Raw genomic sequence first — 144,179 nt, 5'->3', positions numbered from 1 at the left:
TGATTCGCTCCAGGAAAGGTTCAGCTTGTTGCTTGAAATGAGTTGATATTGATGCATGTTTACAAATAGCTCAGCAAGCCTGGAGGTCACAACAGTTGTACTCTTTTCTGGCTTCCTTAAAAAGAAAATAAGGAGAACAAATGGAATTTTGTTTTTATTCTACACAGGGTAGACTGGTGGAAAATTAGTCAAAGAGTGGCACTTAACACCAAAACTTTCTTGATTAATAAACCAGAGAAAACCTCATATAATATTTCAAGATCTTCATGTTGATTTTATTTTAATATCTCTTAAGATTTTCAAGTTCCCCAGATTGACTTTTACAAAGGACATTTTAATTTGTGGGCAGATATAATTCTTCTTTTGCTCACATTTATAGAATGATTGTAATCTCCAGGGAGTCATTTAGATCAATCTTTGTCAGCTAAGAGATTTGATGGGTGTGTGAGAGGCCTGGCCTTTCATAAAACATTTCAAAACAAAACCAAAACAAACAAAAGCATATTTCAAGCAACAGATTTTTGCCTGCTGTCAGGAATACATTTTAAGAATCACTTTCAAGTTTCTCTTTAATAGTATGCCCACTTAGGGAAACCATGGAGTGCTACTAGGTATATTAGTGAAAAAGACTGCAGGTGCTCCAAAATAAGTCCTGGAACACACTACCTAAATACCGCAGTAAACTTCTATATGAACTATGCTAAATTATGACATAACCCAGTAGGAGGGCAGAGTAGTAGAGTGACGAATATATGAGGCTTTGGATTCAAACTGCCCAGAATTTGGCCACTTACCAATCATGTGACCTCATACAATTTGCTTAACATCTTCAAGTGGTTTGTCATGAAGATGAAATATATGAACACACCTGCTCATTAGGGTTGCAGTCCTTGCTTATTATATATTTAGAGAAACAAACCCAAAATGATGTTTTTTTCAGTAATTAAGGACTTTTTCCTCCTTAAGTGGTAAACATTCTTTGCACAGAATAATAGAGTATTTTTAGTTTCAAATTTAAATTTTAATATGCATTATCCAGCATTTAACAGTGCTCTTGGTAGATAATGATCACAAAATTATTATCTAATAGCTACCTTTTATTCAGTACTATTACATGCCAGACATCTCAGTTATTCCCAGTGTCAAATAAACTTGCAAGGTAGCTAATGTTATCTCTATATATTATTGAAGAGACCCCGGATCTTTGTAAGTGTACCAAATTTTCAATCAGTGGTAGAGACATTTTTTCCCAAGAGTGTTCCATTTACTAATGCTGGAAAACTAATCACCTCAAAAGTTAGTGGTGTCAAATAATTATTTTATTATGTGTGTGACTTTTGTGGGTCAGGAATTCCGATAGGGATAATGAGGGTGGCTTGTCTCTGTTCCAGGATATCTGGAGCCATAGCTGAGTGTGATATGAATGGCTGGGAACTGGAACACCTGAAACTGCAGGATCCCCTTCCAAATGGTTTCACGGGATTTAGCACATTGGTGGGAATGGCTGGGAAGCTGGACTCAGCTTGGACTAGCCTTTCTAGCATGGTGGTCTCAGGGTAGTTGCACATCTTACAGGATGAGTGGTTTTCCCTAGAGCGAGGGTCCAAAGAGAACTAGGCTCTGTTGGAACCAGCCTGGGAAAACACAGAGGAGCTATATATGGCCAGCCCAGATTCCAGGAGAGGAGAATTGGGTTCTACTTCTTGATGGAGCTGTGGTAAGGTAACTTGTCAAAGAGCATGTAGAATAGGAGATGCTGTTGGGCCACATTTGCAGTAAATAGTCTGCTCTGACACTGGAGTCTAGCTGCAAATCTGCATTCTTTATTGCCTCCAAAGAACAAAGACAACTACATATCTTCTTTCTTTAAGAACTTTGAATCAGTTATTTAAATAATGTTTGGCTAGGGAAAAAACTGCCCTCAACCAACACATAACTTTAATGATTGGTCGCTTGTATGGGGTTACTCTAGATTTGGAATCAAGTGAACTCAAGAACCTAACCTGTCTACAAATAGAAAACATTTTTCTTTCTCCCTCTTTATATATAACCTTAGGTCATTTTTGGTTTATAGTCTCACATGATCAAGGATCAAACTGATTGAGAATCTGGACTCTAATTTGCTACTTCATTTTGCATGCTAAAATTTTAGCCTTTTTAAGAAAGTTTCATATGAGTCCGACAAGGTGATTTGTATATGAACATGAAAATGTTAAAATTCCAGACAGGAGCCAAGTTTTGTAGTGCTAGAAAGGTTTTAGGGTTAGAGGTTTTTTTGTTTGTTTGTTTTTTCCTTATTTTAATAACATGATTTTTCTCCTGATAATTGCCCACATATTGAATCACAGAATTGTAGTACATTTAGAGTAGAAAAGATTTTTAAAGTAATCCTGCCCAATTAAATTCATTGCATGGATAAGAAAAATAAGGCAAGACACAATATTAAAGACTCAATACACTGTATTCAGCTGTAGTATTTTTGCAGGGTGGTTTTTCAAAATTTCCTATAATATTGCAGATAACTATCTCTTGGTGCTTCGGAGACTGTTGAAATACTCTCTGGTATGGAACATTAATTGAAGAAGTTAAGGACTACATGTGAAATAGATGTCTACTTTTTATGAGATTACTTATCATCCAAGATTTCATTTTTCTTAGAATTTAAAGAATCTTGAAATAGACTTATATATGTTGTTAAGTCTGTTAAGTTTTAGATGTTTATCATCAAATTTTACATTGTTACCATAGCTAGTCGTTAATAATCAAGAAAAACTTCTTTTTCTTTAAGTGGCTCCATGATAGGGTACTTTAAAACAACTGCTTAATTTTAAGTTGAAAAACAATTCCAAAAGTCTGTGAAAGCCAGCATGTAAGTTTCTTAATTTGATGCTAAATATGCATATAAATTTCATTAGGTCAACTTATTACTGCATTCTGGCTTTATTTTTCAAAAAATTAAATTTACTTATCAAGAGACTGATTTTTCCTATTAACTTATTACTGCATTCTGGCTTTATTTAAAAAAAATACACTTATTTATCAAGAGACTGATTTTTCCTTAAGCAGAATTTCATCCTCACATGTCAAAGGCATGGACAGTTAAATCATATCAGTCTTCAAAGTACTGAAAAATAGACAAGGACACCTTTCCTTACCCTTTTTTGCTCCTATATTTGTTTGGGATTTTGAGACATTAGTAGACCATCAATTTCCTGTTCTATTGTAGTCTTGCCTTTGGCACTGAAAACTACTATTAAAAAATAAAACACAACAATAAACCCTACAAAAATGAAGCACCTTTGTTTCCCAGAGAACCAGGAAAAAAAAATCTAGACCATTTTTGTCTCTACCAGCTTATTAACAGTTGTGAGATTAAAAGTGATAGTTTAATGAGCCATGTTTCAAGATAATGTCACTAATACTGATTCTGTCCTTTCAAAGTATATATGTATTAGGCAAAAAGATGTTAAACAATAGAAGTTGGGACCCCAAGTCACATATTCTCTATGCATTAAAAGGCACACCCACAAAAGATCTTAAATTTCCATCAAAGGGAGTTTTATTTCTGTTATGTTTTAGGGTCCCTAAACCAAATGTTCATCATAACGATTAGTGCTTTGTGAATGCAACCTGGAGTCTATTCCTTGCACCAATAGGTGGCTTAAAGAGAGATAGAAATGACCTCTCCCCTCTCTCCTATCTTTTCTTATCCAAGAAGTTAACTTCATTTAAACATATTCATTGATTTCCTAGCAGGGAATAGGCACTGTCCTGGTACAAAGTCAGCCAGTCAGTCTGGTGGTGAGAGCAAGGTGATGAATGAAACAAACGGTTTCTCTTAAACAAATTAATGAAATAATATGTATGTATGAAGTGCTATACAGGAGGAAATACATATTCAACTTCCGCAGGAGGATAGAAGAAGGGCTGTCATCTAATGAAGCTTCCTAACAGGGAACTGGTAGGGGCACTAGCTTGCCAAATTTATCCTTCCATATTTACTAGGGGTGTCTTAATAATGATCGTAGGTGACTGGTTGGCTGTCTTCCATCTACTCTTTGATTATTTTTAGCTACCCTAAACCCATCACAAAAACTTTTTAGTTGCTTAGAGGCAGATCACCCACTCCTAGTCCTGGCATGGGTTTTATTCTTACTGTTTTTTCCAAATAATCAAGTTTTCCAAATTGTAATCTTACCTTTTTTTACCAAAGAGTGGAAAGGGAACAAAGTTCAATGTAACAAACTCATCACAAGTTTACAGAAATACGATTAGAAGTTAGTATTGAGAAATAACAGTACCCATTAGATAATATTAGTTACCATCAAATGCTAGCAAAAGCTTTTTATTATAGTACTTGATAAGAAACAGCAGTCATTAGGGATGATGATGTCTTTCTTTTTTTGTCTAAATACTAAAACATGCTTTAATAGCAGGGCTTTTGCTAAGCCTTGTGTACAGTGGTTTTATTTGGGGGAAAAAAACACCGTATGTTATGGTATTTAGATGATAAATTAAATTTCCACCAAATTTTCTATGATAGAATTCTGTGACACGGCTAAAGTGACCCTTTATTTGTAAAGAAAAAAGAATATATAGTCTTCTTCTAAACCGACATTAAACAAGTCCAAGGGTGCAAACGAAATTGTCGTGGATTGAAAATTTGTAACCTGCTTGGCACTTTGGGACCACCAGAATTTTCCAAAAGTTTGGTAAAATTGATCTGCACTTTGGTCATTAGAGTTGTTGCATTATGTATTTGGATGGTTACCTAGGGTCATTTATGTGCTTAAAATCAGGTTGGCACACTTTTTTTTTTAATCTATGAATGGGCCTAACAAGTAGGACCCTAAGTTGTATTGTTGCCTACTTGATTAACCTGGATTTTAAAGTAGGTGCTTCTCTGATATTCCACTTGACTTTGTGTAGCACAAGCACACAGTGTCTATACTGCTTGTCACTTTAGAAAAGACACATAGTTGTTTGCCATAAATATTTGTTTACAAGTGAAGAATGTTAGTTTGGATATTAGTTGTTTGAAAAAAGAGGTGGTCATTTTAATTACTGAAATTAGAATCTGGATTCTTCTTTTGGCTGCCTTTATTTCTGTTTACATCTCACAGAATAGTATAAAATTCCTGCAATGCTGATGGATTTAGGTCACGATGCAACTTAGCCAAGAAAACAAAGTTTAAACTCCCTTAGTAATGGTTCCTGTTTTCCACTTCATTTGCCACATGCAGACTAACTTTAAAAAGTTAAGTATATCATTTGATACCTCTGGAAATATTTCGGCTGTTAGTCTATAGTTTCCTTCCTTTTATACAGAATAACAGCATCGTTTTGGTTCATTCTTCATAGGTGAGGCTATAGCCCTACTCTCCAAACTCAGAAGTATGTAGCATTAATTTCAAAAGAAATTCTTAAATTACATCTGATGAAAATAATGAAATGCCATAATTTCTGGCAAAGTGAACTAGTGGTGAAAAAGACAGGGTCTTTGGTGAAGAGATGGATATCTTAGGAAATATGGGTTTGAAAAGTTATTCTGTAATGGCTTTTTTTCCTTGAATAATAAACCATTCCACTATTTCCACTTTCTGATGATAAAGTGGAATTGGCAATGCAGAGTTCTCTGAGTTCTTACCAATATAACTAAAATAAACTTAAAGGTTTTGCTATAAATGTGTCCTACAAATGAATAAAGGCATTTAGAAGAATGGAATGTTTGTTGGGAATGAGGGAAATCCTCCAGTTCGTGGGGGTGAATAGGGAGAACTTGGGGACGGCTTGCAGGTTAGTGTCAATATGATGGGAAAGATCACTCTTCTAGGTTGAAGAGTGAATGATTTGATTACAGTTATGGGAATCAATTTGGTTAATACAATATTCTTTTGGAAAATTCACTATTCTTTTGGACAATTCACAGGTGAAAATGTAAGTGCCTGTCTGGCAAATTTGAATATTTGAGTAAGTTATTAAAATCAGTATTTTAATTTGTGATGAAAATTATAGGAAAACTGAGAACCATGCATTAAAACATTAGAATACACTTAGGGAAGTACTACCCACCTTAGTTGTGGGAGTTGAATTTATAAGGTTAAAAATCTGTTTCTTCATTGATTTTTAATTATATCAGTTTCCTAGAAAAAAATGACAATTGAGTGCTCGGGGATTAGATACAGTAGACCCAATCTCAGCATATAAACAATACCTACAGAGGTAAATAAATTAGCCAATGTTTGACGAATTAAAGGGTTTGAAATGAGATGGGTGGAGGAAAGCTTTAGGCACTGGTATGTGCATTGACCTTGGCTCAAAAGTGTGGAAAATGTATCATCATTTAGATTTTGCCTTTCCTGAAAATCAGAAGTAAATTTTGACCATGAATTCCCCAAGGGAATGTGAATTCTCTAATTTGGCAGTTATAATGTGGCCCATAGAATTTTCATAATGCAGTGGCAATTGCAGGCCAGTCTCATGTATTAGACTGTAAAGTAAGTCAGCACAATTCTGCAGAATACTAAAGCATTTATAGACATTGGAAACTCTGGCACTAGCTAATAAAAATACCTTGAAAGAGGACTTGAATTTAGTTCCTGAGTTGCATATTAATGTTGGACTTGGTGTTAGGACATAAGGACTGCCCAATTTTTATTCTGTAACTTCAGAGAAAATATAATATTGCATTTATGTGTATATATGTGTGTGTGTGTGTGTGTGTATTTTTTTTCCTTCTTTGCCAAAATACTCTTTAAGTGGAACCTGACGTACACTGTGGCAGCCTCATTTCAGGTTTGATTTCCATATCTAAAACATCCCTTTCAGCCCATTTGAGCCCTAGCTAGTTTATGGACCAAGGATGTACATTATTTCCTCAAAACCAATCATCGCTTGTTCTCTCAGGTCTTAGAAACCAGTCAGATTTCAGATCAGCTGGCGTGACATTGAACAATGACCAGTATTAATTGTGCAGAGCACTGCAATTTGTAAAAAAGCACATGGCCTGTGATGTTCTGCAGGGCTGGTTTACATTCACTGCTCCACTACAGTATCAGTATATCATTTATAGAAATGTATAAAACTAATGCAGAGTAATAAATCTCTAAGGACTCTTAACACTTCATCTGACTAAATACTGTGAGGGCTATAAAATTGGGGAACTAAGATTGATATAGAAATTAATCAATTATGAGAACTTAAAATCGGTTTTTTTTGAAGAAATGGACCTAAAAATTGAGAATTTCATGACATTTTAATTTGTTTTACAGACACTGATATGGGATAACACATATTTGTGGCATGCAAACCTTCTAATGGGAAAAAACATTTGTGTAGAGTTTTCTGGTCATTTATTGTAATATTAATGTAAAATTGCCCAAGTCCTATAGTATATAACAAAACATTTTATATGTATATATTCTTGTTAAATCTACATTTGGTAGATAAGTAAATATTTATTTGTATGAACATGAATCTTAGCCTATTTTAACGATCATTAGTAGGTATCTATAAAAGTATTTTTTATCTTTTTCTATTCCCCATCTCTTAGTCTTGTTCAGTAAAGAGGAAAATGGTATCAGGCCGATTTACATGGTCCCTGACTTTAACTCACCTGTAATGCAGGCCCTAACATTTGGACAATAGATTCTTGCACTGTTCTCAGCTCCAAAATGCCTAGTGTTGAACCTTGAAAACTGCCCCAGGCCTCCTTGACTATGGTAGCCATATCTTTCAGCTTACTGACTGATATTCAGCTGGTCACAGAGTTAAAGCTTTGGTCCTGGGCAACCTGCCTGAGTGAATCATTCCAAATGAATATAATGACAACAATCCCCAAACTTGGCACCGTCCACCAGAGATACAGCCTCAATACTTCAGTCTAAGCCCCAGGTTTTGGCCAGGACAGTGGCAGACATATGTGGCCCAATTCTAGACTCTCTTGGAAAATAAAATGGCTGTTCTCTTTGAGCAAGCTTAGCTGTGGTTGTGGACCAAAGGGAAGGGTGGCAATATCACAACAGTGGAGATGGTGGTGATGCTCCTTTTTGGCTTTATGTCTAAAGTGACTTTCTCACTAACCACAGCCTCAGCACTAAAAATTAATACAGGACATATAGAAGAAAATCAGAACTGGTTGTTTTCATCTACTTTTTAAAAACTATTTCCTCTGCTGCAAGAAGTTCCCTTCCAAATTAGGTTCTAGTCCCTTTTAATACCTGTTACTCTCCTGGTGACTTCTATTGCATTTTATTGGTTTCCCATACGAAATAAAGTATTACTTTTTAAAGGAAATTCAACATTATGTGAGATAAGGATTTTTTGCAGTTTTATATTGCTTGCTGGATAAGCATCACTTTGCACTCCTGTATTACTCACTTATCAAATTGACTTCATTATGAAATTATTATTATTGTCTGAGAGGTTTTTACCTAGAAGTAAGTTCAGCATTTTAGAATGGTAGATGAGATATAGACGTGTCAGCAAACTATAGCCTGAGGGTCAAAACCAGCCCACCACCTGTTTTTGTAGACAAAATTTTATTGGAACACAGCCATGCTCATCCATTCAGATACTGTCTAGGGCTGTTTTCATATAACAAGGCAGAGTTGAGCAGTTATAACAGAGATGACCCACAAAGCTGAAAATACTTAATATCTGGCCTTTTATAGGGAAAGTTTGCCAATTTTTTGTATTAGTCATGTTTGTTACAAAATACAAATAAATACATATATTTTAGCTATTCTTTGAGGATATTTAAAGTAAAGAAAAGTGAACAGAATTGTTTGATTTAGGATTGAAAGTAGAAATAGTCAAGTGTATGGTATTTTATGCCTGTTGGGCTGTGTGCAAGAGCTTATTGGAAAAAAGTAATTATTGTACTTTTATTTCTAAGGTATTTTAAAAATGAATGAATATTTAGTTGTATCTTGATTTAAATAAAATTGATACTTTCAAAATTCTTATTACTTTAAAATAAATTGGAGGAAGTTGCTAAAAGTAATACTCACTTTATGAAAGTAATAGTCCAACTAGAAAATGTTCAGCATAGGCTCTCTTAAAGTTTCCAGGAATTTGATTGATGGCTGAATGGATTGATTTCATTATTTTCTTTGTATCTCAAACTCTTTGATATAATGAAAATTTGATTTATTATTCAGAAATTTCAACTTACAACTTTTCAGAAGGGTTTCTGTTATGTTAAAGTACAATAAAATTGTTCTATGCATAAACTTTTTCAAAGAAATTTAGAGACTTCCAAATGTAAGGCTTATTTTTTTGTTTTTTTAATTCAAAGTTACATGCTTTTATGGAATAAAAAAGGCCATAGTATGGCTATCCTTTTAAACTCTAGTTGAAAGTCAGATATACTTTTGTTTGAACTTACATGGCTTTGTTACAAATAAATGGCATAAAAATACTCTCCACTTTCTTGTGATTCATCTTTATATTTTAAAAAGTTTGGATTTGTTCTGTTTCCCCCTTGTTTGTTGTTTCCTGAAAATGCAGTGCAAGTTCTAGTTCAGTGCCAGCTAAATATCCAGAATTTATTAGGAGGAGAGGATATGGAAGGGATGCTTGAGGCAAGATTATACAAGTATAAATAAAAGAAGAAACTCTTGAGACATTTAGGTTCCTCTACTTGTCCCTTGTCCTGCAGAGGCAAAGAGTGCACTTTAGAAGCTTTCTGGAGGGATAATTTCAGAGTACAGCATCAAAATATCATGAGTTCTTGACTTTGGATAGACTGCACTGCAATTTAACCATGGATTAAAGTCTATTTTTATTTCCTGCACATACATTAAAGTGAGGGCCAGAAGAGGCAGCCTAGGACTTCCAAACAAACCCTACGGAAGAGTCAGTAGAGTGTTCTCCACAGTATCATTTTCTGTGATGCTTCCTAAGCTGGATAGTGCTTTCATATACTTACTCTGCTTCTTCTTAGAGAATATTCTACTAGTATGAAATGGAAAATGGGCCAATTTTCTTTCATACTCTTTCTAAATCTTTATTTTGTAGGAAATGATAAATGCATTTCAGCGAGGTTTATGTTTCATTCAAGGCAAGGGAGACTTTTAAAGTATCTATGTACAGAGGCCTACACGTAGTAAGTGGTCAGTGTATGCTTACTGTCTCTATGTGTGAATGAAGAAAGGGGCCGAAGAGTCATTTAGAGTCCATTCTGACACCCTGGGAATACCTAATTTCAGAAACCATCTCTATGGTGGTAAATACAACAGTAAGGTTACAATGAAATGAAAACAAGGAGAAAAAAACAAACAACAAAAAATCTTCCTGATGCTAATTTTCTGGGGGAGTTGTTTAAGTGAGCGGGAGAGGGAGAAAGGCAAATAAAAAGTTGGGGGTTTTTCTGTGCAGAGAAGGAAGTCTTTCTAAGAAAGGACAGCAGTAAAAAAAAAAAAAAAAAAAAAAAGAATATACTACAGCCACGTGCAATAGGATGGATGAATAATCAAAGACCTAAAAGCCAGACACAAAAGAGTTTATACCTTTTATATACAGTTTAAGAACAGGCAAATCAAATACACGGAATAATGTGGGTCAGTAGCCTGGCTGGGAGGGTGATTATTAACTAGGGAGGGGCATAAGGGAAGCTTCTGGGTGATAGAAATGTTCTATATCTTAATCTGGATGGTGGTTACATGGGTGTGTAAATAAAAATAAAAATCCATCAGTTTCCCTATTTTCTATACTTAAGATTTGTGAACTTGATAGCTCAATAGAAAATTAAAAATAATGAAAATAGTTTATGGAGGGAACACCAAATTTAGCATGAATGCTTAATAGAGTCCTTAGAAGAAAAGCATGGCAAACCTGTGGTCTAAAAACTGTGCTTATTAGCTTAACATAGAAGACTTTTCTGAATAAGGACATTTATAGTAATTTTTGTTGCAAAACATTTCCAATCCCAAAGGATGCTTAGTATGCAGTAAAATCACATCTGTTTAGCTGCAGCAAGGTGACGGCTGCTGAGCATATTTTACTGCTTAAAAAACGCAATGCCTTTCTTTTTTCTTTCCAGATTGGCAGATTGCTACTCTGGCTTTGCTCTTGGGCGGTGCTGCCATCATTCTCATTGCATTCCTGGTGGGTTTGATTTCTATCTGCGTGGGATCTCGAAGGCGCTTCTACAGACCTGTTGCTGTCATGCTTTTTGCAGCAGGTAAATATATTCATTACTTTCAAAACAGTGTTAAAATTTCATGAAACTTTCTGCCATCCTCCCTTCTCATGCAGAAGCAGTATGTGTCTGTATTACATACAAATCAAGAGGCATTTGTTATAAGTTAAGGTAAATTGGCTAAAGGTTTATCAGAGTATCAGTTTTCAGTGTGTTAAGCATTTTACAGAGCACAGTGGCAGTTTCTAAACTTCTAACTAAAACATGAATAAATAATAGTTCTTGACAGGGCTGCCTTAGGAATTGCAGCAGATGTATTTACCAACAGTCTTTCCTCACATCCAGTATTTGTTTTCCTTCTTTTACTGCCCCCTTCATTATCTTAAGGCAAAATTATTTTTTCTGACATAAAACTGAAAAAAATTCCACTCTATGTACCTTTAAAAGTATAAATCTGTTTTGAAATAAACATGATTATACCGAAAAATGATAACATATAACATGAACCATCAGACAATTCAATTGTATGAAGTCAATGGCATACTCGTTAATTTAGCACCATCTTTCTATGAAGCACCACTTGGATTAAAATATCAACCAAGGTAAAATGGAAATTTTACTAAAAGTCAGGGAGCTATTTAGAAAAGGGGCTTATAAGACTAAAAAGCCCAGTACATTATTTGATGTGAGTTTTATTTTCATTTATAAGAATGTTTAAGGATAAACTCAAACTGAAATATTCTTGTGGTGCCTTCAATTTACCCTGTCAGTCATACCTGATTTGAATACTGTAAAATAAGCCCCTGTGACTGTCAATAATGAATACACTGACAGAACCATCTAGCCTGTTAGATGGGTTTTTTAAAGTTGTTTAAAGATGGGAATAGATGAAATTTCTCAGGATTTGAAGGGTCAGTTGATCTAAAAATATAAAATCAGAAGTGTACTGCTGCCCCCTGCTGCTTGTATTCATCTTCTTATACCCATGAAGACTGATCACAATGCAAGTATCATAAAAACAAAGGTCCACAGGACTGAAAGAATCTAGAATTAAATCTAATTCCAATCTCTTAAGTGACTTGCTCAAGATTATGTGGTAGTTACTGGTGGACCTGGGGCTGGGAGGCTACTGAATCTTAAACTAGTGGTTCATTCACAGCTGAATCCCTCATTCATTCACCTGTTTATTGAGTCCCTATTACAGACTGGACATTGTATTGAGACACCTATAAAACTGGCTAAATAGCACCACAAATACTTCCTAACAGAATAGAAAACACTATTACAAAAAATATTTTTAAGTCTTAGCCAGTGACCACATATCATTATTTTGTTGATCTCAAGTGTAATAAAGGCCTCTATTGTGAATGATTTAGTACAAGAAGAAGATTCTTCTTAAGATTCCATCACTATTCTCCAGTATATTTCTCAGTTCATGGATTTGCCATGGTTATTTTTCTATTTTCAGAATGAAATAACTTAGATATTTTAGTTGTAGTGTAAGTTTGTCTTTGCAGCTAGGATTTATTAACGTAGTGCTTAGATGGTCAATTATAATCAAATTTCTTAATAAATTATTCTGAAATAATATACCATTCTTTAAAACTGGAATTGGGTTTTGAATAATTTTAGAATATTCAGATATTTCTTATTTATGAAGATAGAGATATTCTAGACATTCTCTTGTAAGTATCTAATATTATTGTGCTACCTAGTTACTATCCCATTTAGCCTTTAACTTGCCCCATAATGGCATATACAGAATCTATAAAGAAATCTGCTGTTTATAGCACCTATTATAAACATACTTAGAAAAATAACTGGAAGTTCCAGGTTTTTTTTTTTTAAGTTCTGTGCTTTTTTCCAAGTATAGCAAAATTTATGAAAATGTGAAAATAAATACTGGTTGAAACAGAAACATATTGCAAGTGAACATAAGTTAAAGATAAAGGATTTGGTCAAAATAAATATTCTGATTTAGCTCTAGCTGCTACAAATATTAGTAAATTGTGAAATAATGAGAGGAATCCCTACAGCAATATTCATATAGTGTTATTCTACCCTCTGAGACCTAAAATGAGCATTACACTGCTACACTGAAAAAATGTACATATGCTGAGATTTAATTTTACTCATTCTCTTTTTGACATTGTGCTTATGGAAGTTTTTTTTTCTTTTTTGAATAACGTTAGTTTAGTGTTCACTTTGTATATAAGCAAGGTAAAACTTACTGGCCATTTGAAACAGTTTATGTAAAGGTTTCTGTCTCCCATCTGCAAAAACCATTAAAGAGTTGTCTGTAGCTGATTTCTGGAAAAGATATTCATTACACATAATAATCTATTTATGAATGATGTAAGGTTAACAAAGTTCGAAAATCTGCCTACTTGAAATAATGCTTGCTAAAATCATGGTTGTTTATTTTGCTTGCTTATTAGGAAACATACTTACTCTAATTGGTTAGCTTGTCTCACCAGTTTAGTGATTTTTTATAAATGTGTATTTGGCGCCGGTTCCCTTTTTTACGAATCTTGGTCTGCATGAAAACGGTCTGTTTCTCCACTATTCTCAGAATGTTTTCTTCTCCAAATAATACTAAGCCTGATCTTTGTGTTCACACACAAAGGGGAATGATATTTATCTCAACAGAAAAATATTCTTTTTTTGCTTCTGCTGAGACATGCAGTACCTAAAATCAAAACAGATGTAGCACTACTACTTGGAAACAACTCTACATAGAGCTGCATCATTAATTCAGTACCATATGCTGTGCCTGGTACTTTGGGGCACTCAGTAAATAGTTGAATGAATGACGGAATGATGACTGAGGCATGTGGTTTATCATCTGATAGGGAAAAACAGGCATGGAAACAACTAGCTAACTGTAAATCAATTTTTCTTAAATCATTTCTCTCTTGGCAATTTATGAAGTAGCAAGTTTCATGTGACCACAAAACAACTCAAAAAAGCAATAGTTGTAAAAATTATTTTTTCATGTATTTGTATTTTCAGTCATTTAACAAGTATACATTGGATGCCTGTAGTTTGCAACTACACTATCTTGGTGTTAGACATATACTTTTAAGGATTTTTACTAAAAACTGATGATTAAGTCTTATAAACATAGCCAAACACATTTTAAAGGTTTTTAATCTTCTCTTTTTCTCTGAGGTCCTTGATTTTAGGGTGGGCTTGTTACCTGCTTGAATAGCTCGTAGAAGAGCTAAGAGATAGCCATCACTGTAGCCCCTCTAAAACATTGTCCCATGTTCCACAACTCTTCCACTTACTAGTCCTAGAAATCTAGACTTCAGAATGAGATGTTATCTATAATAATAATGTTGATAATAATAATTACCTGAGCACCTACCACATGTCACACTACTAGACCTATAGCACATGCTGTCTCTGCTATAACAAACTTAAGATTAGATATTTGTTTTCCTCATATTATCAGTGAAGAAGAAGGCTCAGAATGGTTAAGTAATTCCCCGGGGTTGTCCAGCTACTAAGTCGCAGAGCCAGGGTTTCAATTCAGGGCATCTGTCTGACTTGAGAGTTCAAGTGAGGATTCACCAGTCATCTTTACTTGGGTATGTATAACACATAGAAAAACGAGAGCTGAATCAGCCTTGAATTTTGAATTCAGCTGCCAACTGTGTACTGCAGTTGGAGTCCATCCTGTAATTCCAGTTATTTCATCTCTTGAGAGCAACAGCAGAAGGAAGGCAGCAACTCAACGTGTCATAAAGACCACAAATTGATCGGTGCGGCATGACTGAAGCTTAGCACATCATGAAAACTGTGCACATGTCCAGTATGGTTGACTATAGCATATTTTTTGTTGTGTAGCTGACAGTGACAGATAATATATGATGAGATTCTCATACTTGGCATCTAGTTCTCAGTAGTAAGACTTGATGAAATTAGAGGGGTTGCCTCTTTCTGGGTCCTTTTCTTTTATTGTCTGGTTTTGTACATCTTTTCATGCCCCACTGAGACTTAGAATGATGGTTTCCTTTTTTTCCCCAAGGCTTTTAAGACAAATTGCAGAAAATTTTGAGTCTTTCATAATTCAGATTTTAAATAGCAGAATGCTCACTAGTTGTATTATTAAGGATAGTTCCTTTCTGTTATATCTGCAGAAGGCCCCCTGTAAATGATTGTTTATGTGCACTGGGGATTTTTTTTTGTGGAGGGAGAGAGGGTTCTGATTAGAGGCTTGTGTTTTGTAGCCCTCCTCACCATCCTGTCAGGCCCAGTGAGATGGCTGGAGGTATTTCAAGTCTAGATTTTGACAGAAAAATCAGTGTTCAACTTACATGTTAAACTAAAAATGTGTTCATCTATTCACAGATCTTTATCCATATCAAACCACTGTTTGGTTAGAACAATTTACAGTATCACCACCAATAATTCATTTCATATGTACTGTTTACTTTTAGTAATTATAAATTTTAAAAGAATAAAAATTGATAGCTTCATGTTAACCTTTAATGGACAAATGTTTTTTATTCTCCAAATGATCGTTTCCTGTAAATTTGATATTTAGGGGACTTAGCTGGTAAGTTCTGTCAACTCTGCCTTTAAATTATCTTCTAAGTCTGTGACTTCTTATATACTACCGTTACTGCCTTAATTGAGGACATAACTCTTCCTCAAGTGGAACAGCCCAGTTCCCAGTTCCCATTCCCATATGTTAATGTCTGAGTTAAACTGTCTATGTGACTCTTTCCTTTCCCTTTCCTAGAATCTAGCTACTCTGTTTTTCTTTTACAGTCCCACTCCTGTCACCTTAATCATCACTGCACAAAGGTATCCATGCACTGACTAACCTCCTAGGGGCCCGTCCTTCTCTAGTCTGTCTTACAAACACATGAACTATAGTTCTGAAATACACATTTGGTCTTGTCACTTGTCCCTTTGGTTTCCCCAGAGGGAGAACCTGAGACAAGGAATCAAGTGCAAGTACTTAATCTGGGAGGTAAAAGAAGGGATGCAGAAAGTGAGACAGGGAAAGGAAGGCGGCCAAAAAGTGTACATTATCAGACCAGTTGTTGCTGTAAGCAGTTGGAGCTTAATCTTCCTGGAAAAATTCTGGAAATCAGTGTAGCACACGCCCCTCAGAGTTATCTCACTGGAAGGACGAGGGAACTGGAGTATTTATAAACCAAATGCTAAGAATCTTTGATGAGGGCTCTTGGTGATGATGGAGAAACAGCAGTGTTAATTTCCCAGAACACCAGGCCTGCCCTACAGTTTGGCAAAGTAGCTTTAGTGACCAGAGAAACAGTCAGGCTAAGAAGTGCAGGTGCTGACAATTGGAAGTCAGGCTGACATGCACTGGAGTGATGAGGATAAGAGTGTATGGATAGGGCACCAACAGCATCTACAGTTAAAATGACCTCTAGGATGTCTACTTATAGAAACCAGTCTATTATTTTTATGATAATCTAAGCCTTTATAGTCTAAACTGGACATCTCCGTGTGATTGTGCCCTTCATTCTCCCCCTATGGATTTTCTACAGGCACAATGTCTTATGACTAAGCTTTATACAAACTGCTTCTTCTTTCTAGAGGTCTTTTCACTTTTCTCTTCTGACCAAGTCCTATCCATCCTTCAAGAACCAGTTCAAATGGTGCTTCCTCTCTGAAGCCCTCCCTTCTTTCTCCAGGCAAAAGTGGTGCTTGGAATATCATTAGAGCTCAGTTAACATGGATTATAAGTGAACATGCCTCTATTGCTTCTGTTGAACACATTCCTTTATATCTGTGTGTCTGTCTCCATGATAGAGTATGCAATATCAAAGGGCAAGCACCATGTCCTATGTGTCTTATCTCTTTCCCCTAGAACACAATGGACATCCAATAATTGTTTGTTGAAGTAATGAAATATCTTCATGTTAGAGAATATTAACTTTCCCTATCGAATGTTTTGAATATTTCCCTTAAAGAAAACTAGAAATAACACAAAAATTAGTACCTCTAAGTTCCTGTTATGCTTCTGTCCACACAATTTCATGGTTGGTAGTATTGTTGCCTCTTTTCCAAAAAGTAAGGAGGGGGAATAAAATGAACCTCAAATTCCCTTCAAATTCTAAAGTGCTACACAACTTTACCTATGTTGCCTCTCAGGTAGAGCACATAGAATGCCACAGACAGTGCCTATTATGTTTCACTGATTGGTGGTAAAGTAGAAACATAGTATGGTAGTGTTTTCTTGAGTTCTGGACTCTAGATTTGGCTTTTCCCTTTGCAGCATCTATGAAAGGCAGGGAGGCATTTTTAGCCTGCATCCATGTATTGTAGTAAATGGAGAAAATGGCAAATGCAGGATTATGTATTTTTCTCAATTTTGCTATTATGTACATTTTTCTCAGTGATTCAAAAGAGTAAAATAATTCAGAGGCATAAAGCATTTTATGGTAATTTTTATCTGGCTATGACACAATAAAGTTTCATCTCTAACAAAGCTGCTCAGGAGTGTAGAGGAGGCCAGTGTAGCTTCATGGAGCTGTATTTCTACTTTTCCGCTAGAGGGAAACTATGTCATTATATTATACTATGGAGGCCAACTATTTGCTAAATAAAACATATTGAAATGAATATTAAAAGCAAGCTAGGTAAACACCTTACTCCAGGGATGGGCTGATTCACAAAAGAGGCTGTATAATCCTTTTAAGAATATAATTCAGATCAATTATTGCTTCTCTGCCCAAACTCCACTAGCCCATCATACTTGGAATAAAATCCAGACCCCTGACCATGATTCACAAGGCCATTCCTGAATGAACGTGCCACTGGCTATCTTTTCTGCCACATCTCATGCCGTTCTCTTTGCTCTCTGGTACTGCTGTACTGCATCTATCGTACCCTTACTGACGTTCTGTGTACCCAGTGTGCTCCTGCATCAGGAGTTTTGCATTGCCTGGGCCCTCTGCTCAGATTGCTGACTTCCCACTATATTGACCTGCACCCCTCACTTCATTCAGGTCTGTGCTCTAAAGACTTCTCCCCAGAGACACCTTCTTCAGCTCTCATTTAAAAGAGCAGCCTGCATCCCTCTGTCTGGGTCTCTTGCTTTCTTGTATTTTTACATCTCTTGGCAATACCTACCACATTCTGTGTTTATTTACTAATAATAGAAGACTGCCTAGCCATGAGGATAGCTACTTTTGTTATCAGTACCTCAAACTGTATCACTTTAGAAACATTCAAATATTTGTTGAATGAGTAAATTAATTTTACTATTCCTAATTCATGTTCATATTTCAATCATATCCTGGCAGGATCAGTCATGATTTGACTAGTGACCACAGTATAGAAACCAAAGGAGAAAAATGCCTTTTTTTTCTTTTTAACTTACTTAGTAACTTTGGAAATTTTTTTTCTGTAGTTCATGGTTGATAATAATTGATTTCTTGTTAGTTTTGAGACATTTAAAACAGGAAAGCACCCTTTCCCTCACAAAGGAACAGAGCCAGTTGAATTTTTTAAAATTAATAACACATTTAGCATTAACTGGCTAGAAATAGAAGTGTGGATTATATAACATGCTGTTAGTTGTTCTGACAACGACTTAAAACTTTTTCTGAGATTTTTAAACTGTAAACAAGGTGTGATTTCTAGTTTGAATGTCAAGAGATTCTCCTTTTATATTTATCCATCCACTCTCAATAGTAATGTGGAAGTATGTTAGACCAGTGCTGGCCCAGAGCAGTATTGAGCTACATGGCAAAAATGTTTGGAATTCTTATATCTGGATCAGAAATGTCACTTCATCCCTAGTCAGAGCCTTATCGAAAGTAATGATTTTGTGGAATCATGCTCTCATGAATTTTTTGTAGTTCATCAGTTTTATGCCAGAGATAGATTACTGTTATGTATACTTTCTAGAAACATTAATCATAATGGTAATAATGATATTTTACCATTTAGAGAATAGATGAATAGATGAGAGTAGATTTTAAAGCACAGAATTCCAGTTTTATCAAACACACTATCCATCATATTGTTTTTTTTAATGTAATAAACTATCATTTTTACTGTATCAAAGTTTATTCTTGTCTCCTACACCTTAATTATTCACATTTTTGTGGTTGCATTTTTGAATTCGGAGTATTTTAAAGATTAGTTAAATAATAATAATTTTAACTCAAAATGCATGTTATGTATCAGGGGTTGGCAAACTTTTTCTTTAAAGGGCTACATAGTAAACACTTCTGGCTTTGTGGGCCACATGGCTTCTGTCTGTTGCAGCTACTTAACTCTGCCACTGTAGTGCCACTGTATATAAATGGATGAGCCTGGCTGTGTTCCAATGAAACTTTTTTTCAAAAACAAACAGCAGACCAGATTTGGTAGTTTGCCAACCTGTGTCACATATTACTGTATCCTAGATTTTTCAGGGAGAAGATTTTCTGTTTCTTGAGGGTGGAAGCCATCATATAGTAGAGAATGAGGCAGAAGCATCCCATAAATTCTAGTTAAGTTGATTTAAGTAAAATAGAAATTATATAATAGTTGATCCAACAGAATGTTATGATTTTGAATAGAAGACATCATCTCTTGTGTAATCCAGTATCTCCCATGTAAACATATTCACAGGATAAATGCTAACTTCATTTTAAATATTTAAAAAAAAAACACCTTCCCTTTCTGATTAATTGGTTTGTTTAATTAAGTATGACTCATCACATTTCCCCTTTAGCCCTGACTGAGAACTAAGATTTAACTAAGGAGTAAGAGCTCAGTTTTGTGCTCTGTTGTGGTAGCCATTATTAGCTTAGGTTTTCTAGTAACTTAATTCTTTTTTGAAAGTAGGTAAGGAATAAATATATAAATGTCATCTGTTATATCTAATCAGATGTAATTCAGTGTGACTTCTTGACAAAGATGACTTTTGGGCCCCTTTTTAAAGATGAGAGATATGGACTGGATGAGAAGAGAAGAATAAGAATAGTTTTTGATCAGCATAACATAAGCAAAACCATCAAGGCAGGACTTGCTGGAATATTGGGCTGAGTTAGGTGATATTGAGAAGTGACAATGACGAAAGCACATCTTGAATTACAGGTTCACCAGTTTCATCAATACAAGTAAATTTGAATTCTCCAATTCCTCAAGAGTATAAACAAAAAACAAGGGTTTTAGCTGGTCACTATTTTGGGGAAGCTATTTACAGGTTTTGTATAGTGAAACAGTTTAGCTTAACTAGTAGTACTTGCCATAATACTGATAATTATATATGTGTCTATAAAGTGAGAATCACTACTTTGTATGCTCATATAAATTATTATATAGCACTAATTATTTCATCAAATACTATTATGGTGAATTTGCTAATTATTAATAGAGTAATTCTTCCTGTATTGTGAAATTGTGTTAAACAGAAAAAATTGTCAGTATTTAAAAGTTTATCATCTAGAATAAGCAGTGCTTCAAATTTTTTGGCTCTTATGTTTAATTGATTAGGAAGTAATTCTCATATATATGTATATTGATTTAACATTTTATTTCCTGTAAATAACATTTTCCTAATTTTGATTTGCTTTTCTTTCAGTTGTTTTACAGGTTTGCAGCTTGGTCCTTTACCCAATCAAGTTCATTGAAACTGTGAGCTTGAAAATTTACCATGAGTTCAATTGGGGTTATGGCCTGGCCTGGGGTGCAACTATATTTTCATTTGGGGGTGCCATCCTTTACTGCCTGAACCCTAAGAACTACGAAGACTACTACTAGAACCAATAGTCTCAAATTAAAAAAAAAAATCAACCATCCAATGAAAGGATTACATCTGCATCTTTTCTAACTCACTATTTTCTAAAACACTTGTGGAGCATCAAGCAGTTTGCTCAGTTGATTTAATATCTTTTGCCTTTTGGCTGTCAACATCATAACCAGCTTTTACATCCATTTTAGGGACCTGCACAAATTAAGAGAGCTGATTAGACATAGGCAAATGCTGCAAACTTTCAATATGTTCATGTCACTTTTCTTGACAAGTGAAGGGTCTGTATGACAGCAACCATTGTGAGAAACTAGTTGGAATGAGAAATGCCTGAATCTCCTATTGCCTGCAGGGGAGCAGCTGGCATAAGCGATATTTAGAAGTTCCTTTGCGCTGACAAGGATTCCACTGTTAAGAGTCCTTATCGCCTGCTTATCCCACCCAATGATTACACTGCCGTTGGGTATTCGCTTGAGTGAACTCTTGGAAAGTGAACTGCCCTTCAGCATCTAATGGGGGTTCTGAATGTAACTGGTTAATAGTACAAATTCCACCTTCAAGAATACTCTTTTTAATGGGAGTTTATGTTTTGGCAATCAGCATCTCCCTGGGAAGGGAGTTAAGACTTGGAGACATGTGCTTTTCATTATGTGGTTAGAAATTGCCTCAGTCATATTGAGAATGAGGAAAAATTGAGAGCCTCTACTTTCCTTGGGGCAACTAGAAAGGAATATGCATGAGTTGCTTTTGTCCTAAGTACCCTTTAAATCACTTACCAAACATTACAGCAAACAATTGTGCATATGTAACAAGCTTAAATATTTTTATAGAAGGTGAACCATTAGTACAAATGGTAATAAGTTGTTCCTTAGCCCTACACATGCATTTGCCTATTGCACATAAAATTAATATTTGCTCTAGTGAAGTGATTTGAACACTAACCTTGTATACGTTGTTAAGAGGCTTAGATCGGTATTCACACTTATTTACCGTACAAAAGTGCATATACCTTAAAGCTTTTGCTCTATGTTCTCTACTGTTTCACTGGAAAGTTTTAATAGAATTGTATAAGAAGAAAAATTGAAATGATATTAATCTGAAAATTAATGATTCTTCTGTAAGCACTGTAGTCCAAAAGAGAGTAGCAATTAGGATGATCATTTTGTTTAAAATTCATTAAAATAGAAGGCTGCTTTTTTTCAGGTATTTTAAATGTCTTCATTAAAATATAAAATAGCGATAGATTTATATAAATGTCTAAATGTCAGTAGAGGAGTAGAATTCATCTGGTTATCACCTGGTCCTCTGAAGTTAACTAATGGGCTGACTGATTTGTGCACACAATTATGATGGATTCATGGTAAGGGATTCATTTGTTGACTGTTCAAATGAAAGGAAATATCAATAATAGGGAGTAAGTTTGCAATGAATCTTACACTGCAAACTTACATTAATCCTGTTTAATATACAAATTTGGATAGTTTAATTATAAACGTATTTTTATATCAAATATACAGTTCTAATATAAAAGTTATAAATAATTATTTTTGTTAACAAAGACACTATTTGGCCCTCTTGCAGAAAGAAGCATTGGAGAAATCATTTAAAAGGGACCTATGTTCTATTGTATTGCAAAATCCCTTAAGAGCAAGACCACATCAATAGCATTTAATAATTTGCTTTCCCTCCCAAAGCAGAGTTCTGCTTTCAGCTTGTCTTATGAACTGTTGCCAAAAACAACAGAGAGAAAAAAAAAAACTATTTTACTATTCAGATGCTTTAAAAAAAAAACCTCTTATCTTGTGATTTTTCTATGGAATCACAAAATAAATTTGAAGAACCAGGCTTATTATTTTAGCAGTGACTGACAAAAGTGGTTAAATGTATCCTAGAGAGAAACCTTTATAAAAGTATATGATTCTACATAGAATCATAAGAAGCTATGAGTAGAAATTTTCCAGAAAGACAGTACTATTATGGAATCTTTTGAAGCAATTTTCTTGAGAAATAGTAAAATCTGGGCCAGACAGTCTTGCAGTTAATTGCATATTATCAGAGCAGCATGAGAAATACGATATTTGTTGGATAGGGTTTTCGGCAACTAAAAACTCTCTATTGTGAGAGATCTCTTTATTCCTGAATAATGGAAGAATAGCACTTTGGTGCTGACATCAATGAGGCACTTTTCTTAGTCCTAGTAGAGGATGCAGTGTGCTGTTAAACCAATACCACATCTCGAATCTTACCAAGTTTTCATTCTCTGTCAATATGACAAGCTGGAAAGTGACAGAATATGTTATAGGCTAAGGCACATGTATTTACAGTTTACTGAAAAGTAGATTTCTTATATAACTTTATCCCCCTTCCCAGTGAAAAGCTCTATGCTAATTTCTACCATCACTAATATTTTAAGTGTTTCATTACTAACAAGTTCAGTACAACATAAAAGTTGTCGTTGCTCATCCGAAATAGTGTTGTCTACCAGAATAAACACAAGTGAAGTTTTCACCCATATTAACATTATGTCTTTGCAGCTTTAGGTTTGTTTGATGTTTTCCTACAAGCAGAACTACAAACCACAAACCGATTGATAATCTTAGGGAGAGAGAGAGAGATACACATACACACATATAGCATAAAGTACTCAGCAGGGCTAGATATTTGGATTTCTTGCACAATGATTTAGCTTTTTGTAAGTTCAACATGTAAATTTTAAAGACATAAATATAGAGAGACCTATGTGTTTGAAATAAAAATGATATATATGGATTAGCATGTACCTGTATATTATTAAACATGCAATGAACTGACTGGTAAGTGACGTCTAATTGTATGGCTAGCAATGTAATTTATTCAGACTGTATTTTTGTACAGAGCAGCACACACTAACCTATGCCTCTGTGTCCTCTTTAATGCCTAAAACTGTGCCTAGAAATTTCATCTGTCTTAAAAAATAAAATATACTTCATGCTGTTTATGCTATTAGTTTCTCTACTCCTGGTCTGTATTTATTATTTTTAAATATATGACATGTTTACTACTTAAATATGAATTCATGGTATTCCGATTATTTTTTTAACAGTCCTCTGGGGGAACCTGTTTATCACTCCAGTGGTTTTGAGTTTGCAGTTTCACAATGAGTTCTTCATTTCATGATTTTTGTAGCTGACATGAAGTTATCTATGTGGAAAAAATGAAAATAAAAGTGGTTTCACTGATGTGGTTTGACTTTGTGTGTTCTCTACTGTGTGGACTCTTTTAACAGGTTTCTAAATTACATGTCTTCAGTTCATTTTCTCTTATAAAATATATGTTATTTAGAAAACATAGCTTAATATGACATGCTAATTTTGTGTAAAATTTTTTAAACTAGTTTTTGTTTCAAATGATCTCTCCAAATCCTTTCTATCCTCTGAAGCTGAGTTATATGAACAAAAAAAGAAAGAAAGAATATTAAATGTCTCTTTTAGCTTTCTCTTTTAAAATTCACAGAGAGGAGCTAGAGGGTAGACTATCATTTCTCCTACTCTGTAATCACACAATTGGAGTAGTGAAAGGGTTTGATACTCTATTTTGGTTTTTGTTTAGTTTTCAGTATTTGCAAGGTATGTTAAAGCGTGCTTTCCTGCATTATTTCTATTTTTTAGTTAGAGAAGCACTCTAAATTTTCAGTGCGTATGTGTGTATGTGGAGAAATTCATAAAATGTAAGTCTAAATTTCCTGTCATCCTTTGTGTATTACATAAATGGTGAGTATACCTGGAAAGAAATTTAAATTAGACCAAAAAATTCACTTGTATGATTGTCAAAAATTTTTCTGGAAGATAGAAATAGAGCCATACATAATTGAGCAAACTTTGTTGTGTTGATAAAGTCAGTTTGAATATAAAATATATATTTTTCTCATGAAGACATCCTTTCATGTTTCATATGAACCCTCAAATCATGAGTGGTTTACAGCACATTTTTCTGCTAAAAAGAAAATAGTGTAAATCATCTGCAAGCCTATGAGATATTTAATATCAGACTTTAAAAAGTATGCCCATTTAAGTTATAAATTCTAACATTTTCACAAATTTTTTATCATTGTAGGAATTTCCCTTTTCAATGGCCTTATTCTAATTTGATGGAGAGGCATCATTCATTTGATGTATTATATTTTCAGTATAAGATGCTTTCATTTTCAGACAGAATTCTCATGAGCAAAACACCTTTACAAACATGTCCTGCCTGGTAATTATCCGTGACCCAGTTTCTCTGAATTTGGAAGACATGGAGACATAGCTTCACTAGGAATTGACAAGGGAAAATCCACTGCCTTCAGAGATTTCATTGTGAGCATGAAACAGGGGAACAATTTTAATTCGCTTTGCCATAATGGCCATATAGTCAGTTCGCGGTTTGTTTTATTAAGTCAGGCCCATGCTTTGTCAACACAGTGGTCCATTTTGATGGTCTAAGTCATTTTGGGTAAAAAATGAACTGATAGTGAAACTATTTCATATTCTGTGGCATAATCCACTGAATAACTGGATTTTTAATTTATTGATCAAATTTTCATATTATGACCTGTTAATAGCTTTTCAGAAGTGCAACCTTAAATGAGATAAGATTAAAAGAGCAAATAAAAGTGAGAATTAACTGCTTAGTATTTTCACAGGAAGCACTAATTTATTTGAATAATTTAAGTTCTATGTCAAGTTTTGGGAACACGATGTCATAGATAGTTAATGTCAAAGTTAAAATCAGACTAAGTAACAAAACTCCCTGTAATAAAATGCCAACAATTTTTCTGATATAAAGCAGGTTTGGGAAGTTCTCACATTTTTAACAACTACTAAACTTTGCCAAGAGCAGAGGGTCCACATATCCATTCTTGGAAAATCTGTTTTCAAAGAGTCAGCAGCTAGGTCACTCACATTTATATTCCAGCTGTAAGTCTGATGATTCCAAAGTATAACTAAGAGAACAGGAGCTGAACTGTTCAAGTGGGAAGGATAATATGTGGTGTTTCTAAGCCAAGATTAACAGAACACAAAGAATGGTGTTCTTTATAAAACTAAAGCTGTGTTGAGTGGTTCACCAGAGAAACTCAGTTTTGGCAAGTAATTATTTCCAAGTTGAATGACTTCATAGAAATAATGATTATAAAAGAAGCTTGGAACAAGTACTGGAAAATCATGTCATCAAACCAGCAAAAACATTGACTACTTCAATTCCTGCATGTGACAAGGATTAGTGAAGAAAACGGTATCTAAACTATATATGTAATTTATATACTAATTTTGGCATGGGTGAAGATGTTCTGTAGGTGACCCGAAGACATTTCTTTTTTTAAAAAATGTCTTTATTTCACCTTCATTCTTTTGGGGGGGGGAGCAAGAGGGGGATGGGTGACTTAAGTAGGTTTATTTATTTTTAGAGGAGGTACTGTGTATTGAACTCAGGATTTCATGCCTGGTAAGCATGCACTCTACCACCTGAGCTATACCCTCCCATCCCCAAAACCATTTCTTATTCTATAGAAGAGAGACAGTCAAGCATAGAGTTAAACTTAAAACACTCCATATATGTAATGATGGTACTGAAGACTGCCCCGTAGTTGCCTTGAATTTATCATCATAAAGGTAAAATAAGAAGTGAATATCATATACTCTATTTAATTTTTGATAAAAATATATAGTTCACAAGGAAGATTTAAAAGATTGCTTGTTTTAAACTTGAACAGAAGACATTTCTCATAAGATTACTGTGAATGGGGAGTTAAATTGTTAAGGGTTAAATGGGAGAGAAACACTACTTTGCTGGTCTTTGAGACTGTGTGTTAACTGGAAAGACAGATAATGCAATCATGCTTGGCACCCTCTCCCAGGGAAACTTGTGGATCAGAGAGTTTTCCCTTTGTGGTCATATCACTGTTCAGTGGTAATGTAGCAACTCCTGACATCTAGAACATGTTTTCCAATTTTTAAGTTTTAGATGATTCTTCTTAAACATTATCTAGCTATTATGGTTGTGTTAATTATTTGAGTCATAATGTGTCTGAAAGAAGCAAAATAAGATACTGTAATAAAACATTTAACACTTAATGAACATGAAAATTATGTTTCTCATTTAACTCCAAGCTATGGGTACTATTCACTGCTGGAACAAATTTGGCATAAATTTGATATACTACAGAAATCCTTATGGAGGCATAATGTTTCATGTAAAATTTCTGTTTATATTTTCTGAAGATCTTGATATTTTAAAATGCTTCTTAATGAAGCAGAATTTTGGAAAATCCATTCTCAGAAAATTTATTTACAAACTTCAATCTTTAGAACATTATCTTTCCAGCCAACTTTCAAGACATGGAATACTTTGAGTTACTTTCTCACATTTTTTTCAGGCATGGATGAATTTTTTTTTCCCTATATGTATCAGAAAATCAATAAGTATTAGTACATATTTGGGCAGGCATTTAAAGCTTTATGAAATTCAAATATGATTCTAAACATAGCAACCTCCTCCTGCTGCTGCTGATTGCATCATATCTTTGAATCAGAAATGCTCTAAAAATTGAGGCAACAATGAAGACTTCTTATGCCATTGAAGTCTAAAGCACTGTTTGGCTTTAGTTAGGCTTGTTTGACTATTGTGCTGTTTGGATGGGGAAAACACGTGTAACATCCTGTTTTCCTAAAGTTAGGTTTGTTTTGATTTACCAGTATAAATATGTACAAATTTCATGCATGTTTATATTTAGAATGGTTTGCATATATATTTTTTTATTTTGGAATCAGAGCAGTTTTATAATTACTTACAATTTATGGAAATATAAAATTAAAGTGAGGGTAAGGATTGGAGAAAAATATACATGGGAAAAACAGATCAAAGAGTTGGGTCTTCCAGGTACTACTACCATTTAGTCATAACTGTGTGGTATAAAATAGTGCAGTAATAAGAATAGAAACCTGACAGGTTGATGTAATTGTTTAGCTTTGGAGTCTATGCTCCACCCATAATGATTTTTCGAGAACAACAGCGGGCTTGGCAGGCAGCCATATTTGCACCACATGACCCTGCACCCCTGGTCAGAGTTGATTACAAAGAGCAGAGATGGTTCCTGCCTTAAGCTAGCCCCCTCTGTTTCTCTTGCCCATTAATTTGGAATTGGTCTCCGCGTGTAGCGAGTAATGAAATGCATAAACTATGGAGTTTTGGGGTGTGTGCAGGGATGCAAAGAAAAACTGCAGACAATAAAGGAATTAAATAGATATACAGAGAGAAGCAGTCAAGAGGGACTTTGTAAGATGCAGAAAGAATAAAAGAGTGGGTGGTCCCAGTACTTTAAGGTTAAGCTACGTTGTGTTCCATGAAATGTCCTTCCAATAATTTCCTGTTTTGATTAAACCAGTTTTAGTTGGAACCAATAGAACCTTTCGTTAGACAAAGCACCCTTTGTTAGAGGGTTCAATATTCAGGTTGTGCTAAATCTCCAAAAAAGAATTGGGCAGTACTTGAAAATTTCTTTACACACTTATCCCACCCCAGGGTGCCCAACACCCTTATTTCCCCATCAAAATTGCTCCCAGTTTTCTCACTCACAGTAAAATGTAACTAAGTGAAAATATTTTAGTGTAAACACTCCCTCCTGTGTGCATATTTTCCCCAGGATCAAAGTCATATGCTAAGGGAGAAAGAGCAGTAATTATCAGACAGAATGAAAACTGTCCTGAAATCTCTGAAGCCACTCATGGTAATTTCTCCTCCCTCTTACATCTCAACTGCACTGGCGATCTACGTTATCCCATAAGAGCTATCATGCTTCCCAACTCCAGAGAGCACCATTCACATGTGTTCTCCAAGAACGCTAGTCCTGCTGACTTTGCCTGTTTCTTTGTACTTCTGGCTCCTCTTGAGGATTTCAGAGTAATACCTCACACACACAATACTATTAACCAAGGCTTCCATTGTCTCCACTCTGCTGCTGCTTTGGGCTCAGGTAAATCAAGCCCAAGTAGAATCAAGCATGCTGGAGTGAATACGTTAATTGTATTTGATAGAAGAGTCTACTCATCCAACTCTTCTGTATGGCTACTTTAGCAAGTCAACCTAACAGTTACAATTATTCTTGCATCATCCTTTGGCTAAAATAGTGGCTCCACACATGAAAAAGCAGTTATTCACAAGCAGACAACTGAACCCAAGGTCAAGGACATAATCTCCTCCACATTTGTGTTCCTAACTCAATGTAACATTAAACAAGAGTTGGGAAGTAACCCCCGCCTCCTACTTCTTGCTGTTGTGTCCCCCTAAAGGCAAATGTGTGTGTGTATGCATTTTAAAAAAAGATCATTACTTGTTCATGAAAATCCACAGATATAATATGTATTTCAATATCAGATGCACTATGACATAGATATACACCTTCAAAAAGAGGACTGTTTTTTCTTGCAATGAGACCAAAACTATTTAGGTGTTTAAATGATATGCTAGCATGACTTTTTAGTTCTTAGAGCAAAGTATTACAGGTAGTCAAATTATCTGTCGTCTCCACAGCTTTCATACAGGGGCCAAGTCATCCGCTTTCAGGGTTTTTTTTTTCCTATTTAATTTCAAAACAAAGTTCTATTGATTGATGTGAATTTTAGCTTTCACAGACATTTTTCTGTGATTCTTTATAACAGTAGATGGCCTTGAGCGCTTAAGACAAACTGATTCACCACCAGAAGCATCCACTGGTATCACACAGGATCTCTGCTTTTTGTGAACAGTATCTTCAAATTGTCCAGAGAAGTCACGTGCACACAGAACATAAAACAAAAGAGTGGTTCTGACATCTGGTACTACTGAAAGAAATGTCCCTTAAAACTTAATTGATAGAACACTCCAGGGATACTGTGGGGCTTCTGGGCCATTTCAGTTTTTTAAGTATTTGATATCACTAAATGGTCTACCTCATCATTTTCTCACTTGTTTAAATTTCTCAGGCCTTTAAAGACCCTTGAACACATTTGACAAAAAGTCCAATCCTTTAGTACATTCTCTTTTCCTGTGGCCTGAGCAGAAAAAGCCATTTGTTTTTGAAATACCAGGCAACTGTCACATTTCCTGGGTCAAGGGAAAATGCACGCCTTGTTATTTTCCATTCTTATTTGGATCTAACAATGCAAGGCAAAATAATTTTGCATTCCTGACTCCATCAGGAAAATGACATAGGAATCTGCAGAACAAACATAGTATGAGGCATTTAGGAGTGCTTTATTTTACACACTATATTTAAATGCTGCAGGAATAAGAATAGAGCCTTAAAAATACATCCGGTCAGGACTTGCTTCCTCCTTCCTCCATTCTTTAAATGCAAATGAATGCATACTGACAGCTCTCAGAAAAATAGCCCTAATGAGAATTTCTCCCTTTCCCAAGGGGTGCCCTCTGCCACCATCTATTTACAGAATAATAGCAGGCTCCCTACTTCATTCTCACATTGTACTTTTAAAAGAGCAATTTCCATTTTTGAAGTATTGCTAAAAGGAAAGAAGTCATCTTTTATCACAGTGAGGAAAGGTCAGCAAGTCAGTAATCCCCATTCACTTACTGACAGAAATATCCTCTTTCCTTCCACAGCAGACCAGAAGAGTGATTTATTTGAGATTGGCATTAATACATAAAATGGCCAATGCACCTAGCTATGCCTGGGCAATCCCTTACATAGTCCAGAGGCTTCTTTTATTACCTGCTAAGGCTGTGAATTGAATCTGTTGGACAAGCATTGTAGATAGGATTCCCAATCCCCTCCCAAGCACTCTTCCATACTATCTAATCCTGGCAAGGCTGAAATATTTTCATAATGAAGACCAACCAAGAAGCTATCTCTGCTTCTGTGCCCAGATGTTGACTTTTCCTTTGCATTCAAGTGCATACGCACACACACACACACACACACACACACACAGAGACACGGACACATACACACACCCTATTTGCATAAGCTTTGTTTCTTGCAAACCTCATGTTGGTTTTCAGCCCTCCAAACGAAGTTTTATTGCATCTTTAATATGGGCCCAATACTGTGCAAGGCAATAGGACATTACTTAAAGTATAATCCAAGACTTCATGGGTCTTACAATTCAAGTAGGGAACACAAAATGTGCACGTAGAAACAATTATTCTGCTTCATATTGTGAAATGGCTTATAGTTCTCAAAGTTTACTAATTTTAATTGCAACCTGATACTTTCACTAACAGTATAGAGTATGTAGCAAGATTTTGACCGTAATTAATACGTGGTTAAACAAAATGATACATGTAAGAATCAGTCTGGGTTTTCTGTGCAATTGTAGGCCAAATATTTTCTTTTGGAAAAAAAGCAACTCTGTACCTGTGACATATTTTGTATAATCTAAGGCATTGTGGATATTAAGATTTTACGTACTAATAAGAAAGGAAAAACACAACTGAGATTGGGTGTAGGCGTGGTCTAACAGGAGTCTTTTGAATAAAACAGGGTCACCAAAGTCTATAATAGCTTCAGTGTAAAACTAAGCAACTCAACAGAAGGGCTACAGAGAAAGGAACAGCAAGGGAACCTTAATATCTCAACCTTGGCACTGGGTGGAGAATTTGAACAACTAGTTGGTGCTCATGCAAGTTTGAGGTCTGAATTCACACTTCCAGTGTGGTCCAAAAACTTCAAGCAGAGAATTTAATTTAACATGGTCTCAGATGGGTAGTGCCTGAAGTTGGCTAGCAAAAGTAAATGAAAATTCTCTTTGGAAGACCTTAACTTCAATCCAGGCTGATAAAGATTAAGGATTCAGTTGATTATAAGATACACTCTGATTTCACAGGTGTGAAAAAATATGTTTTAGTATTAATGAAATATGCTTATTACTTATTTGTAAGTAGTTAGGTGACTTTCACTTAGAATTAGCTCTTAGCTATGACTGAAATATCTGAGATTTAAGAAGAGTTAATTGTCATATATCTTAGTCATTATGTTTCAGTTTCTTTAATTTTTGGAGGCTTATCTATATATCTTTTTTTGTAATTAAATCTTTTAAATTTCTTTTTTTTAAATGAAACTACTAGGGATTGAACCCAGGATCTCGTGCATGCTAAGCACATGCTGTAACACTGAGCTATATCCACCCGCCAAGAGACTTATCTATTTATCTTATGAAATATGTTTCCAGTCTAGCAACTCCAGGCTAATATGTTACTTATTCACAAAATAATAATGGTGACAAATACTAGAGAAGACTCTAAGTAATTTATTTGAAAGATTTGCTCTATATAAAAGCAATTGTTTAAAAAAAAAGTATGACGTTTAATGTCATTTTAGGCTAAAGGAATGGAGATGAACCAGAAGATAATCTTATAACTAAGATCAAATAAACAGAAATTGCCAGCATTTCAGAGATCTTTCAGGCTCTTCTCATCACTATCCTCTGAATTCCTCTACCCTAGAAATAATCATTTCTTTGTTTCCTTTTTTTTAAAAAAAAGTAGTTTGACCACCTAACTATTCATCCCTATACATTTTAGATTTATTTAGTTTGGTTTTTGAACTCAGGAAAGTAGACTTAAGCAGTATTTGTTTTGCTTCTTTCTTATTTTTCTCAGCATTATGTTCTTGAGATTTATCCATATTGTTGCATATAAACTATAATTTATTCATCTCATTGCTGTATAGTATTCCATTATATGAGGATGCCACAATTTATTTATCTATTCCACTATAGCAGAACATACAGTTTGCTCTCAGTTCAGACTACTACAAATATTTTTGGTATGATTATTCTTGTACAGATCCTTTGATAAAACTGTGAACACAATTCTGTTGTGTATTTACAACTATGAACATAATTGATGGGTTATAGGGAATTCACATGTTCAACTTAATAAGTATTTACAAGCAGTTTTCCAAAGCAGTAGTATCAACTTACATGCCCAGCAGCCACATAATACACTGCCAATTTTTTTCAGATTTTTTTTTTTTTAGTCATCTGGCCTGTGGAAAATTTTTTCAATGACTTTTAAGAATACATAAACATTTACAAGTAGTATTGTAGGATTATGCTCTCAGGATTCAAAACTGTTGACAGGCTAGGACAATGAAGCAATGACAATAAGGTAAAATTCAGCAGGAACTCTACAGAGCTACATCTTCTGAGCAGGCACAGTATGAGGAGACTGAGTATCACAGAATTTCACATGAAAAAAAATGGTAGGATGTTATGAAAGTGTAGTTGTCAGGAAAAGAAAAATTGCTATCCAAACCCACAACAAGAGCCATCAGTTTTCTCTCAGCAGAACTTGTAGATACCCATGCCCTAACAAGCAGTTATCATTTTTCTCCATAGACGTTTGCCAGTTAATGAATAAGTGAGTGGATAAATAACTGAAGAGTTTGTGTTCAAAGCTGAATTCTAGAGAAAGTAAAGACACTCAAGAGGAAAACTCTACTGAGTCTTCTTTTTTCCCTCTAAATTTCCTATTTATTCAAAGAAGGATCGAGAAAATTAGGTGACAATTATCAAAGGAGAAGCAAATGATTAAAATAAGAGGCAGTTAAATCAAACCTAGGATTTGGGGGAGATATTTATGAAACAACAGGTTTTGTATAAATCATTTAAGTCTTAGTTATGCTTTCCAAAGCAGAACACTTTTCCTATTCTGTTTAATTTATTTTTGGGGTGTTTTTTTTACTTTATTGCTTTTTTTTCTTCTGTTATATTCATTTTTTTCTTTCTCCTTTTTCAAAGTGTCATCTCTGTGTCTTATAAAAAGAGGAATCCTGCAGACAAAAGCCAACCAAATCAAAAAGTCCCTCTTCTGGTTATGCCTTGCTCAGCTTAGGTGCACACTTTTATACACAGTCCTGTTTCCCTTCAGTTCTCCTCATTATTCATTTCACCCAGTGCAGCATTCTAGTTTTATTTTATTTTTGAAGAAAATAAGAACTTTGGGGGGTTTGATATATGTAAAAATGAAAAATCGAATGGAATTTTAAAAATTCATGCCCATAGAAAATATCCACGTAAATAGTCACACCTCATGAACTTAATGCCTATTAGCATCTCCAGATTTTTCTTTTTTATGTTTATTCCAATTTCCAGGCATAATCAGCTTCTTGTTTTGCACCATTTGTACTTGCATGCCTTCCACGAAGCTGAGGAATAAATGCCCTGTTTCATTGCTATTTCCCTAGGTTATTTTGGTTCAGTGATCTGATGTGTGTAATGCTTCATAAAATTAAGAAATATCTTATTAGTGCCTTCATTTCTCCTTCAGGTTTTTTGTCTGTATGATCTATGCTACAGATTACATTTACTGTAAACTTAATCTATTTTTAATGACACTTGCCAAGAAAACCGTGGCTTTATTTTTCTGTTTACTTGCTGGTTGCCTAGCAAATAGCAGCAGTCTATCACTGATTCAGAAGGAAGGTGGCATGTTAAATTTCACCATTTATCAGTTTTCCCTATGTAACTGGCATATCAAAGAACAGTGCATTTTAAATCATTTAGTGCTTGCCTGGGGTTTTAAATTTTTTTTTTTTTATTTTGTTATGAGACAAAGGAAAAAGCTGGAATTTTACAGCATCTTTGAAAAGGAGTTGCAGCTTCATAATAATGACTTATATTTTTAGTATGCTTTAACATTGACAAAGCACTTTCAAAAAAATAATCTCATTTCATCTTTACAAGAACAAAGCCTGAGTGTACTGGTTAGAACATGGCCTCTGGCGCCAGGCTCCCTAATTTCAAACCCACCGTCTCTCATTTACTGTCTGTTATTATGACCCAGGACACTTTACTGAACTTTTCTCTGGGTCACAGTGTCTTCTTTTGTCCAGTGAAATGATAATAGTGTCTATAGATTTGTTATGTGAATGAAATAAGATCACTTATGTCTGTTAGTTATTACCACAAAAATATGTGTACTGATGTAAATCCTCAGTCATATACAAGAATAAGTTTATAGCTGGAGGTTGGTTATACTAATCACACCTGGCCTCCTAAACAAGTCTGGGAGGTGGCTGGATGTCAGTTGATATAGGATAGCCTAGGCTGGGATGACTGGGTGTCCTTAAGTCTGTTCTAAATGTGTCTCATTCTCCAGGAATCTGTCCTGGACATATTCTCATGGCACAAGAGGGCAAGCCCCATTGCTAAGTTAATTGCAAGCCTCTGTTTGCTCACCCATGCTGACACCCTATCCACAAAATAAGTAAAGTTGTTGAGCCCAGACTCAAGAGACAGGGAAGGTCAGCCCACTTGTGATGGGAGGACAATAACAATGTATACTGCAGAGGGCACAAACACAGGGAGAGGTAAAAAATCGAAGCCATCCCTATAACCTACTGTAACACGTAAAACATAGCTAAGTGTCTATAACACAGAGGACTCAATAAATGTGAAGCTATTACTATTAGGTTGCTCTAAATGCAATTATCATTTTTGTAGATAAAAATGATCAAATATCAGCAATTTTATATGATTCAACCTCAAATTACTATTACAACATCCTATAAAAAGGAATTATCATCTATAATTTTCAGTGGAAGAAACTGAAGCCTAATTAATTGTCACAGTTAATCAGCTAGTAAATTTTAGATTTTTATTTCAATACAGTCTTTTGACTCTAAATCCAGTTGTCTTCTTTTATATTACAGCTCCATTTCAGATGCTTGGAGATAGATAAATAATTATAACTGTGACATGACTTTATATATAACACAGAAACATAGTTTCCCAACTCTTCATCGTCATAAAACTCATGCACTGCCAGTGAGTACTGACATCTGAAATACCTGGTCTTCTGCCAACAATAACCCTGTAGCATTCCATCTCCTGGTTACTAGCTCCTAGAAATAGAAATGAAGCTGGTAGTAGCTAAATGCTATATTAGTAGTCTCAGAAAAGCCATCTCAAAAGCACTTGAGAATTTGTGAGTTATAGCTAAGTACATTATTTCATGCTCATCTTGCTTATATTTTCCTAAATGCAGTGGCTATGGTATTTTTTTCCACATATATTTCTTACTTGTATACCTCATTATGTTTGAGCCAGTTAAACAGATCTATTATGTATAAATATACATTTGGATTATTTTTACACATGTTCCTATTACATATTTAATACAAAACTATGCATCACAATGTATCTAGAGACGTTCCATGTATTGTCATTTAGATAGCCTCTACTCAATCCATTGACTAGATTAGTAAATAGCCATTTAGTTACAATACAACCAATTTCCTTACGTGTGGATTTGGATGAGTCAATTAAATGAACATTTAAATCAAATTGTTTTTCCAATTACAAATAATGTTTCATATTGCTTAGAAGGAGAGAATATTTATAAAGAGCAATAAGCTATTGAAGCTGTTAATTATCATATATTGCTGCTAAATTAAGTTTCCTTATCTGTCAGTTAGTATCTTATTTACAGTAGACCCAATTTCATTCCCCTCTTCCTATTTCCACTAAGGTCAGGTAAATCAAAGAATTCTTCATTCTCTGAAAAACTGGTAATTTTGAGACTGCAGAAATCTGTTACTTAATGCTTTTTAAATTGAATGATTGCATTGATTTCTTTTGTTGGTGCTGTCAAATCAAGAAAAACATATATTTATTAGTAGTGTAAAAAGCCATAGCATCTTTTTCTTTTAAACTGAAGTACAGTTTACAATGTTGTGTCAATTTCTGGTATACAGCATAATAGTTTAGTCATACATATACATACATTTATTTTTTTTCCTGTTTTCCTTCATTATAGGTTACTACAAGATACTGAATATAGTTCCCTGTGCTATTCAGTATAAACTTGTTGTTTATCTATTATATACATATGTATATTAGTTAGTATCTGCAAATCTTGAACTCCCAATTTATCCCTTCCCACCTCCTTCCCCTCCTGGTAACCATAAATTTGTTTTCTATGTCTGTGAGTCTGTTTCTGTTTTGTAAATAAGTTCGCTTGTCTTTTTTTTTTTTTTTTTTTTTTTAGATTCCACATGTAAGTGATATCATGTGATATTTTTCTTTCTCTTTCTGGCTTACTTCACTTAGAATGACAATCTCCAGGTCCATCTATGTTGCTACAAATGAAAAGCTATAGCAACTTATCAACATCACTGACACCCTAAGGACTCATACTTCTTAAGCATCCTGTTTCTGTTCTGAACCTGAAAGCTATGTGTACATGGAACACCTGCCATATGCCATCTAGAGGAAGTGTGAGGAGAAGGGGACATGACATCACAAGGTCCAGAGTTGATTCCTATTTCTGTCATGTACTAGTTGGATGACTTTGGGAAAGATATTTAACTTCAATATCCTTGTCTCTAATATTTGTATAAGGCCCAACTTACACTGTTACTTGGTATCACTGTTACTTGGTATCAAATGAGATCTTGTGTACACTGAAATACCGCACAGTTGTTGGTCAAGCTCTGATACGCAGAATCCAGAGAACCATCTGTGAGATATCTGCTTATATATCTAGTGAAGGAGAGAATGAAAAATAGCCCACACGGCCTCTAAAGCTGAGGAAATTACCAATCACATCTTCCAATTATAGTACTTTATTTTAGGGTTTTCTTTTTTGCATATTATAATTGCCACAGATTATTTTGATTGAAGAGTATAGACTGCAGTATTTTTCAAACTCTTTTTCACTGTGCTACAGTAAGAAATTCATTTTTATTTTAGCTCATCATACACACATCTGAAAGAAGTTTCATGAACTGTTGCTACCTCTGCTGTCTAATATTTTCTACTTTGCCTTGCTCTATTATAATTTATTTTGTTTTTTTAATGTTTGATCAGTATCCCAGCAACGTGTTACAGCATATGTTTTAAAATACTTTGAAGTAAAACAGATCTGAATTTAAATCCCAAATCATCCACTTACTAGCATAGTGACTGTTAACAAATTAAAATCTCAGTTTCCTCATAAGTAAAATGGGAATTATAATAGAAATAAACCTTATTCCATAGACACATAGTGAGGATTGTATCAGATAATTAATATAGAGCACAAAGTATAGTAGATAGTTCATAATTTGGGGGTTTCCAATCACTATCTTTAATTGCATTAGAGATGAAGTTTGAAAAACCTATTTGACTGTATTCTATCAAATTTAGAAAAGTTAGCTAATAATCTGGACTATTCAGATTATTAAATTTATTTCTCCCTTGACCATTTCATGCAGAGAGAAATAAAATATTATTTTAGAATATTTCATATCCACAAAAAAACAAATGATGTCCAAACACCACTGACCTAGTCTGGTGGGAAAGGCCATGAATGCTTTAGAAGCATCATTCTGGAACTTGATAAGTGCCTGACTGCACAAAGCCATTTAGGGCACTGGCCTGGTATAATTTAACTCTGTTACCCAAAGCTCTAAATCCAGGCCAACATTTGTAAAACACCGATGGACAATTGATGCAGTGTCACCTTGTTTGTTCTCCCTTTTTCCTCTTTACCCTATTTCATTTCCTCAACATGACTCAAAGTTTAAATTTATCTGAACCTCCCGAGTATGTCTAAGAAGATTGTATCATTGTTAGTCTCTTACTTCCCTTTGGGATTAGGATACTTGGCCAAAATCCAATCTCATATTTCAAACTAGAACTCCCTCTGTTTACTAATAATGTGAGAAGCAGAAATTTAACTTAATTTAATTTGTATCTTCTCCCTAATTTAGCAATGCAAATTATTATCTTCTGCACTATAGATGCTACATTGCACAATGCAACTGGGACTCTGTTGGCTAGTAAACTAGATAAGGGAATCAGTGGAAATGTTTACAGGGAAGAAAATAATTTTCTTACTTAAAATTTATTCCTTTTTAATAGTAAAAGGAATTTCTTTTCAAATTGCGATCTACAGGTGTTTGCTAAAAGAACTTTTCAGTCATTACTGCTTTTCTTTTCTACCTGTTTTTTGCCATGTGTAGTAAATATTGTTGACAATGGATTTCAAAACATTCTGCTGGTATGTTACGTTTCTATGTCCTGTGGTTGCTTATCATATTCTATTGATATCATCTGAAACATAATGTATTTTTATGAGGAAACGAGATGATTACTTAATTGCAGTGTTTCTGTTTTCAGTGAATTTGCTACTGAATAGAAATGAGAGGAATATGGTCTCCTAAATAAAATTCCCTAGCTAAGGTAGAAATCTGATTTTCATATCTCACTCAGGTGAATCTAAGCCCCCAACATCCTCTTTCTGGATGGAAATATCACATGCCTAGTCTCTTATGGAAGGTGAAGTTTATTTTGATCTAACCTATTTCAGTCACTTTTCCATTAAGGAATTTTTAAAAATATTTTTGTGACCTATAAAATGTTCAGGCAGTCTTAAAAATGGAATAACCTTAAACTAGCAGGAAATCTCATTAATAAAATCACTTACATGATCTGTTTAATTGTGAGCTCTTTGGAAAAAAAAATATCACTGTGGAATGAGATATATTCAGACATTTTAATGATATACATTTTAGGATTTGATATCTTTACAAATTTAAACTCAGAAATAGCCAGGAAACGTTAATGATTCATAAAGTAGTATCTTCATTATGTATAGGCATTGTGTTTTTAAAACTATTTTATTACATCTTTATACCTTTATAGAAGGTATCTACTTTCAGGGTCTCTGAATAAATGGTAATGGCCTGCCTCTGCTTAGGTCCACTGCACACTTTATTAGATAAACTTTGGGGTCTGTTATTTCAATGAGATTGCAAATGTGTTATTGGTATGTATGTGTAATCTTGGGATACTCCCAGTTTGTCCAAATACAAGGACAATAGTCTCACTGGGACTAAGGACTAAAATTTAAACCAAAGGTCTTAACAACAACAAAAAAGCCCTAAATGGATGAAAGGGATATGCCCAAAGTCATGGAATCCAGTATCTGTGCATCTGCAGAGATAATATTAATGAATGAAACTGATTGGATGCAAGACATATTGGAAGAGTGGTGAGGTTTATGCCCAACTGAGATGGTAAGGATTTATTTGGTCCTAAACTCAACTGCTAGGCTTATGTGAGAATGTGGGTTCAATGTTTCTAGATTTTCCCATTTTCTATAAAAAGTCAGAAATACAGATTTGTAAATTGAAAATGTTGGCTGTTGTTTAAAAAAATCACTTAAACATTAATTTATAATAACTTTGGTTAATTTTTACCTTAGAGTCATCATTCTTCCAAATTTAAAGGTATAATTTACATAAAACAAATTATGCAGATATTAAATATGTAATTTAATACATTTTGATAAATGTATATACTCATGTAACCTTCACCCCAAACAAGTTATAGAATGTTTCTACTATCTCCCAAAAGTTCTCTTATTCTGCAGTTAGTTCCCCTCCCCCAGTGGTAACATGGCTTTGATTTCTGTTACCATAACTTAGATTGGCCTTTGCAAACACTTAACATACGGAATGACACCACCATTTTGTTTTGGCTCTTTTTGCTCAATATAATGTTTTTGAGATTCATCCATGTTGTTATATTTATCAGTAGTTTGTTACTTTGAATTGCTTAGAAGTATTAGATTCAATTCATTTTAAAGCACAATGTGGACCAAGTCTTAAGATACACTTGGCCTGCAGGAAAATGTTTGGTTATTTCTGGATTAAAGAGAAGATAACGTGTGAAGGCAAAGAATCTTAAATGCAGAAAGGATGGGAGAATGATCACTGTGCTACTAGAGTGTTAAAATAAAACAATGTGAAACAGTGCAAATAAAATAACTGGAAAGCAGAAGAAAGCAAAGGAATTCTTTGGTACACCTTTCAAGGTTTTTAAGAATTTGGGTGTAAGAGGGACACAGATGTGACTAAAGAAGTGAAGAAAATAGCTGATGAATGAATCCATGATTTAAAGTTTGAATTTAAACAAGTAACATCGTTTTTGATACCTAAAGTCATTTAAATGCAAATGTTTAGAATGTTTTAAAATAAAAGGACACAGCGCTAGTGTTATATGTTTTGGGAAGGATAGCCATAGAGGTAAAGTGCCATTCTCATCGCATCATATCCAGGGTACATACTGTCAACATGACATCACTGTTGAGGTTAACCTTGTACACCTGGTTGAGCTAGTGTTTATCAAGTTTCTCCATTGGAAAGTCAAAGGAGAGACTGGGAGATAGGCTTTTTTGCCTCCCCTACTATGTGATAGGCTCAGGTGTATAGCTGTCAGAGGCGGGTGTTTATTTTGTATGCTACAGTTCTGTGGGAGTTGTGAAGAGAAGCCCCATTGGCTATCAGGGCCAAGCGATACAGGGGCCTGTCCCTTGAGCAGCAGCCACAAAAGCTGGTGTGCCAGATGTGTGTATAAGCTCCCCCCAGGGAGATAATGGCAATTTGTGGTTGGCTCAAGTGAGAAAGCAAAGATGGTGTCTGCTGGCCTCCCTGTTCAACATTGAGAATCACAGTTAGCCCACAGATGTGTGCTAAATTAGAATCCTGAGTCTCAGGGAGCAGTTTTTAAAGTATGCATATAGGTCACTTTCAGGGAAAAACTGGGAAATGGGCATTTCTTTGCCTGCTCCCTCTGTGCTAAGTCCTGGGAAATAGCAATAGCAAGTTCACAGAAGCCTATCGAGAAATGTTTCTTTTGACACCGGCTTCTGGCTGACCATGGTGGACATTTTGAGGGCAGCTCACCCGCAGTCTGTGCACACCACATCGCCTCTGGTGGAAGCCTGAGCCAGCTGTGTAGCTTTCTCCCTTTGTCTCATAACCATGTCCACCAAGAATGCTCATTCACCAGCTGCCTGCCTTAACAGATTCAAGAACAAGGGGAAATACAGTACAGAAATGAGGCAGCGCCGAATAGAAGTTAATGTGAAGCTGAGGAAAGCTAAGAAGGACGATGAACAGATGCTGAAAAGGAGAAATGTCAGCTCTTTTCCTGATGACGCTACTTCTCCACTGCAGGAAAACCGCAATAACCAGGGCACTGTGAATTGGTCTGTTGATGACATTGTCAAAGGCATAAATAGCAACAATTTGGGAAGCCAGCTCCAAGCTACTCAAGCTGCTAGGAAAGTGCTTTCCAGGGAAAAACAGCCCCCCATAGACAACATAATCCGGGCTGGTTTGATTCCAAAATTTGCGTCCTTCTTGGACAGAACTGATTATAGTCCCATTCAGTTTGAATCTGCTTGGGCCCTCACTAATATTGCTTCCGGGACATTAGAACAAACCAAGGTGTTGGTAGATGGTAGTAATGTCCCAGCATTCATTTCTGTGTTGGCTTCTCCCCATGCTCACATCAGTGAACAAGCTGTATGGGCTCTAGGAGACATTGCAGGTGACGGTTCAGTGCTTGGAGACTTGGTTATCAAGTATGGTGCAGTTGACATGCTGTTGGCTTCTTCCGTTTCCTGATATGTCATCTTTAGCATGTGGTTAGTTATTTAATCTTAACCTGGACACTTTCAAACTTTTGTTGCAACAAGAATCCTGTACCCCTCTTAGATGCTGTTGAGCTGATTCTTCCCACTCTAGATCGTCTCCTGTATCATGATGATCCAGAAGTATTAACGGGTACCTACTGAGCCATTTCCTATCTTAATGGTGGTCCAAATGAACAGACTGAAATGGTTGTGAAGACCAGGGTTGTACCCCAACTTGTGAAGCTTTCAGGAGCTAATGAATTGCCAATTGTGACTCCCACACTAAGAGCCATAGGAAATATTGTCACTGGGACAGATGAACAGACTCAGGCTATAATAGATGCAGGATCACTTGCCATCTTTTCCAGCCTGCTAACGAACTCTAAAACTAATACTCAGAAGGAAGCTACGTGGACAATGTTAAACATCACGGCTGGCCACCAGGACCAGATACATTAAGTTGTAAATCATGGATTAGTCCCATTCCTTGTTGGTGTTCTCCCCTAAGGCAGACTTTAAGATGCAGAAGGAAGCTGTATGGGCTGTGACCAACTATACAGTGGTTGAACAGTTGAACAGATCGTATACCTGGTTCACTGTGGCATAATAAAACTGTCATGAACCTCTTAATTGTGAAAGATACCAAGATTATTCTGGTTATTCTAGATGCCATTTCAAATGCCATTTCTTTCAGGCTGCTGAGAAAGTAGATGAAATTGAGAAACTTAGTATAACGATTAAAGAATATGGAGGTTTGGACAAAATTGAAACTCTACAAAACCATGAAAATGAATCTGTGTACAAAGCTTCATTAAATTCGATTGAGAAGTATTTCTCTGTAGAGGAAGAAGAAGATCAAAATGTTGTGCCAGAAACTACCTTTGAAGGCTATATATATTCCAAGTTCCAGATGGCACTGCTGCAACCTTTAACTTTTAGATTGTACAGTTTAAGGGTAAAGTTGTTTGTTTTGTACTATGTTTTGTATAAGTTTGTCTTACTGTTTCTCTACTAAGAACTCTTTTTAAATGTGGTTTGTAATTGTAGCACTTTTTACAACAAAACTATACTTGAACAGTTCCAAACTGTATACACTATATGAAGCTTCTCCTCTTAATGCGTTTCTAATTTCTATGTGGTATTTCATATCTTTCAGTGCCCTGTAAAGAAGATTAAATTCCACCCTTTTATTTTAAAAAGATGTTTCTTTTTTTGGCTATAGTCTTGTGGGTCTTGTGGATGCAAGCCCTACTGGCTTTCAGGCCTAGGTATTTTGGGGGCTTGTTCCACAGGTGTGAGTCTTAAAAGCTGGGGCACTAGATGTGAGATCCAAACCTTTCGCTCCTCAAGGAGAAGCTGGGAGTTAGAAGTTCCCTCCAGATTGTATGGCTCTGTGCTGGGGCTGAAGTTTATAGTGAGAGAGTGTCTAAGCCTTTGCTATACTTTTCAATGTGGGTGATGTGGGTAATTTCTCGTTCACCCAGTGTGTAAGAGTTGCTCATCTAGTTTCTGGATTTCTTTCAGAGAGATTTGCTCTGTGTGTAGCTGTAGATTGGGTATGTCCAATGTCCATGGGAGGAGGTGAGTTCAGGTGCCTCCTGTGTCTAGCTCTTGTATTGGAACCCTTCTTGTGGCTTTATAATAATCTTGATATCTTCCTACATGGATCACAAAGATTGTGCTTTTTTTTCTTCAGGATTTTGTTTTTTTCCCACCTTCTTTTCTTCTGTTCATCTCATAGTAGTCTAAATCCTTTCCTATTTAACAATGATTGACTTTCATTTTCCTAACTTGTGAAGGTTAAATTATCTCTGTATCAATGATACTTTAAGCACAGGTTACATTTTTCCTACTTTTCAAACATAAGAGAAATAATCTCCATTCTGTTTTTTATCAATATCTCACACTCTGCAATGAAATTGAATCACAATCTCCTAACAATACAGAAACCTCAATAGGACCATTACTATCTATGACCATTCAAAAATCACACACACACACAAAAAAAAGCAGATATAATAGAAATTACTTCTCCTTGAATCTCAACATTGTAAAATTGCTATACTTCAGTCTGGTCCTCTTGGGTTCAATCCATAATTATTTGCTTCTGTGTTTCTTGTGAGAAACTTTAATATATGAGGCTTTTTAATTTTAAAGTCCTGAGGTTTTCCATAATTTAGAAGAATTTTTAGTCTCTGAGCTACAAAAAATGCTATCCTCTGATATTTCTGGAGATGGTTTGGTAAACCACTTCAGAATTAGATTACAGCATATGAACCAAAACATATTCACTTATTTTTGTTGCTTGTGAGGTAGACAAGAACCATGAACTATGTATATCTTATTTTAGTCTGAAACTTTGTTGTTGAAGGCCTTTTAGTATAAATCAAGGCCTATGTATAGATAACGAGATGCTTCCACGTTGTTTGGAAAAACAATTTTTTGATAAGAAAAACTGAATTAAACTTTCCTTAGCAATAAGGAAATGTATTTCCTTGCATACCAGGAAGACTAGAGGGAGTGCAGAGTTAAGTATAGAAACATCAGTGATGTAATGATTCAACAAAATATCCATCTTTCTGCTTTTCTGTCGTTAACAACAACTTATTTTCACAAGAATGCCAGTGGTTTTTCTCCACACCCTCTCCAGCATTTATTATTTGTAGACTTTCTGATGATGGCCATTCTGACTTCTGTGAGGTGATATTTCATTGTAGTTTTGATTTGCATTTCTCTAAGAATTAGTGATGTTGAGCATCTTTTCATGTGTCTGTTGGCCATCTGTATCTCTTCTTTGAAGAAATGTCTATTTAGGTCTTCTGCCCATTTTTTGATTGGATTGTTTGGTTTTTTTTGATATTGAGTTATATGAGCTGTGTGTACATTTTGGAAGTTAATCCCTTGTCCGTTGCATTGTTTGCAAATATTTTCTTCCATTCTGTAGGTTTTCTTTTTGTTTTGTTTATGGTTTCCATTGCTGTGCAAAAGCTTTTAAGTTTAATTAGGTCCCATTTGTTTATTTTTGCTTTTGTTTCCATTACTCTAGGAGATAGACCCCAAAAAATATTAAATTGGTGCAGCCACTATGGAGAACAGCATGGAGGTTCCTTAAAAAAAGAGTTTGTTTTTTTTTTTTCAGGGATACATTTCGTCAAGGTTTTTTTTTTTTTAATTTAAATCCATCCAATTTTTTTTCTCTTTTTTGACCTTTTTTTTTTTTTTTTGATAGACTTTATATTTTTTAGAGCAGTTTCAGGTTTACAGCAGAATTGAACAGAAAATACAGAGTTCCCACATAGCCCACCCCTAAAAATAGAGTTATGATATGATCCAGCAATTTCATTCCTGGGCATATATCCAGAAAAGATGAAAATTATAATTCAAAAAGATACATGCACCCCAGTGTTCACAGCAGCACTATTAACAATAGCCAAGACATGGAAGCAACCTAAATGTCCATCAACAGATGACTGGATAAAGATGTGGGGTGTGTGTGTGTGTGTGTGTGTGTGTGTGTGTGTGTGTGTGTGTGTGTATATATGAATATTAGCCATAAAAAAGATGAAATAATGCCATTTGCAGCAACATGAGTGGACCTAGAGATTATCATACTAAGTTAAGTAAATCAGATCAAGAAAGACAAATATCATACAGTATTACTTATATATGGAATCTTAAAAAAAAAAATGAGACAAATGAATTTATTTACAAAACAGAAACAGACTCACAGACATAGAAAAGTATGGTTACCAAATGGGAAAAGGAGAGTGGAGAGATAAATTTGGAATTTGGGATTAACAGATCGATACATACTACTGTATATAAAATAGATAAACAACAAGGGCCTACTGTATAGCACAAGGAACTATATTCAATATCTTTAATAACCTATAGTGGAATAGAACCTGAAAAAATATTATATATATGTATAACTGAATCACTTTGCTGTATGCCTGAAACATTGCAAATCAACTATACTTCAATAAAAAGACAGAGAGAGAATAAAATGCCAATGGCAACCAGGAGTATTTACTTCCTTGTTCACTAAAACAAAATAGAGTAACTTCTCCTCAAAACAAGGAGTAAAATTTATTTTGATTAATCCAATTTAGGTCACATGACCTATGTGGAGCAAGAACAATAACCAAGAGAAAGTCTGTGTTCTTATTTCATGGGCAAATAAGAAAAAATTTCTTCTGGAGGTGGAAATTGGGTAGATACTTAAACAAAATTGAGGTTCTGTTAGGAAAGAGAAAGTGTGGCTTCAGCTGTTTTCCATTTTGTTCTATTTTCTATTCTAATGTCACAGAGATTTTATTTACAACAGCTGGGCATTTAATAGTAGTTCATGCCATTTAACATGTGAAAAGATGAGTACTGAAAATGCACTGGAGTTTAAGTGGTTTATAAAATGCAGACACAATTTTTATACTGAAGAAATTATTCATAACTTTCAGAAATAAAAATCTTTCCAGATTTTTTATTTTAATTTGATTTGTTTCTTGGCTGCAGAAGTAAAAAAACACTCCTTTTAAATTTGTGCAATATGCCTTCAAACACCAGAGATGTGCTGAGTCACTGATAAATAATTCACTTAGCCTGGAAACAGATGAACAAATTTCTGAAAGCTACAAACCTCTAAGTTTCCCCATACCTTTCCTTGTTGAGATTAGCTGGAACAGATGAATGATGGCATTCTAATCAGGACGAAAAAGGGTGTCCCCTTTAAATTTTCAGCAACCTGCCATGCTAAATTACTGATGTCATGCCTAGTCATATTAATTGTGTCAAAATCTTCTGCATCTAAATGCTGCAAAGAGTTTTGAATAGTTGGTATTTTCTCCAGAAACAGCCACACCTGCAAATTGTCACATTTCCTTCAAGAGATGTTAAATGCAGGGTAGTGGGTTAATTCTCCAAGTAATTTAAAAGTAAGTTTGAATTCATTTTAACCAAATCACTAATGTAGTTGAAGGATATTCCTCTTATTTTCAGCCAACTCTGCAGATTACTAGGTATTATAGGGAACATTTATTTGATAATCTGCATGGTCTATTCTCCAATATACCTGATTAAAATAAAGACTCTTCCACCCCTCCCCAAACCCCCCAATAACTTAAATTCTCAGGAATAATAGTAGTTACACAGTTTCTGTACAATTATTTAAAAGCTAATTTTGACTATGAAATCAATAAATGTGCTTTGGTGACCCTGAATAACTTTAAAGAATAGAGTGACAAAAGGTTGTTTTTACTGAGGTTTCAGAAGTACATATCATAAAATATTTGTAGGTCAAACTAGATCAGAAAAGCAAAATAATTTTACATATTGAGCAAATTTTCCCTTGTATTATTCAGCTTAAATATCTTTTCTCAAAGAATTAACTTGTAAATTTTTTAATCACTGAAGTTAGCTTTACATACAGTGAAATAAACACTATTCTAACTGTACAATTCAATGATACTTGATTGTATGCACATACACTCAAATGTAATATAAGCACCTGTAATCTAGACACTCGAAATCAAAAGATTCTAGTGCATCCTTTTTCCAATCATATCCCACTCCCAGATTTCTGTCCCCATGGGTTAAATTTGTATGCTCTAGAACTTCATCTAAATGGAATCATAAAATATGTAGTGTTTTGTGTCTGTCATTTTTTAGTCAATGTTGTATCTATGAGATATATACATGGTGTGTGTATCAACAGTTCTTTTTTATTGGTAAATATTATTTCATTACGTGAAATTACCACAACTTGCTATCTTGTTGTTCACATATTCTGCAGCCTTATGAATTTTTTGTATACTTGTTTTATCAATTACTGAGAGAGAGGGAATAAAATAACCAACTGTGACTGTGGGTTTTTTTGTTGTTGTTTCTTATTTAATTCTGTCAGTTTTTACTTAATCTATTTTGCAACTCTTGTTATTTGGTGCATTCACTTTTAGGATTGTGATGTCTTCCTAATGAAATGACCATTTTTGGAATGGTTTAACTCAAGTCTACCTTCTAAGCTGTTTGTTATCCATTTCTCCCATACATTGTTTCTTTTGTTTTCATTTTTCTTATGCCTACTTTTATTATTTTTCTTAGGATTATAATATGTATCTCTAATTCATCATAGTCTACTTAGAATTAGTATCATACCACTTAGTGTAAAATTCAAAATATTTAAAAGAGTATAATTCTATTTTCCCTTCTATGCCTTGGGCTATTTTGTCATACATTGAGCTTCTACATATATACACAAATTCCACAATAAAATGTGATTATTTATGTTTTAAAAATCAATATTTTCTTAAAGAAATACAGACACTAAAAGAAAAAATGACAGCCTTTGTATTTACCCACATTTTTATAATTTCTATTACTTTTCATTTCTTTGCTGTAGATTTGAGTTTTTCTCTAATATCATTTCTCTTTAGCCTAAAGAACTTTCTTTATCTTCTTTCAGAAGTCAGGTCGGCTGGTTAACAAATTCCTTCAGCTTTTGTTTATCTCAAAATGGCTATTACACCTTATTTCTCATTTTAAAATAATTTTAAATTACACAAGCAAAATTTATCATTTTAAATGTAAAGTTTTGCTAGCTTTGACAAACTTATACAGTCAAATATCTCCTTAATCAAGATACAGAACATTGCCATTCCCCAAAACATATTTCAATGTGATCCTTTAGAGTCAACTCATCCTGCTACTACCAGTTACCAGCAACCACTAATCTAGTTTCTGTTCCTATAGTTTTGCCTTTTCCAGAAGATCACAAAATGAAATCATGTTCTATGTGGGCTTTTGAGTCTAGCTTTCTTCGCAGAGCATAATACATTTAAAATACATCCAAATCTTTGCATATGTTAATAATTCATTCTTTTTTATGCTAAGTAGTATTTATTTATGCTGTGGATATACCACAATTTATTTATCCATTCCATATTTGAGAAACATTTGTGTTGTTTCAAATTTTGGTTATTATGCATAAAGTCACTATAAAATGTAAACATGCAGCCATTATGGAAAACAGTATGGAGATTCCTCAAAAAACTGAAAATAGACTTACCATACAATCCAGCAATCCCATTCCTGGGCATATATCAGGAGAGAACTCTAATTTGAAAAGATACATGCATCCAAATGTTCATAGCAGCACTATATACAATAGCCAAGACATGGAAGCAACTTAAATGTCCATCAACAGATGACTGGATAAAGAAATTGTGGTATATTCACACAATGGAATACTATTCATTGATAAAAAAAAGAATAAAATATGGCCATTTGGATGGACCTGTAGATTGTCATTCTAAGTGAAGTAAGCCAGACAGAGAAAGAAAAATACCGTATGATATCACTCATATGTGGAATCCAAAAAAAAAAAAACAAAAAAACAGAAAGGAAAGGAAAAAAAGAGGACACCAATGAACTCATCTACAAAACAGAAAGACTTGCAGGCATAGTAAGCAATTTTATGGTTACCGGGGGAAGAGGGTTGGGAAGAGATAAATTTGGGAGTTTGAGATCTACAAATGTTAACAATTATAAATAAAATTAGATAAAAAACAAATTTATTCTGTATAGCATGGAGAACTATGTTCAATATCTTGTAATAACCTTTAGTGAAAAAGAATATTAAAATAAGTATATGTATATATATGCATGACTGAGACGACATGCTGTACACCAGAAATTGAAACACTGTAACTGACTATACTTCAATTTAAAAAATGTAAATGGATTTTGATGTGAACGTACATTTCCATTTCACTTGTATAAATACTTGGCTTGTATATTTTTTATAAGAAATCATTAAACAATTTTCCAAATTGGTTATACCATTTAGCATTCACACTAGCAAAATGTATTTCCAGTTGCTCCACGTCATTTCTAGTATTTATCAGCATTTTTTTGAGAAGTGGTATCTCATCATGATTTTAGTTTGGATTAATCCCTAATGATTAACAATTAATATATTCTGGATATAAGTTCTTTCTCAGATATGTGACTTGCATATATTTTTTCCAGTCTTTGGTTTGTCATTTTATTGTCTTAACAAAGTCTTCAAACAGCAAACATTCCTAATTTTAATAAAGTTCAAGTTATCAGTTTTCTTTTTTGTATCATGCTTTTGGTGTGGCTTCTGAGAAATCTTTGTCTAATCCAACAAATATTTTTCATATGTTTTCTTTTGTCATCCTCTTTTTTGAAGGATATTTTCAGTGGATATATAATTCTGAATTGGCAGGGTTATTTCCTTCTCTTTTTCTTCCATCATTTTAAAGATATTGTTCTATAATGTTATGGCATCCATTGTTCCTGCTAAGAGGTCAGTATCAGTCACTCCATCATGGAGTATGAAGAAGTCAAGCATTTAATATCTCTTCTCTTATTTCTCCAACCTACATATAAAGCAACCAATAGTATAGTTTTGGATACCTACTATGAGAAAATGTTTGCCATTAAAGATTCAAATACATAGTCCTAACCTTAACTAGCTTATAATTTTGTAGGCTTATATTGAAGGAGAAAACAGAAGGACAGAAAGTATTCAATAATTTTTATAAATTGTTTTTGCAACTCAAATATGTCAAGATTTCCATAGTCATGGGCTGACGAACTCCATAATTAATGTCTCGTTGTTGCTCAGTATTACCTTTTATTATCCCCAATTGAAACTCTTGTCCATTTCCCACAGTAATAATTTCAAAGTTTATCTCTCTAATTATGGAACAATTAAATGCATGAGTTCTTAATATAGATCCACTAGTCAGTATGATTGAACACCTTCATAGTCATCTTCTTTGAAGCAAATTCAACCCAAATGTGTATAATCAGACTTGTGTGAAACTGACCAGTTGGGACCATTCCCTAGTTCACAAACATCAACAGAGGGGATGTGCTTATTTGCTATTAGGTGGAAGTCTTGATAAAAGCAGCTCCAGGGTTTGTTGATACTTGTGTGCCCCCGCTTTAGTCTTTGGAAAACTCTTTGAGTTTGGAAATAATCCTTGAAAATCTGTTTGAACTTGGTGACAAAAATTTCAAAGAAATTAACACCTGAGTTCATGGCTTTACTCATTCAAAGAGAGTAATTAGGAAACTACTTTATTCCTGGTTATGAGCTAGACCCAAGGGGGCAGGGCAATAATATGCATAAGACTCATTTTTCATCCATAAGGATTTCACAGTTAAGCCTGGGAGAAGATCACATCAACAAATTATGTGAATGTAATGAAATTACAGTGCAATTTTGTGTGTTTGTGTGTGTGATTGCACAGGGTGTTTGGGGGTCTGGTTAGGTAGGAATGTTTTCTCTATATTGGTGGTAAATGCACACTAACTGACTCTTTGGTTTAAAAAATATGTGGGCTGAGCACAAAACCTTGACAAAACCTCTTCGGGCCAACATTTGAGCCTAAAATATTGATTGGAACAATTGCTCTGAAGTTCTGGATCTAGAGGTTATGAATCTCTCTGCTAGTTGGATTCAGTCTGCAGTTTGACATGTGAGCTCCTCCATCTCATGGCAGTGAGTGATTGACATAAATTTCCTAATTTAAGTCCAGGCATGGCCAAATGCAAACAGTTTAGTGACATGATGCGGATGGTGCCACATACCAAGGAATATGCACTTTGGAGTGAGATTCGTGAAGTAGCATGAGCTGAAGTTGGCATGTGCTTTGTCAAACAAACCCAGGCTTAAGACCAGAAAAATCCAAGGCAAACATAGTAGCCAGGCACAAGGTTTGAGGCAGAAACACTGGCAGGTTTTAAATGAAGGTTGCCTTATTGAACATGACACTAAGGGAGGCTGGAGGTCTGATGTTTCAAAAGCAAAGGAATGGACAGACATGTCATTGAACAGGAGTGACACAATATTGTCAGTGTAAATCCAAGTATTTTGTAGCTTATAAGATGATTGTGTCCACAGGGAAAAACTCCAATCCCCACAGCTTTGTTGCAGTTTTAATGGAAGCAGGCATTCGACTCAGCCTGCTGTTTCTAGAGAAAAGGCAAATTCTATAAAAAATTCAACTCGCTTCTTAGAAGAATGACCCATGATAAGATAGGAAGGCAATACCAGGCCACCACTTTTCAATGCAGATTGTATCATAACTTTGGGTGCTTAAAGGAAAGCACTTAGCTTCTCAAATTACTGCACAAAGTAATCTGTGAAATGAAAATCCTTGCAAACACCAAGTGCACTCAGAGAGCACTTGAAGTACTTGGCAATCATTCTAAAGCTCTTTATTAAACTCCGAAAGCTCACTAAACCCAGCACTCTCAGATAAAAAAGAAAAGACATTTTGAATTATTTGTGGAAGGCACAGGGATTGCTTCATTTGATACTTTTAAAGTTTTTCACTCTTCTCCACTGCATTAATGACTATACTTGACAAAGATTTTATTGCCCATAGATTTGTGTGAATGATTTAATTTTACCAAAATATTTCTGCTAAAGTTGTTTCATAGAATGCATAAACTTCTCAAACATGTGAGCAAAGCTTTTTGCTCTCTGTCCAAGCTTCAAGGTCTTTCATGTGCAAAATGAGGATATTAAGTGAAAAATCAGAACTCTCTTCTAGTGATATATGTCTTACACATGGGCAAATGATTAAACACTAAAAATGTTCACTGTCACTTAATGTAAAATATTACTATTTAGAAATAATCTAAATGTCTCAAAATTAATAAATTAGTTATGGTATAGTTAGTTGTTCAAGGGACTATAATGCAACCATATACAATGACATTTACAAAGAACTTTAATGATGTGAAAGTGCCTGGACACAGTATGATTTTTCAAAATTGGAAAATAGTATTATGTGAACAGCATCATCTTAACTTTTGTATAAATTTCATGCAGAGACTGGGGGAAATAGGTACTCTCATAGACTGCTGGTGACAAAGCAAAATTATACAATAGCAAATGGAGGAAAATTTGATGATGTCTAACAAAACTACATAGGCATTTACACTTCAACTTAGCAGTTCCACTTTTCAGAATTTACTCTAAAGATATTACTCCAATAATGTGAAAATACATATGATCCAAGTTCTTTATTGGAGCAGTATGTATCATTATAAAATATTGGAAGTTACCCTAGATGATGAAGCTGAGAGGTTAAATAAACTATGTAACATATGCACAAGTGAGTATTATGTAAATGTAAAACAGAAGGAGGAAGATTTCTGTGAACTGATATGGAGTGACTTCTAGGGGGATGACATTAACTAAAAAAGGCAAAGTAGAAAATAGTATAAATGTATAATATATGTGTATATGAAACAGGGAAATAAGAAAGCACACATATGTCTGCCTATCTTTAGAAAAGAAACACAGAAAACAATGAATTGGTTATACATAATGGAGGAATAGGGTGGAAAGGGTACAGAAAGGAATGACACTTCTTTGAGGGTAACTTTCTGAATATTTTTGACTTTTTAATATATGTTGTTTTATATATTCAAAAAATAAAATTAAATAACTAAGAATGAGGAGGAGAAAAATCTAAAAGTATAAGCAAATGGACATAAGTGAACTTAATTTTATTTAAAATGAGTATCATATTCATGCTGAAGAAGAGGGAAGGAAGGAAGAAAGGAGGAGGGAAGGAAGGGCTAATCAAATTAGCTTAGGAATGACACATTTGACTATATGTTCTCAGTCTTGGGCAGGGTTGTGAGGAGGGAAGGAGATTTGCAAACAAATGTTGATTTCTTTTTAAATGATTTATTTATTATAGTGGTATGGAGGAAGCAATTAAACTATTTTATGTATATTATAGAATTGTGCATGTGAGTGAAACTGAAACTGTTGTTGGGAGCCAATGTACTCATAGTGGAAGAAGGAACATAAAAATATGGAAAGTAGAGAAGGCAACAGAGAATCCTGTGGAAATGGATTAAAATTGGAGGTGTCACTGCAAATCCATGATTTCTAAAATATGCATATGTACTTGTTTATATGCACGTGTATATGCAGGTGTGTATGTATGTTTGGATGAATATTTAGATATGTGTATATACAGGCATATTTTCTGAGTTCTATCCAGTAAGAAGGTCAAAGAGCAAAGCCACTCCAGGTACAATGAGCACACATAGCACCCACATCTAGGTCTCCAATACCATTTCTCATGAAAGAGTCAAGACTTCTTGGAGAAATGACTGATTCCAGAAACAAGGTAAGGTAGATATAAGATGAACCTGGAGCACCTTGTTATGCTGAAATAAGAAAGAGTAAAGAAAAGAAGAAAACTGATGAGACAGTTCATGTGAGCACAGAAACTAACTTGACTGGGCTCCTACTGGCCAAATCTAGGACAATGTAAGCATCAAAAATAATTAAGAACCATAATGAGCCATTAATAAAAAAGAAATTCATGAGTTCACAATCATAATAAATAAATAAATAAGTGGATATAGGATGGGGTAGGAGAGCCCTTGCTTACAGTAGAATTCTGAGGACTCACTGGTAAATGTGAAGGGAACACTGGAGCTGGAAAATCATTATTTTGCAACCATAATGATAAAAATTGGGTCATTCAAGAATCATTAATAGATGTAAAATGTAGGGGGAAGTTTTGATGAGGAGCAGGATTTCTTCATGGCTTTAAAGTGTCTACTCACAGATTGCTTATGAGTTTCAAGGGAAGAAAAAGTAGCAATTATATATTAGAGAAATTGGAAAACATTTGACAAAGTGATCAAAATTAACATTAATGGGGGAGGGTATAACTGTGGTAGAGCGCGTGCTTAGCATGTACAAGGTCTGGGTTCAATCTTCAGTACCTCCATTAAAAAAAAATTAACATTACCAATGTAGGACAGATGGATAAGATGAGAGTGATATCCTAAGAAGGCTGCAAATTGGAATCTAACCATGAGAAGGTATCAGACAATCCCCAGGTGAGGAACAGTTCATACAAAAAGATGCATGCATATGAATTTCTATAATCTTATTCATAATGGCTGTTAACTGGATATAACTAAAATGTTCATCAATCGAAATGTTCATCAACAGTGAATGCACAGAGTGTGGTATACTCATACAATGGAATATTACTCAGTGGTAAAAAGGAACAATCTTCTGATATTTTCAAACAATATGGGTGAATCTCAAAAGCATTTTGCTGAATGAAAGAAGCCAGGCATAAAAGAGTACACACTGGATGATTTAATTTATATGAAATTTGAGAATAGGCAAAACTAGTTTATGGAGCTAGGAAGCAAATGAGTATTGCCTGGGGCAGAAATAGTGGGACTTGACTGCAAAATGCATAAAAGAACAGTTCTGGTCTGCTGGAAATACTCTATCTCGAAAGAGCTGTGGTTATGTGCATGTATATATTGTACAAATGTATGATACTGTTTATAAAAAGTAAGTGTATTGTATTGTGCCTAAATTTTACCTCACTAAAGTTTATTTTAAAAGGTGAAGGGATGAGAAAAAAATGTGACAATGAATTATATATATGTTCATGTATAACTGAAAAATTGTGCTCTACACTGAAATTTGACACAACATTGTAAAGTGATTATAAATCAATAAAAAATGTTAAAAAAAAAAAAGGTGAAGGGAAAGTTTACTCAAGGAAAAAATTTTGAAAGGAAATACAAAAAAAGAATCATGTTGGTGACTGGCTGGTTCTTATGTTCACTTTTATACTTTCCTAAATTTAATACCTTTCACCTAATGAGAAAAATCTTAGTATTTAAGATAAGTTTATGCTTATGTTTAAAGACACAGTATTTTATTTTGTAGATGATAATAATGTGTGACATTTCAGATTCTTTTCTGTAAGGTGCACTGTGGCAAATATATCACTCAACTGAGAGATCTGAGTTCTAGTTCTGATTACTCTGCTGACTGCTGTATGATTTATGAAAGTCACATGACCTCTGAGTTGAGTTTCTTTATCTGTGAAATGGGGAGAGTTGATCTGCCTGAGCTCAAAAGTTTCATGATAACTTTGGTACCAATTTAAGAACATAAAATGTGAATCTTCTTAATTGGATATCTTAACAATGTCAGTAATGCCTTTGGATATTCAAAATCCTTTGTACTTTTCGAGAATTACATGTTTTTCCTACAACCAATAATAACATCAGTAGCTGAAGGCCAATTTAGAGGTCCTTCTAAATCCTTGGCAGAAAGTGTAGCTCATAATCATCTTCAGTTTATTGCTTTATTTAAAGTGCTACTGACTTTATAAAAGAAAAATTAGTCTTTTCCGTTAGTTTCTCTGAACACTGAACATACTGCAAGCTTGTGTTAAAAACAACAGTAATCTTCACATGTATAATCGCATTAACAATCTCTTCTTCCCCAGTGAAAGAATCATAGGCTATAAAAGTTACATATCCACTTTTTCCTTATTGAGTGAAACTGACTTTTGACTCCTCTGATTACATGATAATTGAATCAGACGTCTGGTTCTAAGCGAAATGTTTTCTTTGCTTTTCCCTTTTTTTTTTTACTGTCCTTTGCATTGCTGCAAATGCATTAAAACTGAATGCTGATGAAAAGAGCTGAATTCTGTCATATGGGAAGAATAACCTTGCTGGCTGCAAATGCCACTTTAACGTTGAGTCTTTCAAGTGTAGATTTTTCTATTTGTCTGTAGTTCTTTCTCCAAGATGTGTTTTTCTCTTTAAATCAGATAATGCCTTTCAGAAGGTAGAAAATGATGAGGGAAGGCTTTTTAATTTTTTTTCATCACCACTTATATCACATGGCTGCATTAATGCCACAAAATAATAAGGAAAAGTTCTAAATTGGATCTAGTAATACTCTATGTTACATGAAGTAGGGTTTTAGCTGGACTTTTTACAATTTAATTGAGAACTAAATAAATTTAGCCAATATTCTAGATATTGGTGCTATAAAAGTCTACATTTTATTTACATTTCACAATTCTGGATAAAGTTTTGTTCAGCCAATTACTGAAGGAGTTAGGAAGAATATGGTTCAGTGTTTTATGTTATGTTTCCACAATACTTGTATATAAGACCCAGGAATCTCATTGATGTAACAGGAAGTGATTTAATAAGCCTAACTCCTAATGACAATACATTCTGGAAAATGTACAGTCAACTGTGATCTTTGCCTTCAACAATTTACAAATGACTTTAATATGCCCGAGAGTGCTGTTCTCTATCGGCATTATGTGAAGACATTGTTCAGTGTAAGAAAACGGAAGCAGCTGGTACTATTGTGTATGCTGCAGATCACAAGAAAATGAGAGTATATCCTGTTTCCGCCTTATCCAGAAAATCTCTATTGAATCTCACAAAATTAGGAATCAAATTATTTTGAAAGCTTTTAGTTTCTTCTTATTGTAATAAGATATAACACTTAAGACACTGAAATTTATTTCACTTCTGGAGATTCCTGCAATTTAGGAAAGCTAGTGAGAAAGTATTATTAAGACAAAAACAAAACAACACGGCAACGATGTGAGCTATAAACAGTCATGGTTCTCCTACCTTCTCTTTTAGTGAAATGCAGATGTTACATTTACAACAGACCTTCTGTGGTAATGTGTTTGAGAATAAACACCAGCAGTTTCTCAGAAACTAATTTACCTGCTTTTGATTAGTAATGCTTAGCATTTTAAAAGTTTGGGAGAAACAGAGGAGGAAACAATAATTCAATCACTGTTACTACATAGACATAGCAAGGAAAATTATATAAATTAAGGTCTATGCCCAAGTCCATTTCTCACACCTACCAAATGATTTCTTATTGAGGTCCTTCGACCCAGCTAAGGAAGTAAGATACTGGTTTTTTTTTTTAAGCGCTGATTCTTAAAAGCTAGAAAATCCACAATAGATGCTTAGTGAATTATTCAAAGAAGATGGAGAAAGAAAAAAATAGGGTATATATTTTACTGTTAGTTCTTGACAGAGACCAACATGTAGCTGCATTTTGACTTTCTATACACTGAATCAAAACAGGATAACAGCAGCTGGCAGAGAAGGTTAAAGAAAAAGTAGGTAGTGGGAACAAAGTTAAACTCTCTGAGTAACATCACATGAAATGGAATTACTCAATCCTAACGTCACATTTAGAATCACCCGGAGAGTTGTTAACAGTCTGAACCTTGATACATATAAACCCATATATCCAGGGATGGTCATGGGCATGTACAGCCATGTTTAAGAATCACTGATTTAAATAATTATAACATTTGTTAGCATGTACTTGTGATAGGGAAATTTTAAATTGAGAATATTTAATTAATTACTTTAAAATATTTACTCAAAGAGGATTTGAACAATTTGAGTGTATTCATTTAATAGAACCATACTATGCTAAAACATATTTTAAGTATGATCATCTTGTCTGGCACATGATGTAAACTCAATAAATGTTAGTTTCTTTTTTGTTTTTCTTAGAAGTTTATGTGTTTATAGACACACATACACTCAAACACATATACATAGTATTTACATGACACTAAATAAGTGACTTTTTTTCCCATGGAAATATGGAATCAATCTCAATTTTTATAATTATTTGGATGACAATCAGTTGTTTCCCACAAAGGAAAAATTCTAATTTGAGTTTTAACAGTATTTTCTAGACTTTCTTATTTGTAGTAACAAATCTGATACATCTGTATCAGAATATTGTTGCAAATAACAAAAAAAAAAGCTATAACAAAGATAACACTTATTCATGCAATTTTCTAAAAATTCTGAAGGTGTCTATGTTGTGGGTTGGTATGGATGGCTTCAAGTTAGAATTGATTCAGTAGAGAAAAAATGTCACCAAAAGCAAATTTCTTTTTGTATCTATACTCTGCCTTTCATGAGGTTGTCCTATTCCTAGGCCTACCTTCCCTAGCTCTTTCAAAATGGCTGTCAACACAACCTGGCCACAGGCTTCTTAGTTCTTATTCAGTGCGCAAGTGAGAACTTCTCTTCTTCTAACTATAAAACAATGTCCTGGGCAACACTTTTAGACCAACTAGGTCACATCACACGCTCATCCTTAACCAATAATTGAAACAAAAAGGATGAGGGTAAGTTGATTGGCTTGGGTAGGCCCAGAACTGGAGCTAGGGGGATGGGTGGGGTGGGGATGGCCAGTTCCACCCAAATGACATGGTTGCCTTTTGTGTGTTTATGTGTGTATATTGGGGGTGGGGGTGATGGTAAGGGGAATAGATTCCAGGAAAAGCAATCATCAATGTCTACTACACTGATAAAAATGAAATATTTTAAATAGCTGATCAATTAATTATTAATAAACCAGAACTCATTAACGTGTATAAATGTTTTTGTTGTCCAGCATGTATGGTTATATTATTAGATGGGATTAATATGCAACAAAAGCTTCCTTTTATAGATTCATAGAGGACATAAGCTATCCAGCCACTATTCTATATAGATTTATAAATCCACATCTATCATTTTGAGTAAAGTGAAAACAATTTTGCCACTGTAATATCCCCTGTCTTATTCAAATATTACACTGGAGATAATACACATAGTTCAGAGGTTCCTAAACTTTCTCACACCAGGATGCTCTTAGTGCTTCAGCAATATTTTTGTGTGAGATCCTAGGCCAAAATAAATATGTAAGAGTTCTATTTATTGAGTTGTTAGGTCCAGACAACTTAATAGATATTTTGGGGCTAATGATTTAGTAGTCATTTGGAAAAAATAATACATATAAATTGAAAGAAAAAATAAAAGAACTTTTATTTCATTCTTAAATAACCACAGGATGTATTTGCCTGCTGGGCAGAGCACACCTGAGACCTTGGAATTAGTTTGGATACTATCACCTTCATTTCTTATCCCACACTGATTTTTGAACAGTACTTGCTTTTTATCACAGCAACTGCTAAAATCCAGGTTTACAAAGATATAATATAATGAAAGGGAATTTCATGTGATCTAATGATGAAACTGCGAACTACTTTGTCCTAGTAGTTTGAACCATGTCTGACAGATATTGCTGGACTTCTTTTGAAAATTTAACACATCTCTTAGCGTCTTAGGGTATCTCAGTGCACAGTTTGGGAATTGAGGTTCTAGTTGTAACAGAAGACAAACTAAAAGTCAGAACTAGAAAGCCAGATTTCCAATGAAAAGTACCAGGAGATAACAGCTATTATTTTAAAAAGGGAATCATCATATATATCTTTCAAATATTTTCTTAGTAAGTTAAATATTTGATTTCTATAACAAAGTTCTTATTTATACTTTATCCTCAAAGGCACATTCAGAGAAAAAAGTGCATTATATAATCTGAAATTTTTAAAACTGTGTACTATTTCAATAAATGAGCGTTCTATACCCAAGATTACCATGGAATTACAAATCTCATTACATTCTAATGAAAGATGGGAAGAGGCTAGTCCAGGGAGAGATACAGCTTCACATTATTGTAGATTTGAAATTTTAGTACATTTCTAGCTAAAACAGTACCAGTACCAATACCAATAATTGCTGGGATCAGTCAATGTTCTGAACTAACCTATTGGCCTTATCAACTTATCTCACATTTATGACTAGGGAGATATTAGAACATAAAAAATTCATCCCTTCTGGGTTTCCTTTTACAATGGCTCATTGTTACAGAATTAGAACAGACAGAGTGTTTACTTTTTTTTGCCTCCTAAAACAAGAGCAGTAAAACTTCATAGGCTAATGTATCACAGTAGGATTTTAGGAGAAAAATCAATTGTCAGTAAGATACTTTGTAATAAATCTTACAATATGACCTTGTTTGGCTGCTATATACTGCAAAAAGAAGAGAAGTCACTCAAAATGACATGAATGATTAATACATTTCATACAAAGCCCACCATATCCTCAGAATATATTTGCTAAGGTGCTGCAATGATAAAAATGCAAACAAATGGTAGAGCTCAAATAAGGAATTTCAGAAGGAGTTCTTAACAGAGACACATGCAGTTAATTTCTTAGTATCTATTGACTATACAAACTGAAGTACTAATATCAGAATACTCGCTGTAAGGGAAAAAACAACATTCAGATTCTAGGTTGAAGGTGTGAAACTGGGGCTATGTAGTAGATTTTATTATTGAATAATTCTATAAAAGGATTATGTATTCTATTACGCTAACATAAAGCTTAGTCATATGATTTGCTTTGGCCAAATTGTGTTTGTCACTTTTTTGTACAAATTTTACAATTGAATATGTGGTTTATCAAATATTCTTCTTCCCTCTGCCATGATGACCAACACTATTCCAGGCTGAGACTGCTCCCTTTAGTGTAGAGAAGAGCCTTATCTAACACTTGATGGGCATGTGGAATTACTGAGACACTTGAGATATTCAGGGTGTTTTTCACTGCAGTAAACCTAACCCATATTGACCAATGGAAGTTATTAGCTGTTAGTATTAGCATAAACTAAATGTGGGGAAATGGAGAAAGAAGAATAAAAAAAGTAATTGCTTTCATAATGGGTATATTAAAGCAGGTGAAAAACATAGGCCTTTGAAGTGGTGAAAGGAGGAAAGAAAACCTTGGTAATAACCCTGTTAGAATCCATTGCCTAGCATTGCCTAGGACTGCAGTAAGCCATCACAGCTCTCATGTTATCCTCAAACAGCCACTGTTACTTATTTTCTCTAAGCTCAGAGTTTCAGTTGCTTTCTCGTGGTCACACAGCTAGTAGGGACAGGCTCAAAATGTGTTACCTTCAATTATATTACACTGTCACCTGAACACAGAACATGAATACCTGGCTAGGTGTGGCAGCTCCTCATATAGCTCTTAAAGAGACAATCATCTGTGGAGAGTGCAGTTAGCTTCCAGCTGCCACCTGCAGTGACTTCAGGATTTCAACTTTGCTACAGGCATTTGAGCCAACGATACTTTCTCCCCAGGAAGCCTCCCCTCCACCTGCTAAAGACTGGGCATGGTAGGGTTTTGGGTCTGGCCATTTCTGCCCAGCGCAATGGCTCTTCTATGGATAATCTTTATTCTGGAGCTTCCTGTTAGAATGCTGAGAATTTCCCAGAGCTGCACTGAGGCTCAGCTGGTCTGAGGCTCTTCCAATCCCCTCCTACTTACTTTCTCTGCCTTCATGGGTGTCACACCTGTATCATGGTCTAAAGGCTTTCTCTGCCTACTCCTGTACCCTCACCCTTTATCTTACACAGGTTTCACCTTTGAAACAAAATTTATCCTGACACTTGTTAAAATGGTAAGAAAGACTTTTTTTAGGACCTCTGTGATAGATGTCAACACTACCACAATAAGGAAGAGAGATCAGGCTCTACTTTGAACACAGCAAAGACAGCTGGGGATTTAGAGCCAATGAGCAGAATGAGAAGAGTCAGTGAATGAAAAATGACTAAGAGGAAACATTAAGAGTAGGGGGTTTCTTGATAAACTGATTTAACAGGATTCTTGCTGAAGGCAGTCCAGGGTGATCAGATGTTAAGGGTGGGGGAATCTCACTAAAGAGACTTAAAAGGACTTTTACGAAAACTGAGGTAGGAAGGCTAAAGACAAGGCCCAAGGACAAGGCTTAGTTGGAAAAAGGGCTCAGAGGAGCCTAAATCTAAAGTTTGGTCAAGGAGAGTCTTTGTCACATCCCAATAAATCTCTTATACTTCTTATTCTATCTTGGAACCGACTTCCTGGAGGCCCTGAATTGACACACTAGGTGAACTGGGAAATCTGATCAGTACCCTGTTTTGTAGTAAAACATGTAGACCTTTATGGCTAGATTACTATGGCTTGAAGGATAAAGTTTCCGCAGTTAAAGAAGAAAAAAAAAATTAGAGGTCTGAGTGCTGGTAATGTGCTGCCATCTATGGGCTGTTTCCTGTTTGTTAAGCACTGCAGGTAGGAGTTTACATGGATTGTCTCATTTCATGCTTATATAATGTTGCCAGTTAGATATTATGATTATTTGCATTTAATATATGAAGAAATCAAAGCTGAGGTAAAATGACTTGTGTAAGATGATCCTTCCAATACATAGCAGCGGCAAGAATCAGGCACAGATCTGTCATATTCTAAGCTAGCAATTTACTCAGTCAAAATCTTAGCCGATAAATTACTATTATACAGGTTTGCTGACTATGGGGAAGGAGGTATGATATTTGCTTTATGGTAGGAAGGAATTGAGAGGTATAAGAGGCTTTGTAAGTATTACACTGTGAGTATAACATTTTATGCATGTTGTTCCCATTATTATGCCAAGCCCCTGTTGGGCTAAAATGGATAGTCACAAATTTGGGTATATATCTCCTTGGAGAGGGAATTCTAAGGTTAACATAAATCTGAGAACTGTACAATAAAATAGAAAAAAAAAAGAGAGAAAATAAATGGCTCTAAATTTAACTTATATTCAGAGTAATTTTTACTTTTTTGGGGGTAAAAAGAATCTGAGAATGCCTGGCCAAAGACCCAGATTGGCTCTCAGCTCTCTAGATCAGGAACTGCTGTGGCAGATACTATTCCTACTTTGCAGCACCTATTCTAGCTGGCAGTGGACACTGGAGAGAGTTGATGATTATGAATGGAAATTGAATAATGAAGAGGCAGGTTCAGAGATCAATGTCAAGAGTCTAATTGCCATTGCCTAGTTTCTCATCCATACCTAGCTAACTGATTCTTCATGCAACCTATTCCGGGTGGACAGCCTTGGCCTGAGTCAAGAATGGATCATTCATTCTTTAATTCATGAAATAAGTATGGTGCACTCTAGCTGATAATATCATTCCTGTGCCCATGTCCCTCAGATTCCATTTTACTGTGTACATGTGTACATCTGTACCCATCGGTGTGCTTTTGCTTCCAACTGCCAGCAACTCTGGGTCTTTTCCAGAGGATTGCCCTTGGGCTACTGGTGCATCTTAGCTTTAGTTCACACACAGAGCTTGCAGTGCCTGAGGATTTACAGTCTGTTTGACTGCCAGGGCATGAAAACCCAGTTTCCTTTTCTTGGGTCAAGATAACCTTGAGGCTTAATTTTTACTCCGGAGTTACTCTAGGGGATCAGGGTGAAGGCTCACCTTTCACAGGAATTTCCCTGAAATCACATCCTTGCTTGACTTCCTCCCTTTGCCTGGACTACTTGCCCCACTCCTTTACCAATTTCCTCCAGGTTGAAAAGGATACCTTAATAAATCACTTACATAAGAGGTCTCATCTCAAAGTCTGTTTCTAAACCTAAGAAAAGCATCAACTAAATTTAGCAATGTTAAAACAATAACTGTGACTCTTGCCAAAGAGTCGCAGTATTTTATGCTATAGCTTTGCCGATGTATATTATGAAATGATACTACTATGAAGGGAGTGGTTATCATTAGCCATTCTCCTCAGATAAATTAACATTTAAGCAAATTCTTGAAATATAAATGAATGAGTAGGTATCAACTAGGATGAAAAGAAATGAAGGGCATTTTAAGCAAAGGAAACAGATTCCACTTTGAAAATAGTTTCCTGGGAAAGGGATTTTGGACATTTCATTTTATTCTGGAAGAAGAACTCCACTGTAAACTCTGAGAAGGGAAGGATCCTTTCTGAATTACATAGGTTATATCATCTAGTATAGGACTTAAGACAGTGTTTAAATATTTTTTGACAAGTGAATACATTTCCAGGATGTATTCTGGCCTTTCTCCATTTTCTGCCATCTTCCCCAAGTTTAACAATAATTGCAAGAGAATCCTTAAACCATAAAAATAATCATGGTGAAACTGAGCAGGACCCTGTGGGACCCTCCCGGGTACAAATACTTTCCATGCCTCTGGTTTCTTGTTTGTAGGAAATGGGCTTCATGCAACCTTCTAACACCTTCCCTAAATTCCAAGGGGAAGATTCAAACAGTTGCTAATCAGGGATGTGAGGGCAGGCAGAAACAAAGGAGGAGCAGTCAAGAAACAGTAGTGCAGCTATTAAGCAGGGTCCTGGTTCTTCCTCAAGGAATATACATTAACAATATCTTTGAGTTCTTCTGTAGGAACTAAGGCCACCACCCAGGTGGAGAATGGTAACTTCAGGCTGAGCACAAGATTCCTGGAACACAGCCCCCCACCAATCAGAAGAAAGTCACACACTCTGCTGCTCTTACCCCAAATTTCACCTATAAAAACTTTTCCCTGAAAATCATCAGAGTTCAGGATTCCTGAGCACAAGCCATCTATTCTCCTTGCTTGGCCCTGTAATAAATCTCTCTCTGCTCCAAACTCCAACATTCAGTTTGCTTGGCCTCACTGTGAGTCTGGCACACGAACTTCCGTTTGGTAACAATGGGAGTGATTTAAATTACCTAGTCATCGTATATACGGTTGACCCTTGAACAATGTGGATTTGAATTGTGCAGATCCACTTATAAGTGGGATTTTTTTCAATAGTAAATACTACAAGATCTAAGGTTGGTTAAATCTGTGGACGCAGAACCCCAGATGTGGAGGCTGACTATAAATCAAATGGGGATTTCAGACTACATAGATGGTCAGCACCCCTTATTCCCGCATTGTTCAAAGGTCAACTGTAATAGGAAGATATGTAATAGACTAAGATGTTCTTTCTTTTTTAATGTACTAATTCATAAAAGTAGCACTTAATAAATTTCACTTAATATTCTAAAGTCGCTATTGGGTTTCAGGCATCCTGCAATGTTCTGATTATAAATCATAGTCATTAGGAATTTAGGATTTAGAATTTGGGTTTGAATACACACTCAGCTGCTAGTTATGTGAATTTGAGCAAATTATTTACGGCCATGAGAATAAACACAGTGCCTACTTTACAGAGTGCTGTAAAGAGTGTATGAGTTAACGCATGGAAAATTCAAATCACAGTTTCTGGCATACAATAAGTACTTAATAAGTGTTAACTGCCTCTAGTGTCAGCGTTATGGCTGTGGTTGTCTCCATTATTCTGTCATACACCAAATTTGCATAGATTCTGACTTTTTTTTTTTTGCTATAGAGTCCAACTTGTTTTGTTCCATTCTTCTGAAAGATTAAGAAGGATGGATGATTACAGCATACATTTACAGAATCCTTGACATAGCAATCAGCTACAGAATGCTTAGTTTCCTCATTCACCTTAAAAGCAAATGATTAGCTGTACTTGGCAAGACAAATTCATATGTAATGGTTAGCTTCCATTTAGGGAATGACTATGTAGATTTTCAGTGCAACCAAAGGCACTATTGTGTGCTGAAACTTCTCCCCTAGCAAGCAAGGAAACACAAATGCCTTTTACATAGTAGGAAAACAACTTTACAAATATTCAGTTAATCACTTGATAAATACTTAGATGTTGTTACATCAGCCATTGTATGCCAATTAGGGAAGATTAGATGTTTTTAATTTTAAAATCGGAACATGTGCACTTTGCTTATCTAATTCTGTTTTGTAATGCTAAAAATCATCACTCAGCTTATTTTATTTGAAATGAGAAATCAGTTATGGCTATTCCATTAGTAATTTTCTGAAGAAATGTAATTCCTCACTTAATACATTTCAATTAATTACTGGTTAAAATGTCTAAATTTTTAAATGGAAATTAGGGCCTCATAACACTTATTTACTTAAGAATTTACTGTTAAATATGTGGACTGGGCATTTATTTTATGTTATTTGGGATAACTGATATATCAATCACTTGCCAACCACTTCAGTATAATTTTCTGCATATAATAACTGGTGGAAAACACTGGGAATTTTAAAAAGATAATGTGAATACCAGGTCCAGTGAGGCCTATCATTTCTCATTGCTTGGTTAAGTAAAACCTGCATAAATACTTAACTATGAAATATCATATGCTCCTTGACACCTATACTTCAGATATAATAAAGGCATCAAAAGAAAAAAAAAAGGTTATTAAACCTGGGAATTTAACTTTTTCTCAACTCATTTCTTTGTATTTACAGTTGAAATAATATAATTAAAGTCAGGTTTTATATTTTATACTACTTTTATGCACTTAGCTATTCCAAAATAAAAGTGATATACAATATATACCACTGTTAGTCAGCTCTTCACTGTAGTCTAGGAAATGGTGTTTATTTTTTAGTATAAGCTTGAAAAATAGCTCTGACAAGTTTCCAATACTTTTCACATACTACTTTGAAAGTTTTCTTTAAGGGTCTTCAAATCAATATTTTTTCATTTGGTTCCAGCAAAGATAGCCTTCCTTGCTATTGTGAAAATTACCTCCCTTTGCAAGTAGAATTGCAAAATCTGAATCATGAATGTCAGAAGTTCATGAATTTCTAATTTACATTGAAAGGCTCTAAAATAGTCTTTGAACATTGAAAAAGCTTTGTAATTCAAGTAATATTTTTAACAAAGTTAAAATATCACCAAAATTACTCTTGGAATTCTTGGAAAAGTGTTATATGAAATTATATTGCAATGCTTAGGTACTTTATTGAATTTTGTCCTCAAGAGCCATCAATTTTTACAACTCTACTGAATAATTTCTTATACTATCAAACACTCTTCGCAACAGATATTTATTGGACTCAAAATTTCTCTAAGTACTGTATACAGTGTAAAATAAATAAGATACAGTTTTTACTTTTAGGAAACAGTGAAACTGAGTTCCCCTGTAGAGTTTATGATTAACCTTTCTGTTCAAAACTTCACTTCCTTTCTTGTCTCACTCCCGTTCCCCTCAGGATTGAGGAGTATCAAAGAAAATGTGGGATCAAAACCAAGCAGCACCCTGTGGGGCCCTCCTGGGTACAAAAGCCCCTCCGCGTCCCCTGTTTCCTATTTGTAGAAAAAGGCTTTAGTCTCCTAGGCCTTCCCAGAATTCTAAAGAGCAGACTCAAGCAATTACTAATTAGGGAAGTGAAAGAATGCAGAAACAAAGGAAAAGCAAATAGCTCAGCAATAAAATAGAATCCTAGCTCCTCCTCAAGGGATATACATAACAATGTGACACATCTCTTTAAGTTGTTCTGCAGAAACTAAGCACACCCCCCCACCCCGCAGAGGTGGAGGATGGTGTCTACATGTTGACTATAATCATGCAGACTCCAGATTGGTTGGAACAAGAAGGCTGATGACTAAGATTTCCAAAGCATCACCTTGTTACCTCACCACCAACTAATCAGAATAAAGTCCACAAACTGCAACTCTACCTCAAATGTTGACTTTAAAAACTCTTCTCTGAAAGCCATCAGGGAGCTCAGGTCTTTTAAATATGAGCTGCCTATTCTCCTTGCTTTGTGCCCTGTGAATAAATGCTTCACTTTGCTTCACCACAACCCAGTGTCAGTAGATTGGCTTTACTGTGTAGTGGGTGAGCAGACTCACGTTCAGTTCAGTACATTTGAGGAGATACATTGAACAGAAATAATTCTACTAGAAAAGTATTAAGTATAAATATGTATGGCACTACTCTAAGCTTAATAGTTTATAAAAGAAGAAGATCATTAAAAGCTGACATTTATGGAAAAGTCTCCAGGGGGAGTTGAGGATCACACTGAATTTGCAGAATGACTAGGATTTAGCCATTAAAGAGACTATCACTATACTCTAGGTTTTCATCTAAAATAAAATGTCTTTTTCTTCATTAGAAAAAAAAATATTAGATTGTTAATGAAGGGGAGCAGAATTTGCCACCCCAAAATATGCCTTTTTTGCATATCAAGATTACCTTAAGCTGATTATTTTTAAGAAACAGCAGTCAAAGGAGAAACTCTGAAAACTGAGAAATTATCCTTGTGTAAGAGACACTTACATTTATAAGGGGAATCTCCATTTGTAAGAGTGTCTCTCTCACTGTACCAGGAAGAGGGGGATGACTAAATCTCTAGGAACTCTTATCAATGGAGAAGGCAAGACATAAACTTGCAAAACCTTACCATTGTTTAGTGTGCTTTTCCTGATAACCTCCCACACTCTACTAATGTCTTTTTTGTCTTTAACTTGAGATGGTATTTAGCTGTTGGCTTGGGCCATTTCAGAGAGTTACTCAATTTTCCTGGATATCTCCCATATATACAGGAGGTACACATGATATTAAATTTCTGTCTGTTTTTCTTCTGTTAATTTATTTTTCATTATGAGGAGGTGGATCTCAGCAAAAACCTAGAAAAGTAGATGGAAAACTATTTTTCCTCTCCTACACCAATGAGCAGTATAAATACCAATGAAATTATATATCTTGGAAAACTGGATGTATGTATAGACTTTCAATAAACATTATAAAAATACAGATGGACCATTTGTAAATTGTGTCTTTTTTAAAAAATATTATCAGACTATATTTTAGTGGTCAAATAATTGGCTGTGGAGTTAGATCTTCCTTTAAATCCTGGCTCTGGAGTTTAACAAATATGTGATCTTGGAAAGGTGTGGATCTCCATCTATAAAATGGGGATAATATCTAGAACTTATTCTAAGAGTTTCTGAGTAAATTCTTTGTAAAATATAGACATGTACTCTGTAGAAACATAGTAAATATTCAACATATGTTAACTATTACCATTAATTATCCTGTTCTATTTTTATGTATTCTGCTTTATTTCACAAAGGATTTGGAATGGCAACAATTAATATACAGGATAAAACAATAATATATAAATTGAATATTTCCTTTAAAATTAAATCAGATGATTTCAGTTCATCTGTTCGAACTCTTCAATGGGCTTCCATCTTAATCAGAGTAAAAGCCAAATCTTTAGTGGGGCCTATAATGTCCTCTAACTTCTGGCTTGCTGTTAGTTTTGATCTCATCTCCTACTTACTCTCCCCAGAACTCACTCCAATTTAGTACCACTGGCCTAATCAATGCTTTCTAAGTGTGCCAGGAAAATTCTTAACTCAAAGTCTTTGTCCTTCATGTCCCATCTGCCTGACATAATCTTCCCCTACCTGTCCACAGGGCTCCTCCATCATCTTCCTTCTGTGACTCCTTCCCAGGCCAATTTATTTAAAATTGAAAAACTCACTCCTGCCTGAGCACATTTTATCCTTTTATGCTGTTTTAATTTTCTCTATAGCACTTACCACTCTCTCTCCTTCTCCTTCTCCTCCTTCTTATTCTACTTCTTATTTTACTTATTTCTTGCATGATTTTTCACTAGAAGAAAAGTTCCCCAATGGCAGGAATTTTGCCCATTTGATGTGTTGCTATATCCATAATGCAAAGAACAGTCTTAGTACCATTTTGTTTTAAATAACGCTATCTTCTCTTTGGATATTGCCTGTTGTTGAATAAATATCTTTCACATCTCATTTGATCCTCACAGTCACCTGGTAAGTTAGGTAGAGTAGGAATTAAATAGGAAACAAACTGAAAGGGGAAATGACTGGTTTAAAGTCATACCATTAGTAGGATGCAGAATCAGGATAAGAAGTTTTTTCCTTGGCTAAGATTCCTTCATAGGCTGTTTCCAGAGTTTGACAGATGAATTAAATAAAACTTATGATATACACCCATGTTATTGAATTTGATCTAATATTTTAGATTCACTGGACATTAAGTATTTCATGGCTTTCTTCAAGGATCCTTCAGTCAGTTGCAGAAATCTATTTCTGGGCAGCTCATGAATTTTTTCACTCATTGCCTGAGAATATTTTTTAAATTCATCCTTTAAAGAAATGCACATCTGCATAGCAATCAATGCTTACTGCTTACCTAATAAGCATAAGAAAATATGCTTGTTGCTGTATAGACTATTGCTGTTTCCTCCTTCTAGAATGCTCTTCCCCAATCTTAGTGCTTTATCTTTCCTTCTCATCACTTGGGTCCTTGCTCAAATGTCATCTTTTCAGAAAGGCCTTGGTTGAATTCCTTATCAAAAAGATCCAACACACTCTCCCTTCCTGCCCCCAATCTATCTAGGTTAATTTCCTGAACACCATCTATCACTTCCTAAAAGAATGTTATTTATTTATTTATTTGGTAATTAATTACTTTAAGACTTCCTTACTAGAATATCAGTTCCATGAGGTAAAGATTTTTTTTCTGGTTGTGTACCCAGCATCTAGAACAGTGCCTGGTACATAGTAAGAATTCAACAGTGAAGGGGAGCAGAATTTGCCACCCCAAAATATGCCTCTTTGACATAAGGACTATCTTGATCTGGTTATTTTTAAGACACAACAGATATAGGAAATGCTCTGAAACTTAGTAGAAACTAAGGAATATTTACATTTACAAGGGAAATCTCCTTTTTTAAGGTGTCTCCCTCTCTGTACCAGAAAGAGAAGGATGACTAACTTTCTAGAAACTTATCAATGGAGAAGGCAGAGACGTAAATCTACTTAACAACCTTATCCTTGTTTACTAAACTTTCCCTGGTAATCTCCCATAACTGGCCTCCTCCACCATCTTATTTTGTCTTTAGGTAAAGATGTATGTTACCTAAGCTTTTGGCTTGGGCCATTTTGGTGAGTTAGTCATTTTTCCTGGGTATCTCCTAAGTATTTGAGAGGTATACATATTATTAAACTTCTGTTTTTTTCCTCCTGTTAATATGTCTTTTTTTATTATTGGTGGTGGGAGGAGGTGTTTTAGCCAAGAACTTAAGAAGGGTAGAGGGAAAATTATTTTTTATCTCTTACAATAAAAACATGTTGATTGAAAGAATACTCATATTGCAATTTATGCCCCAGAGCATTCATTACAAATGCAATTAAATAATAAATGTGGAGTTAATTCTGTATACTTTTATCCACTCTCCCACTGAAATATAAAATCCATGGGACATGAATTGTATCTTTCTTGTTCATTGCACATGGGCTAAATGGTTTGGAAACCACAACATCTCTATTGCTAACTCTCAAGGAATCTAGAGATTTATTTTTATATGGAATAAAAATATGAGGAAAAGAAAGGACAATATGAGAATTTAAATAACAGATCAAAGCAACATAAAAGTAAGGAATCTGATACATGATAGGCACTCAAATTTGTTAATGTTAAGTTATTACAAATAGTATGAGATTAGATGACAAATATTTAGCATATATTCTTTTGAGACAGGAGGGAAGGGAGCAGGGCACAACCATTCAAGGAATGACACAGCAATTAACACCAAAATGGTGGAAGATTCAACTCCCAGTAGGCATTGAGGCTCAAGATGGTGGGAGATTTGACTTCTAATAAAACTTGAGTTTCATTATATGCTCATTGTAATATTAACATGGTAAATGACACTCCCACAGGCACCATGTCAGCTTCAAAGCTGATCATAAAAGGTCAAAGAATGGTTGACAGCCCAATGCCTGGAAATGCCAGCCCCTTCCCCAAGGTAGTTGGAATGGCCTTCCCACTTGTAGGTATGTGAAGCTACTGAGCCCATAAAAACTGGCAACACTGCATCTCATGGCTCTCTTGTTCCCTCATCTTCAGAGACAACCTGTACTCTGTCTATGGAATGTGTATGTACTTTTACTGTAACCTGAGCACCCAACCCCCACACCTCATGGCCTTTCTTGCCTTCTGAAACAGCCTACACTATGTAGTATGTATCTCTCTAAACAAATCTATCTTTACTTAACTGTGGCTCGCTCTTGAATTCTTTCCTGTATGAAGCCAAGGACCCACACTTGGTGGGGCACATTCCAGAGACTCAACTGAGACCTGGGACATGGCCCTCCTCTCACCCTACATTCATTTTTCCTGTATCACTTTGAAGTGTAACAAAAACAATATAGGGTAGAGAGGCCAGAAAGAGCTTCATATAACAAGCAGAGTTCAAGTATTTTAAAGGTAATTAATCTTACAAGGGAATAGGAAAAGTATTAGGAGAACATCTGCATAAATGTAGCTGAGGGCTGCCACTGCTGGCAAGTAATGACAGGAAAGGCTAAAAATCAGGTTGTCAGGGTCTTGAAATATAGTTTTAGAAGTCTGGACTGATGAAGTCAACCTGCATATCAGTGAAACGGAGCAGAAATCTATGGGGTCCTCTCTGGTACAAATACTTTCTGTGTCCTCTATTTCTTGTTTGTAGGAAATAGGCTTCATTCAGCCTCCTTGACCTTCTCCAAGTTCCAAAAGGCAGATTCAAACAGTTGCTAATCATGGAAGTGAGGGAATGCAGAAACAAAGGAGAAGCAATCAAGAAACAATAATGCAGCTATTAAAGCAGGGTCCTGGTTCTTCCTCAAAGAATATACATAAAAAATATCTTTTTAAAAAATTAATAAACTTTATTTTTTAGAGCAGTTTCAGGTTCATAGCAGAAGTGAGCAGAAAATACAGAGTTGGCACATAGCCCTCCCCACCCACACACATATACTCCCCTATCCTCAACATCCTTCATCAGTGTGGTGTATTTGGTACAATTGATGAACCCACATGGACACATTATTATCAATCAAAGTCCATGGTTTACATTAGGGTTCACTCTTGATGTTGTACATTCTATGAGTTTTGACAAATGCAAAAAGACATGTAGCCACCACTATAGTATCATACAGAGTAATTTCATTGCCCTAAAAATCCCTTGTGCTCCATCTATTCATTCCTCCCTCCCTCCCTCTCCCCAAACCCCTGGAAACCACTATATTTTTATTGTTTCTGTAGTTGTGCCTTTTCCAGAATGTCATTTGTTTGGAATCATAGTTTGTAGTCTTTTCAGACTAGCTTCTTTCATTTAGTAATATGTCTTTTAAATTTCTTCCATGTCTTTCATGGCTTGATAGATCATTCCTTTCTTTCTTTCCTTTTTTTTTTTTACTGCATATATGTTTTTAAATTTACATATATGTACTGTTCATTGTTTCTAAGAACATTTAGAGCTTTAGCTTTTTAAACTTACATAGTTATCAAAGGAATAAAGCCAACCACAAAATAAGAATTAATTCAAAAAGATACATACACCCTGCAATTAACAGCAGCATTTTTTAAATTGCCAAGATATGGAGGCATCCTAAGTACACATCGAAGGTTGAATAGATAAAGAAGATGCAGCATATATGTATGTAATGGAATACAACTCACCCATAAGAAAGAAAAATATTTTGCCATTTGTGGCCCTTCATTCACTTTTTTTTCCACTTCAAAAACCACAATTTTATAACTAGCAGAGACATTTCCATTACACAAGAACACAAAATACCTAGAAATAAACTTAACCAAGGAGGTTACCTATACTCTGAAAACCAAAATGACACAAAGAAATGGAGAGATTTCTTGTGCTCTTGGATTGGAAGAATCAACACTATCAGAATGGCCACACTGCCCAAAGCAATCCACAGATCCAGTGCAACCCCCATCAAAACACTCATGATGTTCCTCACAGAACTAGAACAAGCAATTCCAAAATTTATAAGGAACCACAAAAGACCCTGAACAGCCTAAGCAATCTTTTGTAGGTTTTTTTTTTTTTTTTTTTCACTTTCTTCTTTTTGTTCTCTTCTCTTATGGTTTGATGACTAGAGAAGGTCTTTTAACATTTGTTGTAAAGCTGGTTTGGTGGTGCTGAAATTTTTTAGCTTTTGTTTATCTGTGAAGCTTTTGATTTCCCCATCAAGTCTGAACGAGAGCCTTGCTGGGTAGACTATTTTGTAAGTTTCCCCCTTGCATCACTTTAAATATATCATGCTACTCCCTTCTGGCCTGTAGAGTTTCTGCCGAAAAATCAGCTGATAACCTTATGGGAGTTCTCTTGTAAATTATTTGTTGCTTTTCCCTTGCTAATTTTAATATTTTCTCCTTATCCTTAATTGTTGTCAATTTGATGACTATGTGCCTTGGTGTGTTCCTCTTTGAGTTAATTCTGTGTGGTACTCTCTGCGCTCCCAGGACTTGGGTGACTGTTTCCTTTCCCAAGTTGGGGAAGTTTTCGGTTATTATCTCTCCAAAAAGTTTCTCAGGTCCTTTCTCTCTCTCTTCTCTTCCTGGGACCCCTATAATGTGAGTATTAGTGTGCTTCATGTTGTCCCAGAGTCCTCTTAAACTATCCTCTTTTCATTCCTTTTTTCTGTTCTGCAGTAGTGATTTCAACTAATCTGTCTTCTAGCTCACTGATCCATTCTTCTACCTCATTTAGTCTATTCTTGGTTCCTTCTAGTGTGTTGTTCATTTCAGTGATTTTATTCTTCAACTCTGTTGGGTATTCTTTATATTTTCCAACTCTGCCATGAACTTCACTCTGTGCATCTATACTCCTCTTGAGCTCTCTGAACATCTTGGCCATCATTACTTTAAACTCTTTCAGATAAATTGCCTATCTCCTCATCACTTACTTCTTCTTCTGGGATTTTATCTTGTGCCTTGGCCTGGGAGATATTCCTCTGCCACCTCATACTGTCTAACTTTCAGTTTTTATTTTTAGGTGGGTTAGTTATGTTTCTCGACCTTGGAGAGGTGCCTCTGTAAGAGATCTCCTACATGTCCCAGCAGTACACTCCTGAGTTGTTCTGCAGGAACTAAGGCCCCCACCCAAGTGGAGGATGGCAACTTCAGGCTGAGCACAAGATTCCTGGAACATTACCCTGTTACCTCACCACTAACCAATCAGAAGAAAGTCATACACTCTGCTGCCCTCTCCCCACATTTTGCATATAAAAACTTCTCAAAAACCATTGGGGAGTTCAGAGTTTTTGAGTTCAAGCCACCCATTCTCCTTGCTTTGCTTGCAATAAACCTTTCTCTGATCCAAACTCTTATGTTTCAGTTTGCTTGACCTCACTCTGTATCAGGCACAAAAACTTATGTTTGGTAACATCAGGACCCACAAAATGGAGGCTGCCCCAATGGCCTAGCCCACTTCACAAATTTAAACTGAAATCAGCCTGCATTTCTGGGAAGCATCTGTTAAGGAAACCTAACATTCACTGATTGTAATTTTCCAATTCAGCTCTAGCTAGCTCACCTTACCCTATAAAACAGGACCTGCTCACCTTCTAAGGAAATCCCTTACCTTCTAGACAATCATGCCCTATTTCCATGTTTCCCATACTATATAAACCTCATTCTTGCCCCAAATTCCTCAGAAAGAGTTCTCTACTACTTTTAAGGCACTATACTCCCTCAATCCATGGATTATTTTCCCTTGAATAAATGACATCAAACTCATTCTTAAATTATTTTAGTTTTATCATTTCACAGCACATAATCATCTGGTAAAAAATGTAAAAGTAATATTTTAGAGATAATCAAGGAGGCATACACAAATAAAATAGTAGAAACTGAAGGAAGGAAAATCAGATAGTAAACTAGTAATGATGGAAGTAGCAAATGCTTCCAACGGAAACTTAAAGGCAAGTGATGAGGTAAAACACAATTTTTTCCAATCAGGATTTCATCCCTAAAATATTTCCTGACTTGTGACACAAAGACGATAGCCAATCAACTGTACTCACAGCAGGAAGGTATCATTTGCTTCTTCTAAGTAAATCACATGTTTACGAAGGGGTTCAGAATGACCCCCCTCCCCACCAATGTGCCACTTTGGCATGTGGACTCTTTTGAGCTGAATGCAATCAAGATCCAAAGGACTCAAGAAAAACTTTATCTCTGTCTTAACTACCTAAGAGAATTCAGATAGGGACCTAGCCACAAGAGAGTAATTACCAAGAGATAACTTTTTTCTGAATGACCCATCTGTATGGCAGGGCAAACATCTAATTACCAAACATCTGCTCTTCTTATCGTCCTGTAAACCACCCTCCTCTCCTTTAAAGTCCCAGGCCCCTATTCCATTCCTTAGCTCAAGATGGCATATAAGCCTTGATTGGCAATCTTGTTATTGGGTCTCATTGTCTTTGTGTAGCCCCTATATCTATGTAATTAAAATTTTTTTCTGTTAATCTGTTTTATGTCAATTTGGTTATTAGACCAGACAGAGAACCTAGAAGGATAGAAGAAAAAAATTTTCTCCCCAAAATTTCTAAACTACTATATTATATAAATTGCCCAGGATTTTCTAAATGTTTCTCTTAAGAAACAAGTAGGGATATCAGACCAATCACATAATTTATTAGAAATAAATTTTTTGTTTACATGCTTCTGATCAGCAACACTTATTTTACAAAGGCATGGTAAGCATTAATCATCTGCTTAGCTGTTTAGAACGCTCTTGTTCCTTCCTTTAGAAGGGTAAATTCTCAGTCTGACACATGTGCAAAACTCCAAGTAGAATTAATTGGGATTATATGTGAAGAACAAAGGGAACATTACTCCCAAAGAATGAATAAACAGGTATATATTCATGTATACTTATCATCCTCTTTTAAAGAAAAAAATATATATATTCACGAGTACTTATCATCCTCTTTTAAAGAAAAAAAAATCAACCTTAGATGATATAACTCACAAATACATTAGACTGTCTGCAAAAGAAAAAAAGTGTTCAACCTCTCTCAGAGCAAAAAAGAGATATAATGGGAGGTCAAATGAAAGAACTTATTAAGATCCATTCAAGTCTAAAAAATATATCTTTTTGTTATAATTGATGGTGTGAAATAAATTTCTTTAAAGAGGAAAAATTTTGGAAGAAATTATCCCAAGTACTCTTCTAATTTATGTTAAAACTGGGTCCATGAATCTAAAGATGTAAGTTAAGTTGTAATTTTTACAGAAATTGTTTGAGGTTATGTTACATGGCAGACAACAGACTAATTCAGTCTGGTTGGGGTATGATACTAAATGCCAATGGAACAAAAGGATAACTCACTGCTTGAGGTAGAGTTTGTAATTCCATAAGAAGGACACTGCAATTTAGCCTGAAGTAACGTAGTACAACGCCTTTTATTATTACATGGTTGCATCTCTGCTTGTCATAAATATTGCTCAAAAGCAAAACATTCCAGTGATCACAATTACTTTGAATAGCTTTGTTAAAATGCTCTTTTGGAAAGAAAAGGAAATTATCCTCATTGACAATAAATGTTACTATATTAAAAGCAGTGACTTTTTACTAACTGTGAAACTGAAAGCAGTTTCTGTTTGCTTTTAATTATTATTAAAATTATAATAATTTTACTTAAAATCACTTTGTTGTTGAAAGAAAAATAAATATTATTGTTAGTTATTATTTTAGGAACATAGTTGAAAGGTCTCCTGCTTTCTGAACTCATTAAAAATTAATGAAACTTTAGTTCAGGAGGTCAAGGAACAGCAAGATTATCTTAGGAGAGGGAAAGTACTAGAAGAAATCTAATTTCCTTCTGATTTTTACTTGCTTCTTCCTATCCCATCCCACAATATTTGTTAATGGGCAACCAGCCATTTGTTGTTCTGAACATTGTCTAAAACTAGTTAAAGGCTTAACTTAAAACAAATTTATTTTATCATCTCAACACTGAGGAGAAAATGAGTGAGAAAGGAACAGTTCTGACATCACTTTTTATTGGTGCCAGATTAGTACTGCTTTGAGGATTGTGATTTTAATGCTGACAAATACACACAAATCTTCACATTTATTCCAAGAGATTATACTTTTTTATAGCTCTATAAATTCTCTAGGCCAGCCTATTTCAATTATGCTTTCCAGTTTTTAAGTCATTTCTTCTGCTTGTGTGGATAGCTGATTCAATTGAGGCTAAGACATTCCTGATTACTTAAGAACACTTGCTCTACATTATTAGGTTACAAATGATAAGGGAGTTTTCATGAACGTGTAACACACTATATAATGTTACAGGAAATTGCAGGAAGCCTTACACGGCCGTTTATGAGCTCTTTGATTCAAGGTATCACTCTCAGAAAGGGGAAAGGAATTTTTGTGGAATGTTCAACACATTCCACAATAGCTGGGTGAATCATTTCCTGTTTAGTCCCAGGACAGCTATGACCCTTTATTTCCTGAAACAATTAGGACATGGTTTTAGAGTGTATTTAAGAAAGGTACAAGAAATAATATTAAGCAAGTTTGGTTAATTAACTTTATATATTGTTTATATAACTCAATCTACACTCAGTAACCTCTTTCCTTCTCCCCCTCCACCAGAACATAGATAACAAAAGCAGATATTTGTGTGCAGTTGTTTATAGACAAATATTTTGAAGAACTAGGTTATAGTTAATTATGATACAACATGTTTCCTTTTCTTTTCTGTACTATGATTTGTAAAATTAAATAAATGTCCCTTTATAATTTATTGACTGCTAGGGAGCTCAGAGGTAAATTTCAGTTACATCTGTGATAAATATGCAGGAATCAAGTAACTTTGAATTACTTTTTCAATGAGATATGATTTCCATACAATAAAGTACACAAATCTTAAGTGTACAGACTGATGAATTTTTATGTTATGTGAGTTTTTATGCCCACAAATTTACCACCCAGTTCAAAATAGAGAATGTAACACCCCAAAATTTTGTCTCCATATCCTTTTCCTGTCAGTACCCCACAAAAGATAACCACTATTCTAATCAGTATATAATGTGAAATTTTGTATGGGATTCGTGGCACATTATATGAATTATTCTTGTTTTTGCTTTGACTTTATTTTTCTTTACCTACCTCTAAATTATACATTCTTGATTTATTTTACTTATACCTATAAGATATCTTGAATTCTTAACTTGGACCATGATAGGTCTTAAAATATCCCTAACAAGGGCTGAATAATTTGTAAAACTACTAAGGAAATGAGAGTTGAATAGGAATGTAGGAAAGTGGGAGGTCAGTTACTGATACACTTCCCCCTACTTCTGACTTTAAATAATAAATATGAAATACTAATATAATCTTGCCTTTTAAATTTCAAAAGACAATATTTTATCCAACCTCTTGGTTTCATCCTCCTTCAAAGAGAAGTACCATTAGATTCAATCTGTATATCAAAAATATGTTTCTGTAACCAAGAATACCTCTGATAAGGTAATAGATCACAAACAATAACTCATGCAAAGGACTTCTACTTCCAGTCAGATGTAGTAACAGACTGGACTTACCTAAAATAACAAAATAACAATCTATTGAAATTATACAAAAATGGAAAATCTTGAAAATAGCAACAATAATAACAAAACCGGAAATAACAAAAACATAGTTAAGGGAGGGGAACCTGGGTGGAGCCCAGCAGACCCTCAATTGAGGACACAGGTGAGAATCTGGGGAAACCAAAGCTGCTAGAGTTCATAGGACAGACTACCTTAGACTACAGAGAGACAGAGAAGACTGAAGCTCCACGGATGGGTCTTCTTGGGTATTTAGCCCAGTACTGATGTGCACGTGTGAGGAAACTGTGCAAGGCTATATATTTTGTGGCTCTCTTTACTCTGCTCTGGGCCCCAGGAAGACTATCCTCATAAACTAAATCACCTAGTCTTTGCCTTTGGCTTTTGGTTAGATTTAGACAATGAGAGGCACTTCTAGAAAGTGGGCAGAGAGGAGAGAGTAACTGGTGTGTTCATTCTTTATATTTCTTCCCTGAGCATTTGAGGTTCTGCAAGGATTGAGTAGCTAGGCCCTTGTTATTCCAAGTATGATCCTTGGACCAAGGGCATCAGCATCACTGGGCAACTTGTTAGGAACACAGAATCTCTGGCTGACTCCAGGCTTGCTGAATCAGAATCTGCATTTAAATAAGATTCCCAGGTGTCTCATATGCATATCATCTTTAATATGCACTCCTTCTTCCAAGGCTCTAGCTTTCACCAAATTAAGATAACACCTTTTCCTCCTCTTTCTCTTCTGGCCCAGGGGCCATAATGGCTTTCTGTTGTCACTAGTCCCTTGTTAGATCCCCTAACTCTGTTCACATCTCTAAAAATAGACCCTTTAAAAATCTATTTTCCAGTTAAACACTTTTGAGTATACAGTCTGTTTCCTGACATATATTAATGATGCAGTCATATATTATCTATCTTAATATCTATATATCTATGTTGATAGCTATATACATACTATATCTCTATCTCTGCTTTCTCCATCTCCACCACTATTGTCTCTATTTCTATCTCTTCCTAAAATTCCAGTCTTCATGCTTCAAAAAAGTACATGGAATTTTGTAGCACCTTCTTTTAGTTATAGCTCAACAATATCAAATTATGTATAAAGTAATTTCCCAACAAAGCAAATCCAGAGTTTGTGAAGAAGAATCTACTATTCCTAGTTCACTAGGGAATTTTGTGAATCTGGAGAGGAAAGAATGATATAATTTTGTTTGTATGCTAATGTGGTGAGTAGCCTCTAAATTGATTCCCAATAATCCCTGCTTCCTGGTATTTACACTCCTGTGCAATCTTCTCCCCTTGAGACTGTGCTGGATTTACGGAATCACTTCTAATAGAGTACAGCAGAAGTGATGAAATGTGACTTCTGATACTAGTTTATAAAAAAGATAGTGGTTTTTGTTTTGAGTGTTCTATCTTCCTTTTTTTTTTTTTTTTTTGCATTGCTTATCCTGGAGGAAGCCTGCTTCCATGCTGTGAGGAAGTCCTATGGGGAAGCTTCCCTGCAAAGGGAATGAGGCCTACCAACATCCACGTGAGTGTAGATCCCCATCCTCACATCTTTTAACATTGCAGATGAGCAGCCCTAGCCAATGGGACAAAAGCTTAACTGCAGTCTCATAAGAGACCTTTAGCCAAAGGCAACAAGCTAAGCTCCTTCCACATTCCTAACTCACAGAAACTGAGATTATAAATTTTGTTGTTTTCACCTACTAAATTCTGGAGAAATTTGTTACATAGTAATAGATAACTAATACAGCTAGATATTTTTAAAGCATAAAAAATAACAGGAATTTTATTTCTTAACAAGAAAAAGATATTTTGTTTACTTAGTGCTTTTTTCTTTCAAAACTTACAGATTTCTAAACATCAATTTTGAAATATATTTGAGGTCACTTTTTAACCCAAATCAATAAATTTTCGATAAATTGAAGCTCTAGAAATGAGAATATAAATATAATTTAAGAAGATGAAAACTAGTATAGTTTCTTCCAGAGAAAATGTTAATTTACCTGAAAGCAGTATATCTTTCCAGGGAAATAGGGAATGATTTGTGTGTCATATAAGTACAGAGAATGGAATTTTATAAACTGATTTTTTCACAGAAATGCCAAGATGCACCTTCCATATTTCTTTTTTTAATAGTTTGAGGGGGAAAATACATATAAAAAAGCAAAAAAGCAAAAAAAAAAAAAAAAGGTAATAATGCACTGGCTAATATATGTGGTTGCAAAGTTAACCACAGTAATTCTTGCTTCATTAGAAACAATGTGAGGAATATAGCTTAATCCAGTGATGGTGATGCTCAAATTGAAAGAATTTCAAATATCTTTTTCAAATTCAAAGTTTCCAAATAGTTCAGATAGCTTTTTTGTATTACTAAAAATACATAAATTGTAGAAAAAAATTCAAAGTATACAACCATAGGTATTTTCATTTGTGAGAACCATTAATTTTTCTTTGATTTTTCATCTCCACTCCCTCTGTCTCCTTTTCTAGGAGAAAGGAGAACAGTGAAAAAAGAGTTGTGGAAACAAAGAAGTAAAATCTCCAGAATCATGTTCTTTTAGAGGGCAAAACAGACCATGGACATTTAGAGGTCTGGACTCCAGTGTAAATAAATGTTATTATCTTGATGAAGTCTCTTGGTTTCTTTTCTTCTGAATGTGTGAAACTGTAAACTGGTATACCCCATAACCCTAGAGTTAAAAATAGAGCCTTAGTGCTAAGTACTGTCATGAGGACAAATAATAACCCCTTTGGACCCGCTGGTTAGAATAAGACATATGAGGAGAAAGGAAAAAGAGGTAAGAAAAGGCTTTGGGGAACAGAGTCGGTTAAAGACCAGAGCAGGGGTTCTCAAAGTTAAGGAGTCATCAGAATCAACTAGAGGGCTCAGTGTTAAACTTTATACACATAAGTTTCTGATTTAGTAGGTCTGAGATGGGGCCCCCACATTTTTATCCCTAACAAATTTCCAGGTGATGCTGATGCTGCTAATCTGGGAACCATAGTTCTTTAACTACTTGTGAAGTTAGGAAACATTTTGGTTAGCAGGAAAATCTTGGTTAGTTACTACTGCAGATTAAGGACCCTTTTAAGGAAACTCTGATGAAAACTGTTCATGAGATTACTCCATCATGGCCATTTGAATATAACTGTGGTGTGGGAAAAGATAGCTGTAAGCTGGAACTATTGGTACCATCTGCAGGAAAAGGAAAGTAACCAAAATTTATCAAATAATGTGTAAGGTTTTTATGAACTTAGTTATACTACTATTATATATAGTTTTAAAATCTTATTTATTTTGGATTTATAGAGTTTGAATAAAATCAATGCTTATTTTATATATACATATATTTGTCTGTGTATATGTGTGTGTATGGCACTATTAAGCCCTAAATTTAGGCATTTCTTGTCCTAGTATAAGTAGTCAACACCGAATGCAAGAATATTAAAAAAAAAAAGTCTCTTTGCAACATTTTCTTAAAAATGTAAGATAAGATAGATTTCTTTGTTCTCAGTGTACTTTTTAAGAATAATATTACCTACATGACTGAAGGAGAGTTAATAAAAATGGCCACACTTAGACTAACAGATTGGTTATTATTACGCTTGCCCTTAAAACGGTCAACTAACCTGACTGACCAGTTGCTACTCACAGCTCCAGGCGCATTGTTAAAATAAAGCTATTAATTTTACTGTTTCTGCTTTATTCCAGTAATTGAAAGTAATAATCATACTTGGTTTCTGAGTTGTTCTCCAGGGAGAAAGTCAAGGAACTGTAACATTAGAAAATAACCTGAATTACCAAGAAGATCACTCCTTGAGTGCTTATGAGATAAAGAGTTTGAAAACAACAAAATGACAACCGCCAGTCTCTGTAGAATTGGTTGCTTGGAGGCATCATGACACCACTTTAAATCTTATGATGGGAAAATGATTCTGTTGATTGTTATCGATGTTTTATTATTTGAGCTATGGCTATATAATCACCCTACCCCATCCCCAAGATGGGTTCATGGTTTTGAAGGCAGTAGTCTGCAGTGAGTCCCCTTTGCCTGGCAAAGTAATAAAGCTGTCTCTTTTCTTCTGTGCTCTAAGATCCATTCTCTGACTTTCAGTTTGGCTCATCAGGTACAGGAGCCAATCTTTTGGCAACAACTTTAGGGAAATCAATATACCATAGATTCAAAACTGATTTTTTTAAATGCCTTTCCACTTAGATTTGTTACTAGTAACAATAATGTCATTGAAAACATCTTGATTTTCACATGAGTTATTTTAAAACCTTTTTAAAATAATTGGTTTACTAATATAAAATTGATACATGCTCAAAAATTGTTCAATCATTGGATGTGTTGGGGAAGAAGACATTTTTCCTCTACCCTTCTAAGTTCTTTTGGCTAGTCTAAGAATAAAATTGACATGAGATAGATTAACAGGAGGAAATCAAACAAAGTTTAATAACATGGGAGAGACCTAAGAAGATTGAATAACTTGCCAGAATGGTCAACGTCCTCAAGTTACATACCATCTTCAGCTAAAGATGAAAGAAGATGTTGGCAGTAGTGTTTTGGAATTTCAAAGGGGAAGAAGGCAATTCACACAGAGATAGGAAATCAAATGTTTGGTAAATAAATATTTTCTGGGTCAGGCAGAGACAATGGGACATAGAGTGGACTCAATCTCTAAGCCCTATCCAGTCTCCCCCACCACACCTAGTCCGTAGTCTTTGTAGATATCTCTGGTAAAGCTCTATTCCTGGAAGGGGTCTTTTATTTAAATTCTTTTAGGCAGTGCAAGGGGAGGTAACAAGGAAAACTTTCCAAGTCTTCTGTGTCTTAAAAATATTCAGCCTAAATTAATCCTGATGCCAAAGAGACACATTATACTGTGGCAAATCTTACTGCCGTACAAGAGTCTAAGTTTTTTTTTGTTTTTTGGTTTTTTTTTGTTTTTTTTTTTTGCTTCCTTCCTTCCCTCCTCCCTTCCTTTTTTTAATTGAAGTATAACTGACATGTAACATTATATTAGTTTCAGGTCAGCATCATTTCTTGAAAACACTATCCTTTCCTCATTGCATTACATTCATATTGAAATGGAGCAGGACCCTGTGGGGCTCTCCCAGGTACAAATACTTTCTGTGCCCCAAATCTTTTATAGGAAATAGGCTTCATTCAGCCTCTTAGACCTTCCCTGAGTTCCAAGGGGCAGATTCAAACATATGCTCATCAGGGAAGTGAGGGAATGCAGAAACAAAGGAGGAACAATCAAGAAACAATAGTGCAGCAATTAAAACAGGGTCCTGGTTCTTCCTCAAGGGATATTCATAATAATATCTTTGAGTTCTTCTGTAGGAATTAAGGCCCCAATCAGGTGAAGGATGGCAACTCAGGCTGAGCACAAGATTCTTGGAACACTACCCTGTTACCTCAACACCAACAAATCAGAAGGAAGTCACACACCCTGCTGTCCTCACCCCAAATTTTGCCTATAAAAACTTTTCCCCAAAAACCTTTGGGAAGTTCAGGGTTTTTGAGTGCAAGCCACCTGTTCTCCTTGCTTGGCCTTGCAATAAACCTTACTCTGATCCAAACAACATTTCTGTTTGTTTGGATTCACTGTGCATTGGGCACAGAAACTTTTGTTCAGCAACAATATCTTTGTTGAAAATCAATTGTCCATAAATGTAAAATTTTTTTCTGGACTCTTAATTCTGTTCCATTGGTCTATTTACTTATCCTTGAACTAATACCACACTACCTTGATTATTATGGCTTTATACTAAGTTTTAAAATTAAACTATATTTTGTTCTTTTTCAATTGTTTTGGCTATTCTAGACCTTTCACTTTTCCAGTAAAATTGTATGATCAGCTTGCCAGTTTCTGCCAAAAAACCACAAACAACAACAATAACAACAACAACAAACAACAACAAAAACTGCTGGGATTTTAAGAAGAATTGCCAGGAATTAATAAATCAATTCAAAGAAGATCACCATCTCAACACTACTGAGTCTTCCAATTTATGACCATCTCCATTATTTAGATATTCTTTAATGTATTTCAGAAATATTTCATAGTTTTCAATATATAAATCTTATATTTCTTTTGGTATATTCATTTCTAAAGTTTTTATCCTTTTTGATACTACTATGAATGAAATTGTTTCTTCATTTGATTTTCAGAGTGATCATTGCTAATATAAAGAAGTACAATTGCTTTTCATAGTCTGATCTTGTATGCCCTGTGGGGGAGGAAAATGATTTTCTCTCTACACTTCTAGGTTCTTGGCTGAGACTTCCTATAATAAAAAGATTAACAGGAAAAAAAAAAACCCACAAAAGTTTAACAACATGTATTCCTCCTGAATACCAGGGAGATACCCAGGAAAAGTGAATAACTCTGAAATGGCCCAAGCCACAACCTGAAATACCATCTCCAGCTAAAGACAGAAGAACATGTTGGCAGGGAGGGAAGCTACTTAGGGGAGGTAACCAAGCAAAACATAGTAAATAAGGGTAAGATTTAAGTCCATGTCTTCTCCACTGAAAAGTTTCTAGACATTTATATGACTCTAAATGCCTCTTCTCTTCCTGGTATAGAGAGGGAGACACCCTTATGATTGGAGATTCCTCCTATAAATGTAAGTGTCCCTTAAAATGAGTAACTTCTACTTGGTTTTTCAAGATTTTCCTGTGTCTGCTATTTCTTAAAAAATATCCAGCTCAAGATAATCCTTATGCCAAAGACATATTTTAGGGTGGCAAATTCTGCTCCCCATCAAAGAGAAATTGGTTATGGTCTGTCAGGAAACATGTTTTCCTTTAGCTCCCCTCACCTGCGGTGCTGTGTTCTCATACTGGGGCCTCTGCAGGGACGTCCTCAAGCTTTCCTGTGATTCTGGATCTCAGTGTGTTCTAATCAAAGGATTACTGGTTATGCCTTTCAGAATGTTGGTTCTTAACTTTTAAGAGGTCTCAGGTGGCTCTGGTAACCCCCAATATTGTTTCAGTTCTGACTTCTCACTCTTGGTTACATGGGGCTGAGGCAACTATTTGTCATATTTTTTATTCTCCATTTTGATCTTTACATTTACCTTATGAAGAGATTTGAGAAGAGGATATATATCAAAAATTCTCTAACTTTATTATATCCAACCAGAAAACTTACAGTATGTTCTATTTCCATACTTGTGTCCTGAAATACTCCCATTGGTAAATTGGGAAAAAAAGAACAGAGAGATCACACCACAGAAATACAAGGAATCATAAGAGGATACTATGAGCAACTATACAGCAAAAAAAAGATGACAGTGCAGAAGAAATGGACAATTTCTTAGAAAGGTACAATCTGCCAAGACTAAATCAGGAAGAAGTAGACAATATGAATAGACCAATTACCAGTACTGAAATTGAATCAGCAATTAAAAATCTCCCAACAAACAAAAGTCTAGGACCAGATGGCTTCACAGGTGAATTCTACCAAACATTTAGAGAAGAGTTAACACCTATTCTTCTGAAACTATTCCAAAAACTTGCAGAGGAAGGAACACTTCCAAACTCATTCTATGAGGCCATCATCACCATGATACCAAAGCCAGACAAAGATATCACAAAAAGAGAAAATTATGGGCCAATATCACTTATGAATATAGATGCAAAAATCCTCAACAAAATACTAGCAAATCGACTCCAACAATGCATTAAAAGGATCCTACACCATGATCAAGTCAGATTTATCCCAGGGATGCAGGGATTTTTCAACATACTCAAATCAATCAACATGATACACCACATTAACAAATTGAAGAATAAAAATCATATGATATTCTCAATAGATGCAGAAAAAGCTTTTGATAAAATTCAACACTCATTTATGATCAAAACTCTCCAGAAAGTGGGCATAGACGGAACATACCTCAACATAATAAACGCCATATATGACAAACCTACAGCTAACATCATACTTAATGGGGAAAAGCTGAAAGCATTCCAAGATCAGGAACAAGACAAGGATGTCCACTCTCACCACTTTTATTCAACATAGTTTTGAAAGTCTCAGTCATAGCAATCAGAGAAGAAAAACCAATAGAAGGAATCCAAATTGGAAACAAAGAAGTAAAACTGTCACTATTTGCAGAAGACATGATACTATACATAGAAAAACCCTAAAGAAGCAACCAGAAAACTACTAGAACTCATCAATGAATATGGTAAACTTGCAGGATACAAAATTAATATACAGAAATCAGTTGCATTTCTATACACTAACAATGAAATAGCAAAAAGGGAAATTAAAGAAATGATACCATTTACCATCATGCCAAAAAGAATAAAATACCTGGAAATAAACCTACCCAAGGAGGCAAAAGACCTGTATGCCGAAAACTATAAGACACTAAAGAAGGAAATTGAAGACGACATAAGCAAATGGAAAGATATACCGTGTTCTTGGATTGGAAGAATCAATATTGTTAAAATGACCATATTGCCCCAGGCAATTTACAGATTCAATGCAATCCCTATCAAGTTACCAAGACATTCTTCGACCTTGAATAGCCAAAACAATCTTGAAAAAGAAGAATGGAGCTGGGGGAATCAAGCTCCCTGACTTAGACTATACTACAAAGCTACAGTAATCAAAACAGTATGGTACTGGCACAAAACCAGACACATAGATCAATGGAACAGGAAAGTCCAGAAATAAACCTATGCACCTATGGTCAATTAATCTATGACAAAACAAGCAAGAATATACAAGAGAAAAAACAGTTTCTTCAATGAGTGGTACTGGGAAAATTGGACAGCTACTTGTAAAAGACTGAAATTAGAACATTTTCTACCACCATGTACAAAAATAAACTCAAAATGGATTAAAGACCTAAATGTAAGACCAGATACTCTAAAACTCCTAGAGGAAAACATAGGGAGGACACCTTCAGACATACATTACAGCAATATATTTTTTGAACCAGCTTCTGGAGTATTGGAATTAAAAGCAAAAATAAACAAATGGGATCTAATTAAACTTAAAAGCTTTTGCACAGCTAAAGATACCATCAACAAAATGAAAAGACAACTAACAGAATGGGAGAATATATTTGCAAATGATGTGACTGACAAGGGACTAATCTCCAAAATATAAAAACAGCTCATACACCTTAATATAAAAGAAACAAGCAACCCAATCCAAAAATGGGAAGAAGACCTAAACAAGTAATTCTCCAATGAAGACATACAAATGGCCAATAGGCACGTGAAAAAATGCTCAGCATAGCTAATTGCTAGAGAAATGCAGATCAAAACTACAATGAGATGTCATTTCACACCATCCAGAACGGCCATCATTGAAAAGTCTACAAATGATAGATGCTGGAGAGGGTGTGGAGAAAAGGGAACCTTCCTACACTGTTGATGAGAGTGTAGATAGGTGCAGCTGCTATGGAGGACAGTATGGAGGTTCCTTAAAAAACTGAAAATAGACTTACCATGTGATCCAGCAATCCCACTCCTGGGCATATATCCTGAGAAAAATAAAATTCAAAAAGACACACGCACCCCAATGTTCATAGCAGCACTGTTTACGATAGCCAAGACACGGAAGCAACGCAAATGTCCATCAACAGATGACTGGATAAAGAAGATATGGTACATGTATACAATGGAACACTACTCAGCCATAAAAAAGAATAAAATAATGCCACTTGCAGCAATATGCATGGACCTGAACTGTCATTCAAAGTGAAGTGGGCTGGAAAGAGAAAGAAAAATGCCATATGACATCATTTATATGAAGAATCTAAAAAATAATAACAATAATAATAAGGGTACAAATGAACTAATTATTATTTTGATTTCTTGAATATGTGTAAGCACATTTCACTGTCCCTTATGATTGGATTACCACATTCTGTTGATTCTTATTTTGTAGTTGGCTTTATTTCTTTCATAACTATGTAAGTTTAAAAAGCTAAAGATCTAATCTGTTCTTAGAAACAATAATTAGTACATATACGAAAACTAAAAAAAGTGCAGTATGTTTATATGTATTTACATGCAATATAATGTGTATGTGCAGTCGAACTGTAATAATTCTACAGAATAAAAATGGAAAAAAAAAAAGAATAGAAGCTGTCCTTAAAAAAAAAAAAACATAGAGATTAAATCATTTACCTAAGGTAATACAGTTAGCCATGCAGAAGAAAAAAAAAATCCACTTTCCTCAAGTGTTATTCTTGGCCAGCCTATAAATTACTTTATTATCTTGGAAGATAATTCTTATAGAAATGACTTCCCCAACCTGACATGGAAGGCAAAGCAGAAAAAGGAAAGATGTTTTTTCCAACAGCCCAGAGAAGCTGGAATGAATGAGCCAAAAAGAATTAGTTAGTATAAGTTTTTATCAAAGTTAAACCAGTTTTAAAACCTAAATTTCATTTCCAATCTTTTTTCTACACAACATATATACCTGAACTGCTGGATGCTTAGCCTAACTGTCCATCGAAGGTTGCTACTCTTTTCTTAGATGTATCTTCACAATTCTAAGAAAATAGCCCAGAAGTGGTAGCTAAAGTATAACAGCTCCAAAGCAATCAATAGGCTTTAGCACCTTGAGTATCTTCTTTCAGGTTAAACTGTATTGCAATGCTTTTTAAAAAACTGGTTGCCACAGTAACCTCAGTAATCTGCTTTTTGAGAACCGTAAGATTTTTTTTTTATACTGTTCCTCTGGTGAATTTATCTTTCCTATAGAACTGAGAGAGTGGAAGGAAGTTGGGGCTAAATGCTATGATTTTATATTCTTACTTGGCGGTTCCAAGTGACACTAAAGGAAATTATCTTCTACCATGTAGAGTTTGTTTTTTGGGAAAGGAGAAGGCAGCCCTTATAGTCACACAGCTGTGGGCTATTAAAATTGAACAGAATGTAATCAAAACAAATTCTGACATCAGAAAGTAACAACACTTTTAAGTTCTTTTTTGGCTGTGCCTACTCATATACAGCTTTTGGAAAATCAAGCATGAACTAAATTGCTCAAACCAATGGTTAGTTTTAAAATAATATGTGAGTAATCGATTGACTATATTCTACTATTTATTCAAACTGACTTGTGTATATTGCCCTAGACTTTGATAATAATACATAGAAAAAAGAGAGGATTCCGTAGCATTCAGAGTGTGCACTTTAAAAAAAAATTTTTTTTAAACCTATGGTTGGGGGTGGGTATAGCTCAGTGGTAGAGTGCATGCCTAGCATGCATGAGGTCCTGGGTTCAATACCCAGTAGCCACCAAAAAAAGTAAATAAATCTAATTACCTCCCCCCACTGAAAAGAAGAAGAAAAAAGAAAAATAAAAATAAAAAAAAAGGAAAAAAAAAAAAACTATGGAATTTCCCATAATGAGTTTTATCTAGATGCTGCTTCATAAGTGAATCTCTCTTTCTCTGTCTTGCTTTTAAAAGGTTTATACAGCTATTTTTTGTTGTTGTTGTCATTCCTCAAAATTTTTATGTTTAAATTCAGGTAGCTGTCTCCAAGGAATTTAAAACTAAAGCTTTTCTTTATGCCATAGCTGAGTGTGAAGCCCCAACAAGTTACAACAGGTAAAGTGTTATTATGGAGTGTACATATGCAGTGTTCCCAAATGGAAAATGTCAGTAAAGCCTAAGACATTCAGGCAGTTGGATGATTTGGTGTCATGTGGCATATCTTATTTTTCCTTAAAATAGCTATTTTTCCCCCTTCCATTATCAGCCCATACACAATCATGATGAGAAACAGAAAAATCTACTTCACCTTCCAGTTACAGTAATGCATATTTTAATTTTGACATGTCTTTTAAGTGGATGATGTAGGGATCACTTCTGCTTTTATCTCGAAAAAAACTATGTAGAGTTAATTTTATTTGAATAAACAAAAATAAACTTTTGTACTTAGAAAATTAAAGTCATGTTTCATTTGGACTTGTGTACAAAGACTCACTTGAATTTTTCTACAGCTTTTTAACTAATTATATTTTCATAAGTTGATTTCGCATTTTTAGGTCAGATTTTAATATGAAAGCATGACCAATATCAAATTTGGAAGATATGCACATTTACACTGAAAACTGTTTTCAAATTCATTGGTAGGAAGGAAAGAGACAATCAAGATAAACACAGGTCATATTAAAATCATTTAAAAAATACTGGCATACATTATTGATACTAATAAATTTTCATTCTATAAAATCACAATGTGGAATTTTTTCCAACTAGTCACAGAAATGTTGTTTGTTTTCATTAATTTATTATTTTATTACTAATGTTGAGAAAAGTAATTATTGAGATTGGATTTTTATTTTTAGTATTTTAATAACACCTCACTTTATAACTTTTCTTTCTTTTTCCTTTTTTGCATGTTGCATCCACCCTTTGATTGGAACTCCACAACTTTCTATTATTGCAAGCTTTTGTATATTCAAAATTTTAATAAACTAACATTCGTAATTCTAAAAGTTTTTATTACTACAAGTTGTTCTGTGTAAGCAATCTATTCATGGTTGATTCTTATTTAGATCATACTCAGTTGTAAGCAGTAAATGTTCAATTAAAAATAGGCACAAAACAATGACATCGATTAATATTACTAAGTTGCCTACTAAGAGATAATAGCACTCACTAAACAAGGACTGTTCTATAAAACTCTGACCTAATTCAGATATTAGAAAATAAAGACAAATACTCCTACTTCATCTATTATAGTGAGAGCACACTATTACTAAGAATGTGGGACATAAGCTTCAACTCTCCAAATATGTAAACTGATATTTTAATAAAGTGCTTTACAGCAAGATTTTACCGTGCTGAAAAAATGCTCGGGAGAGAGTTCTGATAATACACATCTGTAGTAAGCTTCAGAAAAGCAAAGAACATGGTGATGTGTTTATTCACAAAAGCGCTTTGCTTATCCATTATTAAGCATGTTTCAGCTGACGTGTCAATATTTTCTAACTCAGTGAGCTATAGATAGGTAAAGACTTATAAATTCTTTCCCTCTTCTGATTTTAGGTTTGCTTGTGTCTTTCCATTCATTATATCACGAGGAATATTGAGTTATTTATCTATTTGCAAGGTGGAAAAAGAGAGGAAGTTTAAGCCAAACTTTTTTTTTAGGTTTTTTTTTTTTTTTCAGTTTTCTCATTTGTTTCTTTCCCTTCTTTCCTCTCCTTGCCTCCTCCTCCTCATCCCCTTCCTCCTCATCTTCTCCTAGAGAGTATATATATACATCAAGCTCTGGATTTTAGTGGGTTTTCTCTCCCTTTTGGAGATAGTGGATGCAATTTTAACTAATATAAAGCCAACATAATTTTAGCACAAACTTTGGCAATTCCTCATATCAGGGCTACAGAGAAATTGTGCATTTTCACCTATCCATACAGATACAATGTGTAAACTATAAATAAATATATACATAATGTACAATATATAAAAGTCAAGCAGTTATAAACATTGACATCTTATATGTTGGTTTCACATTCTAGCATCAGTTGGTTCTATCATTAGCAATATTTTCATCAAGGAACAAAGAATTAGCAAAGTCATGACCTATGTTTTTCTTTGCACTTCAATTAGCATTTTGTTTGTTTCTTTCCAAGTGAACTTCAAGAATCTTATCAGCTGATGATAATGCTGGTTTGGCTGTTATTTAGCTGTGTGAACTTGGGCAAATCCCCTAATCATTGAGAGCCATGGTTTCTGTATTCATATAATGGGGATAATCTTAGGAAACAGCTTCAAAGGTTATTGGGAACATTAAATAAGATTAAAACTGACTGAGAATTAAATACCAAAAGCATATTAGAAATGGTTGAGGAGAGAATGAGTGAACCAAAAAATAATTCAGCAGAATATATCAAGAATTTAGCATGGGGATAAAGAAGATGTGGTATATTTATACAATGGAATACTATTCAGCCATAAAAACTGACAACATAACGCCATTTGCAGCAACATGGATGTCCCTGGAGAATGTCATTCTAAGTGAAGTAAGCCAGAAAGAGAAAGAAAAATACCATATGAGATTGCTCATATGTGGAATCTAAAAAAAAAAAATGAACATAAATACAAAACAGAAACAGACTCATAGACATAGAATACAAACTTGACGTTGCCAAGGGGGTGAGGGGTGGGAAGGGACAGACTGTGATTTCAAAATTTGTAGATACTGACAGGCATATGCAGAATAGATATAAAAGATTATACTGTATAGCACAGGGAAATATATACAAGATCTTGTGGTAGCTCACAGCAAAAAAAAAAATTGACAATGAATATATGTTATGTTCATGTATAACTGAAAAATTGTGCTCTACTCTGGAATTTGACACAACATTGTAAAATGACTATAACTCAATAAAAAAAGTAAAAAAAGAAAACATAAAAAAAAATTTAGCATGGAAAAACAAAAAAGATGGGGGGAAATGAGTAAAAATCAGAGAAGATACAATAAGAAGGTCTAGTGTATCTTTAATTGGAATTCCAAAATGTTAGGCAAGAAGTGACCAAAGCAAGATTTCATGTGTGTATGTCTGAGAATTTTACAGAATTCATAAAAGATTTTAATACATAAGTTCAATAAATCCAATGAATTCTAAACCAGAAAAAAAATTTAACCCCTCCCTCCACACACATAGTTACATCATAGTGAAACTTCAGAATTACAAAGGCAAATGCGATATACTAACATAGCGTAGAATAAAAGATTGTCTTCAAATGAACAGCAGTTGTACTCACAGGTGATTTCTCAACAGTGACAGAAAAGAGTGTAATAATATTATCAAAGTGTGGGAAAAATATACTACATATGAAAACCTTTGGAATGTTGCTAAACCTGTAGTCAGAGAGAAATTTAGAGGCTTAAATTCATATATCACAAAAGAAAGGTTAAAAATTAAGTGAACTAAATAACCATGTCAATATGGTAGGGAAAAATTAGCAAAGTAAGCCTATGTAGTTTAGAAGAAATTAAATGATAATAATAATATCATATATTAATAAATATAAAATATATATTAGAGATCACAAACAAGCCAAAAGTTGACCCTTTGAAATAATTAACACAACTGAAAAAATTCAGTGAGACTAATAAATCCTATATGTGAGACAACACAAATATACAAATGGAAAAGGGGGTATCTCTACAAAGTCCATAGTTACAGAAAAAAAAGGATATCTGAATAATTTTATGTTATTAGGGAGGAAAAAATTTTCCTCTAAACTTCTAGGTTCTTCTGGCTAGTGTAATAATTAAATTGATATGACAAAGATTAACAGGAAAAAAGCAAATTTAATTAGTTATGTACTGGAGCTCCATAAGAATATGAAGCCCAAAGGACAGTCAGGCAATGGATGGATATATTATTCTGAGCTAGGTAGAAGGAGTAAGGATCTGGGACTTCAAAAAGGAGGGGGGCAATTCACGTGGAGATAGAAAAGCAAATGTTTGGTACAAAACAAATGTTTGTCATACCATTCGGAGAAGTCTTTCTCATGTAAACCCAACTTATCTTTGGTAATAGCTTTCTTCTCTGTTAGGGATCCTTATCTCTTTTAAGCAATTAAGGGGGAGGTAAAAAGAAAAACTTCCTGAGTCTTCTGTTTCTTAAAATAATCAGCCTAAAACAATCCTCATGCCAAAGAGACACATTTTGGGGTGGCAAATTTTGCTCCCCTACAGTGCCAACAAATTTGAAAAAATTAAATAAAACTTTCATTTAAATATAAAACTGCATAGGGATGTTGGGAAAACTGGACAGCAGCATGTAAAACAATGAAGCTAGAACACTCCCTTATACCATATACAAAAATCAACTCAAAATGGATCAAAGACTTAAACATAAGACAAGATACAATAAATCTCCTAGAGGAAAATATAGGCAAAACATTATCTGACATACATTTCAAAAATTTTCTCCTAGAAGAAATAAAAGCAAGAATAAACAAAAGGGACCTAATGAAACTTACAAGCTTCTGCACAGCAAAGGAAACCAGAAGTAAAACAAGAAGACAACCTATGGAATGGGAGAAAATTTTTGCAAATGAAACTGACAAAGGCTTGATCTCCAGAATATATAAGCAGCACATACGACTCAGTAAGAAAAAAATAAACAACTCAATCCAAAAATGGGCAGAAGACCTAAACAAGCAATTCTCCAAGGAAGACATACAAATGATCAAAAGGCACATGAAAAATGCTCAGTATCACTAATTATCAGAGAAATGCAAATCAAAACTACAATGAGGTATCACCTCACGCCAGTCAGAATAGCCGTCATTCAAAAATCCACAAATGACACATGCTGGAGAGGCTGTGGAGAAAGGGGAACCCTCCTACACTGCTGGTGGGAATGCAGTTTGGTGCAGCCACTATGGAAAACAGTGTGGAGATTCCTCAAAAGACTAGGAATAGACTTACTGTATGACCCAGGAATCCCACTCCTGGGCTTGTATCCAGAAGGAACCCTACTTCAGGATGACACCTGCACCCCAATGTTCATAGCAGCACTATTTACAATAGCCAAAACATGGAAACAGCCTAAATGTCCGTCAACAGGTGACTGGATAAAGAAGAAGTGATATATTTATACAATGGAATACTACTTAGCCATAAAAACCGACAACATAACGCCATTTGTAGCAACATGGATGCTCCTGGAGAATGTCATTCTAAGTGAAGTAAGCCAGAAAGAGAAAGAAAAATACCATATGAGATCGCTCATATGTGGAATCTGAAAAACAAAAACAAAAACAAACAAACAAACAAAAACAAAGTGTAAATAAAGGACAGAAATAGACTCACATACAGAGAATACAGACTTGTGGTTGCCAGGGGGGCAGAGGGTGGGAAGGGATAGACTGGGATTTCAAAATTGTGGAATAGATAAACAAGATTGTACTGTATAGCACAGGGAAATATACACAAAATCTTATGGTAGCTCACAGAGAAAAAAATATGACAATGAGTGTGTATATGTCCATGTATGACTGAAAAATTGTGCTGAACACTGGAATTTGACACAACATTGTAAAATGATTATAAATCAATAAAAATGTTAAAAAAATAGAAAATAAAACTGCATAGGAATAAATCTAAACAAAAGCTATCCAATATGTGTACATGTAAAACTGTATAATTTTACAGCTCATTAAAGGAACATACATAAATGGAAGGATACACTTTGTTTTATGAATTGGAAGATTCAATAATGTAAAGATACACATTATCCCCAAATTTATTTATAGATTCAATGTGTTTCAGTCAAAATCCCTATAGAATTTTCATGGAATTTTATTAGCTGTTTCTCCGTTATCCTTGAAATAAAAAGGGACACATATAGATAAGTAATTTGGGAAATATAGTTATTAAATGATAATTTTGGACACAATGATAGAATAATAGACCAAGGGAACAGACTAGAAAGACCAAAAATGACTCATATGGGTAGCCACTTGATTCATGACAGACATAGAACTTGCATAAAAATAGCAAAGACTGTTAGGTTATTTCAATAAGAGTCTTTTGGAAATTTGGTTATCTTCATTCAATAAAAGTTAATTGGTCTCCCACTTCACATAATAAACGGAAGTCAATTCCACATAGATTAGTGCCCTAAATGTAAAGTGTAAAATAATAAAGCTTTTAAAATATAGTAGAATATCTTTCAGAATTCTGTAAAAGAAATATATTTTAAATAAGACACAATTGCACCAGTCACTCAGAAACAGGATTAGATAAATTTGAAAATATTAAAATAAGAATTTTTGTTTATTAAAAGACAAAGAATGAAAATAGAATAGAATTCTATTTTCAGAATAGGAAAATAGACTTGTCATATATACAACTGAGACAGGAGGGAAGGGGGCAGGCCACAACCATTCAAGGAATGACAGCAATTTAACAACAAAATGGTGGAAGATTCACCTCTTAGTTGGCCTTGAGGATTAAGAGGTTTACCTTCTAGTAGACCTTGAGCTTCATTATATGCTCATTGTAACAGTGTGATCAAATAACATGCCTGCAGGCGCCATGACAGCCCTGAGGCTAACCGCAAAAGGCCAAAGAATGGGCTGTGGCCCAATTCCTGGTAATCCCAGCCCATTCCCCAGGGCAGTTGGATTGATCCCACCTGTAGGCGTGTGAAGCTACTGAGCCCATAAAAAGTGACAACACCACGCCTAGTGGTCCTTTTCGCTCTGTCCCCTTTGGAGATGGCCTGCACTCTGTCTATGGAGTGTGAACCTACTTTTACTTTAACCTGAGCACCCAATTCCCACACCTCTTTCCTTGCCTTTCTCTTGCCTTACACTCTATGCAGTGTGTATCTCTCTAAATAAATCTGCCTTAACTCAACGGTGGCTCGCATTGAAATTCTTTCCTGCACGAAACCAAGGACCCACACTTGGCAGGGCACGTCCCAGGGGCTCAACCGAGACCTGGGACTCAGTACTCACGCCCCACATCCGTTTTCTTGCATCACAACTGGCAAGTGACTTAAATAGAGAACTCCTACGAAATAATTAGAAAAAAACCCAGACATCTTGCTGGAAAAAAGGTGGGCAAAAAAATTTAACAAGCAGCTAATGAAAGAAGAAACCAAATGACCAATAAAAACATAAAAAGTTCTCACCTAAGTTGCCAGGGAAGTGGTAAACTCAACAATGGGCTATGTCTGTACCATAATTAAAAATATGACATACCCAAGTGATGGGGATGATGTGGAACAATGAAAATTCTCATGAAATGCTGCATGGAATTTAAATTTTTAAATTATTTTGAAAAATAGTTTGTCATTATCTATTAATTTTCAAGATGCATCTATCTGATGGTCCGGCAATTCCATGCCTAAACACATACTTTAGAGAGACAGGCACGTAAAGACCCAGGATCTATGTACAAGAATATTCATTTTAGTATTTTTATAATAGCCTGAAACTGATAAATTATAGTATATTCATATGGGAGGACATCATCAGCAATGAAATCAAGCAAATTACAGCTGTATTCAACCAACTATATTAAGAGAAAGAAACCAAACACAAAAAATATGAATTGTATGGTTTTACTTATATGAATTACAAAAATAGATAAAAGGGAAAGTATATTTTCTAGGAATTTATGACACACATTAAAAAATAATGAAGTGTGAGATTGAAAGGGGACCCTCTGTGGAACCAGTCATGTTACATTTCTTGATTCAGGTATTTATGTTTTCTACTTTCTGTATGGTTGTTACATTAATCTTAAAATATTTAAAAATATATTACAGACTACATAGTCTTTTTTAGGGCAAGATTTTCAATACCTCTCTCCTGACATGTATTTAAATATTACTCACAAATAACAGAAGTAGATCTGCTAGCAGTAATGGGGAAATTAGAGATTGCTTCTGTCCCACTCAACTTCATATTTCTTTTCTAGTCTTGAACTTGGGAGCAATCAATCAACAAATTCTCTGCCTCCTTAGAAAGATGCAGACATTCTGATAATGAGGCTTTGATGATTATTGTTATAACCTTCATTTCTTGGGAAAATATACAAAAGAATGTCATAAGAATGGGCTTTTTTCAAAAATAATAGAAGAAAAGAAAAGCTATTGAGAAGAAAAGACATTGACAAAATGGAGAAGCAAGAGATCATTTAAGAAATTTGAATCACAAGATTATTTTGAAACTGTAGAAAGAAGTCAAATAAGTGGAACCAAAATTGAATATTTGTCAAATAATTTAGGAAGGGGAGCAATGAGATATGTATTTGCAGCATGCATATAACATGTGTCAGTGAAAAAATGACACTGTGAATAGCCTACCCCAGATTTCTCTTAAAATCAATTATCCTATTTCAGGAAAACACCACAATAAGAACCCTGAGTATGTGTATGTATGTATGTATGTATGTGTCTTCCCAGAAAAGCAGTAGGAAGCTAAGGAGCAAGTGGAGTAAGGTAGCCAGTCAAAATTCCGTAGTTGTGATACGGTGACGGCCATTTCATGAACAAGGTTCATTAGTGTTTGATGCATAGTGGGTAGCATTGGTGTAATGTGTTTACTTGTTCTCTTCATGTCCAGATCATCTCACTCATGGATGCTTCATGTGTGTGCATTCCCTACTTAAGGTCACTGTGACCTAGGCCAGCCATGAAAAGATAGATTCATGAACTAAAAGTAACTTTAATGTCATATTAATATGAAAAACCACAGCAATGTGTGCCTTCTTCACAGTATAGCCTAGAGAAATAAATCTACTTTCTCTCCCAAGTCCTACTTGCTATCATGAATATTAGGATCACTGCCCTTTGACTGTAAGCCATCCATTGTTAGGTATTTTACCACATGCAAAGATCCCATGAACCATGCAAGTTATAGAGCAGCTTTCTTCTGTTCTTCCATAATCATTTTATAATGTGCCCTTCTTATTGATGAGTTGTTTCCTTGAACACTAATATTGTCTAGGAACATGCAGGCCTGCAGTTATCTGAAGCACACATATTAGGACTGTACTTCTAGATGTGCTAGGGCAATACTTCCCCAAAGTGTAGTTCACAGATAACAACAGCAGCACCACCTGGCAACTTTTTTAGAAATGCAAAGTTTTGTCCCCATCCCAGACCTACTGAATGAGAAACTCTGGGGAATGAAGACCATCAATCTCTACATTAATAAACTCTTCAGGTGATTCTGATGAACACTAAAGTTTGAGAACCACTGATCTAGGCTCACTGTTAACAGTGATGATCAAGTATTCTGTTCCTTTGTGATGGTATGCATCTCTGAGGCCTATTTCTTAAGAGCAACCAAGCACACATATATAAGAGCAGACTTGTGCTAATCGCACTGCTTACATACTAGATCATTCTCAGGTTGGGCTGCCATGATTCTATAATGTAACAATAATGAAGCCTTTATATCTTAAAACGTGATGCTGGGCACTTTATCAAAGCAGACTATGGAGCTGGTCTGCCAGGGTTTGTTTCCTAGCTCTGACTGTACTATTTGGTATGCCTCAGGTTTTTCATCTATCAAGTGGGGATAACAATAGAACATACTTTATAGGATTTTTGTGAGATTAAAAAAATTAACATACATAAACCCCTTAGAACAGAATCTGGATAGGGAGCTTTATATAAACGCTTGACATGATTAATACTAAGGAGAATATATTGGAAGAGCAGATGGCTGAGATACAAAATTCAGGTCATATAGAAAATTTGTTGAAAGAACAGTGAGCAGTTAGACAAAAGAAGACTAAGGAAATACACTGTAAGTGTATTTATAAGGTGTTGCTCCTGAAAATAACATTAGAAACAAAAAGAAGCACAGAAAGTAATCTTTGTTTCAACATGAGTATGTCATATATTAAAGTATATTTCTGTTGCTAAAACATTGGAGAGAGTAAAACTCAATGATGCTGTGCTCTGGATATAGCATGATTGATGACTGCGCTTCCCACCATCTGTCTTTTGTTGATAACCAGTTCTTAAATGTAACTGGGAAAAGTTCCTGTATTGGGAATGGGGTAGTGAGAGGATTAGGAAGTGATAACTACCTGATTCTTCAGGAATTTTTGAGTTCAATGTATGGTCAGTTATGTAAAGTATGACCTTCTTTCTCTTTACTTTTGTGCTTTTGACAGTTTAGGCTGTTTGAAAAACATACATTTTATGTGATTCAATTTTTGGATATTACACAACATGCTATAGTGGGGTTCTAAGGAAATCCCACTAGGGTTAGTAAAGAGCCTCTATTCTAAGATCCCTGAGTGGACCTCTGTTGCCCAGACTCCTCAACTTCACTTCTGGAGCCCCTCAAACCTGATCAAGAAACTGCCCAGCAGGCCACCTTGAAGATATTGCTCCAAAACAAAGTCTGTTGTTCATTTGTCTAATCTGACTTGTCAATCAGTTGTTAAAGATGCTGAATAACACCCAGATTCCCATGCACATCTTGTTTTTGCTTTATGGCACTTACCAAAAGATAAGTATTTGCATAATTATTTGTTTGGTGCCAAAATGGGACAATCTTATTTTGTTTGATTAATCACTGTAAACCCAGCACCAAGAAGACTTCCTAGCACAAAAAAGTATACTAAGTAGATGCTGAATTAATGGATGAGTGAATAAATGAATATATTTACCTTCTAAGCACATATGACCATTTTTTGAATAATGTGCTATATTTAAAATCTGGCTGGGAATTATCAACAAAACTGAATACATACAAAAAATTTAGTGTTGAGGACATTCAATAAACACCACAAACAGACTTAAGATATTAATATTTGCATTTCATTGATATTAAAATTCATGTCATTTTCTTCATAATAGCTGAAAAAGCTCACTCTTCGCTTTATTGATGCTAATTACAATGTAAAATACATTTTAATGTCATCATAATGGATGAGATAACTAACCTCTGCAAATTGGTGAAGCATTATTTAAATTACTAATTGGATTTCAATAAGTATTTAGTAGCCTATGGATGATTTTAAGTCTGTGTAATGAGTGAGTGGAAGCCTTATAAAATATGGCATATTAATACCAAAGTATGTGAATAACAAAAATAATTCAGAAGTATAAGAGTTTAGGGATCTGTTAAACAGATATTGCAACTTTAAGAACAGGGAGCTCATGTAAAATAATTAAAGTCTACTTCTCTAACATATAGATAAATATTTGATCATAATAATGATTTTGTAGAAAATATAGAAATGCAGAAACCTAAGGAAAACTGTAACTTCAGGGAGAGGGAACAATAGAAGGAATAATTTGCTGTGGAAATTATACTGGAAATAGAAGTTCTAGAGGCAGTATGGGTTAGTAACTTTGCCATCAGACCTGAATTCATATTTTGACTCTACCACTGACAAGCTGGGGGACATAGGCAAATTATGAAACTTTCGAAGATTGTCTGCCTTATTTTAATATTTCTCTTTCTTCCTTCACTTTTTTCTTTTTTCCTTCTTTCCTGGCCTCTCTCTTTCTCATATATATATGTCCTCATATATATTTTATATATGTATATACTCACACATAGATTATGTGTTTGAGAACTCCAAGTTTTTTTCTTTATAAATGCATTACATTTCTAGCAATATTATTACCATAGACCCTCATTGCTTAGTCCATGCATAATACCTATTTTTCTCCCCAGGGGACATATTCTGTATATAAAAGGTTGGTAAACATTAGGACAGACAGAGTGAAGGCTGAATATACTGTACAGAGAAACATTTTACTCATGAGCTCCCACTGATGTCTTCTGTGACTGTTTTTGAAAATAATCTAGTGCAGAAAGTTTATTGATTGGATTCAACATTTCTTGATGTGTCCAACTCACATCAACATCATTCTGGCTTGATGGACAGATTTCTCTACCAGCCTCTCTTGTTTTCTAGATTCTAAAAGCAGATTAGGTCTATAAGTCTAGAACAAATAGCTGAACAAGACAATACATGAGGACAGTTTCTCCTTCTAGTTCACCACCTCCTTCAATAATTGTAATCTTGTGACTGAAAATAAAATCCTGAAACACAAGGACATTCAAATATTTGTATTTTAGATTTTATGTGAGAGGATATGAAATATTTGTATTTAGACCAAATGTGTGCCTGCTAATGGGATCTGCAGTAAAGACAGGACTTCCAATATTGGCCTTTAATGGCACTTGAAGGAAAAACTATGAAATAATGGACATAAATATTTTAATTTGTAAACTAATGGAATAGAGTGTCTTGGGATTTAACAACAAAGACCTCTGTACCTGTGAAGGACAAGGCTATCATATTATCTGTTGAAAATATTTTCTGATAACAGTCATAGTAGTACTCTTTGTAATGAGGAGTTTTGTTCATCAAGTATATGTATTTTTCACTTTATCCTAAATTCGTGGTTAATTTACATTTACCTCTGCTCAGTTATCATGATAATTTTAAACTTTTAAATATTTCACTGCTTCTTTATCATTTTCAAGTTTTAGGCTACTGCCAGTGACCCTCTGGGTTTCCCACAAGCAGGAGAGTGCTAGGAAGAGAAGCAAGTTGAGCACAAGGAGCCAGGGAAAGCAAAAAGGATAATGCTCATACCTACAGTGAAGATTTTTGTGAAGATTAAATTAGGTAGTATTTGGAAATTTACAGAAGATGAACATTATAATAGTCTTCTATACTAGTATGGTAGTACAACATGTCTTAATACATGATAGCTCTTTTGTCTGTCCCCAACTTCTGCTAATTTAAATTCTAGACACTTAGGCATTATCACATTATTTTTTAAATATCTACTCAAGAAATAGTTTCACACCTCTTGACATGAATAAGGAATATTGGATTTGGAGTTAGAATAACCTTGTTTCAGAAATGGCTCTATCTCAAACTAGGACTGTGATGTAAATTTAACACAATTTGTTTAACTTCTCTTAGTCTTTCTCATTTATATTATCAGAATAATAGTTTACAATTATAATGAAATTGAGATCACGAGTAATGAATATGAACACAGTTTACAAGATGCAATACAACTCAATTTATAATTTAATTAGACAGACATTTAACTCCTCCAGTAGATTTACATAGAAATCTTCAGAGAATGACAATGAAAGTTTCTAGAAAAGATTTATTCAAGTAACCTCCCTTCCTACCCCAACTCCAATCTTACATCTATAGCCAGATATTTTTCTTTTTTTGGCAAGGAGAGGGATAAAAACTGTTTGTCTCAAGGGCCTTAAATGCTTTAAAAGAAGCAATGCTTAAAAGAAACTATCTTATCAATTTTACCAACATTTAGTTATACTTTTCAAGCAGCTATTTAATCTACTTACTCTGGTTAGGATAAGCCACAGGAAAAATTTCAAACCTAAAATTGAGGTCCAGTTATCCATTTTAGTGCTGGAGAAAATTATCATTGGTGTAGGGGAGAAGGGTATCTTTTTTTCTTTTTTTAATTGAAGTATAGTCAATTTACAATGTATTAATCTCTGGTGTATAGCATAGTGATATATATATATATATTCCTTTTCATATTCTTTTTCATTATAGGCCATTACAAGGTATTGAATATAGTTCCCTGTGCTATACAGTAGGACCTTGCTGTTTATCTATTTTACATATAGTAAGTAGTGTGTATCTGCAAATTCCAAACTCCCAATTTATCCCTCCCCATTCCCTTTCAGCCTTATTAACCACAAGTTTGTTTTCTATGTCTGTGAGTCTGTTTTGTAAATAAGTTCATTTGTGTCTTTTTTTTTTTTTTTTCAATCATTCCAATCACTTCAGCTGTTTTGCAGTATTCCTGGGAGGCTAGAGTATTTCTGAAACTACAGTAAAAATTCAGGGACTCAAGCATCAAACATGAACTTAGCCTAGAGAGATTGGTGAGTTGGTTGAAACTTAATAGTAATGAGATTGAATTATCTGTTATGGACCAATGGAGTATGTTCTGTTCTATGGCCTCAGGCTACAATTGAAATTTAGCCAATCATCTCAGCACTGCATGCCAGAGTGAACTGGATGAATCAGGAGAAATATAATCTCTATGCTTACAAAAATACCTAAAATTATGTGCCCTACTCATCTAAATTACTACCATTATGTTTTGCTTTGGAGAAAAACAAATGGATTTAAAATACAGACTGATAAACTTCAAGCTGAGCAAACCTCCCAAACTTCCTCTGATATCTGGTCAGTTATTTCCAAGTTCTAAATTATACCTCCATGTCAGAGCCTGGTCCAGCATTGGAAAAAAAAAAAAAAAAAAAGAACAGAATAACACTTGATTAATAAGATACTCATGTTTGGAAAAGATTGATTCTATGATGCACCTCATACTAGACTGAGAGATCATATATATGATTAAGTCTTTCAAATCCAACTAGCATCCTTAGCATATGCCAAGCAAGCACGTAACAAACGTTTATTCAGTGACTGGTAACAAGTCAGAAGATTTTGGCTGAGCATTCTGCCAAGGATCAACTCCCAAAAGACCACCAGAAATACTTGTTGATCAACGAAGTCTAAGCTTATTAGATTTACTACAGTAAGGGAAGACATTGTGACAGAGGCTTAGCAATGTCTCAAAATGGGGGAAATTAGGAAAGGATAATTTATAGGGTTTTGAGGCCTGGGACAGATGATTTAAGGCAGATCTTGCAATGTAGGGAACTGATTGGGAGTGGGCAAAATTCATAACAATAGTATTCAGGTGATAGGCAAAGTAAACTAAGGGCTTGAAATAGTCTGATAAGGAAGCTTACTCTTGATAAAACAAAGCTTTTAAATTGGCTCATAGTTTTACCTTTGAGGATTGGGTATTTCTTGATGCAAGAGCTAAGGTATTTTTCCTTGGTACAATTTTACACAGGGAAAGAAACTATGCCTGGTCTCAGTATTGTTGAACACAGGGATCAGAAATAATATTGGTTTTTGGTAATTAAAAATTAAATGAAGATTAAGTAAACCTTTACAGAACCATCTAATGACAAAAAAATCATCTTAATGAGACAGTCACATCTACCTCATTTCAAAGAAAATACTATCTCAGTGCAAAGAATTCAGTTGTATTAGTCTTAGTTAATTATTTCCATGTCTACTCTTGTCTTCCTGAAAGTAACTGAATAGACCGAGAGAGCAAACACCCTTTTTCTGAGGTAGTCAAAGCAGTAGTTGATGCTTTGTATCAATTTTAATTAACTATTTTTGGCACTCAGGAGTTTCGCATCTGTGCATCTACCTAACTTATCCACACTGCATGTGGGAGGCATGAAGCAGTAAGAGAAAATGGAATTTTTTTTCATCTTTCTGCTAATTAATATTTTTGGTATTTCAAATGTTGATACTTTATCAGGTATAGGTCAAAATTTCATTTTTTGAATTATTTCAGGTTTTCTTTAACATGTGCTTTTTTTGGTGGAGGGAGGTAATCAGGTTTATTTGTTTATTTTTAAATTTATTATTATTGTTTTTAAATGAAGATACTGGGGATTGAACCCAGGACCTCGTGCATGCTAGGCACACATTCCATCACTGAGCTATACCCTCCCCTCCTATTTCAGGTTTTGATTGGGAGATCCAACCTCTCTTTGGCTACATAACTTTCCATGCAATATTTTTTTTTCCATGCAATATTAAATATTTTTGCTCCCTCAACTTGTTTCATTAGCCCATGGCATTTTATCTTGCAGGAAATGCATAGAAATCCCTTTTCTTCCATTCTCTCTGTTATTTTGGTTTTAAAATATTTTTCTATTCCCTTATTGTCATTTAATGGTTTTAGAAGGAAAAGGAGAAAAGAATATATACTTGGTCTGTCACTTTGGTTGAAAGATGTTTTGTTAATTTTGTGCATCAATTGGGATATTTGTTTTTAACTGATTATTAAGTAATGAAACCTCTACTATTCTAACATATATTAGGAAGGAGGGTATAGCTTGGTGGTAGAGCGGGTGCTTAGTATGCACAAGGTCCTGGGTTCAATCCCCAGTACCTCCACTAAATAAATAAATAAATAAAAATAAATAAACCTAATTACCCCAAAAAAACCAAAAACAAATTTTTTTTTAAAAAAGAAAATGTTTACAAAATATATTATACATCTTGATGGAAAACAACGTAGAATGGTGAAAAATAACTCTAGATTGAGAATCAATTTAGTTCTAGTTCCAGTTTTGATGATTCCAGCTATATGAAGTCGAACAAGTCACTTAACCTTTTTGATTTCAGTACTTACATCTGTGAAACAGTCAGGTTATTCTATATGCCCATCTAAGATCCTTCCAATGCTATACTGATTCCATTTCATACCGAGACAAGATCTAAATTAACTGTTTGAGTACAGAGCAATTCGATTATTCTAGTACAAGTTTTAGGAACATTAAATCTCAAATCCAGACTTTTGAGTTTTAAGTCTCAGGGCTACAAGCTTTGAATTTTTTAATGCATTTTTAGATATAGATAGATATAGATATAGAGCAACCAGATGTACTACATTTCAATTCTGACACTGATTACCTGGTGTTAGTATCAGACTTCACAGATATAAGAGCTCAGTCCCACAAGACTGCCCCCCACTTCAGATGCCAGTCACAAGTATCAGGTCTCCAAGTTACCCACACTTCTGTCCAAATTGGCTACTAAGTTGGGGGTCCTTACTAGCCTCAAGTTTGATAGTTTGCTAGAATGACTCACATAACTCAAGAAAAACTTATGCTTACTATTACAGTTTGTTATAAAGGATACAAATGAACAGGCAGATAAGAGGGACATAGCACAAGGCCAGGAAGGGTCCTGAGTGCAGGAGCCTCTGTCCTGTGGAACTGGGGTATGCCACTCTTCTAGCACACGAATGTGTTCATCAATTCCTAAGCTCCTGAAACTGTTATACAGGGGTTTTCATGGAGGATTCATTACATAGGCATGATTGTGGTCACTGGCAATTGACTCAGTCTCCAGCCCTTCTCCAGTCCCTGGAGGTTGTGGGACAGGGCTGAAAATTCCACAATTTTAATCAGGACTCAATCTTTCTGGGAGCAGCCCTCATTTTGAAACTATTTAGGGGCCCACCAAGAATCACCTGATTAGAACAAAAGATGTTCCTATCACCCTTATCATATAGGAAATTCCAAGGGCTTTGAGACCTTTGTGCCAGGAAACAGGGACAAAAATTAATATCTTCCTTATCATAATATATAGTATATATATATATTATATATAATTGAAATTTAACGCATATTTCTTTACCATTTTAAAAATTGGCAGAAATGTCTCTTTTTACTTTAAAGTCTTGGATTTTAATTCTTTTCTTTATTAAAGGAAATTTTACAGAAACTGATTAGAATATATAAGCCAACAATATCTAGAATTTTACATACATACTCAATTGGTTTCAACAGGGGCGTAAAATACTCCCTTGCAGTATTTTAGATACTTTGGGAAGCTATGTTGACTCTTCAAGTCACCAGGGTATCATTTAGTAAATTGCAACTTCAAAGGATTATTAACTTTTTACATAATATATTTCAATTACATCAAAATTGGATCTCAATGAAATCAAATGGCTGATGCTGAATTTAGTCTATGAGCAATAAAGTAAGCACTGGAAATGTTGCTTAAAGATATATTACCTACAAGAAGCCCAATCACTTCAGAAGTGAGCTCACTTATATTTGACTATAGGCAACCACACATGGAAGGAATAGAAGGATACGTATCTTAACTCTTCATCTTCCTCAGAGATTCTCCCAGATCTTATCTCTAAAAAGGAGAGCTTTACAAAGTAATGGTCACCTGAATACTACAAAAACAACCACTTAAAAAAAAAATTCAGCTTGGAAGGTGTTGGTACTAATTTCTCCTCATAATTATTTTGAGTAAGTAAGAATTCTTCAAACCTACTATAGAGATTGATTGTCTTAGTGCATGTAAACTACACTCTGCTAACTACCAACTCATTCTGAAAGTAAAATTAACTATTTCTTTCTCATTAGGGGACCAGCTGAATGCACTGAAGAGTGATTATTAGAACCCACATCACCTAAACTTTCACATACTGGCTTAATGTTGAATTGTAATTTCAAGTCTTAGTAGATTCACTGAATCCTATAGATACAAAAGATATTTTGTTATATTTGGTTTTGGTATTTTTGATTGACTGATTTTTGTTATGCTATTTTAACTTTGTATGGTTTTTCACTGTCTACTCCTGATTGGCCTATATACACACCCCAGTGAGGAATGAGTCCATTAAACTGTGGTTCTTATTAGTACAATGCAAATTCTGTACCTGCAAGATTAGAGTAAATATTTGATGGAGCATTTTTCTCTCTTGAGATCTTGTGATTTTATCTTCTATCTCCCTCACATCTGCACTTCTAATTTAAAGAAGCTAGCACAGTAAGCACAGTACTTTCTTATTCTGATTGAATCAAATCTTTGGTGACACCTGTTTCTAATATAGTCTAGTTTTTAGTTCCATTCTTTTAAAATACATCTCCAAGGTTCTGATTGCAAGCAAAATGTTGATAGCAGAAATATTTCTAAATTTTTAAAGATAACATTTCTTCTTCCCTTCCTCTTTCTGTTAAAAAAGATACATAAAAGTGTAACTGAAATTGCTACTTCTAAATTACTACTTCATCATTTGACCATCATGGGCATGTTGTAATCTTTCTCAATTCATGCAGTAAGTAAACTAATTTTTATTATATATACATTTATTTATTTATTGTTTTGTTCTGGCAGGAGGTAATTAGGTTTATTTATTTATTTTTTTGATGGAGGTACTGGGGATTGAACCTAGGACCTCATGCATGCTAAGCATGAACTCTACCATTTGAGCTATACCCTCTTCCCCTAATTTTTAAAACATGGTCAGCCAAAAAAAATTCAAGCTGATTTAGTGTAACTTTACTGGATAAAAAAGGCCTTTGTGACTTTGGGTAACAACTGATCCTCTGTAGCTAGCATCTCTTGTGCCATGGCTCTTCCAATGTAATGGAGAACATCCATATTATATAAATGAGCCAAAGATGGCTCCACATTATTTCTTCACTTCAGGCTGAGGTCCATTAGCTCAAAAGCCCACTGGAGCTAAACTCAAGTATTTCCACATTCCAATTATTTTTTTTATTGAGAGTTAATTGACATATAACACTGTATAAGTTTGAGGTGTATAACATGTTGATTTGATACACTTATATATTGCAATCCAAACAAGCAGATTTTCAACCTTCTAGCACCTACCTGCTTTGCATATCTCATGAAACCACACCCAACATCTGCCAGCTATAGGTAAGATAAGCTTTGTGGTTAAAAGATCCCAAGCTGTTGCTGCCCATTGGAGTGCTCTGACCCAGAGACTTTTTGCTATTCTACTGAGTGATATCATGTAGAAATTTAAGCACCCTTTCTGAGTCCCCTCTCTCCTGGGAGTTCTTGTGCCTCCCTCTTGTTCTGAGCAGGAACAGTGCCAGTAGCCTCTGGACAGTCTCCTGTTATGAGGGACTTCTTTTGAATGGTAACAAGAGACAAAGAAGGTCATTATATAATGATAAAGGGGTCAATTCATTAAGAAAATATAACAATTGTAAATATATATGTACCCAACATCAGAGCATGTAAATATATTAAATACTAACAGATCTGAAGGAAGAAATAGAAAGCAATACAATAATACAGACAGTTCCCAACCTACAATGGTTCACCTAATGATTTTTCAGCTTTACAATGGTGTGAAACCAATACACATTCAGTAGAAGCAGTACTTCAAATTTTGAATTTTGATCTTTTCCTGGGCTAGCAATATGCAGTAAGACACTCTCTCATGATGTTGGGCAGTGGCAGGGAGCTGCAGCTCCCAGTCAGCCACACAGTTACAGGGCAAACAACCCATACACTTACAACTATTCTGTACCCATACCCATTCTGTTTTTCACTTTAGTACAGTATTTAGTACATTAGACAAGATAACAACACTTTATAATAAAAAAAGGTTTGTGTTAGATGATTTTGCCCTACTATAGGCTACTGTAAGTATTCTGAGCATATTTAAGGTAGGCTATACTAAACTATGATGGTTGGTAAGCTAGATATATTAAATGCATTTTTGACTTAATGATATTTTCAACTTACAATAGGTTTATTGGAATGTAATTCCATTGTAAGTCAAGAAAGACCTGTAGTAGGGGACTTCAATAGAATACTTTCACCAATGGATAGATAATACAGACAGAAAATCAAGAGGGAGATGTTGGACTTAAAACATACTTTAAACCAAATGGACCTAACAGACATATTTAGAACATTCTATTCAACAGCAGGAGAATACACATTCTTCTCAAGTACACATGGAACATTCTCCAGGATAGGTCATATGGTAGGTCTTAATAAATTTAAGAAGACTGGAATCATATCAAGCATCAAACATTAATTCAGTAAACTAATTTATTGAATTAAAATGGCTAGCTAAAAGAATTCATGAAGTGCTGCAGATGAGCACTCTTCCAAAACAGCATAGAAAAGTTCTTGTGTTACAATGCAGGAGAAAACAAAAACACTTTGGTTCCAAATGCAGTACTGAACTGCATAGTTTTAGTAAAGTTTAGCTGATCAACAGGATATCTGGGGACATGCAAAATTCCATTAACTGTGCTAACTCTTAATATTTGTATCCATATTTTAAAGGAGAAATAATATTAACTTTATTGCTCTTGAAATAAATATAGCAAGTTGCTAAATTATGCTTATTCTCTTGATACATAACATCTAAGAATGTTTTAAATTGCAACATTCCTTTAAAAGTTGAATCTGTTAGAGTCTAGATACAAAGATAATTTACTTAATGATGTCATACTATCATTTTCTCTTATGTACTGTAATGTATAGATGTAGATTACAGATAGAATTACCAAAATATTCCTCAAAAATGATTGATTGCTATGCAGAAAAAAATTCAATATTCATATAATTTCAATTAAAAAATTCAAACCCCAAACAAAATATTGGAAATGAAAATAGTCTCTTGTCACATTATGTTAACATATGGTCACATACAGATAATAGGCTTTTCCTACTTTATCAAGGTACCCAACAATTTTAGGTTAATTTACTTTACAAAAGTTAGTCAGTAAATAAACACTGTATATAAGCCCTGTGGCATTTTTCTTTTGGGTGAGGTTATAGCTCTACAAATTATCATATAACTTGTATTCTTTCAGGGTTTTCAGAGTATAACTGGGGACATAAGATAGAAACTTTAGTTGGTCTTCTTTATGTTGCTCAGGAAAGATATTTTTCTCTTTTAATTTTTAAAATGTAATATACAAAACATACTGTGGAAACCAACATCCAAGATGGCCCCCAGTAATCCACATTTTATATACTTATGCCCTGGAGTAGTTTCCTCATATATTAAATAGGTATCTGATGGTGTGTGACTTCCAAAGCTAGATCGTAAAATGCATTACAGTTTCCACCTTGCTTTCTCTTGGATCACTTCTTCTGGGAGAAGCCATCTAACACATGATGAGAAAACTCAAGCATCCCATGGGTAGGTACAGTGGGGATAAACTGAGTTCTCTTGCCAATAGCCAGCATTAGCCATGTGAGTGAGGCATCATGGAAACAGATTTTCTATTTAGTATATTCTTGAGATGAGGGCAGCCTTGACTGACATTTGACTGAACCTCACAAGAGACCCCAGGCCAGATCCATCCTGCTAAGCTGCTCCTAAACTTCTGCCTAACTAAGGTTTGGGCAAATATAAAGCAACAGATAAATAATATACCATAGAAAAGAATGTGTGTAACATATGTTATTATACAATGTAATAATAAAATAAACAACTGTGACATCACCCTCCCCAAATTTGTAAAATAGGAAATTATCATATATGTTAGCACAGCATTTTAAAATTACTACTGATTGGTATTATTTGTTTTCTGGCAGAATATGTGCCCTCATCCAACTTTTTTTTTTTTTTTAATGACTTGGCTATTCCCTTCATCATTTCCTATATATTTTATTTTCAATTACCCCAAGCTCAAGAGTTTGGGATCCATGAAAGATACTTTTGGGATATTGTTTGAATTGCATTTTGGACAACTGAATATTTTACATTGAAATCTCTTATCCATTAACTTCATTTGTGTAAGTCTTTCAGAAAATGTTCATAATATTCCTCACACATGTTTTATACATCTTTTGTTGGGTTTATTCTCAGGCATCTTACATAGAAGTTGCTCTGCATTAGATTATTTCATTAAATTTTAATCTCTAATTTTCATTGGCTTATTTACTCCAGAGGTAGGAACATAATCATCATTTAAAATTTTTTTTAGAAAAACAGAAAAATTTATTATTATTTTTCTTATTGTTGTTCAGCTCATTCAGATCTTGCATAAATTGTTTGGTAATACTAGGACTCAAACCAACGTTTGCAACCAGATTCTAATGATGAACAAAAAATATTCATTTATTCAACACTGCATTTTCTTGGCCAAAACATATTCCACATGGCTCATGCTTCTTTTTTTAGGTGAGCTTAAAGTAATGTAATAAATGACATTCCCCATGTGTTGCCAAATATGATGGTAAAAATGCAGTAATAAAACTACTTAGGTTAAGTTAGAAGAAATCAGCAAAAGTAATATGTAAAGCAAACTATGAGAAAATATTTCATTTACTACTGAAAAGTGAGAGATAAATTGCACACAATCCAGTGAACTTACTGAATATTACCTACAGAATATGTATGTACTTATATTTTGCATAAGAAAAAATTGTTCATTTATATAACAATTACTCTGTGTATAGTTAATAGTTAAGTTCTATTCTATTTTTAGACCAACTATGAATCTTTGGATCAGAGTACACATTAAATATTGTCTCATAATCCTTAAATTTGTAATCAAATATTTTTTAACAATAAATATCACAAAATTGATGAGAAGCTGAAGTAATTTACTAAGACAAACTAGCTATGAAACATGAAAAAAAGATTCCTTAGTTTCTCACCTTTTAGTAACAGCTCCACAAATGACTTGGAAAATCAGCCTAGAGTTAAATTTAATAAACTGCATTTCTCTCTATTCTTCAAGTCAACCATTCTTGAGAAATAATCTATTATCACCTGTCTTTGAAGGTAACAATAAATGTAGAACTTAACTCTAAAGTCTTGATTCTGGATCAGTTTTAGACTGATCAAGAGTCATTTCCTTCTCAGAATCCTCATTAGTGAATATAAGAAAGTATATGTGAGCACTGTCTTCTTCAGATCTGCAGTCTTTTCTGGTAGAGAGGTCCATTGGGCTTCTCCATCTCAGCTACACAAATTATGGTTTTTGTTTCTAAGAACTGGTATACCAGAAGTAAGGCAGAAGTAACCTCTCAGACCAGCCAGGGAAGTGTAGGTGAAATAAAAATGGAAACCAATAAGAAATTCCACAAGAACTGCAGAATAAAAGATTATAGGTGCTTCTTCTGAATCAACCTTCAGTGTTCAATGTAAGGATATTAAGAGGATATTTTCTAACTGTTCTTGTATTGCAGCCAGGGTCTTGGCTCTTCAGCCCCACATGCTGCAGAACCCAGTGATAGGGACCTCTTCACCATATGCTTGTGCTACTCCAAGGCATTTATAAAAGAAGGTCCAACCATTGCTTTCTTAGACCTGCCTTCACAAAAGTCTCCCCGTAGCAACTTAGCACAGCACTGAAAATAGTCTTCTGATATCTGAAGAAGTACTTTTTTGCTTCTACATTTGTTTTTGAGTTATGATTGAGGTAGAGAAATGAAACTGTAAGCTATCTTAGTGCTAGAGTGTCTGAGAAAAGATTTTTGTGATTTGAAATATTTTCCTATCTCTGAAGGGTATTAATGAATTAGATTATACAGTCTCCAAAATTAATGGAGCTTTATTTTAATGGATTTATAGAGATTTATAAATGCTTCTATATATCTAGTAGTTTCAAAGATTTATAGAAAATAAAGAAACTGAAACTTGAGATGTGCTAGCCCTTTAAGAGAAAAAAAAAACTTCTTACAGAAACTATGAGCATATTTATATAGAAACCCGGATTCACATATTCAAGGTGAATCTTTGTACAAATTAGGCTGGTTTCAAAATAGTTATATGATTTTTCTCTAATTTTTACAAGTGTTAAATGTAATACAATCAATGAATTTTATTTTTCTTATATTTAGGTTTGGTTTTTTCATGAATAGAATAGTAATTGAGTTTCATAAACTTTTTATATTGGCTTATTGATCAGATAAGCAAACTTAGTTCTATATACTGATTAGGATTGTGAAAAATTTAAACTATGTGTTCATAATTCTAACAAAGTTTTTACATCAACAGTTAGGTAATTATGTACAAAGCAGTGTGGATATCTGTACACATTTTCTGAGATTCTTATACAGACTCATGAGCTTTGCTTATCTGCTAACTGTTTTGCATTACAGATGTTTTCTTTGTGAAAAAGAAGTTAATTAAAGGATATAGTTACCGTGACTGAGACTTTACTAAATTAATAATAGCAGAAAAGCGCAACTGTGTGTGCAAGGTAATGGAATACGTTTTAATAAAAAATGAGAGTAGTTCATAAAATTAGGTGTCTGTTTCAAAATGTCAAACAGGATTTAAAAAAAAGACAACCTGGATAGATATAGAAAGCTGCAGAAAAGAAATTTAGTGTTCGTTTATAATAACTGCAAATAATGGAGTTGAAAAGAAGCCCTGAAATGTATTAACATTTTGACAAATTTTGTTCAATGTTGATGGGCTTATTTGCAAGATGATTTATAAAGAAAGGAGCTCGTGAATCTTATTTGGTTTTCCCATCGTTGAAATTGAGACAGCATGGAAGGGGGCAGGGCACAGCCATTCAAGGAGTGCTACAGCAGTTAACATCAAAATGGTTAAAGATTCAACCCCCAGTGGGTCTTGAGGCTCAAGATGGTGGGAGATTTAACTTCTAGCAGACCTTGAGCTTTATTATGTGCCTATTGTAATACACTAGCATGGTGACTAACATGCCCACAGGCGCCATGACAGTCCCGAGGCTAGCCCGAAAGGTCAAAGAATGGGAAATGGCCAGCTTCCTGGGAATCCCAGCCCCTTTCCCAGGCTACTTAGACTGGTCCTTCCACTTATTAGCACCAAGCCCATAAAAGCTGGCAACACGGGGCCTCGAGGCCGCCCCACTCTCTCTCCCTCTTCGGGGACGGCCCACATTTTGTCTATGGAATGTGTACCTACTTTTAATCTGAGCACCCAAACCCCACACCTTGTGGCCTTTCTCTTGCCTTTCAATGTATCTCTGTGAATAAATCTACCTTTACTCAACTGTGACTCGCTCTTGAATTATTTTCTGCACGAAGCCAAGGACCCACACTTGACTGGGCATGTCTCAAGGGCTCAACTAAGCCTGGGACGTGGCCCTCCTCATGCCCCACATCTGTTTTTCTGCATCAAAATGAAAATTGATCTTGAAGTTTTTAGTCTTAACACGGAGTAGTAAAAAGCTTACTCTTTGTGTAATCTGCTCAGAGAGCAGAGATTCAGTATCTCAACCAGAAAAAATTTTAATGCTTTGTGTTGACTTTATCGAGCTCTAGAACAGGAGTCAGCAATTTTTTTCTGTAACAGGCCAGATGGTAAATATTTTGGGCTTTGCAGATTACAAGGACTATAATAAGATCTGTCACAACTACTCTGTTGCTGTAGTGAGAAAGCAGCCATGGATTGTATGTGAATGATTAAGTGTGGCCATGTTCAATAAACTTTGTTTATGAGCATTGAAGTTTCATGTAACTTTCACATGTCACAAAATGTTATTCTTATTTTAATTTTTTTCAAACAGTAAAAAACTGTAAAAACTATTCTTATGTTATAAACTGTACCTATGAACTCATGACTAGGCCTATGGGCCATGGTTTGCTAACCTCTGTGATAGATTATTAAAAAAATATAAAAGAACAAAGGACCTCATTTTTGAAAGAGCTAAAATCTCTTACAACCATGTAACTTTCTACGTTTATTTTAAAATATAATATTGCCACTTTGATTAAGTAGATGAGCAAATATTGTTTCTCAGGTGCCCATCATTCTATCCTAATCAAGTACTTAAATCTTCTTTGATAACTGTTTGATTTTGTCTTCTCAAGATCAGACCCTGAATTAAAAAAAATTAAGATACCTTTACACCTGAAAGTATTTTTGAGATTTCCCAGTGCACCCTGGGAAATCACAAAGGTTTCTTCTTTCTTCTTACAAAGAAAAAAAAAGATACTATAAACATTTAGGTCTATTTGGTCTGCTCCATTCTTATTAATTAGCTCAATACTATTATAAGAGATGAATAAGAATAATAAAAAGTAAGAACTCATCCCTTTCTAGGTTAATTTTGTCTATGTAAAATGCTTTTAATATAAAAATTTAAGAGATTTTACAATTCACAGCAAGGCCCTGGGTATTTGTCAATGCACTCATTACTTATAATATTTTGTTCTTACCCTCAAGGGAAAAGGAATTAAAATCTTATGAAATAGTTATGTGCTATACACTCCAATGGCTCTTTTCCATTTTGATATTATTGATTACTGTAATAAATTAACAACAGCCATTTACTCTCATTTATAGGTGAACTTTGCTTTCCTCTAGTTCTCACTTGAAGACTGTAAGGTTAGAACTCATGTTTTCAACCAAGAATGTCAGTCTCTATGTCTCAAGGAGAGGACTCTACCAGCTATTTTTAACTGGTACATCAAGGAATAGACTTTTGGTTAAAGATTGTTAAGCTGGTATCACTTGGAAATCTGAATCAAGCTTTCTAGGACTGAATCAAGCTTTCTAGGACCTTTTTATTTCACAAGATGACTTCGTGAAAGTGGACTGCTGATTTGAGATCCAGGGGAATAAGAATTAATTACACTGGACTAAACAAACTGAAGAGAAAATTTTAAGCAGTTACTTGTTTCGAATTTTGTTGATGCTGTTTTAATGCTCCACTGACTGATGAATAAGTAAGAAATCACTTTTTCTTCCTTCCAGATCTCTTAACCTCAATTTAGAAATTACACTTTTATAAATGGAAATAAAACACTTCTAAATGGAATCTAACTTCCAGTGAAATCTCATAGTTCAGAAACAAATATTTTTAATGAGTTTTCTTATTTTTTGTTGTAATAGTTATGTAAAAATATTAATAAACAGAAATCTCAATTAAATAGATTTGGGAGACCAGAAGGGGGAGCTCTTACATCCTGCAGTGATAGCAGAGCCCAACAGAAAGAAGACTTCTCTTCTTTCCTGGCAAGGACTCAGCCAATGAAAAGTCACGGATTCTTTGTTTTCTATAGTCTTCCCATCTTCCTTTTCCTTTCTGTAAAAGTGTTTTTCTTCACTTGCCCTGCAGAGGGCCTTGCACATGGCTCACCATTGTTGTAGACCTTGAATTGCAATTCTCTGCTGATCCTGAATAGTTTCATCTTTGCTGGAGAAACACCTGGCAACCTACTGATTTCAGGTCAACATTTTGATGGCCCATATGGGGACCATAGAAGACTCCCAGCAGCTCTGGGCCTGGTGAGCACAAGGTGCAGTACCCACAACTGAGCCCACTGTCACTCATTGATTTTCTTAACGACCCTGGAATTTGAAGGTATGACTTTCTTCTTGGTCAGAGATCATGTTCTCTTTGTGTTTAAAGCTCTTCAGGCTTTATTTGGGATCTATTTATGTTAAAGCCTTGTTCTGTATGTGACTACTTGTTTGATCCTTTGGTCATATCTTGAGATCAGACTGTTTCAATTAAAGCTGGTTGTTAATGCTGTTGTTCAAATTCATTTGGGAAGGGGCAGATTCAAATAAAACATGCCAGTTTTTTAGCCTTTGGCCTATTCCTTTGGAAGGTCTATCCTCTGGAGACTGGCTCAGAAAGCCAGGTCCTCTAGGACCAAGCTGTCTCCTTAAGACTGGCTGGGATTGGCATGAAAGCTGTTTGAATTGAGCCCTTTGAACTGTTTGAAGATTGATCTTTACGCTAGAGGAAAAATCTCAGAGAAGGGGGATCCCAGTTATCTAAGTATCTTGAATGCCCCCCACCCCAACTCTAGTTGATTTTATATTTAAAAATCACAGACCATCCTCATGTGCATTTCTAACTAATTGGACTGGCATGACTGAAGGCAGTTTAAAATACCAATGTCCATTGTGAGGTGTAGGCTTGTCCTGGACCTCCAAGCAATAAACATTGTTATCTCTTGACATCCTGTTGTTACTAACTGTTGTTACTAACATCCATTCCCACCAGAAGTAAATTCTTCACTGTAATTGATTTATGCAGGGCATTCTTTAGTATCCCAGTAGCCAGTATCTTTTTATCTTCACTTAAGAAGAAAAATAATTCACCTAGATAGCAATGCCTCAGGGTTTCACCGAGAGTCCTTATTTCTAGCAAATCCTGAAGGCTGATCTGGATGACATAAAATTCCCTAGAGGTTCTACTTTGTTGCATTATTTGGATGATTTGCTTCTTTGTTCTCCTTCTTAAGCCTCCTCACAGGAAGACAGCTTCCACTTGCTAAATCTTTTAGACTTAAAGGGACATAAGGTCACCAAAGGAAAAAATGCAGTTTGCCCAAACTCAGCTTCAATATTTAGGGCATCTTATATCAGAACAAGGACTATACCTAGATCCAAATATACTTCATGGTGTGTTAAGTTTCCCAAAACCCCAAAATAAGTGCCAACTCTGAGGTTTTCTTGGGTTACTTGGTTACTGCCAAAATTAAATTCAAATTTCTGTCTTATGGCCAAACCTCTATGTTTAACTCAACGATAATGACCTCAACCCAATTTTATGGGAAGAACCATATTACATAGTCTTTAAGGCCTTAAAGGAGAGTTTGATGAACTCACTTGCCCTTGAGAATCCCAATTATCAGATTCCCTTTTCCTTGGGTTTCTCACCCAAAAATATAGGGACCCATTGGGTATTAGATCTAGCAACTGGACCATGTGGCAAGTGGATATACCCCTTGCTTTAGAGTCATTACTGCCACTTTCCTTTTGATCAAGGCCACTGAGAAAATTGTTGGATCTCCTTTAACCATTTTTGTACCTCATGCAGTGGAAACTGTCCTGAATTCTCATCACATTCAACATTTCTCAGGCAGCCACTTCACCTCCTATGAAGTCCTTCCCTTAACTGCCCCTCACATAGCTCTTTTATGTTGTAATAACCTAACCTGGCTACTCTTCACCCTTCTATCACCAATGAAATCCCTCATGACTGCTTAATGCTGACAGAAAGCCTCTTGACTTCTTGTAATATGTACAGAAAATTCCTCTGGGTAACACGTACATCTTGTGGTTCACTGGTGATTCTCATTCAAAAGGTGACAATGGCAAATAGTGTGCTGGGTAAGCTATTGCAATTCCTTTTGATGCTGTTGAGGCAGCATCTTTACTTATGGCCACTTTGACCGAACAGGCTGAATTATATGCTCTTAAAGGGGCTTGTACTTTAGTCAAGGATGAAACATCCAATATTTATACTTATAGTAGATACGCTTTTGGGGTATCTCATAATTTTGGAATATTGTGGAAGCAGTGTGGCTTCCTTACTTCCAGTGGAAATAAAATTTAAGTGGCCCCTATATTTGGGAATTATTTAATGCAATAATTTTACCTGCCACTTTAGCCATTATTAAGTTTCTGGAGCATTCTAAACTTGAATCCCTAGAAGCTAAAGGAAAGAAACTTACTGATATTTCGGCAAGAAATGCTGCCCTTAAAGGACCAATAGCAGCCAAACCTCTGTCCTAGTCCAAAAGGATATTTTCCCCAAATGATAATTTAGAAAAACTGGCTAGAGAGGCCCAATAATTGGCTTCAGAAAAGGAAAAATAAGAATGGAAATTCAACAGCTGTTGGTTTGATAAAAAGAAAAAGCTCTGGTTTGGACTAAATAATAACCCAGATCTACTAGAGACTCTAAAATTTCCACTCCTCACCATCGTACATGCATTAAACCATTGGTCTACTGACAAAATTATAGCATTATAAATCAATATTGGTGGGGAAACATTAACAAGGCCACAAAAAAAGTGTCTATCTCACTTGTTCCATTTGTTCAAAGTACAACCCAGGGAAGTCTGTTCATACTGCTTCCAGACATTTTAAACTGCCTAATGGACAACTGGAGGTCTGGCAAATGGATTTTGAAAAACTTCCTCCTTCCAATGGATATAAATGTTTTAGTCATGGTCTGTGTTTTCACACTGGACTAACACGTTCCTTTGCAGACAGGCTACTGCCTCTTCTCTGGCTAAAGTCCTTTTGGGAAGGATTAACCTGACCTGGAAGAACTCTTCTCAAAATTCACTGTAACTGAGGAACCCATTAGGTGCTTTGACAGGTGTGTGCTGTTTGATCAGTTTTCCAACACTTTCACTGTGCTTACCACCCTCTGTCCTCTGGTTTAATGGAACACACTAACAGCATTCATTATTAAGACTCAACTAGCAAAATTTGTAGAGGCCCTCCAAATATGTTGGCCAAAAGCATTGCCATTGGTCCTTCTAAATCTCAGATTCACCCCTTTTGGAACTCATAAACTCTTACCCTTTGAGATAGTCACAGGACACCTAATAAAGCTCCTGCTTTTGACCCACAACTGATAAAAAGGAGATGCCCCAATATTGCAAAGGCTTAATTGCTTCTATTAAAAATAACTATGTTTTGGTAAAATAATCTTTTCACTGTGTGCCCCAAAGAGATGAACACCTTAAGCACCATACTGTGCAAACTGGAGATTTTGTCTATTGGAAAAGACACCTCCAAAACAATTGTCTTTAACCTCACTGGCCCCTATCAGGTACTGCTATCCAACTCTTGTGCCACCAAACTCCAAAGAATAGCCTCTTAGACTCAGGTGGCACACTTAAAGAAAGTGTTGAACTCTCACTGGACCTGAACATCATCTGGTGACCTGAAAGTAAAGATTTCCCAGAACTGAAGCAGATGGCGTCTGATGAAACAGCTTTCTTAAGATGTCTGGACCAGGCCTGTTGGAAGTTTGTCACCAAACTTTTGATGATGACATAACACTTAAGATGATCTCCAATGTCTATGATCTTGATAACATACGGACTTTAAATAAAAAGTACCTGAGAGTGCTCCTTGCCACTCCTCATTACTTAAATGTGACCTTAATAGGTTTCTAATCTGTGCACTTTCCCTCCAATGTGAGACACTACAGCCAGGAAAGATTTTTTTCCTGGAATTGAGGGACAAAACTAGAAAACCTGACTCTTGATTAGCAATGCTTTCAGAGAAAGATCTTGATCAAAAGCAGGAAATGTAAAAAATTAAAAAAAAACAGAAACCTTGATTAAATAGAGTTGGGAGACCAAAAGGAGGAGCTCTTACACCCTACACTGATAGCAGAGCCCAACAGGAAGAAGACTCCTTCCCTGGCAAGGACTCAGCCAATATAAAGCCATGACTCTTTGTTTACTAGATCCCTCCCCATTTACATTTCCTCTCATTTTCCTTCCCTTGCCGTGCTGGGGGACTTCCACATGGCTCACCATGGTTGTAGACCCCAAATTACAATTCTCTGCTGATCCAGAATAAACCCATCTTTACTGAAGAAATACATGGCAATCTATTATTTTCAGGCCAATAGTTATTTTCATTATTTCAAGAAGAATCAGCCCATTCTAGCTCAAATTAGAAAAGTTGATTGTGCAACCAAAGACACTGCAGTGTTATATTTGGGAATGAATCACTTTTAGTTGGATACAGCAAGCCCACTGTTAAACAACAAAGGCACCAATGCCTACAAAACCCTCATAGGAAACTGGCCTGGTACTTGGCTTATAGGGCTCCAGCTTCACAAGTGATAAGTAAAATCACTTCCTGGCAAGCCAGAAACCTCAGTATATTTAGGGAATCTTGAAAAGAGAAGAATTTACTAAATCCATGGGTACTATAGTAAAATATAGGGGAAAGATTTTCTTGGCCTTGACTTCCTAGACTCTATATAGGGTCTTTTAAATGGTTCAATCTTGGATTCTTTAATAAAATTTACAAACAGAAGTTAATAATTTTGCCTCAGTATCTGTTAAAAACTGTATGATCCAAGAAGCTTATATGGTTATTTAACATCTCTTATTAGATCTGTGAAAATAATCAGTCTAAACTATAATGAGGCCAACTTTTTTTCTGATCAGTATTTGAAGATTATTTATGGCCAAAATAAGGAATGCTATGGACTGAAAGTCTGTGTCCTCCCCCCTCCAATTCATATGTTGAAATCCTAATCCCCAATGTGAGGGTATTTGAAGATGGGGCCTCTGTGATATAATTAGGTCATGGAGGTAGAACCCTCATGAATGAGATTAGTGCCCTTATAAGAAGAGACGTGAGAGAGATGATCTTTTTCTCTCTGCCATGTGAGGACACAGCAAGAAGATGGCCATCTGCAAACTAAGAAATGGGTCCTCACCAGGATGAGAATAGCACTCTAATCTTGGACTTTCCAGCCTCCAGAACTGTGAGAAATAAATTTTTTAAGCCATCCAGTTTATTGTATTCATTATACCAGCCTGAACTAAGACAGGGAGACTGTTAAATTAAAACCAGGAAAATGGCAGAAAAGACAGGTGGCATGTCTTTTTAATGTTATACTGATACAGAATTTAATAAGCTCACCTCAGGATTATATAATTTTCTAGGGCAATGTACCTGTGTTTGACTTTGCTATTTACTACTTGATCAAAACCTAGACAGTATGAAGTTACATACTAACGTATAAATTTCTATCTGATAGAAAAGATAACCCTGATGATTATGGCTTAATTGTTTCAAGGGACAATAATGAGCTTTGTATCTAACCTAGCAGTCCTACTCTCTACATTTTTACATAGTTTTCTTGATGGATTATATAAACCTCTGTTTCATCAGATGCTCTTGGAGACAGTTTTATCATCTTAGTGGTTTCCACATTAATTAGAGTTGAATAAAATCTTTAAGATATTTTTCATATTTATATAACTTATTTTAAACTTTTAAAAGTAACACTTTGACCAATATAAAGTATCATGTTTACAAAAGCTTGTATTTTAATATAAATATAAGAATTCATTCAGGTAATCACGTAAGGTTTTAATATTATAGAATAGAAAATAAGACTAAATTTTAGTCTCTTTTTACTTGGAGATATATTTAAATTTTATGATGCAGACTTTGGATTAATTAGATGTATATCTTTCTGTGATGGCAAAGAGGATGACAAGCATTCTGAACACAGATTAAATGGTCTTAATGTCATGAACCAGGAATTGTCTCTAGAAATAACTGATCCTATTTTCTAATTACTTTCAGAAGTGGCAAAATAATAGTAAATCAAAATTGTTTTTGATAGATATTTTCTAAAGGTCATATTGTGAATACTAATGAAACCACTGTGGCAATTTGTTTAGTTACTTCAATGTGCATTTAGCAGCTAACTCAAACCTGGAAGGCCACTGGAAAGTGGTGTTACACAAAATCAGACTTTTTTTTTCCCACAAAAGCAATACTGAAATTTTCCTCTGGCTAGGATGAATCACTAAACACACTTGTACTTATAAATTTCCTGTGTAAAGTATATATAAAATATTCCATAATATGGGACTCTGGGGTCTTCATCAACTATTTGCAAAGGCACATGAACTAATTCAAAACTATAAGAAAAATGCTGATCCCGTCTGCAGGCAAAATTACTTGGATGTGAGAAGGTATTTTGTCATCTCATCTGGGTGAGAATAAGGTCCAACCCCACTCTCAATCCCAAACTATAATCCTTATACTTTTCTCAGCAATTATCAACATATAACATATATATCTTACTTTTTTATTTGTTAATTTTCTCTTTTCCTTACTGAAGTATAAACTTCAAGAGGTCAGAAATTCTTGTCTGTATTTTTTTTCCTGCTATAATCTGCCAGTTAATACATGTGTCTGGTAAGTGCTCAATACATATATTTAAATTAATTGAATGAAGTGAATAAATAAATGGGCCTCCTCTAAGCCTATTTAAAGCTATGATGATATAAGAAATTTTTAAACATGTTAAAGCAACTCTCATTTGAAGTTTTATTGCATAATGAGATTTATACAAATTTTTTTTTATTTTGCTTTAGCAAAATTTAATGTTTAATAAATGACAAAAACCATTACCCCAGGTCATTATCATATTACGTCTTACAAATTGCTGATATTATAAAGTTTTTTATTTCTGTTTTAGTACTTTTCTTGTATATTTTTACAGGTCTGCTAAAATTCTGTTGTTAATCATATAAAGTATAAATTAAAATAGATATATCTACATCTAAACCATAAAAAAATTCATTTTTAAAAACTCTAATGGTTGTTAATATATTATTCATGTACCTTTTCTAACAAAACCCTCCAGAAAACAAAACATGTTTGAAAGAGAAACACTCTTTTTACTTCGAATCAGTGAACAACTATAAATTTTAAATCATTAAATAATTCCCACAAAATTGTCACATACATTTATGTTAATTATTGTAGCAATAGGAGTTTTTTTAGGATATGTGCTATGACTATGTTGGTAAGAGATGTACATTTTCTCCTATTGAGAAAGAGATAATCAAAGGCAGTTAGTATAGAGGAATAATTAAATACATGCAGAAATTAAATTCTAACTTCTAGGAGGCTTTGCCTTCTATGTAGTGAGTTCAAATTAAAAAATGCCAGCATGAAAATAAGTTATTAGGTAGTGTTACTTTACTACCGATAATTCAGATTGATCAATCATGTTCATTTTCCCATAAATGCTAACTAAAATAAACAGTGTACAGTTGATTAAAGTAAACACAAGATCTGACATTGCCTATGAATATATATTTTGCCATCTCCAGTATATGTTAGAACATTCAAATTGATATTTGGATTGTAAATATAAACATAATATATTACTGGAGCTTAAAATTCAATTGAAGGTATAAAAAAATTCAAATACTGATAGGTGGTCTAAATATTCCATTTATTTGCGCACCAAGAAAGTGTTTGTCAGGTAGTCTTTGGAACCTGTAATAATTTTCTCCTGAAGAACATTGTAGGTATTTTCAAGTTACGATTGCAGATAATAACTACTAATTTGGTCTCGGAATACACATTAAATCATCCAAAAATTTTAAAACTTTTAACAGCATTGGAAACTAGGAATCTTTAATCTGCAAAGCTCAAAGAAGTATTTCTATTAACTAAAGTGTAAGTGAAGTGATGAGGCAGAATGTGATGTGGACAACAGAGATACAGAGGGAAAAAGAGACCATGAAAACTTTCACTCTTCTACCTGTTAAATTGCTTCACTCTCCCACTGAAAAAAAAAGAGAACTGCATCATCTGTCCTCCCCAATCTGCTCCATTAAATGCCTCTCATTCTACAATTAGTCCTGTTCTGAGTTGAGAGAGCTGTGCCAATGGTTTCCTTAGCAGAATATAGTTCTTTATTTAACATCTCTGCTAATGAAAGAAAAAAATAATTTCTAAGAATATTCAGAAAATCTCTTCCTCTTAGGCATATAACCAGGCAGTGAAACCAAGATATCCTTCCTTAGATCAGAAAACTTATATAAAACTGATATAATTACAAAATAGCAACAATAAGAACTATTTTGCGCTAGTTAGGGGATAGGCTAATCAGTTGTCCCTTTGTTTTGCAAATTATGAAAATAATTCCAATAGCAATCATGTGGCTATTGTGAGAAAGGAAAGGAGAATTCACTAACTGAGACCTGATAATGACATACCACCAAAGTTTTAATCTTCTATTGCATGGATGGCACGAATTGCAGAAAACAACAAGAATAACAAAACAAAACAAAAACCCAATCTTTTAGAGAAAGATGCACCACATGAAGTAAAATTAATTTTAGGAAGTGATACTCTCTTTTGTTCTCACTAAGAATGTTGAAAGCTATGATGAAAACACAAGAAACTATGACCAAAATTGAGTTGATTTTAGTCAGGGAGAAGAATAGAGTGCAGTGAGACAAGGAAACATGGCAAAAGATTTAATATTGCAGATTGAAATTCAGTCTTAGAAACAATGAAGTGTAGTGATAATGTTGCAGAAACTGAATCCATCATGTGAAATACAAACAAAGTACACTTTCCCTGGATACAGAATAACAGAAAAAGAAGACGACAATTACTAACCATAAGACAAGACATGGGGAAGATAGAATGAGAAAGTTTATATTCCTAAGGAGGAGACCAAAATTGAAGGACAATGAAAGAAAATCAATATACAATATAATTTAAGAAAACATTATACAATTGAAGAAAGGTTAGACTTATAAGACAAATTGTTTACCAAGAAAATACATTTCATCCTAATGAATTTATAAGGCATTTTAAGAAAAAATTAATAATTCTACAATCAAGGAGGCAGAAAATAACAGTTTTTCTCCAGAGAATAAAAAATGAGCTTTGCAACTTTTGCAACAACAAATGTAGAAGAGAATAAAGTAAAATTCACAATATTCTGAGACAGAAAGGAAGTAAAACATATTTATATGGCAGGTGGTTTGTTAACATGCGTGTAGGGCAGGGAAAGTGAACCACCCATGTTCTCTCATAAAAACATTTGAAGATATATTCTAGCCAGCATAAATATGAATTATTTATTAATTTATTCATTAAATATTTAGTGATATTTATCTGTAGTACCATTATTATAGTCAGACATTATGCTAGGCACTGAGGATAAAAATGTGGGCCAAATTTTATATGGTACTAGGAAATGATACTTGTACTTATGCATTTCTGAAGAGTATATAACAGGGAGATAGGACTTACAGAGGGAATCTCTGGAAATGTGTTTTTAAGATTATATTCATATTCTTTGCAATTGGTAGAATTTGCCTGAAAACCACTTAGGCCTGGTGTTTACCATTTTACATGTTAGAATACTGATTCAATTTATTTGTCATAAGACAATGTTTTTGAATCAATTTTTATAACTTATTTTCTAAGGAAGTTGACTATTTTGTCTAAATATGCTAGGTTATTATCATAAAATTCTTCATTGTTTTCTCTTTGTAATCTTAGTTTTATCTCTACTTATGTCTTTTACCCTTTTCTTCCCTCATAGTGTGTTATGCCATTGTCTCTGTGTTATCTTTGTCTTGCTGTTTCTCTTTATTTTTTATCTGTTTTGAATTTTGTGAATTTTCGGTCTTCTGTTTATTATCTTCTAACTTCTGTATTTGGTTCATGCTGTTCTTCATATACTATTCTGTCTATATTGTGTTTTTAAAAAATTCTTATGTTTTTTCCTATTTGTCAAAATTTCATGTAACTCTTAGATCTAGATGTCCAATTGATTCAGTTTATTTTATCTTACCTTATTTTGGCAAGAATATTTTATAAGTAATGCCATGCAATTCCTATTGATTATTTTACCTTACATATGAATTTCCTGAATAATGATCTGGTTGCCTAAGTAAAATTCTACGAGATTAACATTGAGGGATTAAGTGTAATTAGGATATTAAGTGTAATTATCAATTTTAAGAGATTTGATATATTCCAGTATTCATTCTTCTTTTTGAAGCTCAAATGGTACCATCTTTGGCTAATGGGAATCTCTTTAAGTTGCCTCCTGTGTCCTTTCATAGTTTGCAACAGTCTAAGTGTAGGATTTTAGAAATGACAAGATGACCTGGCTCATGTTGGCTATTTCTGGTTACAGCTTGGAAATAGATGTATCTTTAAGGAGCCCTGGTAGTTCTTGTTAGTGGAAAATAATATTAGGAAGTTATATCTGGGTGGTAGATTTGCATTTTATACTAGGTTATTACAGTTTCTCAGGCATTTCAGGGGAGAGCTAAAACACATAAATTTTATTTGTTTTAGAAGGAGAAAAATAAATTTTACCTTTTCATGCTACCAGGAGAGGAGTCCATATGGCATTGTCCTCGGTTCCTGTCAGAAAGGCAAACTTTCACAATGTTCGAAGCCCTTGATGTACTGCAAATGAATGAGGAGGATGTGCTTCAATTCCTTGCTGCGGAAACCTACTCAGGTGGCACCAACCTCGACTTTCAAATGGAACAGTACATCTACAAAAAGAAAAGTGACGGCATCTACAGCATAAATATGAAGAGAACCTTGAAGAAGTTTTTGCTGGCGGCTTGTGCCACTGTTGCCACTGAAAATCTGGCTATCAGTGCCATGTCCTTCAGGAATACTGGTCAGCCGGCTGTGCTGAAACTTGTAGCTGCCTCTGGGGCCATTTCTATTGCTGGCCACGTCACTCCTGAAAGCTTCACTAACCAGATACAAGCAGCGTTCCGGGAACCTCGACTTCCGATGGTTACTGTTCCCAGGGTCGAACCCCAGCCTCTCACAGAGGCATCTTAAGTTAACTTGTCTATTATTTTTCTGTGTAACACGGACTCCCCTCTGTGCTTTGTGGACATTGCCACCCCATGTGGCAACAAGGGGAGCGCCCTCAGTGGGTCTGATATGGCGGCGGCTGGTCCCAGAGGTTCTGCGCATGTGCAGCACCATCTCCCGCGGGAACTCACGGGAGTTCGTACCTAATCTCTCCTTCCAGAGAGATCCTGAAGAGACTGAAAAGAAGGAGCAGGTCACTGCTGAAAATTTTGTGAGGAAGGAGGAATTTCAGGGTGAATGGACCTCTCTAGCTCTTGAGTTTCCTGCTACCCAACTCGAGGTTGCAGACTGGTCTGAAGGCACACGGGTGCCCTCTGTGCCTAGTCAGCGTTTCTGTAGTGAAGTCTAGTCTGCAGCGCCGGCTGCTCAAGCCACCAAGTGGATGGGAAAGACCGCTAGTGGTCTTAGGTTGTTCTTCCACAGGCTCTTCAACAGAAAATGGAAATATAAAGTTGATGGAAAAGAATATTTCTAAAAAAGTAAGTAAGTCAATAAATTCCAAGTTCATAATACTGATTTCCCAAGTTTAACTGGAGATTATAGTATTTTGTTTAACGTATTTGATTTATATCTTTATCTTGTCTTTTATACTGGAAATGTCAGTTCCTAATGACATAAGTGTAAGTACTTATATGCTTTAATCTACTCTGTGTGTAGTGGAGTATGTGTGTGTGTGTGTGTGTGTTCATAATACTTTAAGAATTATATCAACATTAAACTTAATAATAGGACCACTAGCTGCTACTTAAAATTCTGTGATCCTTTTTCTGGTCCCACTTAAGTATATAAAGGCAACATTCTATTTTTAAATTCACTGAGATAAATATCTTTGCCATCATGCCACAAATTTGATATAAATTGAGGTTAGTGAGTTTCAACTTGTCTTTTATTTTAGAAATTGCTTCACTTTTTTCTATTTTATTTAATGTTATCTTTTGCATGTATAAAAAATGAAGATGTGTTAAGGTCAAAACTATAAAACAAGACACATGAAAATATCTAGTTTTTATTCTTGTTCTTCCCATGTCGATGTCGCGATACCATGTACACATACACACCATATGCGGAGAGAGCTGATGGCTACTCTGAAGGTTTATTAAGTTGTACAGCCTTATATAGCAAAGAAGAATGACAAGGGAAATGGTTAACAGGCAGCGTCTGGCTCAAGGTCAGAAGACCCTTTATGTTTTGGTAAATCATTTTTGTGTTGGCACCAGCGAGCTTTACAACTTATCAGGGTGGAACGTTGAGAAACGGCTGCTTCACAATATTCTTCTTGGACTCAGGAGGATGTGCCTGTCTTAGGTTGCCCCCCTCTGGGGATCTTACCCATTCTTGGCTAACCAGCATTCTCACCTCTGAGTCTGCAGTTTTCTATAACTTGTTTACCATTCCGGCTCAAGGCTCGTTCCTTCATTCCCACAGCCAACATTTCCCCCTTTTTTATTTTTTAGAGCCAAAAAACAATCATGTTGTGTAGAGGCTAGAAGCCCCAACATAGCCAATGTTTGTTTTTGAGCCTGTTGTTTACGCAACTGACATATACACTGTAACATTCACGGGATAGCAACGCCGAGGAGGCAAAAAAAGCCTTACATTGAGAAAGATTCGTAAATTTAGTTTTGAGAACCAATTTTTTGGCTTGAGCCAATATAAGCCATTTTGCATTTGCTCACTCTAAAAGTACATATAAACTTTGTTCATTAGACCAGGTTTTGTTAAGTGTTACTGGCAACCAGACATGAGCTTTTTTTTTTTTCAATACCATAACAAAGGACACATTTTTAGAGGTTACATTCGCATTGGATAAACAGAGTATTAAAAAGGGCGAGGGTAAATTAACCATATACAATTGATTAACAGTAATATTAGGCCTGTTAGGCCCTTACACCAAGATATATGGATGTGTAATACATATCATAACAGAATTGGAAACATTTTGTTTCAGTTTTATAGAGTATTTACCAGAATGGTTGTTATAGTGGCCATGATAAAGAACTCTGTTAATAAAAGGCAACCTTAACCTCTAAATTGTTTTATGTATAGGACTAAAAGTTGTATTTCCATCCATGAGTTATAGTATAGGCCTGGATAAACTACTCCATGTGATGGGTGCTGTGGAATTTGTATTGAATTGTATGGTGACGTTGTTACTGCTTAAATGTCCGTGAGGTTCCCAACTTAGTAGAGTCACGTTAAAAATGGAGCTTTTTTTAGGTTGAGGAATTTGACAAGGAGTCCATTGGACTGAGTAGAACTTACATTTCCAGTCCGGTTTTGGTCGGCAAATGGGTATAGGAGGAACTTGAGAGGCATTCACAAATGTTTCAGAGGATGTGGATATGGCAGTAATAACTGTAAGGTTTGTTATAGTGTTTCCCTTTTTAGGTTGGTAATATAAATACAATTGAGCTTGTAACTGTATGCAAGGAGAATTACTTGTGTTATTAAATTGGATGCATATACGAGGATTATAAGAGTACAGGATCAAAAAATCGTTGCTGCGCAGATAATTTCCAGTACTGGTCACCAGTGGGACCCATGTTTCACCTGTTTACTCAGAATCATTAGAGGCAAGAGGTGGATCTGCATGCCACCAAGTTAAAGGTGTGAATAAAGGAGGGTTTAGAACATAAGCCCAATAAGATAGATTAAGCTCAGCATGCAAGCATGCAAAGAAGAAAGAAGTAAGTATAAGGGTATAGAACCATACTTTACCCATCTTCAGCTGTTCTTTTCAGTGAACTTCTTAACACTCTTCTGGGGTACCCACTTTAATTTAGCACCTGTATCAATACATAAAGACCCCCTCTCCCAACATTTTACATCAAAAGGCCCTTCCCAAATATCAGTAAATGTTTTTTTTTTATTTACACCTTAACTCCTTTTACATCTAAAGGTGGGTTTATAAACTTTCTAGCTGGTGTCAATCTATCTAGTCCTCAATTTAAAAAATTAAGTGTAAAAAGTGCATGATGTAATATATTATGGCTTTTTTGTATTCTATAATTATTCCTCCCTTTTAATTTATGCAAACAAGATTTTAATGTTTGATGACATTGTTTAACAATAGTTTGACCAGTGGAATTATAAGGAATACCAGTAGTATGATCAATTTTTTTTTAATTTTGACAAAACTGTGAAATAATCTTTGCAGAAAACTCAGGACCATTGTCAGTTTTAATCTTGTGGAGCTTGCCTAAAACACTAAAAGCAGATAATCAATGTCGAATGATGTTGTGGGCATTACATTTAGTATGTAATGTGGCATATATAAAATTAGAAAAAATGTTTACAGAAACTATGATATATTTTAAATGCCCAAAGGAGGGAAATAAGATGGTGTCTGTTTGCCAAATTTGATTACTCTGAATACCTCTTGCATTAATGTCCTTTAAATTATAATTTGGTTTAGCAATTGTAAATTGATTACATTGTGAGTATGTCTGTATGATTTGTTTGTCTTTTAGTTATATCATAAATAGCTCTTAAGGCCTGGACATCCTCATTTTTTGTAAAATATTTTTGGAATTGGCTGGCAGTACACGGTAAATGTATATTTTGAGGATCTTGTCCCATTAATTGTAAACAGCCATGTCGAGTTTTGTTTATGATATCAGTATAGACATGGTAAGTAGTGGTTAAGGCCCGAGTTAATGAGTGAGACAAATAAACTCACTCTAATAAGAATAAAGTGTCTCTTTTTTGTGTAAGCACCCCTGTAGGTGTTTGAGGTGTATTTAAAACAATAAGAATAATAGGTAATTTAGGTTGTAACTGCTGTAAAAATTGACAATTTAAAGCTTTATTAACCCTTTAAAATTTTTTGATAGCTTCAGGGGTTAATGTACGTAATGAGGCAGGTTTTTTATCTCCTTTTAACAATTGAAATAAATGATGTAATTGGACTGTAGGAATTTCTAAAAAAGGTTTGATTTAGTTAATATGTTCTAGCAATTGTTGTAATTGAACTAATGTTATGCAAGGCTTGATATTTAATTTTATATTGTGTGGCCTAATAGTTTGTGTGTTAATAGTCACCCCAAGAAACTCTCAAGGTTGCATTTTTTGTACTTTATCTTGAGCAACAAAAAAGCTTTTAGTTTGTAAAAATGTAACAGTTTTTTGAAATAATAGGAGATTAGGTTTGTCTTTCATAGCCAGTAAAATATCATCCATATAATGAAAACAGCTTTGTGCAAAGTTAATGAGAAAAAACAATTTTTATGTCAATAACAATTAAGGGCCAAGAGTCAGAAATAAGTGAAGGATTGGGTAGCCCCTTTTGTAAGGGTCCCATAAGTTGCATTATAGCATTCATAGCATGCAAATCTTGCAATAACCTCCATTTTTCTGATTTTTTCTTGATTACAAAAACAGGTGTGTTTTAAGGACTAGTAGAAGGTTCCAAATGACCCAACTTTAGTTGTTTTGTAGCCAATTTTTGTAATGCTTGTAGTTTTTCTTTAGGAAGGGGCCATTGCTCCACCCAAACAGGTTTCTGGTGGGTCCGTGTTAGAGCAATGGGAATAATATTTGGGATAGTAGCAGCAGCCTCTATTAAAAAGGATCAATCTTTAAGGTTAGGTTTTACTGAGCAAGAAGGTCCTTGCCCCATAGAGTGCAGGGTATTAGTAATACAAAAGGAGTTACAAAGGCCATTTTATTTTTAGGCCCTTGGACCTTTAGTGGGTGAGAACTTATTTTAGGTCTCATTAGTCTATAAACTCCTTAAACAGTAACATCAGATTTGTGTTTTTGCCAATCAGGAGGCTGATGAAAACTAGAAATAATAGTTTTGTTCACTCCTGTGTCCAATAACCTTGTAAATTGCTTTTTTTGTATTGAAACTGTTAATATAGGTCTGTTATTGGTTAATGAACGTGTCCAAAAAGCTTGCTGTCCTGTCCGAAGCCCTTATCTCCTCTATTGTTTTTAGCAAATTTTTGAGCAGGTACATAAGGTATTAAAATAATTTGAGCAATTTGAGATTGCTTAGGAATAATGTAATAAGAAGAGGCACGAACCATAATTTTAATTTCTCCAGTATAATCATTATTAATAACACCAGGTAAAACTGTTAACCCTTTTAAGCCCACAGATGATCTCCCTATTAACACTCCAAAATACCCAGAAGGTAAAAGTCCCCAGACTCCAGTAGAGATTAAGTAGGTTTTATTACTGTCACTTATCAACTCATTATCAATAGTATCTAAACTTGTGCTCCTGGGGGAAGCTGCAATGAGGTAAGAAATGGTGGGATGGGACTTTGGCTGACAGCGATTTCCTATATTTGTTTTTGAGGGGCACCTGGGAGGGTGCCCCAATTTGAAATAGCCTTTAAATAAATCCTCTGTTGTACTGTCAGCTGCTGTCCCATGGTTGGTTTGCGGTGTGCCTGATAGGCTGAAAATCCGCGATATAAATTTTTCCCCTTATTTACATGTAGTCGCCGCACTGATACCACGTCGGGGTCACCAAATGTCACTGTCGCGATACCATGTACACATACACACCATATGCGGAGAGAGCTGATGGCTACTCTGAAGCTTTATTAAGTTGTACAGCCTTATATAGCAAAGAAGAATGACAAGGGAAATGGTTAATAGGCAGCGTCTGGCTCAAGGTTAGAAGACTCTTTATGTTTTGGTAAATCATGTTCATGTTGGCACCAGCGAGCCTTACAGCTTATCAGGGCAGAATGTATGAGAAACAGCTGCTTAACAATATTCTTCTTGGACTCAGGCGGCTGTGCCTGTCTTAGGTTGCCCCCCTCTGGGGATCTTACCTGGCCTTGGCTAACCAGCCGTCTCACCTCTGAGTCTGCAGCTTTTTATAACTTGTTTACCATTCCAGCCCAAGGCTCGTTCCTTTGTTCCCACAGTCAGGGGCCAACATTCCCACTATTTCTCTTTTGTCTTCTTCCAATTTAAAGTTTACTATTTCTTTTAATTAAGTTTTGGTTTATCGTTTCATTTTTTTTTAAATATTAGCTAATATGTTTGTACATGTGTATCAGTGTGTGTATGAGTTCCCAAACTTTTGTTACCCAAAAGGTACCCTAAAGGGTGTGACATATTTGTTTCATTCTTTTTTACAACTGTTTTGCTTTTGCAATTACTAGGGAAATAAATAGCATTGTGCATAAAGTCATTTCATGTTTCTGTGAGTATGTCTTAGGAATAGATTCTTAAAAGTGGGATTTCTGGGTCAAAGAATAAATGCATGTGTAGTTTTTCTAATTAATAATTTGCTGATGTCAAATTCTTAGAGCTGGTATGGGTTTGCATTTCCATAAGCAATGTATGAAAGTGATTGTTCTCTCACAGTCTTAACAACAGAGTATGTTATCAAAGTGCTCTGTTTTGCCAAGGTTAGAAATGATACATCAGTGTAGTTTCTATTTGTATTTCTCTTATATAATTTATGTAATTCATGTGTTTAAGGGCCATTGCTGATTCTTTTTCTGTGAACTGTTTTTCATATCATTTGTCTATTTTTTCCCTAAAGTGTTGGGACTTTTTCCTTTTCTTTTTTAGAAGTTCTTTATATAATAGCAATATTTGACCTCTATGTGTGATATAAGATGCAAATATTTTATCCAACTTTGTCATTTGTTCCCCTCCCTCCCTCCTTTCCTTCATCCATTCCTTCTTATTTATTTATACCATGTTGTGTTGATACAGGGTATGGTTATGATCACATGGCTTGAACCAGAAAGGACAGATAATGCTACCCACCTAGCACGAATGCTGGCTCCTGATCTAACCATGGGAGGGACTAAGTTTCCCATGGATTAGTGATGCTTAAAAGCTGCACAGCTCATGTGTGAGGACCTATGTCCAGAGTCTGAGGCCTAGCCTGAAGTATTTCTTCATTGCCCTGGAATTCAGTGGCAACAGAAAACATGCACACCTGTTATTGCTCCTATTTCCATGGGTTTTCCTTGATAAACATGGCATGTCTGGTGTGTGGGCTTCTAGCCAGATAGATTTTAAACATGACAACAGGGATAATAAATACTGATAATGCCTGGATTAGTTTCTATAAATTTACTTTTAATTTTATATTTGTTTCATTTCCTCTGAGCTTCTTTTCTCATTTCTTGGTTTTTTGTTTTGTTTATGTGGAGATTGAGCTATGTTCATTTTTTTTTTTTTAACATATTTTTCCTTCTATTGGTTTTGGAAGAAAATTACAGCAATTTTCTTTTACTGGTTATAGTTGATAGATTATCCTGAATATATATTTAACACAATTTAAAGTTAATAATTCAAATACCTACTGACCAATGCAAGTATTTTAGAACTCTCTTACCATCCCAGTTTTGATATGAGTTATATTGTATTGAGCATTGGCCCTTTTTGGAGTGCCACATATTAGAGTTTTTGTTGCTTATTTTAAGTGGAGAGGATATAGCTCAGTGGTAGAGTGTGTGCATAGCATGCACAAGGTTCTGGGTTCAATTCCCAGTACTTCCATATAAATAAATACCTAATTACCTCCCCACCCCTGCAAAAAAAAAAAAAAAAAACCCAAACAAAAAATAATTTTTAAAAAAATTCTTATTTTATATGGAAAATACTTGTTAGATGTGTCTACATTTTTGTCTTTCATTTTCCCCATTGTCAAGCATTCTTGTCAAATCTTCTAGAAGTTCCTTCACTGCAGGCTTATATATGGTAAAATCTCGCTGTTTTCATGTATTTTAAACTGTTGTTGTTTTCTTCTCCTTTTTGAAAGACAGCTTTGCTAGGCACACACTATTAGGCTGATAATAATTTTTTTCTTCCACAATTTGAAAATGATATTCCCCTATCTCACTTCCATCATTGCTGTTAAGTATTTGTTTTTCTTTTGTTTTGTTTTGTTTTTTCGTGAGTTTAACTCTCATTTCTCTCTAGTAAGCTATCTTTTCTAAGTGCTTTTTAAATTTTTCTATTCATCTTTGGGATTCTTCAATGTTACTCTAAATGTATCTAGGAATCGATTTCTATTGCTTCTTGACTATATTTAGTGTCTGTGCTTTCCAACCACCCGTTCAATCTTCATTTCCCTGCAGTTTCATCACTCTTCCAATACTCTCTTCAACCCCATCACTCTGCCAAATTAGCTCACTCAAGTCACCATGCTCCACCAGATTAACAATACAGTGTCTTTTTCTTGGTACTTGACCTTCTTTATACTTTGTTTATCCATTTGTTCTTAAAATCTTTTTTCTTTGGTTATTGGATGTGGTAGGCAAAATTCTAAATATGCCTCCAGCCCTAGATTCCTCCCCCTTGATTATTCAAACACTAATCTAGGGATTGTTGTGAAGGGATCTTGTAGATGTAATCAAACTTTCAGGTCAGTTGACCTTAAAATACAAAGATTATCCAAATGGGCCTGACTCAATCAAGTGAGCCCTTTAAAACAGAGTTTTCTCCAGCTGGTTGAAGAAAGGGAAATCAGAGTGATTCAAAGTGTGAGAAGGAATCAACTCACCATTGCTTGTTTAAAAATGGAGTGGAGGGTAGGATAGCACCTGTGAAGGAATGTGGGCAGCCGTAAGGTTGCAGAGAGAGGCCCCTGGCCAACAGCCAGCAAGAAAATGTGAACCTCAGTCCTACAGCTATAGAAAACTGAATTCTGCCAACAACTTGAATGGGCTTGTACCGAGATTCTCCCCAGAGTTTCCAGATAATAGACCAACCTGGCTGATACTTTGCTTTTAGACCATGAGGACTTGTGCCTTGCTGGACTTCTTACCAACATAACTGTGATGAAATAAATAGGTGTTGTTTTAGGCTGCTAAATTTGTAGTAGTTTGTTACATAGCATTTAAATGCTTAAAATTTTGCAAGAGAGAGAATCTTTAAGTGCTCTCACAACAAAAAAAAGTTTTTTCTTTCTTTTTTTTTTTTTTGTTTCTTTTTGAGAAAAAGTTTTTAAATGTGGAGAGGTAATTTTAGGTTTATTTATTTGTTTAATTTTCTTTTAAACAGAGTTACTGGCAATTGAACCCAGGACCTTGTGCTTGTGCATGCTAGGCATGTACTCTATCACTGAGCTATACCCTTCCTCCAAATAATATTTTCCAAAAAGCATTAGAAAATTAATATCCTGGGCTGCCACACTCCTGGCTCTCCTCTGACCATTATGACCACTCTGTCTCTGGCTTATCTTTTGGATTCTCTTCCTCTGCCTGATCCTTAAACTTGTGTGTTTTCTAGAGATCTTCAGTCAATTACTATCTTTCTAATTTTGTCACTCAGAACAAGACAGTGCAGGCTATGCAAAAGTTCTTTCTCTTTCCATCTTCATTACTTGAAGAGGCAATTGACCTCGTTGTGATGTGTCTAAATAGCATTTGCAAATTTTGAGTATTATCTCATAATTCTTCAGTTTAAAGAAAAATTAGGGTTAAATATAAAGAAAACAACCTTGTAACAATGTTTTAAATTTCACACTAAAACTTCACTTACAGTTTAATTGAATCCATAATTTTTAAAATTCTTCATGTCTGATTTCTTTTCCAGCCCATTCTGCCCCTATTGCCTGTTTGATAACATGTAGAATTTAACATTTTTCTTATGACTATTTGTTGGTGGCTTTAAGTATATATGTCTCCTCTTCCCTAAAGGTGAAGAATTCTTAGGTTTTCGGGGAGGAGTTTAGAACCTCACCTGTTTTGAACCTCACTCCCAAAGAGAGCACAATTCTGGGAACATTATTAAAGTATATTTAATGCAAGTTTTCAGACTTACAGGGAGAAAATGAGAACTAAAAAGGTGGCTTCTGAGTAAAAGGAGAGATGGGGATGTGTTTGCAGTAGTTTCTGCCCCATATTATCTTGAATTTCTCTCCGAGAAAAGTCTCTCTCTTGTCGAGTTTTAACTCCACAATACCAATGCCTTAGTAATACGAGAGAGAAAGAGGAGCATCATATTCTATTTGTTTACTTCTCTTACAATAAAATACATATATCTATGTCCAGCATCTCCTGTATATATCTACTCTGGCTATTTTCTTTTTGGCCTTATTAAGACACAAAGTTTTTCAAAGCAGAGTCCTTGGTTTGTTTTGACAGAGACAGCAAAGGAGACATTTGATAAATGCTAAATAATCAACACCTAAACATGCCTGCCAGAGCTGGCAGATCATTCCCATTTAACTTGCACTCTCTAATGCCCATGCCAGCCTGTGCACAGCTGGAATGTAATAAGCTCTTTCTCATGATAGATAAGGATACCCTGAGGGCCATGGGATGTAGAGACCTGAGGTCATATCTGGCTACTGTGCTCCTCCTTTGTCCCAAATCTGAATTTATTCATGATTGGTTTTGCCTGCTACTACAATCAGAAAAGCTAAGGAGGTCATATGGAAAGCAGAGGAGAAAGAGATGATGGATGTAGAAACAGTAGGAAATGATGAATGATCCTGTGGTCTATCTGGGCAAGAAGTTTGAAAAGAATGCGTATGAAGGAGTAGATCTTCTTGTGCCCTGAATATATTGTCAAGAAATAAACTACTTAAAATGCACCTTTTTTAATGTTCTCATTTGTCTTTTCTACATATCTCAACATACTCTTTTGAAAAACAAAGTATCACAGCATGATTAAATATTAAAAATTCTCACACATAGAGTCTGTGGTGAAAATGTTACAAGTGATTATCATCAAAGGTATTTCAGGATATTATAATACAACTTAAATGAAAATGAAGGCCACGAACTGTAAGAATAGAGTGATTATAATAAGATGATAATACTAGCTACTGTTTATTAAACATTTTCTGCATGCTAGGCAGACTGCTAGGCAGTTTATATAAATTAATTTATTTACTATTTTTTAAAAATAGGGTTAGGTAGACAAATGATGAAATGGAGGAAAGACTTGCCAAAGGTCATAGAGCAAATATAATGTAAAGTTAAGTTTTTTTACCCATTTCTGTCTGACTCAAATTCTTAAAATCCTTGCTATAATGCCTCTCAAAAAAAGTTACTCTTGATTTTGAGTATATTCTTAGAAATTGGAGGGCTTTTGTTGAAGATTTATATTTTATTTGATACTATTTTCCTGGTGTCATCCTAAAAATTACTGTTTCAGAAATGGAGATGTGCTTTTGAACCACATTATTTTGCATTTACCTCCAATGTCTTATGTCAAATGATGTTATTGGATAAATTTTGAGAGGATAATATGAGGTGTATTTAAGGAAGTAACATGTCTATCAGGTTAGATTAAAAGTGAAGCTGACATAGATGAAAGGAATTAGTGTAAAAAAAAGGCTTCATTTTTCTAGGTAAAGTATTTTCAACTACCAGTTGAATACATGAATCAAGTTCAGCTTAACTACATTAAAAAAAAATATTGATGTTAAAAGAAGCAAGCACAAGGTCACACTTTTTTTTCTGTGTAATTCTGACAGTTTTTCTTTGTCATTCATCTAGTAATTTGAATGTCATGTTAATGGAGGCACTGGTTTACTTTTGTGGTGTTTAAATTGGTATCTTCTACATGAGAAGCGTATAATGACTCGTTTAAATAGGTAACATGTTTTAATAGGTAAAACAGAAATGTTACTATACTTTTTCTGATAGATATATTTTTTAAACATTTTTTATTGATTTATAATCATTTTACAATGTTGTGTCAAATTCCAGTGTTCAGCACAATTTTTCAGTTATTCATGGACATATACACACTCATTGTCACATTTTTTTCTCTGTGAGTTATCATAACATTTTGTGTATATTTCCCTGTGCTATACAGTGTAGTCTATTCTACAATTTTGAAATCCCAGTCTATCCCTTCCCACCCTCCACCCCCTGGTAACCACAAGTCTGTATTCTCTGTCTGTGAGTCTATTTCTGTCCTTTATTTATGCTTTGTTTTTGTTTGTTTGTTTGTTTTTGTTTTTGTTTTTTAGATTCCACATATGAGCGATCTCATATGGTATTTTTCTTTCTCTTTCTGGCTTACTTCACTTAGAATGACATTCTCCAGGAGCATCCATGTTGCTGCAAATGGCATTATGTTGTCGGTTTTTATGGCTGAGTAGTATTCCATTGTATAAATATACCACCACTTCTTTATCCAGTCACCTGTTGATGTTTTGGCTATTGTAAATAGTGCTGCTATGAACATTGGGGTGCAGGTGTCATCCTGAAGTAGATTTCCTTCTGGATACAAGCCCAGGAGTGGGATTCCTGGGTCATATGGTAAGTCTATTCCTAGTCTTTTGAGGAATCTCCACACTGTTTTCCATAGTGGCTGCACCAAACTGCATTCCCACCAGCAGTGTAGGAGGGTTCCCCTTTGTCCACAGCCTCTCCAGCATTTGTCATTTGTGGATTTTTGAATGACGGCCATTCTGACTGGTGTGAGGTGATACCTCATTGTAGTTTTGATTTGCATTTCTCTGATAATTAGTGATATTGAGCATTTTTTCATGTGCTTTTTGATCATTTGTATGTCTTCCTTGGAGAATTGCTTGTTTAGGTCTTCTGCCCATTTTTGGATTGGGTTGTTTATTTTTTTCTTATTGAGTCGTATGAGCTGCTTATATATTCTGGAGATCAAGCCTTTGTCGGTTTCACTTGCAAAAATTTTCTCCCATTCCGTAGGTTTTCTTCTTGTTTTATTTCTGGTTTCCTTTGCTGTGCAGAAGCTTGTAAGTTTCATTAGGTCCCATTTGTTTATTCTTGGTTTTATTTCTTCTAGGAGAAAATTTTTGAGATGTATGTCAGATAATGTTTTGCCTATGTTTTCCTCTAGGAGGTTTATTGTATCTTGTCTTATGTTTAAGTCTTTAATCCATTTTGAGTTGATTTTTGTATATGGTGTAAGGGAGTGTTCTAGCTTCATTGTTTTACATGCTGCTGTCCAGTTTTCCCAACACCATTTGCTGAAGAGACTGTCTTTACTCCAATGTATATTCTTGCCTCCTTTGTCAAAGATGAGTTGACCAAAAGTTTGTGGGTTCATTTCTGGGCTCTCTATTCTGTTCCATTGGTCTATATGTCTGTTTTGGTACCAATACCATGCTGTCTTGATGACTGTAGCTCTATAGTATTGTCTGAAGTCTGGGAGAGTTATTCCTCCAGCCTCTTTCTTTCTCTTCAGTAATGCTTTGGCAATTCGATATATTTTAAATGTGGTAAAATGAAGAGATATCTTTAAAGAATATGCATATTTTATCTAAATCTTTATAGCTCTTATGTCTAGTGAATTTTGAAGATAGGAATCTTGTAATTTTCTGAGAGAATAAAAGATTTGTGGAAAGTTCTGAACAAATACCTAGTATATAATATGTTTTGATAGCCATCTTTAAAGAGATCTTGGACAGATAGGATTTCAGTTTTCTCTGTTAAATGGCTCTTCACAGAAGGTTTGGTGTCAACACAGGGAGCCAGTTCTAGAGAGTTTGGACCTGAAACTAGAGGTACTCACTGGAGGAGAAGTTGCTGGTCAGGTGAAGAAGGTCAGCCAGACAGAACATTCATTTATCTTGAGATAAATTGACAGGTGACTGGTTAGCCTGAGGAGGTTCAGTAAGGGTGACAAAGCTAGCATACAGGGCACAAAAAACAGGGACCTACAGGGAAGAATATATTTGAGGTGTGGTGAGCAGACATGTCAAGAGGTGTGAGGAAACAGGAAGCCAGACCTAAAACATGGAGTTTTAAGTTCAGAATCACATCTTAAAGAGGCAAAGACAGGGGCATGAGAAAATGAAAATTCCATTTGTGAAGTCACTGATGTGCTGGGTTGCTTATCAAGATCAGGACTAATATCAGAGTCCAGATAGGAAACCGAGTCATAAGGTGAGACTTGATCCCAAGAAGAAATCAAGTTACTAGAAATGGAACATAAAGTAGAATTACAGGAGCAGCCAGATCAACTTAAGTATAGATAGAAATCACGACTACCCTCTTCAAAAAGGCTTGAAATCTTTCTAAAACTGAGACAAGGCCTACATGTTGGCATTAGTCACTATAGGCAGAGTTTTTTTTTTAAAGTCTTCTGGGCGTAATAAACCCAAGAGATTAGAGTAAG

General features: G+C 34.8%; 2 protein-coding genes, 1 long non-coding RNA gene, 1 other non-coding gene and 1 pseudogene across 4 annotated transcripts; all 5 read left to right on the top strand.

Annotated features, from left to right (window-relative positions):
* Positions 1-11,013: 11,013 nt before the first annotated feature.
* Positions 11,014-24,091, top strand: TMEM47 (transmembrane protein 47; the record flags this gene model as incomplete). Its single annotated transcript, XM_032474620.1, has 2 exons — positions 11,014-11,185; positions 20,706-24,091. Coding segments are annotated over 2 exons (351 nt in total), but the record flags the coding sequence as incomplete, so codon positions are not given.
* Positions 24,092-41,601: 17,510 nt separating this feature from the next.
* LOC102519536 lies at positions 41,602-43,232 on the top strand (annotated as a pseudogene).
* A 7,612-nt stretch (positions 43,233-50,844) lies between these two features.
* On the top strand, positions 50,845-74,268 carry LOC116661939. Its single transcript, XR_004317897.1, has 3 exons — positions 50,845-50,857; positions 53,111-53,116; positions 74,115-74,268. It is a non-coding gene; the product is annotated as an uncharacterized LOC116661939 (long non-coding RNA).
* A 17,080-nt stretch (positions 74,269-91,348) lies between these two features.
* TRNAA-AGC lies at positions 91,349-91,420 on the top strand. The gene has a single exon. It is a non-coding gene; the product is annotated as a tRNA-Ala (tRNA).
* A 38,267-nt stretch (positions 91,421-129,687) lies between these two features.
* LOC102518645 (40S ribosomal protein SA-like) lies at positions 129,688-130,101 on the top strand. Its single transcript, XM_032474857.1, has one exon. The coding sequence runs from the start codon at positions 129,688-129,690 to the stop codon at positions 130,099-130,101; it is 414 nt and encodes a 137-aa protein (XP_032330748.1).
* Positions 130,102-144,179: the final 14,078 nt, after the last annotated feature.

Source organism: Camelus ferus, chromosome X (assembly GCF_009834535.1).
Source record: "Camelus ferus isolate YT-003-E chromosome X, BCGSAC_Cfer_1.0, whole genome shotgun sequence".
In the NCBI taxonomy this organism is placed as follows: Eukaryota; Metazoa; Chordata; class Mammalia; order Artiodactyla; family Camelidae; genus Camelus; species Camelus ferus.
This window is presented reverse-complemented; position numbering and strand designations above follow the sequence as displayed.

Coding starts and splice junctions, on each gene's coding strand:
- LOC102518645 (XM_032474857.1), top strand. CDS start 129,688: ATGTTCGAAGCCCTTGATGTACTGCAAATGAATGAGGAGGATGTGCTT.